We start from the raw sequence: 141,371 nt of genomic DNA, 5'->3' as shown, positions 1-141,371 counted from the left end.
CGGCACTGCCGCACAAGACAAGACAGCAAGGGTAAGAGTGATGTGCTAGTTGTCTTGGCCGAGTAACTGAGGATGTAGGTGTAAGATAGAGAATTTGGTAGCACATGTTAGCTTAAACATTGTGTCCCTCTTTATAGTATGGCTTTTCCTATACTCAAATTCAAAATATAAAAGAATTTAAATGTAACACCCCTGACGTTACGAGCTCGTTTAGCACCGCGATTTAGGCCTAAGTAAAATTTTCGAAACGAGTTTCTCGGATTTTTTTATTTAAAGCGTACTCGACGTGATGAGTGAATCCCGTGTAACTTAATTTTATGGACTCAAATAAACGGCCAAGTAAAAATACCCAGTGCGTAAAGATATTTAGGAATGTCAAACGACGATGCTAGCAAACGGTTTGTTTTATTAGATTAAGCATGAAAAGGAACTTTTATAAATAAAATAACATCCATTAATAAATAAATACAATGATATATATATATAAACATATATATATACTCACGTGTTTATTTAGATAAGCACGCTCAGTTGAAAAGCTTTGCTCTAGTGACATGTTTTCGTTTACGTATAGACTTGTTTTAGTCCCTTGATAAATTGGTAACGTACCCATGACAGCTGCCGTCCTGACCGCTTGAACCATCCAAATTATTGCGTCACGCCACGCCGTCGAGTCGATTGCTTGCTCTTTCTTTTTCCCTGTCTGCTTCTATGACGTGCCGTAGCGCGTGGAGCACGTGGCCCTGCTCCTGCCATGCCATGTCCACTCCTTGCCTATACTTCCACCAGCACCGGCCACACTGTGTCATGCGCCCCTATCCCATGCCCTGTCCTTGGCATCGCCGTGGCCCGCTGCCGCTGCTGTCTCGCCAACTTGTGCCTCTCTCTCCATTTCCTTTTCTACAGCCATGAGGTGGCATCTCAGCTTCAGTTCGGCCACCGCGCGTGAGTTCTTCCCCACGTTGGATCACAACTCCTCCTTGCCTTTCCCCGCTGTGCTACCCCTTGTCTACAGCGCCGCCCTCCTTCTGTTCCCCCACGTGCCGACACCCCCTCCTCTTCCTCCCCGTGCTGCCTCACTGTCGTCGCGCCTCACCCCATCGATGCTAGCTCGTCCCCGTGAGCGAGCGGGCCCACACCCCTCAGCGCACCAGGCCTCCAGGTGCGCTCGTGCCTAGCCGTGCTTCTAGGACAGTGTCGCGCCTCCCGTGCCTGCATGTTGGCACTCATGCTATCGTCGGTCTCCCATGTGAGTGCACCCACCATCACCACAGTCGCCTCGCTCACCTCTACAACCCGCTCATGCCTGCCCTAGCTGGCTAGTCGAGTGAGCCGCCGCAAGCCACGCGCAGCTGCGGTGCCGACGCGTCCCCTCCCACCGGGTCGTCGAGGAGGTTCGCCATCACCTGGAGGATGGATGTGCATAGCTCTGCCTCGCCACAAGCCTCCTCAGCACCTCCGTGGCACATCGTGGTCGCCATGGCCATGCCTGCTGTGCCCAGCTCCTCACGTGCACATGTAAGATCCTCGGCTTGCACAGGTCCTGTAGTCATAGCATGCCTGAGCCACGTGTCATGCCGCTCCTCCTACCGTCATCCGCGGCGGCCCGCGTGTTGTCGGGAGCCGGTGAAGCGCCCTACCGCTACTGAGTCACCTAGCCACCTCGCTGTTGTCCGCACGCCGCTTCACCTTTGTGCCTCACCACAGCGCCCCTTCGTCGGCTACACCATGTCCACCGGTGTCGAGGGTCTACCCTCGCCAGCTACCATGCTGCACCCACCCGTCGATGCACCGTGTCCGCCCTCGCTGCCCCTACGCACCATCTCCATCGCTGGCGTGCTGCCACATCGGCCGGCGCTCTGTTTCCCCTGTCCAGTGCTCTGCTTTGAGGATGATAAAAAGGTAGAAAGGGACTCAAGCACAAATAGGATTCTTTACCGGGTTCATTTCGCAAAAGCGCTAGACTCGTAGATTCGCAAATAAGGGTGTAGTTAATTTCAGGTAATCTCAGGGGCCTTTTCGCAAATGTGTTGTCACCTTGCCCTAGCCGCGTGGGCTGGCCTGCTAGCGCTGGACTGCGGTCCGCCTTCTGACTAGGCTACGCGTTTGTGTGGGCCGCCGGCCTCCTGTGGACCGCACGTGCGCCCATCCACCTAGGCCGCCGCACCCTTGCCTTGCGCTGTGCTTCTGTGGGCCGCGCCCGTTGCGGGCCGGTTTGGTGGCTGCTGCCCTTTTAGATTTCTAAAAGTATGTGTTAATTTAGTCTCAGAAATAAACTTGTAAAATTCATAGTAAATCATAGAAAAATCATGAAAATGTCAAACCAATTTTGTTAGTCTCCTAAAATCATGATCTACCTGTTAGTTTATTTTGTTCATATAGTTTGATAATATTCCTAGAAGTTATATAACTAATTTAAGGTACTTAATATTATAAAAATATAAACTTATAGGAATGATTGTGATAAATTGGTAATAGAGTTAGATCTAAAATTTCTATAGTAGGTTCCTAGCAGTATTAGGTACTCATTATATATGTTGTAGCTTTAGAATAATTAGTTTGCTAGATAGATAATGATGCTGTAACACCCCTGGTGTTAGTCTTACCTAATTGCACTTGCATTTCCTGATCATTAGCATCATTCATCCATTCATAAGCATATATCACTTGAAACGTGTGAAACATGATTATGAAACAAGAGTATCATTTCAAGTGTTTTCATCATTTTAGTACCTTTAGTGCTTGATTTTTGTATGACCAATCTATGGTGTAGCTAAATATATTGTTAAACATCTTAGCTATGCTTAGAAAGTCATTAGGAACAATGTTCATGTTGATCATTTTGCCCAATTAAGATTTCAAATCATGGTTTGACTTGTTTTGACCCTAGGACTTTTTGGTTTGACTGTTCAAAAAGTACTACTTAGAATGTTTGTATGTCTGAGCAACCTAAAGCAAACTTGTAGCAAATTATATGAGGAACAAAAAGTATTTTGTGACCAAGTCATGAAAATGTGCACAACATGCTCAAAATGGTCCCACAAGTCAGAATTTGGGTTGGTTTCAACACTTAGAAATTTCTAAGTTTAAATTCCAGTTTTCAGTTTCTTGAACACGACTTTGACACGATTTTACTCTCTGTCCTTTGCGAATTAGACAGTGATCTTTACATAAGTTTTGTAGCTGGCATGTAGGTGTACAACTTTCGTTTTGATTTCTTTCGCTAACAATCAACGGATTAGGAGATCGAGCATCATCTTTTGGCGCTATCAGTCAGCCCTGTTGTTCTTTGAACTGAGCTACAGTGTTCCGGTTTCAATCAGTCCATGGCTGACCGAGGTCAGGTGGTGGCCGCCACGTGTCCGCCACGCGCTCGGCTCGCCCTGACCACGCAACGCGCTGGCTGGCTTGAAGAGGAGTGCGCCCTGCCGCTCTCCGCACGCGCTCTGCCCCCTTTCACCCCTCCTTGCCTTTCCCATTCGCAGCCGCAGCGCACCACCGACGCCATCAGCTCCGCCGAGCTCGCTCGAGCTCGCCGCGGCGCCACAGCCACCACCATTCAACCCGCAGCTCTGCCATCGCCTCTCGGACCTCGTCAGCGCTTTCACGGAGCCAGCCAAGCTGTAGGTGAGCGACATTGCCACCGTGCACCACCGCGGCATGGCCACCATGGTCGCCGCCGGTGATCACACGCGGTCCCGCCTGACCGCTTCACCGTAGCCACTAGCCGTAGCATAGGAAGGTCCGCCTTGTTTACCCTGTGCTTGCGCGCGCCTTGTATGGCCACCAACCGTCGGGGTTCGCCGGAGCACCACCGTGCGCCATGGCCGAGCCACCGTGGGCCATGGCCGGTATCTAGGGAGTCCATTAGAGTCTAGCTTTAGGGGTGCTATGGGTGCGGGAGACCGAGGTGAGCACGCCGGTGCCGTCGGGTTCACCGGGGGAGCTCGCCGTCGGCAAATTTCGCGGCTGCCGCGCCGTTGTCTCCCTCCATCCCCTGTTTCCTCTCGCTGACACGCGGGTCCCACGTGTCAGTCACTGAGCCAAAGAGGGAGCCAGGCTTGGGCTGCGCTGTGTCGTGGGCCGTCGGATCTTTTCGGGCCGGCCCAGTACTGTTTAAGTGATTGGATTTCCCTTTTATTCTTTATTATCTGAAATCTAAAATGGTTTGAAAATTGTTTGGGTGATCAAACTTGCTCCAAATTTATTGAAACAAATTTTGCTAGGTTTCTTGTCATCAGATATACTTGGGAAAATTATTGCATGTCATTTTTGGGATACTTTTCAGTAGGATTTTATTTAATCATGGATATTGCTGATAACTTGAAAAATATGTAGAAAAATCTATAGTCTGCAGAAAAATATGATTTCAAGTTTGTTAATCTTCTTAGGTGATGCAATTCCTAGAAAAAATATGTTTCATGCATGTGCTATGGAAAAACTTTGAGGTGTAGTTCAAGTGCCTTTAATGGCTGATTTTTGTTATTTTTGCTAGAGAGCAAACTTTGTATAAAATATGCATGTGGTAATTTTAGTACAGTCATTATAGGCTATGAAAAACCTAGGAAAAATATTAATTCTGTTGTTTGACACTTTTCATAGTACAAAGTAATTTCATGCTCATTTTTATGCTATAGCTTGTCATTTTTGTGTAGGATAGTTTACTTATCCAAATGTCATGAAATTTTTATGGTAGTCTGTTTAGGGTAGTATTATGCTACTATAATTTTCTTAGATTTTTAGGAGCATCAGAAATATATGTTGCTATTCAAACCTATTATTAATTAGGGTTTAAGCAAGTGTTGCTTTAAGTGTGATTAAGAAATTAGCAAAGCTTTGGTGTATCTTTGAAGTATTTAATAAAATATGTTGACTTAACATATTAGTAGTAGAAGAGAATGCAGTAGATGACATGTGCTTATAGTATAGTTTCTTGGATGATGTTGACTACCTTGTATTTCAACATACCCATGGCATTCACCTCCTTCGATGCACCGTTTGCATAATCACTTACGCGCATTGCATCATACAGGATCGCAAACCGAGAACCCAGTCGTCATACCCGAGGAGCCAGAGGAGCAGCTCGAGGTGCAGCAGCAGGAAGTGCCAGAAGCCGACGAGGAGGACGTTGAGGAACTTCCGGAGTGCCCCGATCACCGTCCGAGCTCCTTCGAGAGAGGCAAGCCCCGGAGCATTTTTTTCTCCTAGTTTGCGATTATTTAATTAAATACTTTACTTTAAATTGATGCATTACGTTTAGGAGTTGTTTGCAACCGTTGCTGCATTATACCTTGCTTACCTTTGTCATACTATATCCTTGTTACCCTGGTTTCCGCAGTCGAGTCAATGCTTAGCTGGCTTAGACCGGTAGAAGTCAGGTGATTTTCTGTCACCTGTGAGCTATAGGTGGTTACCTGGATCTGCTTAGATGACTATGAAGTCATGGTATAACTAAGTGTTAAATGAAGTTGAGACCGGACGGAGACTTGCAGAGTTTTGAACTGTAGTGTTTTCCGTCTGTGTCGATTAAGGACCAACCATTGTTGGGCCTCGAGTCATGTTGAACACATGCCTTACATTTAGCTGGCCGGATAAAGTACCTTCCGACCGCGAAGCTGGGAGATTTTTTCGGGCCGAGTAGATTGCCCGCAACGCACTGTATCGGAGCAGGTGTGGTAAGACACGGGGGCGGGATGATAAGACCAAAGTGCAGTCGATCGGCCCCCGGGTACATGTGGTTCCTGGCAAACTCGAGATTCCTGAAAAGTTGACTCGGTGATCAATATCTCACTTTAGCGGGTGAGTGAGGTTTGTATAAGGAACAAATCACCAGCTGGTTAGGAATCGATTCGAATCGCCATCGCTCCTGGATAGTGAGCACTTGACTTGAGTTACTTCATCGTAGTAAATGTTATGGAACACTTGGACAGTTATAATGAATATGACAGTATGGAAGTTGTTTAATGATCATTGGTTATCATTATCTGCTTAATCACATGTTTACTCTAGTATAGGTGCAAATCTAGTTGACAGGTTAATAATAATTAACTTGGCAATAATGCTTTTAGAAAGGTTCTTGAAATGCTAAAAATGCTTCTTTTTGCAAATGAGTCAGCTACCCTACTATAAAGCCCTTCATAATCCTTGGTGCCATTTATTTTTGGTTATGTCGGGTAAGTCTGGCTGAGTACCTTCTCGTACTCAGGGTTTTATTCCCACTTGTTGCAGATGGGCAGATGTATTACGGCTACTGTATCAACTGCCTTTATCCTGCGATGGGTGATGCTTAGGACCATGGGCATGGTCATTCCTTACGTCTCATCTGATGCTTTTGTTGGAGATGATCATTCGCTGGCACTATATTTAAACTCCGCATGAGTGTGTGTGTGGTTTGAACAAATGACTTTCGCTACTTTTATTCGAACTGGTCTGTAATAACTATGTTTAAACTCTGATGTATCTAAGATTGCGAACTTTTATGTAATATGTGATGGTGACCGCTAAACTTATTACGATCATGGCTGGGACACGAGTTGGTTTGAAATCCTTCATGATTTCATGGACTACCGGGTTATACGGGCTTAAGTTTGCTTAATTGTCTGCTTTGGTGGATGATTTTCTTACTTAATTTTGTATAATTGGTCGGTTCTGTCACAGATGCTCTATTACGAATAAAGATAAAATTGATAGAATAGAATAAAGAAACAACCTTGGTTTTATATAACTAAAATGGTTGTTGGGAAATAACTCCTTATCCAACAATATGGGTAGGTAGCCTAAGTACGGACGTCGTTAGAACTAGCTCATTAGCTTGTGAGGCGTGATTGGGTTTTAAGCATTTCGGTTGTCGTTGATTATTTACATCTATGCATTTGCATCAATGCATATCATATAGGTACAATGATGGATCAACGGATCAATTGAAGGATGAGTGGAAATCTAAAGATGGTGTCTTGATGATCGTGTTACCAAGATAGAATGCTAACTTCTGATTATATTTTACCCAGGCAAACCCGGTGCATAACCCCTACTTTTCTGCAGTTTAAATTATATTTGTGCATTAAGTTTTAAGGAGTTGAATGAAACCCACTTGCATATATATATATCTTTATCCTATGAGTCTTACTAGTATGATAGGATCATGTAGATTGCTATGCTATAAGACTTCGGTAGAAGTCGAGTGATTGCTGTCACTCGTGAGGTATAGGAAATATATTACTGTATTATTATCACTTGGAAAATATAAATGGTGGAAAAGAAAAATGGTGACCGGGTAGGGATATGGTTTGGGTATTGGTGAGTGTAAGAGGTGGTGTCGCCGCGGACGTGGGACATAGCTTGGTTACACTGCTTTCCCTGTCTGTGTTGGTTAAGGACCGGCCGTTGCATAAGACACTAGGCAAGCCACATATTTATTATCCCAAGCACATACTTATGTATGGGCGCTTAGAAGACTTGTTGCTCTCTTATTGTGGATCTGGCTCTTTCTGGACCGACTATTAGGGTGGTTTTTGGGTTAGGAGGTCCTTGCACTGCACTAAGTCTAGGACTCAGCGATAGAGGCTTGGAGTCCCAGTTTGGATGGGGACCTAGACACCTAGGACAGGAGGGTGATGGGTTAGTCCTGCTTGTGCCTCGGGTATAAGCAGGGCGTGTGTTTTTAGGGTACCCAATTGGGGACATTGGTTCGCGAATCACCGTTGAGTCGGTACAACTTATCTTAACTCTAGCACCGTAGTAAGAACTAGAAGATGAAAGATAGAAAAAGGAACTATGATTGCTTACCACCTGCTTGAAAGTAGCACAAATGCTTATATAGAATGGTTAGTTAATGAACCAATGCAACTATTAATAAAAATCAAATATAAGGACACATGCTTAGTAATGCTTCCTGCAAATGCAATAAACCCACAAGCCAGATAGCCTTACATATCCTCGGAGTCTTTTTTTTCCTCTTGTCAGGTAAGTCTCGCTGAGTATAATTGAGTACTCAGGGTTTTATTCCCCTTGTTGCAGGTGACAGGTGGATGCTAGAGCTGACTCTTATGTGTGGATGCCTCCTGGTGGGCTCAGAGAGGATTTTCTTTACGCTGCTATCATAATTATTATTTATAGCTCTCACCAAATGTTTTTTTATAAACAGAAGCTATATAATTTGTTGTCATAATTTATTTATCAATGCTTCATCATGCCATGAATAGCTATTTATTTCCATTGTAATCCTGATCACATGTTTATATTCCACTGTTAATTGAAATTGTTCATATCTCTGATAATATAATTGCATTCTGCTATTATAACAATAAATATTATATTCTGATGTTGTATTAAAGTGATGTAATAAATGGTTAAGAATGATGTAAGCTTTATTCTCTCATTTGTGATCCTGATGGCAAAAATATGGATTTTCAGATTCTCCCCTAGGGTGTGGCCGACGGAACCGAGTAATTTGGTGTTCTCCCTTGAGTGCTTAGTGTCTAATGGAAGACAAGCACTACTGGAAGGCATTAGATTAGGTGGTTCTATCACATTAAATCTCCTTTGAGTTTGAAGCCATCGACATTTGTAATTGGGAGCACCTCCATTTCGTATAACATCCTTGATTATATATTTCCTACTTGTTATCTCGATAAATCTCATTAGTCCTCTAATTGCGTGGTTATTATCACCAAAACCCACAATTAGGGCTTGATTGCACTTTCAATCTCCCCCTTTTGGTGATTGATGACAACCCAATTAAAGCTTACAAAAAATATGAAATACAACTAAGATTTTTTAGCCATGGATGTAGAGCCCCCTAAATATGTAAATAGAGAATTGAATTCTCGAATTGGCATTAGAAGCCATATTTTAGTAAAAATGATGGGGCTTCCCCTACATCCATGCTCCTATAGTCCTATGGGGTGCTGCACACTGTGACAAATAAATAAACATGATGCAAATGACAATTCATGCACAACAAGATAGCTATGACAGCTGAGTGTGGCATTGCTGCTCCATAGCTACAGCACTGTCGTAGAGCGACACTGCTGGGCCTAGGTGCGGTACTGCCACACTTGCTGTAACAGCAGAGGTGATATCAAGCACCACACAGTATGTAACACATATAAAGAGATACATTCTAGCATAGTTATATGACATGCTACATAATAGATCAATACATGTCCATATCTCATACACAATACGACACGCTTAACACCTATGAATGGCGTATCTGCAAATGGCACGATAATGCACAAACAGGATACGCATGAATGCACGTCCTATACGTCCTTCCACTGTTGCCAACATATAGGGCAACCATTCTCATATTTTTAGCACATTGTTCTCTCCTTGTAACTAGTCGATCTATCGGACTATGCTCGAGTCAGTGTACCTGCAGAAAACTTGATTAATCTTATCTAAGTTAGCAGAGTGCCATCTATCCTGGATACATAACCATAGTAATAGGGCTACTTATATAACTTCGCATACAAACGTCCTAACCTTTTTTTTAAAAGAATTTGTTGTCAAATTTGAATTTAGAAAATGTTTTTGAAGCCTTATTTCCTAATTTGCGCTCTTATACCACCTGTGGCAGAACCGCCTAATCTAATGCCTCTAAGGAGTGCTTGTCTTCCATTAGACACTAAGCACTCAGGGGAGAACACTAAATTACTCGGTTCCGTCGGGCACACCCCAGGGGAGAACCCAAAAATCCACATTTTTGCTATCAGGATCACAAATGAGAGAATAAAGCTTACATCATTCTGAACTATTTCTTACATCACTTATAATACAACATCAGAGTATAATATTTATTAATATAACAGCGGAATGAAATCGTATTATTAGAGTTATGAATAATTTATTGTAACAGCGGAATATAAACATGTGATCAGGATTACAGCAAAAATAAATATCTATTCATGACATGTTGAAGTATTGCTATATAACAACTGTGATAACAGATTATAAACTTTAATTTATAAAAACATTTGATGAGAGTTGTAAATAAAAAACTACGATCACAGCGTAAAGGAATTCTCGCTGAGCCCACCAGGAGGTATCCACACACAAGAGTCAGCTCTAGCATCCACCTGTCACCTGCAATAGGGGGAATAAAACCCTGAGTACTCAATTGTACTCAGCAAGCATACCTAACAGGAGGAAAGAAAAGACTCCAAGAATATGCAAGACTATCTGGCTTGTGGGTTTATTGCATTTACAGGAAGCGTTACTAAGCATGCGTCCTTATATTCGATTTTTATTAATAGCCACATTAGTTCATTAACTAACCATTCTATGTAAGCACCTGGGCTACTTTTAAGCAAGTGGTAAGCAATCAGATTTCCTTTTTCCATCTTTCATCTTTCAGTTCTTACTACGGTGCTAGACACGAAACAAGTCGTACTGGATTGCTCGGCAATTTGCAGATCAATGCCCCTAGCTGGGTACCCCGAAAACACACGCCCCACTTGTACCCAAGGCACAAGCAGGACCAACCCATCACTCTCCTGTCTCGGGTGTCCAGGTCCTCATCCAAACTAGAATTCCAAGCCCCCGCCCCTGAGTCCCGGACTCAGTGCGGTGCAAGGACCTCCTCCACCAAAGTAAAAACCCTGGCAGTCGGTCTGAAAAGAGCCGGATCCATGACAAGAGAGCAACAAGTCTTACAAACACCCATACCCAAGTTTGTGCTCGAGATAATAAGTCTGTGACTTGCCTAGAGCCTTATACAATGATCGGTCCTTAACCGACCAGACAGGGAAAATAGTGTAACCAAGCTATGCCCCATGTCTACGGCGATACAACCTCTTACACCCACCAATACCCAAACCATATCCCTGTCTGGTCACCATTTTCCTTTCCACCATTTATATTTTCCAAGTGATAATATTACAGTAATATATTTCATATCTCTCACGAGTGACAGGCAATCACTCGACTTCTACCAGAGTCCTATAGCATAGCATTCTATACGATCCTGTCATACTAGTAAGACTCATAGGATAAAGCTATATATGCAAGTGGGTTTTATTCAACTCCTTAAAACTTAATGCACAAATATAATTTAAACTGCAGAAAAGTAGGGGTTATGCACCGAGGCTTGCCTGGGTAAGAGATATTAAAAAGTTAATATCAGCATCTTCAGATCATCCATCATCAACTGAATAGAAAACCCATTGCATCATCTCCTAGAGAGAATACCCTTACACCATCTTTGGATATCTAATCATCCTTCAATTGATCCGTTGATCCATCATCGTACCTATATGATATGCATGCGATGCAATGCAAAGATGTAATTAATCAACTGCAATCATGACTCATAAAATACGACGTACGCCTCTCGAGTTAACGGGCTAATTCTAACGACGACCGTACTTAGGCTACATATACACGTTGTCAGATAAGGTGTTATTTCCCCATAATTATTTTAGTTCTGTAAACCAAGGTGTTTCTTTATTTTATTCTATCGATTTAATCCTTATTCGAAATAGAGCATCATTAGCTACCTAGCAAACTGATTATTCTGGAGCTACAAAAATTACAATGAGTACCTAATATTGCTAAGAGCATATTGTACAAATTTTAGATTCAACAATATTACCAATTTATCATGGAAATTCCTATAAGTTTATATTTTACAATATTAAGCACCTTAACTTAATTATAGAGCTTCTAAGAATATTATCAAACTATGTGAACCAAATATACTAACATGTAGATTATGATTTTAGGAGACTAACAAAATTAGTTTTACTATTTTTAGATCCCTATACTATTTTATATTGATTTTACAATTTTATTCCCGAGACTAAATTAGCAATCGCTTTAGAACTAAAGAGCCAGCAGCCATAAAAAATCAGCCCAGGCGGCAGCGAACCAAAGCCGGCGCGAGCAGGCCAGCCCATGGCGAGGGTGCGAGCCACGGCCTAATAGAGCACCTGTCTTTCCTAACGGGCCTCATCAACAGGTCAGCGTGGCTCACACTCCCAGTGTGGCCTTTCAGGACTACCACCTAACGTAGTGCCCATGGCCTAACAGGACTTTCATGTATTCTTAATGTATTTTAGGATTTATTTTTCTACAAGAAAATGGCTCTATAATAGGTGTGATGCAGAGATGATATCATCAAGCTAGCAAAAGCAAAGGCACGCACAACCGGCTGCAGCTTGCTCTGCTTGCCTACGCGAGCATGGCAACACGGCTCTGACCGGCTCAGTGCCAAAATAATCCATCCATCTATGATTAGAGCAGTAGGAGCTCACCATGAGATGGCTGACGAGGTTGGGGTGGTGCAGCGAAAGCTTGGGAGGTTCCCGTCCATGTGCACGGCAATCACAGTGTCCATGGCGGCGGCGGCAGCGACGTTCTCGACCGGCGGAGCCACCACCAGAAAAACTGTGAAGAGGGAATGTGAAGGACATCAAGGAGGACCCAAATGAGGTCAAGATCAAGGATAAAGTGATCAAAGAGGGTGCGACCATGGCGGAGCTTGGTTCGGTGAGCTCGGTGCGGCCGGACCGGTGATGCTGCGCGCAGCGACCTCGGCTTCCAGCGGCAGAAGCAAGCAGAGAGAGAGAGAGCAGAGCGATGGTGCGGGCGTGGGGTGGCTGTGAAAATTCACTGTTGCTATGCTAAAAAAGGTGAGCCGCTGGACTACTGTGCTTCCATTAAAAAAATTTGGACAAGACCAGCACAGATAGCAGCAGTAGTAGCTAGGCCTCAGCGTTGCATCGCACAGGAAGCCCCATGTGAGCCACTGCGCTATCTTGGCTCGGCAGGTACATAGGCAATCAAGGCAGAGATGGGAAAACAGAGGTATGCAAAGAAAAGTAGTATACGACAACAGCAAGGATGCTCGCGCAGGCGGGTGTTCGGCAGATGTATTGCTTAGCTTCCTCCTGCCGTGCTCAGTCATATGTAGTAGTCGTCTGCATGTGTACTGGCCATACTAGGTAGCTTATATATATATGTGTATATATACACACATGCTGAGACAATGCTAGAACATGCAGTCGAGTGTCAGCTCGTGTATGTTTATCTGCAGCAAGAAACCAAGGAGAGAGAGAGGGAAAAGCAAAGGCCAAGGACAGACTGAGACAAGGCGCAGCAGGTAGACACCCACTGATCCAGGCAAGACAAGCAAGCTCAGAGAGCAGAGACATTTATGACGCCACAGAGTGAAATGATGGAACCAGCAGCGAGCAGAGGGAAAGCAAACAAATCAGTACGACAGTAGCATCCCGGCCAACCTTCATTATGGCGATCATCAGAGAAAGGACACGATGGAGAGGGAGCAGTGGCACAACAACGGAACTCGACGATGTGGCGCGACGCTAATAAACTGGAGTTGATTGATTTCGAACAAGGGACGCACTACTGACGACAAGCGATGGAGCAGGGCAGGGAGACGTCCCGTCATCGCTGTGGAGCTGTTCGCTCGCAAGTCAAAACTAAACCAAGGCTTTTCAACTGGGCGTGCTTTTCAAAATACACATCGGAGCATATATATATATTATTCTATTTATTAATGGATTTTATTTTATTTATAAAAGTTGCTTTTCATGCTTAATCTAACGAAACATACCATTTGCTAGCATCGTCGTTCGTCGTTCCTAAATATTTCTATGCACTGCGTAATTTTCTTGAGCGCTTATTCGAGTCCACAAAACTACGTCACACAGGATTCGCGTATCGCGTCGAATACGTTTTAAATAAAAAATCCAAGAAACTCGTTTCTAAACTAAAATTTGACTTAGGCCTAAATCGCGGTGCTAAATAAGCTTGTAAGACCAGGGGTGTTATAGGTGTGGCATTGTCGCTCTCAGGCATGGCACTGCCACATGTAGGAGTTGTAGTAGGGGTCTACTGCTGTTCAGTATCAGGTACGTCAGCGGAAATTGGTGCAGCAGCAACTTGAGGAATCTCCACCTCAAAGACTTCATCTTCTTGTGGTCTAATATCACCAATAGCCAATTGCTTGATTGCTTTACATGGTGGATTCTCCTTTCCTACAACACTTGAATAAATTTGCTCTACTTAAGAGCCATTAGATTCATCAAATGTTACATCTACCGCTATTTCAACTCTCCTGAAGGTTTTGTTGAAAACACAGTAGCCATGCTCATTTGATCCATAAACAAGAAGAAAACCTTCATCAACTTTAGGTGTAAATTTAGAGGTTTTGGGTTTCTTATTAAGTATGAAACACTTGCACCCAAACACTCTAAAGTATGACATCATAGGCTAGTTACCGGTTAGAAGCTCATATTAAGCCTTCTTCAACTTCTTGTGTAGGTAGGATGATTGATGGCATGGCAAACGATTATCGGGGACCAATACTAGGGTACCCAAAGAGGAGGAGCTAATAATCATTAATGTTGATTCATCCATGCGATCAAGAGCGCGACTACACCACTTGCTGGGTCCTACCTCGTCCGACCACAGAGGCGGTGGGCCCTGCCTCATCTAACCCCCGAGGGTTGGCTCTGCCTTGGTGGGTGCTATGGCCATAGGCCCTGTCTTGCCCGACCCATGAGGGTTGGCTCTACCTTGGATGACTCCTGAGGGATGGCTCTATCTCACCCAACCCTCAAGGGCAAGCTTCGCCTCGCTTGACGTCCGAGGGCTAGCTCTGCCTCGCCCGACATCTGAGGGTTGGGCATGCGACTCCTTTATAATGATGCGCATAGATAAGGCAGGGCACTCAAGTCAACCATAATATTGAGGACCGTACCCTGCACGCCTATAGGAAAGTACCATTAGGACATGCCAAAAGGGTGCTTTGTGACCTTCCAGGCATGTCAGAGCCTAAACAGTATTGAAGGCGCCGACATTTACCTTATAGTGTTGTGGGCGCTGTCATTTGCCCTCGGGTACAGATCCTTATGGAAGCTCACAACAATCACTACGACCCCTCTCCTTCAAGATTCGAATGGCGACGAGGTGGTCTCGGATCTTCTTGTCCTTCTCTAGGACACCTCACTTCCTCCACGAGTCCGGGACCTCTTCGACTAGGCACCCGATGAACTCTGGTAGGAGGGAGGCTGTGTCGTTCTTGAGATAGAACCAATACGAATGCCACCCTTTATTGAGGTTAACAAACACATTGGTAGGTATTCACCGACCCGGTTGTTCCAGTGGATGCCAGTGTATCCCATCAGCGTGTTTAGCTCCTGCTTCTTCTCCCGCTTCTTCTAAAGAGTGACGATGAAGAAGTACCACCACAAATCAAAGTGGGGTCTGATCCCTAGGAATCCCTCACATAGGGTGACGAACACCGCCATGTGCTGGATTCCATTTTGATTGAGGTGCTGCAACTCGATTTGGTAGTAGTGCAGCAACCCCCTAAAAATTTGTGAGCAGGGGTAGCAAACTCCTGCTTATGGAAGTGCATGAACAAGATGACATAGCAGTCGGGCAGCGACGGCATGTCCTCCTCATCGGGCAGCCACCACTCCTCAATGGCGGTACGCACGTAGAGAAGACCACGGCGGACAAGGCCCTCCATGTGCTAGAGGGTGATATCAAAGTGACACCACAACTCCATTGGAAAATTGGGGTAGGAGGATGCGAACTCGATGGCGGCTGAGATGTGGATGTGGGGAGCTTAGACGATTGGCAGCGGAGGTTGCAGATGTGAAGGCAAGGAGGCAAAGTATGAAACCCTAGGGGTGAACCCTTTGGTTTTATAGGGGCGATAGATGCAATGAAACCAACCGTCCACCTAGATCTCTATGCCTACCATGATCCACCACAATGTCACGCCACGGGATATACGCACATAATCCCCATCCTTTCTGATGTAGACTAGGCCCAATCTTCCGAAAGGTATGATAGCGTCGATTGGTGGAGACTCGATGTTTATGATCTAGGCTTTAAACCAAGACTGATTCAGACCCCCGCAACCATTACACCACTGCTCCATTGGTTATCAACCATGTGAACGCGATTGACCTCGCCGAAAAGGCTTTTCTGCAAGCGAATCGAGAACACAAGTAAGAACGAGATAAACACAATCTGAAATTGTAAATAAATATGAGGCTTATGATAATGAGAAAGAGTTCAAGCCTTTATTCGAAAGGACTAATTGCCACAAGCGAACAAGATCAAGAACTAGGGCCCTAGTTCACAGCAAGTAGCCTTGGCGGCACAGTTGTAGCAAAACGATGTCTGTTTCACAAAGAAATCAAGAACTAAACAAAATCCAAACTGTAAAGAGAGCGATGGTTGCTATTTATAGAGTCTTGGGCATCACCACCCTAGATGCACCCCCTAATGGGCATAAACACAATACATGGTCCAATGGACCAAAAGACGGTGTCGTAGCACCCTGGTAGATTCTGGATGCTGACTTGTTTTGACGATTTCCATTGATTCCGAAGGTATTTTGATGTGAAACCACTTGAATTGGCTTTCTTATCAAATTAGCTTTCCAACCATATTTGGATCTTCGAAAACAGAGTCCGGATGCGTCCTGCGTGACTAGTTTAAGGCAGACTGGTCCTAGAGGCCGAGGCAGACTCGAACTTGAGTTGCTTTGGGCCTCCACCTCAGGGACTCAAACCGAATTAGCCTTGGACCTCCTTCTTGACTTGGACACCCTTGCTGGCCTCCTACCCCTCCATACCATATGCCAAATATGGTCATATGTATGGGTGTCATGTCCTCATCATCCTCCCCTTCTTGACGAAAAGCCGTCCTCGGCGTCGATTGTGTTTGAAACTGATCCTGCACAACATAAAGGAGAACAGGGTTATGAAAACAAAGGGGACTAAAATAATTGTGAGAAGGAACATGACCATGTTTCCAAGTTTGTAGCATGTCATCTCGCATAAAAATTTCAGCAAGCATGTAGACTCCATGATCCGAATGCACATGATGTATGTCAACACTATCCTACAAAAGATTAGAACTAACCAAAGACAATGCAGGAATAGATGATCTAGCAGACATAGGTAGCAACCAACAATGCTCCCCTTCTTAGAAGTGAACTTGTTTCTTTGAGGAACATGAGAAAATGTTTGTATTATTATGGCTGCCCTCTAAACGATCATAATCTTGTACAACAAAAGGAGAATTCATATTACTATGAATGTATACTCGATGTATCATATATTGTCCCTTATTGTTATATTTGCCAATAACATGATATGTATGTTTAGAAAACCAAAGTAAATCAACATATTTAAATAGGCTCTCCTCCAAATAATCTAGGTTACACAAAACATCAAATTCAATGTAACCTAAAGTATGTAAAGAAGACAACAGTTTGAACTCATTAGTTTTAGTAGCAATATGAATAATATGTTTATTTTTAGCACAAGTGACTGGTTCCAAAACATGTAAAACTAAGGCATCATCAACCAATTCATCTTTATCATAAGGAACTTCAAGCAAATTATCATGGGACAGAGATAATCAAGAGAGGGTTCTACTAACAATTGCTCTATGATAGCATGGTTTGTGGAAAAATTTAGTACATTAAAACTATTCTCACCTTCTGTGAGTGTAGCACCATGGGCATTACCTATGTTCTTAGCAGGAGTAATAGGTGCATTGTGAAGTAATGGTTTTGAATTTGCATATGAGGTTGTGAGTTCCTCATTTTCTTCCATGTCATCCTCTCGCTTATGTACATTATCCTACAGCAGGTTAGTCATAGCAAGAGGAATAATAATAGACTCATCCTCTAAATGATGCATCTTAGCATATGAAGTCAAAACAGGAGGTGGATTAACAAAGGTTTCTCACATAAGAAGTTTCACATCATTCTAAGTTTGAGGTTTATCAGAAGGATCTAAAGACTCCCACCAAGATAAAGCAGAATATCGTAAAACACTAGCTGCAATTGTTACCTTCCTCCTTGGACACATAAAGCGAGTAGCAAATATATTATCTATGGTGATTTTTCACTCCATGTACTCATCAACACCTATACTATTATAAGTCGATGGATACGAACAACCTATCATTGTTAGAAGATAGCAAAAGACAACACAAAAGTATTATCCCTATCAACTACTTATGTTGTGGATAAGAAAAAATCAAGGCACTCAACTCTCAAGTGTATTACCATGGTCTTACAAGTGTTCTTACCAAAGCAACTGGTGGTGCAATCGGTCGGTGACTGTAATACCGTTGTAGCTTGAGTGTAACAGTTGCAAGGTGAACCTATACTTGGTTAGAAGAAAGTAGAGTTTGGACAGGCACAATATAGTAGCAAGAAATAGCAAAATTCGTAACTGAATAGCAAAGCTGAATAAATATCCCAAGTACTTGTCTTAGTTGCTAGCCTACTCACGTTCCAAGTACCAGATGTATCAAGTGATGTGAACAGCAAGAATATGATTAGGAACAAAGTAGAAATTAGCACACGCAAACACAACTCAAATGACGCTCTCTATGTGCTCCTCTATATATTGTTCCTCTTTTGCCCCTCTCTTTTTTCTACTTTTTTGGACTGTCGTTGTTTTTTTTGAGAAATTTCAACCTTTTCTTTTTATTTTATTTATATTTTTTCTTCACTTAGGATCACAAAAGAAGTAACCACAGAAAATATGGGCTTAAACAAGTGAAAGACGTGGCCTGTGGAATTTCTAGAAGACATGCTCGAAATCAACAAAAACCTTGTGACCACAAAAATAGGATCTTGTGACCACTTTTTGACCAAAATAAAAATCTTTGACCCTGACAAGACTAGGGATGGACAGATCCAAAAAAAATTCTGATCGATTTTGATATATGGAACGTCGAAATCCGAGTTCATATCGAAAACTAGACCAATTTTAAGAACGGACTTCGAATTAGAGGACAAAATGAGAACAATATGCGCAAAATTAGTCATGGCAGCAAGGATTTGATGGAAATAGTGAAGACAAGTGTAACAAATAAGATGGCGTGGACAAGGGTTTGAAGAATACAAAGGAAACTCAATAAGACTTGGAGATAGTCACGGATTATGATGAAAAATAAAGGGGAAAACACAAACTAGACTAAAAATGATCTAAAACCAGCAACCAGAACTTGACCTAGGACACAAACTCAACGACACGAAATAGAGACGAAATTGCACGGCACAATGAGGCTATATGATAGGGAATATGTGACAATGTATACATTTTTGGCTTTTTGTGGACTATAGGTAATATAAAAACAGTAACAATCTAAAGGAAAAAAACAAAGTTATACCTAACGGGCAACAAGAGCTCTGATACAACTTGATGTAGACTAGGCCCGATCTTCCAAAAGGTATGATAGCATTGATTGGTGGAGACTCAACGTTCACGATCTAGGCTTCAAACCAAGACTGATTCAAACCCCCGCAACCGTTACACCACTGCTCCGTTGGTTATCAACCACACGAACGTGATTGACCTCGTCAAGAAGGCTTTCCTGTAAGCAAATCAAGAACATAAGCAAGAACGAGATAAATGCAATCTGAAATTGCAAATAAATATGAGGCTTATGATAATGAGAAAGAGTTTAAGTCTTTATTCGAAAGGACTAATCGCCATAGGCGAACACGATCAAGAACTGGGGCCCTGGTTCACAGCAAACAGCCTTGGCGACACAGTTGCAGCAAAATGATGTCTGTTTCACGAGAAAATTAAAAACTATATAAAACCCAAACCCTAAGGAGAGTGACAGTTGCTATTTATAGAGTCTTGGGCGTCACCCCCTGGACGCGCCCCCTAATGGGCCCAAACACGATACACGGTCCAACGAACCAAAAGACGGTGTCGCAGCACCCTAGCAAATTATCATTGACTTGTTTCGACAATTCCTATTGATTCCTAATGTATTTTGACGTGAAACCACTTGGATTGGCTTCCTTATCAAATTAGCTTTCCAACCATATGTGGATCGTTGAAAACAGAGTCCGAATGCGTCCTGGGTGACCAATTTAAGGCAAACTAGTCCTGGAGGCCAAGGTAGACTCGAACTTGAGTTGCTTTGGGTCTACACCTCGGGGACTCGAACCGAATTAGCCTCGGACTTCCTTCTTGACTTGGACACCCTTGTTGACCTCTTACCCCTCCATACCATGTGCCAAACATGGTCATATGTATAGGTGTCATGTCCTCAGCACTTTCCTTTAGGAAACTCACCGAACGTTTCGCCTCCCCGGGCGGACCGAGACTCGTTACGAGTAAAAGAAATATGGATCAAAAAATACATCTATGGCCTGTCTTGGCCTAGGAGTTCGATGTTTGGCCCATCAATGGGTCCAACAGCCGCTCCAAGCACCCCTACAGTAAGAGATGGAAACAGCTAGGCCCCACAAGCGGCCAGCACCCAGGCGCACGAGCGCCACGGGCATCTCGGCCCATGATTGAGTCTCAGCCAAGCTTACCCTAACTAGAAACCCATGAATGGGATACTGGGACCCCAATCAAACTATCCAGCTAAACAACCACCAAATCTCACGACAAACCCGTAAAGGGTCCGACCTTGGCAAAAAGGAATCACCGTCTTCAGGACACGCCACGGGCAACAATAGAGGGCCAGGGCCCTTAGAGTCCCCTCTTTCAAAAAAGCCTCTGAAGGAGTATTCTACTCCTTCGTAGGCTCAGGGCTACACCCACTGGATTCGCTCGCACGCACCCGCTGGCAAGTTAGAAAATCCCCCAGGTGATTCTACCCGAATCGTCCGGGGGCTTAGGGCTGGGGACCAATACTAGGGTACTCAAAGGGAGGAGCTAATGACCATCAATGTTGATTCATTCGCGTGATCAAGAGCGTGACTACATCGCTTGCCGGGTCCCGCCTCGTCCAACCACCGAGGCGGTGGGCCCTTCCTCGTCTGACCCCTGAGGGTTGGCTCTGCCTCGATGGGCGCTGTAGCCACGGGCCCTATCTCACTCGACCCCTGAGGGTTGACTCTGCATTAGTTGACTCCTAAGGGATGGCTCCATCTCGTCTGACCCCCAAGTGCTAGCTCTGCCTCGCCCAATGTCCGAGGGCTGGATCTACCTCACCCGACGTCTGAGGGCTAGCTCTGCCTCACTCGATGTATGCGTGCGACTCCTTTATAACGACGCATGTAGATAAGGCTGGGTACTCAAGTCAACCACAAATACAAAGGACTATACCCTGCATGCCTATAGGAAAGTACCGTCAGGCCATGCTAGAAGGGTGCTTTGCGACCTTCTAAGCATGTCAGAGCCCAAACAGTGTTGTAGGCACCGACATTTGCCTTATAGTGTTGTGGGCACCATCATTTGCCCTCGGGCATGGATCCTTAAGGAAGCTCACGATAATCACTATGGTCCAGAAGGAAACTCGTATCATCCATAGTAACAGACATACGGTCACTGTGCTTCCTGCTCCCTATATGGCCGTTGATTAGCACCCTGGTCCGCCGCGCCACTCGCTAGGGTAGGATGGGACATGACAACTCACTAGCAATCCCTGGACATGGCATCATCAGTGGACAGATGCCCAGTGTGACCCTGTCATGGTCAGTGGACATGCGCCTGGCGTATAGCTATCCCTATCACCGCCTGCCATGTTAGAAGGGCCCGCACAGAGGAAAAGGAAGACCCAGTGTCCTTGAAGGACTTCCTTTGCCTCTAGTTTTCCTCTTTTCTCTCATCTATAATCCCTCCTCTCTCTTGGCCTATAAAAGGGAAAGCAGGGCACCCCACTAAGGGGATCGAGTCACCACATCACAACAGAACCACTAGCATCGAACCTCGAACACATAGCGGAGCAGCGACCTAGCTCTCGACATCTATTTGATCTTTCCATCAGAGACTTGGGACATGTCATTCTCTCACCCATTTGTAACCCCTACTATGAACTTTTCAATGCTAATAACATGAGCAACAACCATGTACTGGACGTAGGGACATTCTGCCCAAACCAGTATAAACCTTGCGTCTTTTTAGCATACCATTTGGGCCATACAATAACACAAATTCACTCATTGGTGTTTACTCAAAACATCGATAGTTATCACGCTAGGTTGGGGATTTTGCGCATCTTGACATTAACATCAAGCCACGGATGGCTAGTTATGGCATTTGCTGGGTCCTAGATGCACACATGCGCTTCAGGGACCTAGACTTCATCGTCACAACGTAGGGAGAGCTAGCGCGGGCGTTCGTTGTTGTTCAACCCTTCCACTCCACCAGCCATGATGCGATCACTGAGATGCTCGAGGAGCTGCGGCTGCATACGTCGAAGGCCTGCGTACCCAGAAGCAGCTAGCTCCTCAACTTTGACTATGAAAGGTTGGAGCGATAGCTTGACGTCTTCCTAGGACCCCAACCATCCTGGGAGAACCTGCGCCACCTCACCTTCTCATTCGCCAATGTCATGGCACAAATTACTAGGAGAGAGCCGTTCTCCCTAGAATACCTCATCGGAAGTGCCCCGATAGTGCTCCCATTTGGTCTCTACAACACCGCAGAGACCGTTGGCCGCCTTATGGCACAGCACATGATCTCGTCCCCCACAAACAATGAGTTTGTGGGGGTGATCGAACACATCATGGAGTCTTTCCACGACCTCCTCACGAAGAGCTAGAGTCGCCCTTCAGCTCTTAGTCTAGCAGGGGAAGCCATCACCCCTCTTGTGAATGCTTCATGATAGGTACCCCCGAGGGACATGTCGAAGGCATCCATGAGGAGGAGGCTACCCAGTGAACGACCTCGATGATAAGGCCAAGGGGGAGATAGTGGCCCCACCTCACATGCGGGTGGAGCAGCTGAAAGCTCAACATTGAGAGATCGAGGAAGCGCAACTCTAGCTCGAGCAGGAATGCGCGGAGCTCGATCGAGAGATCGAGCGCCACGGAGACGGTGGGCGCACACGGATGCTACAATAGTGGCGAGGACCGAAGCTCGAGCCCCAGCCTGCCGAGGCCTCAGGCCTTTGACCGACACATCCTCAACACTGCCTTCCCACCAAGGTACCGACCACCAACCAACATCCTAATGTACTCTAGGGAAATGAACCCCGGACTATGGCTCAAGGATTATTGGCTTACCTGCCAAGCCGATGGTGCGGATAATAATGATTTTATTATCCGCAACCTTCCATTGTTCTTGGCTGATTCGGCACGAACATGGTTGGAACACCTTTCGTCCAACAGAATCCAAAGTTGGGCGAACCCGATGGAGATCTTCATGGGGAACTTCTAGGGCACATATTATGTTGTACAATTTAGAGAGATGTGTAGTACTGAAACTATAATGGGGTTCATACATGCTTGAAGTTAAAGAAGGCAGGAAGATATAGAGATGTGGTGACCAGTTAACTGGAATGGTGTAGAGGCAGTGCTGCGGTGGTAATAAAAATATCTAGCAGAAATCGCTATCATTCCTAGGATAACATGAAGAAGGGCAGAGGAAGATCATAGCTCACCAAAACGATGAACTGAACTCAGGATAGTGCCGTCTCCAGGTGTTAGTGCAGAAAGTGACCAACAAGTAAATATTTATAGTTTTACCGTACGCTGTGATCGGAGGTGGCCTAACACTCAATGACATAGGGTTTATACTGGTTCAGGTAATGTGCCCTATGTCTAGTTTGAGTCGGTCGATGACTTTATTCCTGAGCCTAGGTGCTCAAAGTTTGCAGTGGGGTTACAAACGAGAAGGAGAAAGATGGGGTGCACGAGAGGTCCGATCGGCTCCGGTCGGAAGGGCCGAGAGTGACAGGAGCTCCTCTATGAGCTAAGTGTTCAAGCGTGTGCTTGAGGTCTAAACCTAGCGGTTCTGTGGTTGTGAGCTAGTGAACTTGGTTGATCTAATTAATCTAGAATGACTTGTATGAACTTGAATCAACTTTTTATCTCTTGGGAGAGAGCGCATCCCCTTTTATCGATGAAGGGGATGGCCTTACAAGTGAGAGGGAGAGAGTTTGTATGCTTCTAAGTCTTGTTGCCCACACCAGTGGGTATAGGAGGATGGTAGGCGCCCACAATACTATTGGATGTCGGTTGTATGCGGGAGGTTATGTCATCTTGTTTTAGGTATGGCAGATGTCGGCACCTGCATATACTATTGATGCCTAGAGGCATGTGAGGAGTTTCACCATGTTCACTTGGTACGGTAAATCCCAGCGCCCATAATACTATAGAGGAAAATGTCGGCACCTACAATATTGTTTGTGTCAGGACGGTTATAGAGTACTATTCCTATAGGTGATAGGGTACGGTCCCTGGTATCATGGTTTGACTTGAGCGCCTTGCCTTGCTTTCTCTGTTCGTTCCTGGTCCCTTCTCGGTGGGCATCCTCGGTCGGTTGGTCCCAGTCGGCTCTAGTTGCGCCAGTCGAAGAAGAGCAATGAGCAAGGTCTTTGCATACCTCGGTCGAAGACATGGGGTCGGAGTCAGAGGTAGTGCTTTGCTAGGCCTTCTGGTCAGAGAGACCGTCTAGAGGTGGCTGGAGGTCAAAGTGAGCGCTCTGGTCGGAGAGGTGGGCCAGAGTCAACAAGCGAACGTTGTTCCTCCTCGGCCTAACCTTCCAGTCGGTGACTGGACCACCCTTCTACCCTATTGTTTTAGACACTTGGGCCGACCCATGAGTTGTGTGCTATCTGCTTGAGCCGAGCCTTTGCGGGGAAGTCGGTCCATGAGGGACCTCGGGTTTATGAACCCAACACCAGGTTTGAGGAAGTGTTGCCCCTAGATCAGCAAGGGAGCCCAACCTAGAAAATACAACCATATTATAATTATAATTGGATCAGAAAAATATCATGGAGCAATAAATTTGTTTTGATTTCACTATGCTCATTTTCTGTAGGCACATGATAGATCAAAGAACTAATTGCTATAAATTTTGTCATTGTCTTCCTTTCAGACAACATATGCACATTGTCTAATCAGTTAATTTATTTGCATAATTTTAAATAGAAAGCACTTTCGCAGAACCTAAAATAGGGACGACTGAGAAGAAGAGGGCTGTGAACATACCAATGATCAAGGAACATGATCAATCTTCTTCTGAAATCATCAAATTCTCCATCGAAAACTGGCATCAACAAATTCTGTCATGGAGAGGCCTAGGTTGGCAGTTGTCACCTGAAAAAAATCTAACCACGTGTCTTTAAAATGTAACCATATGGCAGAAAAATCTAACTACATGTCACCTGAGACCCTGAAGACAAAAGAAAGGTGAACTAAGACCAACAAGAATTGACAAGGTAAAACTTATGTGGCAAGTATGTAGCCTATGAAGTTCTTCTTTTCAAAGTATTAGCTCCTATATTTAAAGGTCAGTTCTGAAACAAATATGTGGCCACCTATATCTGAAATGAGCATAGACATGAATAGTTCGGCTAACTTTAGAGCCCAAATCATAAGTAGCTGTATTTTGTTGTAGGCAACAAGAGCTGACCTTATTAGAAACCGACGAACAAACTTGATGGTTGAGTTACAATTCCTATCTAGAAGCAGTACTGCAATAAATTTGGGAAAAGGTGTAGCGCACAACTAAATGGACGAAGGCATTGCTAAGCTGCATAAATATCAGGAAAAAATAAACACAGGATCAATATAAAAGGTCTGCATTTTTTTCCAACGAAGACAAGGAAGACAAGATTCTTAGAGGCCTCAGTAATCTGTCAATCAAATCATCATTTGGTCATCAACTTGGAGCTTCTAGGCATGTTGACAAATGGGTTACTCGAAGAAATTGCATAATTAAGTAACAGGTCATGCCCAGTGCCTCACAAGCGAATGAACATCAGATCATATCCTTGAGCAAAAGATATGGAATTTTTATCACATGCCTGAAGAAGGGGAAAATGGCAAACGACAAATGTGTTTAGAGGGAAAAAATTGTTAGAAAACATTAGAATGACAAGCAAACGTGAGTCACATTTAATCACATCCAGTGGCAACTAAAAATGCACAAGTTCATCACAAACAAAGGCCATGGCAAAGAAAAAAGCACAATACAAAGATGTTTTGACTATGCAGGTGGAACATGGATATGTCAGCTATCATCACAGCCACAGAAGACTGCAAGGCAAAGGCCCCTAGATCATAGGCAAAGAAGATCACAAAGGAAACCTTTAACAGTTTTAGAGGCATAAGAAATATATGCATATATGTACAAAGCTTGATCAAGGAACCTCATACTGAAAACAAGGACAAACTTTGCAGGCATTTCATTGAATTAGTAAAATTCAGATACAGATGTTCATGTCACATAATTGCACCTAGTTGTACAAACAAAAGTTTTAGGTTGTGTCATAGTAAAAATTTGCTAAGCTAAAAAAAAAGTTTGATCATGGTGTATAGATAGAGTTTTAGAGTTTTAGTTCATTTCACTATCAAAAGATAGATTTGGATATCTGAAATTAAAGGACAAAACTTAACCATATTAAGTCCTACATTCCTGTACCTGGAACTGAACCATATTAAGTCTTGCATTCCTCTACCTGGAACTGAACGTAAGTCTTGCAAACCAACATATTTTTTTAAAGGTTTGTAAAATTTCTCTTGTTGCAATGAAGAAGATAAGATTTTTTTTGAATGAAGACAAGATTTTTATAGGCCTCAGAAACATACCAATCATCATCTGTTCATCAACTTAGAGTTTCAAGGCATGCAGACAACTGGGTTACCTAGAAATTGCACAATATAAGTAGCAGGTCATGCCTAGTACCTCACAAGCGAATGAACATCAGTTCATATCCTTGAGCAACGGATATGGAATTTTCATCACAGGCTGAAGGAAAAAATTAATGGCAAATGGCAAATCCTTGAGCAACGGGTATGGAGCTGCAGGCATTATAGGCCAAACCCTAGAATAGGAATCCAAATCAACATCGGGACAAATTAGAGAGACAAAAGCAAAATCATAAAACAAGAGGAAACAGGAGCACCTGAGACCGCTCCGTGCCAACCGCGGCACCATTGAGGCCCACCTGCACACCATGCGCGACCAACATAGGGGCACAGTCGGTGTGCCACCGCACGGGGAGAGAGGGAGGTAGTGAAGCAAGCGCAAAGAACCCAACGAAGCACCTGTCGCCCAAAGAAGAACAGAGGCAGCACGACGAGGGCCCAGTAGGCCCGTCGCCCTTGGAGGACTAGCGGGAGACCCCCCGCCATACAGAACCGAAGCGAAGGCTCCAATGCAGTCTACACCGGTCGGAGGTGAAGCACGAAGCACAGGGCGCACTGATGCGACGGACCTAGGGTTTTGGGAACCCGAGGAACAAGGAGGAGGGAGGAAAGGGAAGATCCATGGTTGCAGCAATGGGGTCAACCACGTCCGGATCCACCGCGGGGGAGTCAATGCCGGTGGATGCGAAGGGTAGAGCAGACCTGGCCGGCGACGGCGCAATGCGGAGGCAGAGGCGGAGCGCAAGGAAGGGAAGGCGGAGCGACAGATGGCAGAGGCGAGTCAGAGAGAAAGGGAAAGAATCTAGAGACGGGAAGCGGAAGCCCCAAATTTATTAGGTGACGCTGACTCCGGAGAGAAGCCAGTGGAGAGCGATTTTGTTGACACAAAGCCGCAGGAGCCACTCCACGCGAAATCCGCTCCAGGAAACGACAGCCACACGATCAGAGATCTGACGTCCAGGAGGATTTCGGCCGACGTGGACCCTGCTCCACCACCTGGAAGCAGCCGGCTTATTTAGGGGAGAATAGCTGAGCCAACCCATAAAAACATTGAAGGCCCAAGTCAGGTCATCCTCTCTTTTTATTTTGTTTTGATTTGAAAAGGTCATCCTCTCTTTTAGCAGTGGCAGGCGGGCAGCTCACATGGCCACCTCAGCCTTCCATTAGTCTCTAGTCTCTACTATTATATTCATGATATTCTACAATAAGCATGTCAAAGTTGTCTAAATACTTCCATATTTTTGTTGTGATAATTTTTGTATGTTGTCACATGCATCCTATTTTGTTTCTCTATGCATGCGAGACTATAATAAAATAAAATAAACAAACAATTAAAAAAGAATATATATCGATATAAGTAAATAATGTTTCACTTCTATCACAGTGAGTTATACTATGAGCACATCAAATTTATTCCACTAGCATCAAAATTGCATTATCAAGAGAAAACTACTGTATCATCAGGAGTTTCGAACACTGAACTACACACACAAAAAAGATATATTTAGAACAATTGGACCAACTAAAGCTCTTTATTTTTGGGAAAAAGGTAAAACCAAACAAAGAGCAATTCGAAAGCTGAAAAATATTGAATAACCGAACAGCCAAGACAAGCGATATTTGATTAACCAAGGTTAAAAAACAAATAAATTTTGGAAATAGAACATAAAAAAAGAAAGGGAAAAAATCTTGGCCAAGGTAATTTTCTTAGATCATTATACAGTAGATCATGTGCAATAGCGGTTTGTATCCACGCGCTTCTTCTCATTTTCAGGCACTTTTCTTTGGCACTTATAATTAAGGACCTTTACTGTCAAGGCGTCAAACTTTGACAGAGAGACCTCTGCATTTGATCTTATTTTATCTTTGCTCGCGGAACCTCGGTCACAATTCACAAAGATATGACAATGACGCGACACCATTTGGCACCCGCAAGCACGTCTATGAACTCTTAACGAATCATTGCCATAAAAAAGGCACACCAACTGCAAGACGCATTGCTAAAAAGGAGCACAACAGGCGTGCTACAGTGCTCCAAATCGCCTATTTGACTTGGCCAAAAGAACAATTTGTTGGTGGCGGGGTTGAGCCTGCAGGACAACAGTTGGTTTCTCAATTCTCATCAACCGCAGTCAGTCCTCCGGTCGTACGCCGTACTCCCGTCGCACACCCACCGCTAACCGGCGTGCATCAGTACAGGTACGGTGCCCAGGACGATACGGGACGCTGCACGACTGCACGCACGTGGCGTGAGTGACGTAGTCGTATTCATGGGCGACACGCGCCTCCGTAGTTTGTACGAGCAGGCACGGCCTTGAATGGAGTCCATTCTGGCCCGTAGGCGCACGTAACGGGCACCTCGCCGTGCCGGATCCCGGCTGCCACAGCCAAGTGCCAATGCCATGACCCAACCGCAGAAACAGCGTCCCGGGCGGCGGACGGCGGCCTTGGGAGGAGGCAAACTGGCAAAACTCGTCGTCCCGCCCACGCGGCCGCGCCCATACAGCCACCCCCCAATGGGCTCGGCCTCGGCGCCGCCCACCAGCGCCCCACCAAACTGTGCCGCTCGCTCCCGCCCTGATCTGAACGGAAATGCTCCGATCACGCCGGGCCGGGCCGGGCGGCCGGCGGATCCCCAACCCGGAAAGCCACGCACTCCCCTTTTCTGTGCCATCATTCCATCTACTGCCCCGCTGACCGGACCTCCCAAAAGCCAAGCGTTTCGCCTAGAATTCACGTGTAGATGCGGTAGCGGCTAGCCGGCTAGCGAGGCGGCCGCTCGCTTGGATTGGACGCTTGGCGTGGTGCCGTGGTGTGGTACTGGTACCGGACGCCCGCGGCCGCACCAAAACGCACGCCACCCAACGCCACCTACTCACTACTCCTTTTACTCGGCGCCGTGGTTGCCAGTTAACGGCTGCTTAAACTACTACTCCGCCGCCGCCTACTAGTAGCGGCAGCGGCCAGCGGCAGCCGAGCTGGTCGTGCTAATGCCGCTGCTGCTGCTGCGGCTGCGTGCGGTGGCACAGCGCGGCCTGCCCCTGTCGCGATGACGCGCCGCTCCCGGGCCACGCCCGCCCCTACGGCGGCGGTTCTTCTGGCCCCGCTTCTTCTTCTGCTGCTGCTGCATTGCCAGTGCCACTGCGCCGGCGCGGCGACGGACGCGGAGCGGCAGGCGCTGCTGGACTTCAAGGCGGCGGTGACGGCGGACCCGGGGGGCGTGCTGGAGACAGTGGACGCCCACGGGGGACCCCTGCGACTTCGCCGGGGTGACCTGCGATTCGGGCGCCGTGACGCGGCTGCGCATCCACGGCGCGGGGCTAGCGGGCACGCTCACGCCCTCCCTCGCGCGCCTCCCGGCGCTCGAGTCCGTCTCGCTCTTCGGCAACGCCCTCACGGGCGGCGTCCCCTCCAGCTTCCGCGCGCTCGCGCCCACGCTCCGCAAGTTCAACCTCAGCCGGAACGCGCTCGACGGCGAGATCCCGCCGTTCCTCGGCGCCTTCCCGTGGCTCCGCCTGCTCGACCTCTCCTACAACCGCTTCGCCGGCGGGATCCCCGCCGCGCTCTTCGACACCTGCCTCCGCCTCCGCTACATCTCGCTCGCGCACAACGACCTCACGGGCCCCGTCCCGCCCGGCATTGCCAACTGCTCGCGCCTCGCCGGCTTCGACTTCTCCTACAACCGCCTCTCCGGCGAGTTCCCCGACCGGGTCTGCGCGCCGCCGGAGATGAACTACATCTCCGTCCGGAGCAACGCGCTCTCCGGGGACATAGCCGGCAAGCTCACCTCCTGCGGCAGCATTGACCTCTTCGACGTCGGCAGCAACAACTTCTCCGGAGCCGCGCCCTTTGCGCTTCTTGGCTCGGTAAACATCACCTACTTCAATGTCTCCTCCAACGCCTTTGACGGCGAAATCCCCAGCATTGCAACCTGCGGCACCAAATTCTCATACTTGGATGCGTCCGGCAACCGGCTCACGGGGCCAGTGCCGGAGAGCGTGGTGAATTGCCGCGACCTGAGGGTTTTGGATTTGGGGGCGAATGCTCTTACTGGAGCTGTACCGCCTGTGATTGGGACACTGCGGTCGCTCTCCGTTCTCCGGCTCGCGGGCAATCCTCACATTTCTGGCTCGATTCCAGCTGAGCTTGGTGGGATTGAGATGCTTGTCACACTCGACCTCGCGGGCCTTGCTCTCACAGGAGAGATTCCAGGATCCCTCAGCCAGTGCCGATTCTTGCTTGAACTGTAAGTGTTTGTTCAGTACTCGCACTGCTGCAATTCGCTTCTGGTAACAATGTTTCCATGTACTGACTAGTAGCGAAATTAAATCAACACAGGAACCTGTCCGGCAACAAACTGCAAGGAGTTATCCCAGGCACACTCAACAACTTAACCTACCTCAAGATGCTTGATCTCCACAGGAACCAGCTTGATGGCGGCATTCCGGTCACACTTGGGCAGCTCACAAACCTTGTTCTTCTAGACCTCTCGGAGAATCAACTGACTGGGCCAATCCCTCCAGAGCTTGGGAACCTCCCTAACCTGACACATTTCAACGTGTCCTTCAATAACCTATCTGGCATGATCCCTTCTGAGCCAGTCTTGCAGAAATTTGATTACACTGCATACATGGGTAACCAGTTACTATGTGGCTCTCCATTGCCCAATAACTGTGGGACTGGGACGAAGCACCGCAAACGATTGGGTGTGCCTGTCATAATCGCCATTGTTGCTGCAGCCCTCATACTTATTGGAATATGCATTGTTTGTGCGTTAAACATCAAGGCTTATACACGTAAGAGTACAGAAGAGGACAGTAAGGAAGAGGAAGAGGTTCTTGTGTCTGAGAGCACCCCCCCAATTGCATCTCCAGTCTCAAATGCCATCATTGGAAAATTGGTGCTTTTCAGCAAGAGCTTGCCTTCAAGGTACGAAGATTGGGAAACTGGAACTAAGGCGTTACTTGATAAAGACTGTCTCATTGGTGGTGGATCAATTGGTACAGTGTACAAGGCTACTTTTGAAAATGGCCTATCCATTGCTGTGAAGAAACTGGAGACACTAGGGAGGGTGAGAGGCCAAGATGAGTTTGAGCATGAGATGAGCCAGCTTGGTAACCTCAGCCACCCCAATCTGGTTGCTTTTCAGGGTTACTACTGGTCATCCTCGATGCAGTTGCTTCTCTTGGAATTTATGGCCAATGGGAGCTTGTACGACCACCTCCACGGTATCCGTCCTCTTGCTTTCTCTGAGAGCAGCAGCAGAGGTACTGGAGGTGAACTGTTTTGGGAGCGGAGGTTCAACATTGCACTTGGAGCGGCCCGTGCCCTTGCTTACCTCCACCATGATTGCCGGCCACAGATCCTGCATCTCAACATCAAGTCCTCTAACATTATGTTAGATGGGAAATATGAAGCTAAGCTATCTGATTATGGATTGGCGAAGCTGTTGCCAATACTAGGAAGCATTGAATTGAGTAGAATTCACACTGCAATTGGGTACATTGCACCAGAGCTGGCATCTCCGACTTTGAGATATAGCGACAAGAGTGATGTATTTAGCTTTGGGGTGGTTTTGCTTGAGATCGTGACAGGGCGGAAACCTGTGGACAGCCCTGGGGTGGCTACAGCTGTGGTTCTCCGTGATTATGTAAGAGAGATATTGGAGGATGGAACCGCATCGGACTGCTTTGATCGAAGCCTGAGGAGATTTGTTGAAGCTGAATTGGTTCAAGTTCTCAAATTGGGTCTGGTATGCACTTCCAATACACCATCAAGCCGACCTAGCATGGCAGAAGTGGTACAGTTCTTGGAGTCCGTTAGAATTAGCTCTTGATCTTCTGCTGTCACAACATAGTAAGTAGCAGAATAGGATGTTAACAGGAAAAGTGTTTTCTGATTTTTCTACAGATGAAGGTCACATTCTTTTTTTTATTCTTTACTGTGGCACAGCTTCATTTGTAAATTGTATTTAGATTTATTGCTGAATAAGTGATTGTTTTGGTCAAATTACCAAATCCATGTCTGTGATTTTATCCTTTTGGTTTTCGGTCTATGTAAGGCTCTTTCTAAGTTGAACCTATGTAAAAAAAAACTGCAAATGCAAGAGCAGTTGCTGAGATCTGAAGACCATTTTTCTTCATGGTCTGAGCTTAAAGAGGAGTTGGTACTGTCTAATTGTATTGCAGGCATAGCAAAGGAACAGTTGAACAAGAGCAGTGTGATGCAGGAGCAGCTCATCTAACCCACAAGTTCTCTCCTATATATATCAGCAGTGCAGGCAAGATGCAGCAACACAGCACAAATTTCATCTCCAAATTCCAAACCAAATATCTAAAAAATGGATGGGGAGCTTGAGCTGCCCGAATCCAACCCTCGGAACGCGTCAAGCAGCAGATTTCAGTCCCATTTCTCTGGGAGGTGAAGCCCGGTGCACCGAAGAGGGACTGGGTCATCTCCAAGCCAGTGCCAGTAGCGTTCGCATGCCCATCCCTGACCCCGACAAAGCTTGTTGTGAGCGTGCCATTCCAGTGGGAAGAAAAGCCTGGGAAGCCTCTGCAGGAAGCATCTCCCTTCCATGTGCTCCCCCCGGATCATGGTGGCTTTTCAGCATCTTCCCGCTCACTGAACCCATTTGTGGTCGAGAGCGAGGAGGAATACTCTCTTGGTTTTGAGCTGGAAGCATTTGGTTTTCCAGACAGCAGCGATACCTCTGGTGCTGCAGCATGGGCAGATGGCTCCTCCGGCCGTCGTGATGGCTGGTTCTCGTTTTCAGAGTCAGAAGACTACAGCCACTCCAGTGGTGATACTTCAGCACAGGACCAGGAGTTTCAGTTTCAGTTTCCCCGGGCGCCTTCAGAGAAGAGCTGGGAGGTGGCCAATGACGAGGACCAGCTGAACAAGAGCAATCCATGGAGCCCTCCGAGGAGCGCGGCGACGACACTGGAGGAGCTTATGGTGCTCAGCCGGAGACTGAGGTGCGGACAAGCTCTGGCGGTTGACGTCGGGAAGAAGAGCCTCTCCTCCGTGGTAATTCTCTACTACCATTCACGTTCATATTTCTTTACGTCTGCATCAGTAAATCTGAAACAACCTTGCCCTTCATTTAATAGTCAGAGACAAGCTTGAGAATCCGTAAAGTTAGTTAGCATCAATTAGTTAACAATACAAAAAGTATCACATCACTACAGCATATTCAGACAAATTCATATCATATCGTTGTGGGAATGGGGCCCATTACATCTGCTGCACTGCCGTTGAGGCAACAGGCAAGCCACGGATGCATCTTCTCATTGGCGAGGACGTTGTTTTTATTATTGTATTATTGTCAGTGTGTGATGCAGACACCACAACTGCTTTCGCTAATGACAGTGCTTTGTCCCTGCTCTTGCTTTGTCTGATGTTTCAAGAGCTCATGAAGAAGCTCTTCATCGTGTGTTCTTAGCTGCACATGGCCAAACGGTACAGAATGCATGTGAGACCATAATGGAGGAAGCATGGCAAAGTGGGGTGGTGTTCGCAAGTAGAAAGCCTAGCTGTCGGGTGACTGGTGTTCTACTGTCTTCTCGTGAAAATCTCTCTCTCTTTTTTGAAATTAAACGGTGTGCAAGAGACACACTGCATTTTTCTTTGTACAACAGATTTGAAAGAAATGATCCATTGTTGGTCCATCTTATCATTCATTCATGTGGCCTGTTCGCTGCTGATAAGTTATGGCTGAAAGTATTGTTGGTTGATTTGTTGTGAGAGAAAAATATAAGCCAAGCGAACAGGGCGTATGTATTAGAGTTCATGTGAAACTAGTAAACTTTTGTTACACCATCTCAAAGACCATGTATTAGAGTTCATGTGAAACTAGTGAACTTTTGTTACACCATCTCGAAGACCATGCATAAAAGGCGGCTCTAATCTCTCGAGATGGAGATACATAAAAACAATGGGACCGTTTGGTGAAATAAAAAAAAAGGAACTGTTTGGTGAAATACAAAAAAAAAAGCAATAACGCTATGCTTAAAAGGTAGAGCTAATTTGGAAGAAATGGAACTGTTTAGTGACATGCCAAAAGAATTCCAAAAATAGTTTGGTGAAATGAAAAGGTAGAGCTAATTCAGAAGAAATGGAACTGTTTAGTGACATGCCAAAAGAAATCCCAAAAATAGTTTGGTGAAATGAAAAATATGGAACTGTTTAGTGACATGCCAAAAAAAAAACCAAAGATAGTTTGGTGAAATGGAAAGGTAGAGCTAATTCAGAAGAAATGGAACTGTTTAGTGTCATGCCAATAGAAAATTCAAAAATAGTTTGGTGAAATGAAAAATATGGAACTGTTTAGTGACATGCCAAAAATATTCCAAAAACAGTTTGGTGTATGTTGTCAAAAGAAAAAGTCAGTTTGGTGTAATGAAAATCAAATCACTAGAAGGAGGGCTCGAACCTCCAACCTTATGATTAATTAAGGGGCCATACAATCTAACCAACAGAGCTATTCTAGCTTATACTAAGAATTCTTTAGTTTTTAACTTTTTTATGATTCCAGTCATCCTCAACCCAATGATGGAAAATACGAGATCGTGATTCCATTCTTACTACCGAACAAGTGGTTACCTGAATAGAAGAATTCGAGATCACGCGTCGTTGTCGCATATTCAGATCGCACCATGGCCGCCCAAAGCTCCTGGGCCCCTGGCCAATAGCTCCCAGCAGCAAAAAGCCCAGGCACCCTCGCTGACTCGCTGTGCATGTGTGTCCGGCAGCACCCGCTGAAGTGCTGAACCGAAGCAACCACAAAGCGTCAAAATGCCATTACCTCAATCCAGTTATTCTCCATCTAAACCAAGTCGATTTAATGGCAGCACCAACTTTGGATCACGAGCCAGCATTACCCAGGATCAGATATCATACATCCAGAGTCATGGCAACCACCCCCTCCAGTCCTTGCCTTTGCCCTTGTCCGATGGATACGACAAACGGTACGCGCCAAAGGACGATGCAAACAAGCTGTCCTCAAGCAAACAATCGTCCTATTCATTTGGGCTTGTTTAGTTTATAAGCCATACTTTTTCAGCCAACGAACGGTATTTTTCTCTCACACCAAATCAGCCAACAGTACTTTCAGCCATGGCTTATCAGCCAAACAAGCCCAAACCAACAGGACGAATGTTCGCCACACAAATGGCAGTACAAACAGAGTTAATAATCGATACGGTGAACACTACTTTGACCATAGCATGATGGATGTGTTCATGTGTCCATGGTCAGTTGGTCATCACAAGAACAGAGCAAATACATAACATACAACTTTCCCGTCATCTTCTGACAATAATTGTACATTTGAGCACAAGGTACCAAAATCCCTACCTAGTTTCCTAGACTGATCGAGTTGGCAACAATGATACAAAACCAAGGGCCGTCGGCGCCTTCCTCATATGGACAGATCCCTTGTATGCTACCTTGACGACATGTACAGTATGTACAACTCAAAATTCCAATCAAAAGAATGCTATACGGAGAGCCCCACGGCTGGCCAAGCTGTTAACTTTGCCCATCCCTTCGTGTTCCCATATCGCCACAAAAGGGGATTGGTGTGTAATTGTTTCTCCAATGTATTCATGGCATGTGCAAAGAGTCGATGCACAAATAAATCACTGTCAATCAAAAGAATGTTGTAGCTAGGCAATTAGAGTGATCTGTTGTGAGCTTCAAGCATAACCGCTTTATCCTGTAATGGAAGCTGAAATATGATCAGGTATGGAGCTATAAAAGAATATTAATAACTAATATAATACCAATTGAACAAATGGGGTTGGCTCTACTACTAACAACAACAACAAAGCCTTTAAGTCCCAAACAAGTTAGGGATAGGCTAGAGTTGAAACCCAGTAGAAGCAATCAAGGTTCAGGCACGTGAATAGCTGTTTTCCAAGCACTCCTATCTAAGGCCAAGTCTTTGGGTATATTACATCCTTTCAAGTCTCCTTTTATTGGCTCTACCCAAGTCAACTTCGGTCTTCCTCTGCCTCTCTTCACGTTACTATCCTAGCTTAGGATTCCAGTACGCGCCGGTGCCTCTGGAGGTCTCCGTTGGACATGTCCAAACCATCTCAACCGGTGTTGGACAGGCTTTTCTTCAATTGTTGCTACCCCTAATCTATCACGTATATAATCGTTCTGAACTCGATCCCTTCTTGTATGACCGCAAATCCAACGCAACATACGCATTTCCACGACACTTATCTTTTGAACATATCGTTTTTTCGTAGGCCAACATTTTGCACCATACAACATAGCAGGTCTAATCGTCGTCCTATAAAACTTGCCTTTTAGCTTCTGTGGTATCCTTTTGTCACATAGGACACCAGATGCTTGGCGCCACTTCATCCACCATGCTTTGATTCTATGGCTAACATCTTCATCAATATCCCCGTCTCTCTGTAGCATTGATCCTAAATATCGAAAGATATCCTTCCTAGGCACTATTTGACCTTCCAAACTAGTATCTTCATCCTCCCGAGTAGTAGTGCCGAAGTCACATCTTATATACTTAGTTCTAGTTCTACTGAGTCTAAAACATTTGGACTCCAAAGTCTCCCGCCATAACTCCAGTTTCTGATTCACTCCTGTCCGGCTTTCATCAACTAGCACTACATTGTCCGCGAAAAAGCATACACAAGGGATTGTTGTACTATTTAAAGATTTATATATATTGATGAGTAGCCATTAAGAATGATCCCAGTTTTCATTGAAGAAGAAAACTTCTATTTTCAGATTCAAGTGTACATAAGAAAAAGAACTGGAATGGCATATAAGGTACCTCAACCGATTAGCAAAAGAAAAACACAAATGTGATATTTCACTAAGTAGTTTGTCTTTGACACTTCTTCAAAACCTAACATGTCAAAGATTCTAGATCATGAAATTTGAACAAGGTGTTACGCCTTTACCACTCCAGCCAACAATGTCAATAAGTCAAGCTTTGAATAAAATCAGCAAAGAGGATAGTAAAGGATACCTCACTCTGCATACTGTTTTCCGAGGGGAACCAACGCATAAGGATGCCAAGGTGCATTACCACAGGAATTAGTTTGAAAATGAGAGGAGTTGTTACCTGCAACAATGAACAGAAAAGTGAGAGATGTATACCTAACAGCTAAGGCCCACAATATAAGATAAAAAAGGTAATTACCAAGCTAAGGGCAGTTGTTCCCAGTAATAGTAGATACATTTTCCCCTGAAAAATAATTTTAAACAGTTAAGAAATTGTAACCATGAATGTGTGGCAATCTGGAGTTGTTGTTCTAAAATATGAACATATGTTTAAAAGAAACACATGAAAAAGATAGGTTAATTTACCCCAACAAGATGGAGATGGGAGGCACGGCTCAAAAGCACAAAAGCAAACTCTCCTATCTGAGCTAAGGACAGCCCAACCTTGACCAAATAAGAAGGAAAGTGTGAGTATACATTTCAAGATTGGTGAAAAACTGATGGAGAACCACCAACGGAAGATACTTACAACAAAAGCTGTTCTGATGCTGTATCCAAATGCCTTTACAACAATAGTTACTACAATACTCTTTACTATTATAACCAGTATAACAGCTGCAAGTAATATGTCAACATGATTCCACAAGAACTTAACATGTATGAGCATTCCAATACTTGCAAGGAAGAGCGCTGCAAACAGATTGCGAATGGCTTCGACCTTAAAATAAAGGAGAAAAGTTAGCTATATATAGAGAGAGTTCAACTTTACTAAAATGAAATGTCCTTAAAGCATGCTAAACCAAGATCAAGCAAAGTAATAACATAAGTGCATTCCTTCCAAAGCAGCCTAACTCCTATTGATGTAAAGAAGGGAAAGAGAAAAAACAAAGAAACAGTTGATTTCCGGACTTCCAGTAATGTCAACTAGTCACACCAAAGTACAACGTGAGCTGGATTCAGAATAGCACCTGCTCCAAAGTATGATGAGCAAAATCTGTGGTTGATATCATAACGCCAGCAAGGAATGACCCCAATTCAAGACTCAATCCACAATAGTCACTGCACTGGCAAATCCAAAATTACGACGTCAGTCTACATGGTTAATGTTGTACTTGTATGGATGCTGATGGAATTTTGAAATATCTCAAAAGAAAAATGAAAGAAAATAAAAGCATTATACTAACAGTTGCCCCTCTCATGTCAGATTCACCCTAAACTAGCATGGGTTTATCTCTATAGTTGTCTCATGCATAATGAACCAATTCCTTCATACAGGGAAAAATAAAACATTATTTATTCTTAGCTCTCACAATGCTGCGGTCATTATTCAATTCCTGACTTAGTTGTCTCAATGCCAAATATGAGCAGCCACCAAAGTTGTGATAACAACATGAGTATAGAAAATAAAGTGAAGAAATCATTGCCATCTCAATTTCATGCTTCATGAGAACACTCTATGCTATACCAGTGCACAGGCAAGCATTTGACACTATTGCCATTTGTCACATTGCGCTTATATACCTCAAAAGTCATACTGGAGCAATAACAGAATATACTTTAATAAATGAAACAAGAAAAAAAAATTACCCAGGCTAGAAGTAAGCAAAATGCAACGGAGGCCAATTGGTAGAGTTCATTTGTCTGCAAATATTAAAAGAGCATTAGGAAGTGAGGGGGGGGGGGGGGGGGGGGAAGGCAGGTACATCTGAAAATGTTCAGCAGGACATCATATGGAGGACATGTAGCTTGGAGTAAAGGTATCCCCCATTTTATCTCATTTGTGAAATAACGAAATAATATGCAAACAAGTCTAGTTTCAGTTTATGCTTTGCATACCCAGATGTGCTCGCCAAACAGTAAAGAATAATATGATGTAGCCAAGTTTTTTTATATTTTCTAAAACAAAAAGGTTTTGCAGCATAAAGAACATGCATTTCTTGTAACAAGACAGAGTGGAGACAAATTGATTTTGCAAATAATTATCTTTATAATAACCTCTTCCGCACAAGAGTGAAAAGATAACCACCCTGCTCATGTGCAAACACACTTAAGGAAAACGAGTAAAAAAGTAATGCAGCAACAAGCTGCCAAAAGCATCATTAAGGATCTATGCAAAGAAAAGCCAAACTCAGAGCTAGAACAAAGAGGAGCATCACAATTGGCCTAACCTGTGAAGATAACTGAATCATCAATTTTAAGAATCGGGGAACAATTGACCATGTCATCATATATGTAACAGCTACAAATATGGATAGCATAAGCAACCTGCACATGCAAAACATTTCATGACCTAACTCAAGACAAAAGAAAAGCAGTCAGATATATTTTTATGACACGGTAATATTCTTACAGTTTCGCCATTGACATCACTCCTCCAAAAATGCCACTAGCACCTCCAAGAACAGGAAGGAGAGCAAACAGCAGGCCAACTGCACAATCCTGGAGTAAGGGAGACACGAAACACAGATGACATCACTGAACCTTAATCACAAGCAGTTATACCACTAGCCCATAGAACCTGCTTCCCTTAAAGGGATCTTACCATACCAAGAAGCATTAAGTACAATTTATTTCACCGCTCAAATACTAGTTAACTTGGCCATGTACTAAATGTTAAGTTCGCCCTCCATGTATTTTCTTAAGCTCTACAGAATAATCTAATATCCAAATAAGAGAGAGGTTTACCCTACTACATGAGTTAAAGATTCCAATATCAGTTTTTCAAACAAAACCAATATTTTTTCCCAGATCATAACAATAGATGAGAAAATATATGAAAGAATTGGATGAGAGTCCTCACCTGAAGTATTAGCGTTCCAATTGTAACTTGACCATGAAGCGTGTTTGTACTACCTTTTTCCACTAAAAACTTCGAAACCTAGAAAAATGGTAACAGATTGAAGATCCTCAAAATTCTTAACTAATGTCTGAAAACAATTTGCCAGACTATTCATTTAATTGGAACATGCCCAAAAATATTCCACCTACTCCATTCTTCAGCTGAAATGCCCAATCAAATTGTAATAGTAAATTGTGGGTTGTTTTAATTTTGTTCTTAGTCAAACTAGTCTAAGTTTGACCAGCATACCATGTTTATAGGAGAATGGATCAACATCTAGCACACATCAAAATAACTTTACTAAAATCAAAATTGAAACATGCATTAATGATACTTTTATTCAGTTTTGTAAATGTTAACATATTTGTCTATAAACTTGGTCAAAGTTAGAGTAGTTTGACTTAGAACAAAACTAAAATGACTTACAATTTGAAACGGAGGGTGTATTTAAAATGACAGCCACGTTGAACAAATATACTTACCACTGCAGTAGATGACATAGACAAGAAGGCACCAACAAACACTCCTTCGGATGATTTAGCACCACACAACTGGAAAAATTGCAAATTAATTTTAGGAGAGCAGTTCTTCTATTACAGTGCAACATCCAACATGTATCCAAGAAACAAGAAAGACAATTTAAAGCTTGATAGACGCACATACCACTGCAGTGAGCCCACATAAGAACATGAACAGAGCAATCTGAAGCAGACCTCCAAGTACAGCAACAGGACCAACGACTTTCAACTGATAGAAATGACAGGCACAGTAAGGAAACCTTTTGACATGTACAGTTGTACACTTGTCAAAAAATACTTTGGAAAGAGATATATTGGACTCAAGACAACATCCAGAGAATTTTTTAGTACCTTAGTCAGTGAAAACTCGAGACCAAGAGCAAAAAGAAGAAACACTACACCAAATTGAGCAAAAGTCTCCACCTGTAGTTGAACACAATAATTCTGATAAGTATGTGACTTCAATTTGCCAAATGGAATTAATCTTCTGGTGAGCATGATTTAAGAGTAAGAAAATTGTCTGGGCCATGCTCCTTTAAGTTTAACCAAATTATGAGTCTTGTCCTTTCAAAGTCTATACTAACCCTTTGATGGGCATATATAATAGAAAAGGGACAAAAGTAAGAAAGAAAAAGGGACAAAAGTGCAATTTGTATTGTAAGCTGTTAATGATCATGTTACCTGCACCATTTCATTGATAAAGTTCAACCCCCCAGGTCCAACTAGAGAACCAGCAAGTAGGTAGCCAACGATAACCTGGAAGAATAACATATATCATGCCTACCGAATATGTAAGAAGTTAAGTACTTAAGTACAAAAATATCTCAAAATTACTGACCGGCTGCCCCATACAAGAGAATATGATACCACCACCAGTAGCTGAAACGATTATAATTACCAGATCTTTAATCAATCTGCAATGAGAAATTGTATATAACGAGTTATGGGCCATAGGAGATTACAAATGGGCACATACAGGTGAAGGTATGAAGGGGTGGGGGTGGGGAGCAGCTGACCGTAAATCTAGTTGAAGAGTTGGATACTTTGTTTTACGATTTGACATCACAAAAACATTATCCTGTGCAAAGTTAACGCCTTCAGTAAGCGGCTACCAGACCGATCATATGATGTTAAGTGAATTTACACACCTCCTTATCTATCACAGTTTCCAAGTCATCAGAGGTCTCATCCTGGCCTCCAAACATGTCACCTATTTGGAAAGGTTTTGGGGAACTGCACCAGAACCGGTGTGTAAGTCAGAAAGTTGATAAAGAATGGTGCTACAGATATAGCAAGTTTGACAGATGATGTTGTTCAAATTCTGGCCATACTTAGTATGCTGTGAATCATTCTTCTTCTTGTCATGTGTAATGACAGCTACTGTCTCCAGAACAGCCTGAGCAAAAAACAAATTACTATTTTGTTTATAGCAAACCACACTGAAAGAAAAAAAAAATCTAGCAGCCAAAAACAAAGTTTTCTAAATTTTCATGTCCATTTTATTTTTTATTTTTTAAAAAGAAGTGAGTTGTTTCTATCCTTGCAATTCCACAGTTAAATACTCAGGGTAAATCAGGTCACGAGATATTAGTAATTTCAACACAACACAAGAAGCAAAGCTATACCCAAATGATATAACGGGAGGCTGGGGAAAATTCACATACATCGAGTTACCTTGGCAGAACAACACACTTACAAAATATAAAGTTTCATAATAAGCATAAAACATATAACTAATCTGACATCTGCACATATACAGCAAAGGAGCAAGTGCCATCGAAACACTGTATCTTGATATGAGAAGCTAAAAATCTTGTGATTAGCAAGGGTGTCATTTATCGCTTTTATTGACTCTCACTAATCCTGCAGGTTGCTGAGGCACTTCACTTCACTTTTGTCACTGATTCACCAAGCAGATTCTAATTATGCAGGTGCATTGGAAACATTCCCTAAATGGAACTCTTCTCTTTGCTTTCATTGGAAACTACTACCATTCCATATTTATTCACTAGATTACCCATTACTAGTTCTTGTAGGTGACAATCTAGGGCAATAGTAGACATGCATGATGTTCATTCACCATTTGTGAACTTTTCACGGTGAACTTTCCAAAAAGGGCCCCATCTTACTAATAAATGCAAATGTGGTTCTTCGGGAAAAAGAAAAAACTAATAATTGTAAAGGTTACACAGCAGTTTCGGCAAACGTCATCGGAGAACAATAGGTCACATGCATGCAAGAGGAAAGTCACACCTACTTGATGATCTGATACGCTGTTGTTGAAGCTACTCTTGTCGGGAGCTGCAAGAGGATGAACAGAAGCACAAATCGTCATTCAAAAAAATACTGAATGATATAATAAAATCTGTAGCTACAGTACGGCAGATGCCGAAGCCCAAGACTGTGACAAACTCTTGTCCGAGCCATTGCTACCCAGGTCGAACCCAAATGCCTGGCGCAGATCCAGATTCGTACCGTCGGGCGTGTCGCTGTCGGAGAACTCCTTGTCGAGCACGCGGCCGAACATCTCGGCGATGCTGCCGTCCCCGGAGGCGTTGTGCGTGCCGTTGGTGACGAGCGTCCCGTAGAACCTCTCCCGCATCTCCTTGTCGGGCCTGGCGACCGCCGGCACGAGGAGACAGGCGAGCGCGATGACGGCCGCCGCGAGCCACCTGCGAGGCGAGGGCCCCGCTGCGGCGGCAGCGGCGGGGGCCATGGGATCGTGCGGGCGCCGCGGAGCGCTAGCGGGCGAGCGTGCGGCGCGGCCGAGGCGTGCGGGACGGCGGCGGGCAGCGGGCGGCCGGGAGAGCGAGATTTGCGGGTGGCGCGTCGGGGTCGGGGATCTCTTTTATTTCTCGCCGCGGGCGCGGGGAGAGTCGGAGAGAGGAGAGGGGAGATCGGTTGGCGCGGTGGAGTCGTCGTCCGATCGCGCGAGCACGAGGCGGCGGCAAGCGGAAGGAGAGGCGTCCGCGTCGCGGCGCGGCGTGACGGCCCTCGGTGGTTATGCCCGGGGGTGGTGGTGCGCGCGCGGCGTGGGCGCGTGGCAGGCAGCACTGCGGGACAAGGGCCCACGGGTCAGTGGTTCCGATCCCACACACCAGCCGACGGCCGACGCGCGGCTTTCCAGTTGCACCAGGTCTCTGAATTTGATCGTGGATTCGTCATGTCACACGCACCGCATCTCTGAATTTCCTGGCTGTGTGGTTGCAGGCCTGTGGCGTGAATTTTCTCTGACATTGAAAGCGTCAAGACATGACAGGGTCAAACCCCACTCCAGCTTCACATCGACGCTTATCTTATCTCTTGAGCACGATGCTTCACATGGCACTATGCGCAGAATAATCCCCGTGGCAAGCGTTGGTTTCTGCTCGTCTTGCCGTCCTTCCGACTTTCACCTAGCGGTAGAAAATTAGCAATAACAGTTTGGTCACAGGTCAGCGTTGCAGACAGTCAACCTGTTCGCTAGATGGTCTCTAGGTAGATAAGTCTAGTTGGTGCTAATTTATCATGAGAGAAAAATATTGTATCATAGTTGATAAGCCATAGCTGAAACCAACAAATGAACAGGCTGAGTGGCTGACAGTGTTCGATAATAAAGATGCTTAGCTTAGGGGCCCGTCTCGGAATGATGGAAACCTCGAGCCCTGATTCTGAATTCCATCAGATATTTGTCGTTCCTGACAACAGAGGGCTTGTTTAGTTCAAAAAGTTTTTCCCAAAAATGCTACAGTAGCCATCACATCGAATTTTGCGATACTTGCATGGAGCATTAAATGTAGACGAAAAAAAACTAATTGCACGGTTTAGTTGGAAATCGCGAGACGAACGTTTTAAGCCTAATTAGTCCATGATTAAACATTAATTACTAAATAAAAACAAAAGTGCTACAGTAGCCAAATTCCTAAATTTCACCCAACTAAACAAGACCAGAAGAATAGAAAACCTTCAGAACTTCACGCGGTTCAATTGGTGGACGAAAGTGTAAACTACCTCTGCCTCAACTGCTGCACTTCACGCGGTTCAATTGGTGGACGAAAGTGTAAACTACCTCTGCCTCAACTGCTGCACTCAACGGATAGGTTAAGGTAGGAGTACTCCATGTGTCAGTATAACACGGGGACAGATCAGGTCACGTATTAATGCATGTTTGGTTATCCAATCCAATCTCTGCCGGAGAGCTGAAAGTCCTTGCTCGTAATAAGGCTCTGTTTGTTTGAGGGACCAGCCAGAGACTTAAAAAAGAGACTAAATGACATATTTGATTTCAGAGACTAAAAGGGACTAAAGGACTGAGGTGAGGGAGGAGAGAGAAAGAGAAATAAGGGCTATAAAGTTGATCTATTAGTCCTAAAAAGCCTATCCCAAAGAATAAGTGGACTAGAGATTAAAAGTCCCTATAATAATCCCTACTATTTAGTTAAAAGAGACTAAAAGAGACTAAAAAATAGTCTACAGTCTCTAGTCCCGTAGAACCCCTAACTAAACTACAGTACGTTTTCATACGAGGACTTTGGTGTCTCCGGATGGTTCCAGAGCCCTCTGGACCCATGTGCTCGGAGCTTCGTACTCTTGCGGACCGTGCTCAGTCGTGGTTAGGTGTTTGTTGGAGGGAAATTATCAAAGAGCCCCGGTGAAAGATCTCGCTCGACCAGTAACCTATTCCTGTCACGGTATCACGGCGACTCACTACTCAAAGGACAACTGCGCTCTGCGCGTGTGCATGCAAGATCCAATGCTATCCTTTTGTAAACAACAACCGATCGCTGGTATCGATGTTCAATACAAGTTTTTGCTAGAGCACCGAACTGCTAGGCTGCGCTCCACCAGGGCTCGTTTAGTTTTGAAAATTTTTAGCTTTCGGCTACTGTAGCATTTTCGTTTCTATTTGACAAAAATTATCTAATTATGGACTATTTAGACTTACAAGATTCGTCTCACGATTTCTCGGCCAACTGTGTAGTTAGTTTTTTTTTCGTCTACATTTAGTACCCCATGCATGTGCCGTAAGATTCGATGTGATGGGGAATCTTGAAAATTTTTTGTTTTTGGGTCGGAAGGCCTAGTTTTGTGATCCCCGTGACTCCGTGAGCACTGACAGACACCGAGAGTGATAGGGTTAGGCTTAAAGCTTAGGGGTATTTGGTTCCATGGACTAAATTTTAGTTCATGTCATATTGAATATTTGGATGCTATTTAGAAGAACTAAATATGAGTTAATTATAAAACTAATTACATAGATGGAGACTAATTTATGAGACGAATTTATTAAGCCTAATTAATCCGCCATTAGCATATATTTACTGTAGCACCACATTGTCAAATCATAGACTAATTAGGCTTAAAAAATTCGTCTCGCAAATTAGCCACAATCTGTGCAATTAGTTATTTTTTTCATCTATATTTAATACTTCATGCATGTATCAAATATTTGATAGAACATGGATTAAAATTTTTAACACCCCCAAGCTAGTATACGCAGTGATGGTCAGTTGGCCAGAACCCAAGACGAGCAGAGCAGCACCGTGTCGCAGGATTGCAGGTAGGCGTTGTTGGTCCGACCCACCGAGATGCCGGTGTATGGCGCGAATCCACCAGACCACCACCATTAGGGGCTAGGGGCCTAGGGCGATTCGGCCGGCGGAGCTGCAGCCTGCAGCTGGAAAGCGATGCGATGAGTGGCAAGCAGTTCCTGGGCCGGGCAAGTCCGTCGTGGTGCAACGTGTCGTGGGCCGTCACCCTGGACGCCATGGACGGACAGAGCTGTTCAGCGGGCCCAACACCAATGGGAAAGGCCAGCGTAGCTTCCTCGGCCCAATTGAGAGATCGTCACGGGCTACGGCCGCACGCAGCACAAGGCTGGGCCGAGCCGAACTCCGGAGCCTTCCTTAAAAAAAGACCCATTTTTTCTTTTTCCTCCTCAATCCAAATAAGAAGACTCGCAGTAAAAAAAAACTCGCCCATTTCTCTGGAAGGGCGTTTTGGACTTTTTACTCTTCCAGCACGCCAGCCAAACCCCAGGTCTTTTATACCGTTCGTTTAGATCGTGAAAAAAGTGAATCCGATAAATAGTACCACTTTCGTCTTATTTGGTAAATATTGTCCAATCGTGAACCAACTAGGCTCAAAAGATTCATCTCGTGATTTCCAACTAAACTGTGTAATTAGTTATTTTTTTACCTACATTTAATATTCTATGCAAATGGCTAAAAATTAATGTGATGGAGAGAGAGTGAAAAAATTTGGAATTTGGAATGCATTTAAACGAGGCCCTAGTCGTCTCGTCTCGTCTCAGGTCTCAGGTCTCGGCGACCCAGCCAGAGAGCCCCCGTCCCAACTCCACCTCTCTCCTCCACGGCGCGAGCGAGGGAGACGCCGGCCGCGACGGGGCTCCACCCGACCGCGGCGTCGGCGGGAACCCGGGCTTCGCTCCATATCCTCACTCTCTCCATCTCTTCGGTACGCACTCTCTCTCTCTCTCCACCAAGCCGTTTCGGTCTGGTTCGTTAATTTGCGAGGGGATCAGTCGGGATCTAATTTTGTTTTTGAGATGGGTGCATAGCGGTTTGTCGGTAGATCTGGCTATGTGAGAAGTTTACCTGAGGAATTGAACTTCGTTGGTAGTACAGAGGACCGTAGATCTGGATGGATGAAGTGGTTTTAATTTCCAGTTCGCTAGTTCTGTAGCAGGGACGCATATGCACGGCCTCCTGATACGACGGTTCCGTTTTGCCTCTGTTATTTCCGCGTGTTGGCTTACCTTTAATCGGTAGCATGTTTTATTTAGGGTTTAGGGTTTAGTTTATGGGAACTAGAACTGAAACTGCGGTCTGTGCGAGCTAGTAGTTCCTGTCAACATCAGGTGTCATCTAGTCTAGTGCTGTCGACTCAAATATGTACACAAAGAGCTAGTATTCTTTACTTCGTTTCGAGGACCAGTCCATTGCTGTTTAGCAATGTAAGTAAACTCAGAGCCACACTTCAAATATCACTCTTGTTTAAAAGTTTGCATGCTTGCCGTTTAGAATCACAGGGTCCTTGTGATAATGGGTTGGGTAGACAACTTGCTGTGAAGTACAACTTTTGTGAAACTTCGGATGTTTCTTTTGCTATTGCATGAGTGCATTACGTACATTAGAGTGGTTTTTAAATACACTGAACTTTGAACTTAGAATCGAGATAGTCAATAGTTTGCAATTTGCATTGCTTATTTTCCTGGATAGGCATCAATTGCTTGACTACTGCTGGTTGGTACCTTGGTGGTTCGCACATTGTTTGTCATTAGGTTTTGATATTGTTGATGCTTGTATACAAATGCTGTTTTTGTTTTTCTCTTGTTTGCCACTCCATAGCTGCATGTTCAGTCTATCTTGGATAAAAAAAATTGGTATCAAGAGCGGGTTTTGTTCCATTTGTGTTGTGTCTCAAATTGGTCTCGAGAGATGGTTTTGTTCCATCTGTGTTATGTCTCTTATGAGTTTTATATATTAGTATGTCTCTTATGATATTCAAAGTTGTACAAATTACCGAGGAATTAAGTTGATGAGCCATACTATGAAGCTATGGGAGAGAGTTATCGAGCATCGCTTGAGAGCAATAACGCGGGTCTCTATGAACCAATTTGGTTTCATGCCCGGAAGGTCAACCATGGAAGCCATTTTCTTAATAAGACAAGTTATGGAGCGGTATAGGGAGAAGAAGAAGGACCTACACATGGTTTTTATTGACTTGGAGAAGGCTTATGATAAAATACCAAGGAATGTTATGTGGTGGGCGTTGGACAAACATAAAGTCCCAACGAAGTACGTCGGGCTCATTAAGGACATGTACAGCAATGTTGTGACTAGAGTTCGAACAAGTGATGGAGACACGGATGACTTCCCGATTAGGATAGGACTACATCAAGGGTCAGCTTTGAGCCCTTATTTGTTTGCTTTAGTGATGGATGAGGTCACAAGGGACATACAAGGGGACATCCCTTGGTGTATGCTTTTCGCGGACGATGTAGTGCTAGTTGATGAAAGCCGGACAAGAGTGAATCAGAAACTGGAGTTATGGCGGGAGACTTTGGAGTCCAAAGGTTTTAGACTAGAACTAAAACTGAGTATATGAGATGTGAGTTCGGCACTACTACTCGGGAGGAGGAAGATGTTAGTTTGGAAGGTCAAGTAGTGCCTAGGAAGGATACCTTTCGATATTTAGGATCAATGCTACAGAGGGACGGGGATATTGATGAAGATGTTAGCCATAGAATCAAAGCAGGGTGGATGAAGTGGCGGCAAGCGTCTGGTGTCCTATGTGACAAAAGGGTACCACAGAAGCTAAAAGGCAAATTTTATAGGACGGCGATTAGACCTGCTATGTTGTATGGTGCAGAATGTTGGCCTACGAAAAGACGACATATTCAACAGCTAAGTGTCGCGGAAATGCGTATGTTGCGTTGGATTTGTGGTCATACAAGAAGGGATCGAGTTCAGAACGATGATATACGTGAGAGATTAGGGGTAGCGCCAATTGAAGAAAAGCTTGTCCAACACCGGTTGAGATGGTTTGGACATGTGCAACGGAGACCTCCAGATGCACCGGTGCGTAGTGGAATCCTAAGTCAGGATAGTAACGTGAAGAGAGGCAGAGGAAGATCGAAGTTGACTTGGGTAGAGGCAATAAAATGAGACTTGAAAGGATGGAATATACCCAAAGACTTAGCCTTAGATAGGAGTGCTTGGAAGACAGCTATTCACGTGCCTGAACCTTGATTGCTTCTGTTGGGTTTCAACTCTAGCCTACCCTAACTTGTTTGGGACTTAAAGGCTTTGTTGTTGTTGTTGTTGTTGTATATAATGGTTAGTCTAGTGCCTGATGTGCTTGTTTTACTGTAGTTTCGTATGTACAGATCCATTGATGAATGACACTGTTTTACAGTAGTGCTTCTATGTGCTACTGTGCTATGTTTGTTATACTGAGATGGGCTTGTTAACGACATTGTAGCTTAATTGGGTGTTGATCTCTATGTTTGACACTTCTTCCTGGTCGATATCATAGCTCTATGTTACGCCCCCCTAGACGATATCAGAGCGATTTTGAAATAACCCTTGTAGTTTCCCTTCTTTCCATGTTGTAAATGCTGCTAGGTTTCAAGATTTGCCAGGCTGACCTTGAATCAACAAATACTGCTAGGTCTCAGAAGTTTATGCTAGACTAGATAGTAGATACAGATTGCCAAAGCTTCTTGTCAATTAGATGTATTTTTTTTTGTGATTACTTAAATGCCAGTCTTTTTAATTATGTTGTAACCATCTTGCTGCACCAGTATATGCTATTATATTTACATGTGGTTAACTGCTCATACTCCTTTTATGATACCCTGAGTAAACTTTCTGTTCCACTTAGCTTGGGAAACAAACTGATCTAGGTGCAACTCCTTTTAAGTGCTTTTAGGAGTATTCATGTATACATTTGGCTATCTATACCCGTGCTCCATATGTATGGTGTCTTTGCTTACAATCTGACCCAAACGTCTCATGTTGATTGACAGATCGCTTCTGTCTTGTGAAAATGGCGGATGAACTACGCTCTACGTCTGTGGTCCAGAAGGTCCATGGGCAGTCCGTGCTATTGAGTAGAATCTCTTCCTATTCTGCCATGAACAACCCTGTATTCAACAATGCCTATTCTGCTTACAATGCGCCCTGGAGGTCATATCATGGGATGAATGCAACTGTTGGACTCTCGTCTGTCATGGCACCATCCCCTGTCTTCGCTTCTGCCCCAAAAGAGAAAGGCTTTTCTGGATTTATGATCGACTTTATGATGGGTGGAGTTTCTGCTGCTGTCTCCAAGACAGCTGCTGCTCCGATTGAGCGTGTCAAGCTTTTGATTCAGAACCAAGATGAAATGCTTAAGACTGGCAGGCTTTCTGAACCCTACAAGGGTATTGGGGATTGCTTTGGCCGGACAATCAGAGATGAGGGTTTTGTCTCACTGTGGAGAGGGAACACAGCTAATGTCATCCGTTACTTCCCCACACAGGTGCCATGTCCTATCCCATCCAACCGTTTTTGTTCTGGTGTTATGTGATCATTATTCGTTTCATATGTTTGCACTAGCTAAACCTAAATGCTCCATCCTGCTTCAGGCATTGAACTTTGCGTTCAAGGATCACTTCAAGCGCATGTTCAACTTTAAGAAGGACAAGGATGGGTACTGGAAGTGGTTTGCTGGAAATCTGGCTTCTGGAGGAGCTGCTGGTGCTTGCTCTCTATTCTTTGTGTATTCTCTGGATTACGCTCGTACGCGTTTGGCCAATGATGCCAAGGCTGCAAAGAAGGGTGGTGAGAGGCAGTTCAATGGACTTGTTGATGTTTACCGCAAGACCCTTGCCAGTGATGGTATTCGTGGCCTCTACCGTGGATTCAATATCTCTTGTGTGGGGATCATTGTGTACCGAGGTCTTTACTTCGGTATGTATGACTCCCTGAAGCCAGTGCTCCTTGTTGGTACCCTGCAGGTCAGTTACCTGAACTTGGATTGCTATCCTCATTACAATAGTAGTGCTAACCTGCTTTGAATCATAATTGCTTGTCCCATGCTCAAACTTCGGTACAGTTTTTGTGCGTAGTCAATTTTCTTGTGCTGATTGATTCACATATTTGTCCTTTTTTTACGTTAGGTTAAATGTGGTCTTTTACTGAATCTTAATATTGTGTTCACTGGTGTGTTGTGCAGGACAACTTCTTAGCCAGCTTCTTGCTCGGCTGGGGTATAACCATTGGTGCTGGCCTTGCCTCGTACCCCATTGATACTGTTCGCCGTCGCATGATGATGACATCTGGTGAGGCCGTCAAGTACAACAGCTCCTTGGATGCTTTCAAGCAGATTGTCGCAAAGGAGGGTACCAAGTCCCTTTTCAAGGGTGCTGGCGCAAACATCCTCCGTGCTGTCGCTGGTGCTGGTGTCCTTGCTGGGTATGACAAGCTCCAGGTGATCGCCTTCGGCAAGAAGTACGGGTCTGGTGGGGGCTAAGGATGGTGATGATGACGACGAACAACAAACAGGATGTTTTAGGTGCCTTCAAATAACATACGCATGGACCCCGGACACCATTTTTAAGTTCAGCTCTCGCAGAGGTTGGTGAGTTGGTTTGTTGCGTGGCTGTGACCGCATCTCTTTTTGTGTCGGAGATTGGAAATAAGTGACGTTAGAAATTGCTGTCTTGCAGACCTCTTAAATCGGTCAGATGTTTTGGGTAGACGATTAAGTTGCATTAGTTTTTTTGTTTTTTTGATTTTGCGCTTGCAAATGGTTGCTCGAATGGTATCTATGTCGGTTGAAGAATCACAGTTTCCTATGTTTGATCAAGGCGTATGTTTTGTGATCTTTTGCTGCAATGGTTTATTTTTGGTCGTGAAATAAGGGTTCATCGCTTCGTCTAGCTAGCGCTACATGAACGATGAACCCCGTGCTACTACGGTAACCCCACGTTCTCAAGGATCATCGCTTCAGAGAGGGAGGCAAATCCCTCGAAGATGTTGACAACACACTGTAGTTCAGTGAGTTCAATCTAGATTCACGACAGCTAGTGGCTGAGGTACATAGCACCCATAAAACGACGAGAAGTAAACAAATACAGTATATGAGAACAGTGGAAGATCAGCCCGGCACTAGTCTAGTAGTCTACTAGTCTCGTTCTGGTTTCTCTTCTCTCTCCAGACTGGGATCCCCATAAGCATTCCGTACCATGATCAGATGATGAGCATTCGTTACATTATGGTGCGTCCATTTTCTTATAAGCACCTCTCTCTATTCAAGATGCATTCAGCATGGGCAGCAGATTAAGGGGGTGTTTGGTTCTTTAGTTGCTCCTAAAATTCATGTCATATCAAATATTTAGATACTAATAAAGAGTATTAAATATAGATTAATTATAAAACCAATTACATAGATAGATGCTAATTTGCGACATGATTTTTTAAGCCTAATTAATCTATCATTAGCACAAGTTTACTGTAGTACCACGTTGTCAAATCATGGATTAATTATGCTTAAAAGATTCGTCTCGCAAATTAGTCGCAACTTGTGTAATTAGTTTCGTAATTAGTCCTGTATTTAATACTCTATACATATATCTAAATATTCGATGTGACAGGAATTTTAGGAGGGCAGGTAGAAACCAAACACCCTAAGGCTGCGTTCGGTTGTCTGGAAATGGTCACTAGGAAGCATTCCTACCTGAAATTCTTGTGTAATTTATATTGTCGAAGTCTCAGGCCTCCTTTGGAAGGGAGGGTAGTCATAGGAAAAACACAGGATTCAATAATCCTGAGGACTTTGTACTGTTGACGCCTTTGGTTCATAGGAAAGCAGCGTTGGAAATCCAAAGGAATACTGTAGCTACCCTATGGTTTCACAGGAATTTTACGGGAAAGAAACATGTACTCAAACCTCATTCTTTTGCTGGCTTGCGCGTAGGAACGATGCAAAGGACTGGCAAGTTTGTTGATGTATACTGCTGGTGCACGTGTACCCAGGGAGGGATTAGTTAACTAAAATCAATGCATTGGGGATCTTCTATTCCTGTGAATTTCCTATACCCATCCAAAGACCAATACTGTAAACTTTCCTATGTTTTTCATTCCTATGTTTTGGAATTCCTATGCTTTTTCTATTCCTGTGTTCTTGCGTTCATGTGTTCCAAAGAGGGCCTCACCAGGAACTATTCCTACCGGAAAAGCCTTAACCGAACAAGCCCTACGTAATATTATTGTCTCTTCTGTCTCTGTTCAGGATGCATTCAGCATGGGCCGTTGCTGGAGAAAATGAGGGGGACGGAAGAGAAGATGAGGCGGCCGCTTGGGTGGCGCGGCGGATCCCGCGTGGGGCCGCGCGACCTCGCCCGGGGTTGCCTCTGCCTCCACGTCGAGCCGAGGCGGAGCTCATGGGAGGAAGCCGCTAGATCCGTCGACAGTGTAGAAGAAGAGGAGGAGGTCGCCAGATCTTGGCGGAGGAGAAGAGGAGGGGGGGGGGGGGGGGGGCGCTTCGGCCACTCTGCCTCTGCGCGCGGCCGTCTCTGCCTTCGCGCCGGGCACGTGGGCTAGATCTGGCGGTGGCCATGGCGGGCTGGAGCTCACGATGGCCATGGCGGTGGTTGACGTTGTGCGGAGCCGCGCGCGGGTGCGGGTGCGGGCTACGAACTCCGCCTCGACATCGCCTCTGCCTCCGCATCAGAGCGCGCCGCCGTCTCCGTCTCCGTCTCCTCCTTCGCGCCGGTGCCGTCTGTGTTTTTTTTTTCTTTTTTGAGAGAGCGGAAGTGAGGAGGTGAACAGGGTGAAGGGATAGCCTGCAGCCCTGCCAACCGAACACACTTCTACTGTGACAGAGGGAAGTGAGTGAAGGCGACATGACCGGCGGCAGCGCGAAAAAACAGCAGACGTGTGCGGTGTGCGGTGGGAGCGGGAAGGTTGTGTTCGAGATCTCGTTCTGTTTCTATGGCAAGTGGGTCCAGACTCCAGCCTGTTCGTTTGGCTGTGGCTTGTCGTAAACGATCGTAAATTTTCAGTCGGAATAGTATTTTTCTCTCACACAAATCAGCCAGCAGTACTTCTTCACGAACCAGCAACGATACGAACCAGCCAACCGAACAGGCTGCATAGAGACACGCCCAAAATTCGCAACTAGCCAAGGAGAAGGTGCTAGCGCCGGCGCCCGGCGGCCCTCCTCCCGTGCGCTTCGCCCTTCCAGTTCGCCCCTCCCTCTCGCCTCTCCTGTTGCAGGTTCGCCTGGTCGCCGGTCCTAGCAAACCAGTGGGCGGCGCGGCGAATCAGCGTGGGCAAATTGGGCGCAGCCACGCGGGCAAACCCTTGCGCCGTTCTCGTGCCGTCGTGTGGCTGCCGCCTGTGACCGGCGTTGCCCCGGGGGATAGACGTTGCCTAGTTGCGCGTGGGACAGGCGACAACGGCCAGATCAGGGCGTCTGGCAACAGCAGTACAGCGGGTATTCGATTTTTGGGTATAGTACGTTTAGTATTTGCTTGTAAATTGCACAGTGCACAACCCCCAGTTCTTGATTTCTAGTACGTTTGTTGTCTATCGGTATGAAATTTTTTGGGTAATTCAGTACTAGTACGTCTAGTATTTGCTTGTAAACTTCAATTGCACAGTGCCACACACCCCCGGTTCTTTCTAGTACTACCTCCGCCCCCCAAATAATACAACTATGTGTTGCGTGCGACGTAAAGTGATTTAAGTTTAACTAAGTTTCATGTAAAAAGTATTCACATTTTAACTCCAAATTAATTTGTTATAAAAATATATTTCGTAATTAATCTAATGATATTTATTTGATATTACAAATTTTTATATTTTTTCATCTATAATTGGTCAAAGTTGATATACTAACACGCAAGACTGTTCTAAAATTGCATTCTTTTGGGGACGGAAGGAGTAGGTTTGTTGTCCATCAGTATGTAGCCTTTGATTTGGAGGCTTTTACATGTGTGCCATTAAAAAAGTTTATAATTACACACAAGCCATTAAAAAAGTTGACCGCACACATAAGTCACAGTTTTGAACTTCTTTGCTCTCCAAGCCATTCCATCCGCATTCCGTTCATTTTTCACCGTTTGGGAGTTCTAACAAGTGGGTCAGGTCAGTCAAAAAGTCCATAATACCCCTCTCATCCCTATCCTTTCTCTCTCAAACTCGACCTCATCTCTTTTCTCCGCGCGTGCCCCTGTGAAGGGTCGAGATGGCGACTAGAGGGGGGGTGAATAGTCTTTTCTAAAACTTAATCGCGTCGGCTAACCGATACAAATGCGGAATTAAAACTATCGGTCTAGCCAAGACTATACCCCACTATATATGTTCACTAGCACATTTCAAAGATAACAATTATGCAACAAAGGTGCCGGGCTAGCTAGAGCTCTCTTAATCAATTCTAGGAGCAAGGTCATACAAACCTATGCCACTAGTACTTTAAGCAATGAGGGAGCTCCTACACATGCTAGTAAGCAAAATCACAAAGCTAACTAAGCTCACTAGCAATGCTCAATAACAAGGCAATCAATGCCTAATTAGAGAGCGCAAAAACTTAGCTACACAAACTAAACAATGTGACTAACAAGGTTACTAAAACCAAATTAGCCACGCAAGGGAACTACTTCTATGCTACACAAGCAAGAAGGTAATTAGCAAGCTACGCAAGCTATCTAATTACAAGAGCAACTACACAAGCTTAATATGTATAAAAGTAATTGCAAGCTTGTATAACGGGGATGCAAACCAACGGGAAGAATAAGGTTGACACGATGATTTTTCTTCCGAGGTTCACGTGTTTGCCAACACGCTAGTCCCCGTTGTGTCGACCGCTCACTTGGTGGTTCGGCGGCTAATTAGCATCACCCGCTAAGCCCGCACGTCGGGCGCCACAAGAACCTACCCCGGAAGTGAGGGTAGCTCAATGACACGCTTTACTAGAGTTGCTCTTCGTGGCTCCCACGGGGCGAGCACAATGCCCCTCACAAGCACTTCTCCAGAGCGCCGCACAAGCTTCTTGCGCGCTTTGACGGAGACCACCACTAAGCCGTCTAGGAGGTGGCAACCTCCAAGAGTAACAAGCACCACTGGCTTGCAATTCGATCACCTAGTGCCACTCGATGCAACCTCACGATGCAATCGCACTAGAATCGCTCACTCACACAATCGAATGATCGCTATCAAGTATGTGTGAGATGGAGGGCTCCTAAGCACTCTCAAGCATGGACACAAAGTCTCCAAAGGTGCTCAACACTAGCCATGGCCGAAGGCCACTTCTATTTATAGCCCCAAGGGCTAAACTAGCCGTTACCCCTTCACTGGACAAAAATCGGGCCGACCGGACGCTCCGGTCGTGTTGACCGGACGCTGGACCTCAGCGTCCGGTCGCCCACAGACGGCCACGTGTCCCGATTCCAACGGTCACTTGACCTGACCGGACGCAGCAGCTTCAACTGACCGGACGCTAGAACCCAGCGTTCGGTCGTTTCTAGTAAGCTCCCCGAGGCGTATTTCTTCGACCGGACGTGTCCGGTCCACCTTGACCGGACACAAACCAGCGTCCGATGCAATACCCTCGGTACTGTGCCGACCGACCAGTTCGACCGGACGCATGCTGCCAGCGTCCGGTGCTTTCAGACCTAGCGTCCGGTCAGTTGACCGACATCAGCATCTTCGTGATCAACTCATTTTCACTTCTAACTTTTTCATCCTTGCTCCAATGTGCTAACCACAAGAATTTGCATCTGGCGCAATAGAAAATAGGCATTCTATTTTTCCGAAAGCGCCGAACCCATCTCAACCGTACAAACCCATCTCAACCGTACAAACCCCACATCCTTTGTAGATGTGCCAACACCACCAAGTGTACACTACCATGTGTATGTGTGTTAGCTTTTCACAATTATTTCTCAAAGGATGTTAGCCACTTAACTTACCACGCCACTCGATCCTAGCGACGATGCAAAGTTAGATCACTCGAATGGCACTAGATGACCGATATGCAAACAAGTTTGCTCCTCTTGATAGTACGGCCATCTATCCTAAACCCGGTCATAAACTTCTCTACACACCTATAACCGGTGAAATGAAATGCCCTAGATTATACCTTTGCCTTGCGCATTCCATTCCATCTCCTTCAATGTTGATGCAACACATGCACCAATATGATCAATAATGATATGATCCACTTTATATCATCACGTGATCATATTAGTTCATCAATCTTGACTTTACTTGCTCTTCACCGTTGCCATCATCCATCGGCGCCAAGTCTTGCTCAAGCTTCACCGCCACGTGGTCCATCACTCCAAAGCCTTTGACTTGTCCTTCACACTTGCAATCGGTCCATCAAGCCAAGTCTTGTCTTGATCTTCTCCACCTTCATCACATGACTTAATGTCATGTCTCATGTGCATTTAAGCTCCTTCATCATCACATGTGTGAGCTTTGCAACATCTCCAAGCCATTTTCACCTTTATGGCATATGTTGCTCACACACATGTACCTATGGACTAATCACCTGTGTATCTCACATAAACACAATTAGTCCACCTAGGTTGTCACTCAATTACCAAAACCAAACAAGGGCCTTTCACCCCGGCGAAGCTCGCCCGCGCCCGCGCCGGCTGGCCGGTCCGGAGCTCGCCCGCGCGCACCCGCAGCGGCCGAGGCGGAGCTCCCCCACGCCCGCGGCGGCCGGTCGGGGCCGAGCTCGCCCGCGTGCCCCACGGCGGCCGGAGCTCACCTCCTCGCGTCACTTCCACGCGCGTTGCGGCAGATCCACAGCGAGGACCGGCTGCGGCAGCTCCACGCGCGCCTCCTCCTAGCTCTCTCCGCCGCTGTTGGGGACGAGGCCGCCTCCCTGCACACCGGGGGCCTCGCCGTCGCCGTTGGGGCTCGTGTCGGTGTGCACGGGGGAGCTCCGCCCTTGCTGCTGCAGCTCCCCTTTGCTCACCCTGTCCATCCCCGCCATCTCCTTCTTCTTGGCCGCGGCAGCGCGGGAGGCGCGCCTGCACCTCGCCCCGGCGCGGAGCGCGCAGCGGGCACGCCCACAGCCGCGAGCACGACGAGCTCCACCACCGTGAAGGGGAAGCAGCAGCACACCGCCTACGCCGCGACGACAAGCAGGAGCGCGGAACGGAGGCGCAAGAGAGAGAGAGAAAAAGAGAGTTTGGGTGGCTGACAAACGGACCCCACCGTGGGTAAAATGGTTTTCACCTGTCGGTTTGACACCGTTAAGTAGAAAAACGGACGGAATGGCTTGAAGAGCAAATAAGTTCAGAACGGTGGCATATGTGTGCGGTCAACTTTTTTAATGACCTATGTGTAATTACAAACTTTTTTAATGGCACATATGTAAAAGCCTCTTTGATTTGTCCTGTGGGTGATTTGGGTGCTTATAAATGGTGGCCCAAGAAAATTCACCAGTTCTACCACTGTACTCATGCACCCAAAGCCACACTGCTAGTTTTCTAGATCACAGCTAGATGCATTTGTATGTTCTGAACTTCTGATACACCCTTTCCAGTTCATTGGCCATTCTTATTCAAATGCATCTTTGGAGCTTCATGCATCCGGTGGTTGTTTGTTGTTGCAACTTGCAAATTACATAAGTACAAAATGCTTGCATTGGCTATTCTATAGTTTGGCTTTGTGATACTTGTTGATATTCTGGTAGTACACTAAAATGTTGTCTGATCATCTCGTAATTTGTTTTAAATAAGTATAGGTATAAACATGGTATTTACTGATACCAAGCAAAGGTTTCAACCGATAGATTTTTTACACTGCACTTACCAATTATAAAGTGCTTACCAAATGAATTGTATGAATGCTACACATGCTACTGGCATCGCTGACCTGTTTATTATACTGTTGCAGTGCTGAGCATTGTCCACACAACTGTTAGAGATTCGACTTTATTCCTGGAGGCATTTATCTGAACTTTTTGTCAAATGAGTGCTGGTAAGGAGGTGTATCGGCCTAGGGTTAACCTCCTAACATTGCTTCGTATTTAATATTTACTATTTGTAATTTATATTTATACGAAGATCTGAATAATTTTGTGAGTTTTCACAGGTGGTGCTTTTGGTGGAAATAGGGGGGTGAGGCCTGTACCTCCTGAAAAAGGTGTATTCCCATTGGATCACTTACATGAGTGCGACTTGGTAAGGCTGAAGAATTCCATCAGTTACCACTGCCGTTGTATACTTGTTATATGAGTAGTGATAGTAACTATTCAAACAGGAGAAGAAAGACTATCTTTCCTGCCTGAAATCTATAGGGTTCCAATCTGAAAAATGTCGGCAGTTCTCAAAGAAGTATCTGGAATGTCGAATGGAGAGGTTAGTATGCTTAGTTCCTATTGTCTATATTTTAATTTCAGATCTGTAAAAGTTTTGATGATATAGGTTCATAACCTCATTTTTGGCTTATCTATATTTTCTAAACCTAGGGGTAATTTAGCTTTTGCACTTAGCATGCTACATTCTACAAAATTAATGGCCCAAGGAAGCAATGGGAACATATTAATATGTATGATCTGAAGCCAAAATATCGGTAACTATCGAAGTTTCTAGATAGTTGGCCTTTTGGTTGAAACTAATTCTCTTTCCTGCATCAAATGATTTAGAACATGCTCCTCAAACTACATCAGTTATGATCCATTTTCAGTTGTTGGGTGAAATAAGTGCCATTGCCACGGTAGCCTATGGCAACCTAGTTTGGCCTCCTGGCATGCTTAGTTGTTTGCATCCTTGGGCGAACACATCACATCGAGATCAGTGTTTGGTAATTATATGAGGCACCAGTTCGCCAACCACAACTCCACAGGTGGCAACTCCTACTTTTAGTGCATGTAATGATTTTGTTTTGAGAAATAACATTTTTGTTGTTTTATCTTGTAAATTCCTACCAGCACCAAGTTGAGCTCTTGTAGCTAGATGCACCTTTTGCTTCTTTTTCTGTTTGCAGCCGCATTTTTCCGTTAAGATTTCAAATCATTGTTTTCATGTGTGGTTCTAAAAAATCTCTGAATCTAGCTTCCTCAGAAACTTGATGGCAAAGCAAGACATGTCAGAGCTTGGGTTCAGAAATGTGGACGAAGCGGATACGTCTCCTGACACGAACAGGCAACTGGAGAGCCCTCCTAGTGAGCAAAAGGAGAACAAAATAGCCGTTTGATTTTGATGTAGCTTTTGTATGTTTCTGCGTCCAGGAGATCTGTATGAGAATGAATAAGGGTATAATGAAAAGGAAAACGGTAGTTAAATTAGTCACTAATGCTGAAACTTATCTATTGGCTATTTTGACGTTCCTAAGGTCTTGTTTGGCTTTATTGAAATGAACCCAAGAGTGTATCCCAACAAACCCTAAGGAGCAGATTATATTGGCTCATGTATACGCTATGCTTGTAGAAACTGGGTTTGAATGATGAACTTGAGACCAGATGGGAATGTGGTCTTGTGAATTGATGGGTAGCAGAGTAGGACTTTAGTTGTTGTAGTCCCACCTGTAGGATTGCTTGTTGTTAGTGTTATTGGACAAGCTTGAACGGACCATGACCATTCACATATCGGCTGAACAGGACCAGGAAATCGATGTACCTTCTAACCCAAGGGTACTAGCTCAATCGAAAGTGCCTGCAACATAGGGCTGAAGAACTGGTAATGACAGTGACAGATGCAATTCAATAATTTTACCTGTCTAGGGGCACCCAATGCAAGTTTAGATACAGAGCATATATAATTTTACCCTCGAGTGTTTTGGCAGGTTTTCTCTGAAAACATGAGAAAGAGGGTCAGACGTCAGAGCCCCAGATCACGGTTTGCCTACGGGATGATAAGTGGACAAGGATCACCTTCAAGCCTGACCTTGCCCAGTTCAACATGACTCATCTCGATGACGATTTCATAGCCCTCACGAGGAAGAGGGTTCTTGATGTTTCAGCCATCCTAGGAATGACAGTTCAGGTTGCGTTCAATGGCCATAAGACGCCATTGTTCGAGCACTTCGGAGACTATGTCTATCAGTACATCAAAGCCCTTTTCCAGGCACTTCGGAGAGTATGTCTATTCTGAATGAAGCCCTATCCCAAGAACACAGATGCCAGCTATGCTAGGAGTGACAGTTCATCTCGTTCAAATCTCTGTTCTTAATACTAGGAGGAGATGGCTTAGGGACGATAAGGAAGAAGTGCTAGGGCGTGCAAGGTGTTAAAATCTCTGTTCTTAATAGACTTTGGGAGTGCTGTTGTTGATATATATGACCAATGCAGAACATCATCTTCCTGACAGTTTCGGTGGATCTTAATTAGCTGTGAACAATCGGATTGAGTTTGTTGGTAAAATGCCATTGCCATGTTACATTTGTCCGTAATGTTTGGAATGATGCATGATTTGCTACTGATGAGAATTGAATTGTTCATTCGATGACTTAGTGGATGGTGGGTTTTGTCGGCCTAGTTTTTCAGTGGCGGGATATGCATCGGCCTAGATTTGAAGGATACTCGTCAGAATCTCATATTATTATTCTCAGTAAACTGCCTGTGCTGACGTGCTGTATTTTTTTTTCGAGACCGTGTGATTACACGTACTCGCTCCGTCCTAAATTAATTGCTTTTTTATTCGTGCCGTAAGTTTGACTAGATTCATAGAAAATATGTACAACATTTGTATTTTTAAATAAATTTATTATGAAAATAGATTCAAAGATCTATCTAATGATATTAATCGTGTACTATAAATATTATTTTTTTTATAAAATTAGTCAAAGTTATATCTTAAAAAACGAGAACGACAATTATTTTAGATAGAGAGAGTATTTTATTAAGAAGTAGAATTTTTTTTTACAACTACGACCCACAGAAATAGCGTTTTATGATATTAGAAACCATTCTTGCGACGCATGTGCTGTATTTATTTGCTATTCTTTTTTTAAGGTCTTATTTGCTATTCTTAAGTATGATTACTCTTCCTTTGCTATGTTAAGAATCACCGGTACAACAGAACTCACTGCCGGCGGTTCCAAAGCTATTTCTACATAATTCTGTTAGTACCGTCAGTGGTAAAGACTAGTGAAAATCACGAACTTCACATGCGTCTTCTAGAGAACCGCTACTATAAATTTCATAGGCATCTTCTAGAGAACCGCTACTATAAATAATTTACACTGGTTGTTTTCTTAAAAAAACACCACTACAAATGATTTTCAAAAATTGCAAATCAGGCTCAAAAATAGCAATTTTTTTAATCCGGGGAAGGCCCCCACTAGTCAGCCACCCGCCCGCTCCATCAAACTCACAAGTCACGGCATTTTTCGTGAACGCACTTCACGGCTAGCAAGATTCGAACCCGCGACCCCTCCCTCACGCAATACTCTAACCACTGCACCTCACACTCACTTCTGTCTATAATAAATTTTCTTTCTCCTCATATTATCCTCAACCAAATTTCAATTGATTGTTTAAGGCCCTAAATAAATTCAAATAAAAAAGTTATCAATTACAAAGTTGCATAACTTTTTGAGATCTACAACTTTTATTTTGGTTGTTTCTCCATTCGAGGTCGTTTAAAAAATTCAACTTCCAAATTTGAGAAATTTAAACATAGTTTTCCTTGACAAGATGACTTTAAATGAAAAAAGTTGTCAACTATAAAGTTGCATACATTTTTGAGTTGTACAACTTTCATTTGGGTTATTTCTCCATCTAAGATCGTTTAAAAAAATTTAAATTTCAAACTTGAGAAGTTCAAACGTAGTTTTTCGTGATAAAATGATTTCAAATAAAATTTTTGTCAACTACAAAGTTCTACGAATCATCGAGATCTACAACTTTTATTTTGGTCATCTTTTCATATGACTTGGTTTGAACAATTCAAAATTTTGAATTTCAAAAAATAAGAACTTCAAACAAAATTTGAAAAAACAAATGATTTTGGCTGCAAAATTCATCAACAACAAAGTTGTAGAACTCACCAAGGTCTGCAACTTTTATTTTGGTTATTTCTACATCCAACAAAGTGATAGTCTAAATTGTTCACAAATTCATAAATCTTTCACATAGTTTACGAAACTATATAAGAGATATATTATTTGTGAACAATGTTTACTACCACTTTGTCAGATGAAAAATGACTAAAATAAAAATTATAGATCTTGATGAGTTCTACAACTTTTATGTTTATGACTTCTTCAGCTGAAATCATTTGATGTTTCAAAATATTGTCTGAAGTTGTCATGTTTGAAACTCAAATTTTGAAATGTTCACAAGAAAAAATGACCAAAATATTAGATGTAACAACACAATAAATTTTTAGACCATGATTTTAAAAAAAATTAGGAAAAAAATCAAGTAATTTAAAGATAGTATGAGGAAGAGAGACTAGTTACAAGTTTTAGCCAGAGATTAAAAAGAGAGATCAGAGTTCTTCAATAATTTATAAATTAAATTTTAAATAACATTTTGAAACATCAAATAATTTTAAATGAAAATGTTGTAAACAATAAAGTTCTATAATTTTTTAAAATCTACAACTTTTATTTTGATCATTTCTCCATTAGTTTGAAAATTTCAAATTTTAGTACTTAATTTTTAATATTCGGCGTCTATTTGTAGTGACGCTAGGTTATGAAAACCGCCACTATAAATACATTTTTATTGGTTGTTTTTTTAAGGCTACCGTCAGTAAAAATTATGTATTTTTACTTACGGTAAACTTAAGAAAACAACCAGTAAAGATGAATTTACACTGGCGGATCATGATCTAGACCTATAGTTTTATTTCCAGTGACGCCTTCTCTTTCTGAACCGCCAGTGAATAAAAGGGTGATGCCAAAAGAAAGCACCAGTGTACTAGTAAATGGTTCTAATCTGCCATGGCATCTCGCTCCGCTCTTACAACAAGGGCGCGGCTGTGCCTGCACCACGCCATGGTCGATGATGGCACCGTCGTGGCCGTGCAGCGGCTGCATGACGTTTTGGATTTATGGCTTTGTATTCTGAACATGTTCTAAACATTGTTCCGATCGTTTTGTTGAAATTTGACTTATGTTGATGCTTATGCTGATTTATTGTGAGAAAAATAATATTCGTTCGCTGAAAAATACTATTAAAGTAGTACAAGCGAACAGGGCAGCCTCTTCTCCCTCCATGTCTTCTGCTACTCACTCATCAGTCCCTCGTGAATAGTTGTTGGCTTGAGTGCTGAATTGAACCATGGTATTGATTATCAGAAAACCACCATTACATGTCAGCAGATCGAGTGTCGTTCACAAGAAGCTCTGTTTGGCCGCAGCGCCTAGAAGCAGAAAGATGACCAAGCCTAACAATAAGCCCTTGTTTACTTCCAGGAATTTGGATTTTGGGGCTACTGTAGCACGTTCGTTTTTATTTGACAAATAGTGTTCAAACATGGACTAATTAGGCTCAAAACGTTCTTCTAGTAATTTCCCACCAAACTGTGCAATTAGTTTTTCTTTTCGTCTACATTTAATGCTCCATGCATGGGCCGCAAACATTTGATGTGATAGATACTGTAGCAACTTTTTAAAAATTGGGGTGAAACTAAACAAGGGCTAAGTACATGGGAACTGAACGGGTTGCAGGGTAGTCGTCCCAAGCATCTTGTAAATTCCATTCTGACCATTGACAGAGCCAGGAATTATACAAGGAGACAGGTTAAATTTTTTTGATATATACGATATGAGATTTATCAAGGTGCATTCATTGCACTTAGAACCTTAATTGTTATTGCTAAAATATAAAATATGATGCAATGTAAGTACACATTTATTAGTAAAACCTAAAATTTTATTAAATGTGTCACAATATGGTAGGAAAAAATTCATAAATTCAAAATATTCTATTTTAATTGAATTATGTGTGATTTTATTGTCCAAAAGGCATACAAAAATACATATGGCAATAACTTTTTATCATATCTTTTTAATATAAATATAGATCATTAAATTATACACTAAGTAAAAAGTTTTTGTTGTGATGTTAGGGAAGGGGACTTTGGCCCCTACCAGCCCCCCTTGGCTTCTCCTATACGCCGAACTATATTTATGATGGTGCTTGGAGCGTGTCATGGCCTCCTATGTCTCTACGCCGAACTATATTTATTACGGTGCTTGGAGCGTGTAATGTCTCTACATCTCTACGCCGAACTAGGCGTGTCATGGCCTGTGTGCTTGGAGCGGTTCCGTGTTATGACGGTATGAGCCATGCTGTCACGAGGGTAATGTTGCTCCTTATTTTGACCTTCACTACCTGCTGTTACGTACCCGCACGTACGTATTTGATGTAGCAGCGCGCGGATGGTCAAAATTTTTTACTTTTTAGCCCTTTTTTCGAAAGTTTATCACAAATAGACTCCTGACGGAAAGAATTCAGAAAATGGACCCTAGCTCGGCGCCACCGATGCTGGCGCCGAGCTCGGCGCCAGCGTCCCTGACGCCGAGCCCCTGGGCTGGGGCAAACTTACATGGAAGGAAGCTCGGCGCCAGTCACTCTGGCGCCGAGCTCGGCGCCGTAGATGCTGGCGCCGAGCATGCAGTACGACGTGCGTAAATAGCAAAGTACGACGTGCGTGATTTTACCGCAGAGGTCAGAGGGCCAGATTACGCCAGAGGGGGAGGAAGGAAAGGAAAGAAGAATCCGCTGGATCAGGGACATGCAGCCGGGCGAGCAGGGCCAAGCCTTGCCGTCCGTGTGCCGTCCTAGACGGGTAGGGCTGAATACCAGACCAGTCTGTCGATGGATCGATTGATGCGCGAGCAGAAGTGAAATTTTTGTATTTTGGTCCCTTTTGAAAACATTTTAACCTAGCCTGTTGCGGGTGCCGGGAGACCATTCAGAGCGGTAGAGACGATGCTACCGGAGGTAGTGCATGCCCGCTGCCTAGTCTGTTGCGGCAAGCCAAGGTAACGTCTCGGCGCCATAGGTCATGGCGCCGACCACTAAATTTAACCTATTTTATATATCCATTTTGGCATGCTCGGCGCCAGCATCAACGGCGCCGAGCTCGGCGCCAGCATCTACGGCGCCGAGCTCGGCGCCAGAGTGACTGGCGCCGAGCTTCCTTCCATGTAAGTTTGCCCTAGCCTAGGGGCTCGGCGCCAGGGACGCTGGCGCCGAGCTCGGCGCCAGCATCGGTGGCGCCGAGCTAGGGTCCATTTTTTGAATTCTTTCCGTCAGGGGTCTATTTGTGAGAAACTTTCAAAAAAAGGCTAAAAAGTAAAAAATTCGAGCGGACGGTGCTGCGCCGGGTGGGGACACGGCTCAAAAGCACAAAAGCAAACTCTCCTATCTGAGCTAAGGACAGCCCAACCTTCATCAAATAAGAAGTGTGAGAATACATTTCAAGATTGGTGAAAAACTGATGGAGAACCACCAACACAAGATACTTACAACAAATCTGTTATGATGTATCCAAATGCCTTTATGACAATAGTTACGACAATATTCTTTACTATTATAACCAGTATAACAGCTGCAAGTAATATGTCAACATGATTCCACAAGAACTTAACACGTATGAGCATTCCAACACTTGCTAGGAAGAGTGCTGCAAATAAATTGCGAATGGCTTCCACCTTAAATAAAGGAGAGAAGTTAGTTATAGAGTTCAGCTTTCCATATTCAATTTTAAAGCATGCTAAATTGAGATCAAGCAAAGTGCATCAATACAGATCATTCAAATGCTTGCAAGGAAGAGCGCTACAAATAAATTGCGAGTGGCTTCCACCTTAAATAAAGGAGAAAAGTTAGTTACAGAGAGTTTAAAGCATGCTAAACTGAGATCAAGCAAAGTGCATAGATATGGATCATTAAATTTCCGATATCAGCTTATCCCGGAGTATCGTTCTAGACCTTAATTAAATAATAAAAATATATACATATAAGTACCCAAAATAGATTATTTATGATTTCTGTACATATAAATTTAGGCACAATCAATGTGAAAGTATATAGAGTTAGATAACGTTAGTATATGATTAAAAAAGTTGGGGCTCTTGTGTTCTTGCCCCTACTTTGTTGTGAAATTATGATTTTGCCCTCGTTTTTCTAACTTTGTGATTTTGCCTTTAACTGTTCACAAGTCAACGCGATTTTGCCCCTGGTCAACGGTAAAAACAGGGGCAAAATCGCGTTGACCAGGGGCAAAATCGCGTTGACTTGTGAACAGTTAAGGGTAAAATCACAAAGTTAGAAAAACGAGGGCAAAATCACAATTACACATCTATGTAAGGGGCAAGAACACAATTTTCCCAAAAAAGTTCATAATATTGTACATCACATAAGACGTTATTTGAGTTATAACGATACCGATATAGACCAGAATAATTGATATTCGCCGATATGAGATATACCGGTCATTCCAGCTGGTACCGGGTTGGAATTCATATGCTTGGGCCCAAGACCGACGCCGAGTAGGTCGGCGTGTGTATCGATGTTATGTAGTGGTGAAAGCGGTACGGAAAAATCCCATACCAACCAATATTATTTTCTATATTATGACACTATTTCCAATCATTCCTGTTTTTAATCAAAACATGAAAGTAGTATAAGGGTGCGTTTAGATTCAAAAAATTTTGGATTTTGGCTCAATGTAGCATTTCGTTTGTATTTGGTAATTAGTATCTAATTATGAACTAATTAGGTTCAAAAGTTTCGTCTCGCGATTTCTCGACCAACTGTGTAATTAGTTTTTTTTTTCGTCTACATTTAGTACTCCATGCATGTGCCGCAAGATTTGATGTGACAGTTACTATGCAAAATTTTTTGGCAACTAAACGGAGCCTAAGCTAAGTTCCGAGAGGAAGGCAAAAGTCAGGCGTCACATTGCTGTAGTTATCGTGGGGGTTGCCTGCATTGAATTGGTAGCGAATTGACGGTGGAGTTGTAATCGGATTTGTATCTCCATTGTGAGTGACGTTGTTTTTAAAATGTAGAATATAATGAAACATAGATGAAACTTCTGACAACTTCAATTACGTAGCTTGATTTTGGGGCTTTCAAAAGCCAAAAGCTCCTAAATACCAAAAGCTGATTTGGATTAATGATTAATGTGAAGCCTCTTTTAGGTCTTCAATTAGTAAATAACACTTCTTAGTCCTAAGATGATAATAAACGTATTTGGTATGGAGAAAAATTAGATTTTACAAACCTCGATCAATAGTCACTCTACAAGTTTAAGATATTTTTTTCATTCCTCAAAAGAAACAAGTTTAAGATATTTTTTCCCGAAAGAAACAAGTTTAAGGTATAAAAATTTGTATTCGGAGTGTCTTTAAGATGATATTGATAACATGTCATTTCGGGACGTAGAGAGTAGTAAGGCCCCGTTTAGATGCGAAAATTTTTGGCTTTGGGCTACTGTAGCACTTTCGTTTGTATTTGACAAAAATTGTCCAATTATGGACTATTTAGGCTTAAAAGATTCGTCTCGCCAATTACGGGTGAACTGTGTAATTAGTTATTCTTTTTACCTACATTTAATGCTTCATACATGTGCCGTAAGATTTGATGTGATGGAGAATCTTAAAAATTTTTGGATTTTGGGTGGCATAGCCTAAGATAAGTTGATGACTGACTCGTCACCTACCTCCTGTTGCGCCCACGACAGCCTCTTGCCGTTGGAGCATCCATTCATGACGGCGACGTAGGTTGAATATCACGGGCCTCACGGAACGAATTCTCTAATCCCCGCTCCAGAAGGACACCAGTTTCTGTCCCTCGGATACGGATCCAACGGCCACCACCAGCGTCTGGGTGTCGGTCATCGCTGGATGCGGCAAAGGAACGCCCCGCACCCCGCAGAACCGCACACGCCTTCCAGTGCGGTCCACGGTTTCTAACAATTATACACCACGTTCGCTTGATCGTATTAGCCATATTTATTAATCATGATATAGTATTTTTCTTTTATAATAAAACAGCATTAGTCGACTTATAAACCACGTGGACTATCTCCTCCTTTGGTTTCCTCTGAAATGCTTTGCAGAATCTTCGAAATGCCCCCCTCACCTTATCCGTCGGCGCGTCGCCTTTTGACGTGGTGGCCCGTCGCCTGGGCCCTGTGCGATCTGCAATGCACTCATCTCGCCCAAATGGACAACTGGAAGCAGACACAATGTTCGTTTCAGTCACGCTTGCACTTGCAGATCCAGGAACCGAGAAGCAAACAGAGCAGTGAAAAGGGATCAGGGGCCGGCCGGCAAAGAGTGAAATCACGTGTGCTTTAGCGGATGAATGAATGGAGGCAGGCCAGGCCATATAAAAATGGCAGAAAAGCTTCGGGGGCCTCGGGGCGATAGATGCTACAGCTCGAATGCGCACAAGCGGGGGAAAAAAACCCACGACGACGACCAAATGGTGAACGGGACCCCGGATGGCAGCCTCAAACGCTGCCGTCGCAAACCAAGCCATAGTTAATTAGCCAATAGACAGTGGCCTGTGACAGGCTAGCAGCTCTGCTCATCACTAGCTCTCGTCTTCGCTTGCTTGCTATCAGGGGTGTGTGAGTGTGTGAGAGAGAGCCATGGCGTCGCAGCGGCTCGTGGCGGCGGCGGCGGCGCTGGTGGCCTGCCTCCTAGTGCTGCCGGTGCACGGGCGCAACATCACGGCCATCCTCCAGGGGTACAAGGAGTACAAGCTGTACAACCAGTACCTGTCGGAGACGAAGGTGTGCGACGAGATCAACTCGCGGCAGTCGACGTCGATGACCATCCTGGTGCTCTCCAACGACGCCATGACGACGCTGGCCAAGGACGCCGGGGACTCGCTCCCCGCCATCAAGAACGCGCTGCGCCTCCACTCGGTGCTCGACTACTACGACCGCAAGAAGGTGAAGAAGTACGGCGACGAGAGCGCCGCCACGCTGTACCAGGCCACGGGCGACGCCGCGGAGACCACGGGCAACGTCAAGGTGGTGGACCAGGAGGACAAGAACTACGGCTTCTCCGCCGCCACGGCGGGCGCCAGGATCTGCACCGTCACCAAGGAGGTGGAGACGCACCCGTTCAAGTTCGCCATCCTCGAGGTCACGGCGCCCATCGAGTTCGACGGCCTCTTCGACGTCCCTTCCACTGCCAACCTCACCCGCCTCCTGGAGCGCGCCGGCTGCAAGGTCTTCGCGTCGCTGGCCGCCTCCACGGGCGTGCTCAAGTCGTACGAGGACGCCATGGACAAGGGCCTCACCCTGTTCGCCGTCAACGACGACGCGTTCAGCGCCAAGGACGTGCCCGACGTCAAGACCATGTCCAAAGCCAACCTCACCAAGCTCCTCCAGCTCCACGCCCTGCCTTCCTACAACACCAAGACGTCGCTCAAGTCCGTCAAGGGCCCGCTCCGCACGCTGGCCCCCAAGGACGACGTCACGGTGGTCGCCAAGGGCGACGACGTCTCGCTCGACACCGGCAAGACCAGGTCCCGCGTCGCGTCCACCGTCGTCGACAGCGTCCCGTTCTGCCTGCTCACCATGGACAGCCTCCTGGTGCCACCGGAGCTCTACGTCGGCGCCCCGGAGGCAGCACCGGCGCCGGCGCCCTCGGAGGCGCCACAGGGGTCCCCTGCCGCGGCGGATGCACCGTCGGTGGCCGCGGACCACGCGGACCACAAGTCCAAGAAGCCGTCGGCGTCGTCAGCCGTCGCGTCGCGCCCGATCGCCGCGCTCACCGCGGCGGCCGTGTGTTCCGTCGTCCTCTCGTCCCTCTTGTGATTGTGATGCAATGCAACTGATGAGAGAACATTTTGGTTAGCTCCGGTTGGGTGCTGGCAGCACGTCCATCCACTGTTGCTTGGCAGCTCCTCCGATCCAAGCAGATATCCGTTTCCCTGTGATCTCTCTCCACCGCCCTGTTCCGGCCGTTGGTTGATTGAATTTATTGGTGCATTGCCATTTCCTCTTGTAATTTGAGCAAAAAAAAAAAAACATGTACATTCCCCCCCCTTTTTCATGGTAGTTTCAGAACACGATATTCTCTCCGGTTGCTGCATTCTTGGTCTAGCAGAGCAGCTGCGCCATTCCATTTCGCACACCGGCGTCCTCTCAGATCCTGAGATCCATTCCTGTTTGAGGCAAAAGATTCTTCCGCTAGTGAAAGAAGTCAAACGGGGAAGAACAGATCTGGAAGCTAAGTTTTTTTTTTTTTGGTTTTATTTACTGAACCAGATCTGAAAACTTTACTGGTCCCGAGTGGAGTGAAGGTGGATTTGAGTAATTGCGCTGCACTGAGTTATAAATTGGACGGAGGTGAGCACGTGAGTTTTGCCCTTGGACAACGTGCTACGGACGTTCATTTGCTGGCGTTGTTACTCAAACCTGGCCGGACTTCACAGAGGCCGTCTTCTCCTTCTCCAGGCTCCACACCGCCGGCGGCAACAGCGCCTGCTACGAGATGGGCTCCAGTGGAGGAAGGAAAGCACGCACAGCACAGCCGGAACGCAGCGAGCGCTTTGGAACACCGACCAGGGCGGTCGGCAAATGAAATGCCCACCTGTTACCTGTACGTTGGCCTGGTTGGGAAACAGAACAGAGACCGGAGGGCGAGGCCCAAAGCGCAGGAGAGGGTGTGCACGCCGGCCTGCTCCTTGGGTGGTCCCCTGGGGCGTGTTTGGAACGCTGGCCCGACGGCCCGGCTCGCACGCTGCTCAAAGCACCTCCTGGTTTGGCTCCCAGGAAACCGTGGGGGGGTTTGTTTTTTCGGAGCGAGACGAAGCGCGCGGGTCACCTCCCGGCCTCTCACCTCCTCCTGCGAGCGAGATGGAGCGAGCGGCGGCCGTAGATCTGGCCGGTCGGGATGTACATGGAGCCGACCTCGCCGCCGACGGCCAGGAGGAGGAGGAGGACCGCCACGACGCAGGGATGGCCAGCGGCTGGGCGAGGACGGGCTGATGCGGGAGCTGGCGAGTGGGTTCCGCCAGCTCATGGACCCCGCAAGGGGGCTCATCACCTTCGACAGCCTCCGCCGCAGCGCGTCGCTGCTGGGTCTGGGCGGCATGTCCGACGACGACCTCCGCGGGATGCTCGCCGAGGGCGACTTCGACGGCGACGGCGCGCTCAGCGAGATGGAGTTCTGCGTCGTCATGGTCCGCCTCAGCCCCGAGCTCATGGACGAGCCCCGGAGGTGGCTCGACGACGCCGTCGACCAGGCGTCCCGCTTCCTCTTCACCAGCGCGGCCACGACGGTCACCGGCGAGCACCAGCCCGCCCACGGCCACGATGGCGAGCAGCAGACGCGCCGAGACGACAGAGCAGCGGCCATGTACATCCCGGCGACGACGGCGAGCACCAGACGCCACCAGCCCGGCCACGTGACCTTCGCACGGTGAAGGTCATGTGCTCGGCCACGACGGCGGAGGACGAGAGGCTGGTGGCGCGGCTGGGCGACGGAGGAGGTAGCTCGCCCGCGCTGTGCTGCCCCGCCCTGTGCCATGGCTGGAGCTCGCCCGCGCTGTGCCGCCCCGCCCCGCGCCGTGGCCGGGATTCGGAGTGTGCCGCGCCGCCGCCGCACGCACGCTGAGCCGTCCGCGTCGTCGTGGTGCCCGCTCCTAGCCTGCCACGCAGGAAGGCAGTGAGGAGGGAGATCGAGGTGGTGTCGGCGAGCGGCTCGGCCATGGCGGCTTGAAGCTCCGGCGAGGACTGAGGAAGAAGCTGCGGGCTTGGATCGAGGCCACAATGCGCCGTCAATGGTGAGACTCGGGCACGCCCCTCAGGTGCTCGATGAAATGTGAACGAAGAGAGAGGTAAAAGTACAGTTAGCTGGATTGGTGTGAGAAAAAAAATATTGTTCGTTGGCTAATAAGCCATGGCTTATAAGTCAAATACGACCGAGCGAACATGCTGTTTGCTCGTGCCTCACGCACCCCGTCCCGTCCGCCAGGGCTAAAGCTAAGCTACATAGACTAATAGGCAGCGACGGTGACGTAAGACTTAAAAAAATGGCACGTATTCACCGCCTCTACTGCTCTCCCGCTGTGGCCACGCTCCATTCATCCGTCGAGGTATGTGCCGCCGATGAGCTCCGCACCGGTGACCTCCGTGCACACTTGGGCACATCGAGCTCCATGTGTTTCATGCGTTTCAGATGTATATTTCATATATTTTTATTTGGATGCATGTGTTTAATTTAGATACTGCAAAAATAGATCTAATGCTGCATATGTTGCAATGACTATAAACATATGTTGTTGCTAGTGTATGTTTTAAATATTTTAGCTATTTCAGACATATGTTGTAAGTGTTTTATCTGAATATTATATATATTGCAGTAGCTATATACATATGTTGTAAACGTATATTCTAAATGTTTTACATGTTTAGATTTATGTTGCAAGTATTTTATCTGAATATTATATATGTTATCGTGGCTATATATGTGTTGCAAGCGTATATTTTAAATGTTTCGCTTAATTTTAGAGCTACGTTACAACAAATGCTTCAACAGCAGAGCAGCGGGCGCAGGCGCAGGCATGCAGCAGCATGCGAAGTACACTGATGCGAGCAACCGAGAGGGAGGGAGTAGCAGGCGCACAGCATGCGTAGTAGTATGCAGCACGCTAGCGCAAAGTCTTCGCGTCTTATCGGATCGTGGGAATCCGCTGCCACCACCGAGCGAACGTTAACCACATGTGCTTACCATCGCAGGTTCGCGCCACCAGCCAGCCGATGGGCAGACGATCTCCGTGTCGTGTCGCGTCCCTGAGAGCCACGGCGAATCAACCGTCGCCTTCACCACTTCGCTCTTTCCGTATCAATTCCACCCCTCCTGTCTCACTTTCCCTCACTCGATTCGACGAGTGCCGTCTAGCAGGGCCCGGTGGTGACACCTATAGATATGGTTCTTTATTACAAAACACTGATTATGAACAGACTGAAAATACAAAAAAAAAATGCACAGAAGTATGAGCCACTTACTGCCAAGAAAGAAAAAAAAACTCGAACGAGCCCCATCTGAAAATATACAATGTCATGGCAACATGGAAAAGTAACAAACGGCAAGGTACAGATGTAGCGGGGGACTTCGAAGAGCAAGATGGGGGATACATGACACCTTTATCTGATATTTACATATAGTAGTCACAAAAATACACTATACCCCGTGAGACCGTGCCAAATATTTACAAGTGCATGTTGAAGAAATGCACAAGAAAGAAGACTAAATCAATCTTTGTTACGAGCGGACCGTTCCTTCTTTTGACCACCAAGAATTCGAGAAATTTGCAGTCCTCTACTGAAGGCTTGATTAAACAGCATACGCGTCTGGAACTCAGACACAAAGGGAAACCATGCCAATATAGTAATTGGAGTAAAGAGAAGCACCCCCATAATTATCTCATAGGCCCGTGCAAGGGCACGCACAGATCCCCATAATCCTACATGTCGAGCAAGAGGCTTGCAAGCTTGTGCAATCTGAAGAATCAAATCATGCACAATAAGACAGCAGCAAGCATATTAGTATTATGAATTTATAAGAGAAAATTTTCTCAATTTATAAAGAATAAGTAAACGAAATGTAGAAAAGCAAGAGAATGATGTACCAGTAGTATCCCCCATCCCGTGGGCAAGAATGCTAGAAAGCACACAAATATATCGCGGAAGGTCATATGAAAAACTACTATCAAAACAATCAAAATAGCAGTGAAAGCAACAAATATCAAAAACTTGATCAGACGGAAGAATAGCTGGAAATCAGCACTGAATGTCCGCCTTCCCACCGACACTGTCTGCAAAGAATATAGGCAGCTTAGGAAAGAAACTAGAAATATGACAATGTTAATAGCAGACAGAGATGCAGTGCTAAGAACATTGTACTATTATTACTGTAAGGTCCATATTCTGTTCACATTTACCTTCATAACGAGCAGAACTGCCACAATTACGAGCCAAGAAATTAAATATACCTACAATAAATAGCATTGTAAACATATAAATGATCCATAAAACTAATCATACAATCGAAGTATAGCTTTTTTAATATAATCAACCTGAAAAGCTTACCAAGATGCTTTTGTCATGTGTGATATGTAAGTGGTAAACAAGGCCATACTGGTATATGAAAAAACGCACGGCCAAGATTATCTCAACAAAGCATCCTGTTGTTCCTGAATATTTTAGATGATCCTGCTCCACTTCCCACCAAGATTCCCAGCTCTTGTCTGGTGATACACCAATCCCACCACGATTGCTGATCCACTTATTCCAATCAGACCAATCATCAACAATTTTTGCCCACTCAAATCCGGAGGGGTTGAATAGAAAGGGTGCAAATAGCCATGTCAATACCAGGAACCACATAGAGAAGGTAATAAAAATATAGGCAATGGCTGAGCGATAAGATTGACCAAATAGTTGGTATACAATGAGCAGAATCATCAGCTCAATCCCTTTAACAAAGTGGCTGCGAGAGTAGAGTCTATAATTCTCTGCAAACTTAGCATGAAAGACGACAAATCCCCTACCAGTACCTCTGTACTGAGCACCTCCATGAAGCAACATTCTTCCATAGTAGTGAGTCTTAGTGCCAAGGGAAAATGTGAAAAACACAGTAGCCAATTGCAAATTCATCATGATTAGATCACTTAGTGCCTGACCAAATCCTCTTTCAAGACCAATTTCCATCATCATTGGAAGAGCCATCAGAAAACCAAGCTGAACAAGAGATTGTGAGGCCAGAGCAACTTGAAGGGGATGATTATGAAACAATCTTCCCTGCGATAGCCCCTCTTCAAGTCCACTGAGAGCAAGATAAAGGCGCCCATACAGAAATACATAAACTGTGACAACCGTCAACTGAGGGAAAGTGTAAAATGTGTTAGAAACATACTGAATCATACTGAAATATATTTTTAAGATCAACACAAATTGATCATACCAGTGTACTGAAATAAAACCCCACGGTTGTGAAGTAGCATGAAAGCATCCTGAAAAAATCAAAGCGGTGCCCAAGACGGTAGATATCACGACTAAGAGTCTGTTCACCATTTCCATTTGCTACTTTAGCCTCAAACTTAGAGATCTGATTTAGTCCGACGTCTCTTCCCTTACCAACTTGCACATATTCATGGTGTGTTACATTGCCTCCACGAAGAGTTGAGTTATAGCCTAAAATAGTGAAGACAATAGGAATATTACTTTGCAGTACTCATTACTATCTCATGATATGTTGTCTCTTGCACATGTTTGTTTAAGTTCATGAGTACATTACTTATTTGGGAAAGTAAAAACATACTCCATTGGCATAGCAGAAATTAAAATATAAAATCATTTCTTATATGTCATGGAGAACTTAATCATAGGCATATTATGGAATGAGTCAAACCTGCAAAAATGTCTTCACTTAAATTGATACTCTTTGATGCCTTACTGACACCACCCCTTGTCAGATGGAAAAGCCTATCAAATACATCAGGATGCCCATAGTGGAACCGGACCCTATCATAAAGCAAATTAAGAACTTTAGATACATTCCAGGAAAAAAAGATAAATCCAATGTCATGAACTTATGATTCTGAGAATTCCTAGGTACTACTGCAACTGCAGAAAGAGTACACAATATGTGTTGAAATAGGTGACTTGTATTCTAATCCTACTAGGACTTGGAGAGCCGTGCTTCATGGATTGTGGTATTCATAGCATTATATGCAATAAATGCAATATAATTTCACTATACATTTACTGTTGTGGAATACAGAGTAGTAAAAAAAGAGAAGATCTCACTTCAGAGGGTTTGCAAGGAGACGCTGCCCAATAGTCACAAAACTGTGCTCCTGATTTGACATGAACCATGCAAGGGAAGATACACTACATTGTCGAAGACAAAATAAGTGTGAGATTATGCAAAGAACAAAGCCATCAATCTCAATTGTTGGAAGTAATCAACCTGCCAGTAAAAATGTGCTCTCTAACTCCAAGTATAGATGGACGACGCACTCCATGCTCCGTAAGGAACTCTTGGAGCAGGTTTCTCATTTTAAGAGCTTCTTCCAAATAGTTGTCCTACAAAATTAATAACATAAGAACACATTTATATGAGATTGAAAGTCATCTTCTTCGCAAAAGAGAAGTAATGGCATGATGAGAAACACCTGGTTCATATCTATGGTCTGCAAGCCTTCACCACGGGTGAAAATTATTGCATGGTTTTGGTTTTCGGGCTTTCCTTCTCCCAAAATTGCAGGGCCTGGAAGTTTTATCCGATAGATAACCTTGGAAACATAAAGATGTATTTATATGACCAATGTTATAGGCTTTTGAGAGGATTGATGACTGATGTGATGCAATGAATTGAGACTGACATTATAGAGGGTTTTGTAAATTTGTGTACCATTACCAGATATAATATAGATCACATTACCTGATCAAGATTTTGAATGGGGTCTGCAGATTCAGAATCCTTAGTGAGAGCAACCTTTACCAAAGTAGAATAATAAGCTGTCTCCATTTTCTTGTCTCCTACTCTATCTTCCACCTCATCAATATATGCTACACGGAGAGAAGAGTAGCTGCAAGAAGTGTAACCCTAGTAATGAGTTTACAGGTAAACAACTACTATTGTTTCGCAAAAAGTACTAAAACTAGAAAATGAGTATTTCATTACTAGAAAATGAGTATTTCATTGATATTATTATATTGTATTTTTAAGGTAAATGGTAGAAGCTCATTTACTTCCTCATTAGCTGCAATATGTCTTGGGCATTAGCAAGTGCAGCACGCTTATCATTTCCATATTGCTGGCATGAAACCACATAGGTGAATTTCATATTAGTAACTGCTTCACATTGAGCAAATAAGGACCTCTGCTGTATCTTCCATTGCTCATCATTTACTGACTCAGCTGCTTTGTATCCTTCCATGAGATCTGCAGAGTTGCGAATATTTTTTTTAGTAGCGTAGGGGAAAATGAGAATAAATATGTAAATGCAACAAACAAGAACCATAGTCCAGTCATAAACCCAGCTGTTAATAGAATCAATCAGCACTTCAGCATAATAAATAACAAGGTTGATGGGATGGCAGGAGGGAGGAAGCCATGCTAAGAAAACTGATATGGTCTATTACCTTCACGTTTGGCCATGTCTAAAAATGCTTCAAGATTCAAAGCTTTCTTGTAGTACATCATACCTCTAACTGTTTCAGAACAATCAAATAGTAAAAGATTAAGAATCAACAGATACAGACTGAAAGATTACAGCATTCATTTGAAAGGAAAACGAGTGACAGAAGTATTTGAGTTCTCCTGTGTATTCTCCTATGTACTCTCGAAAAGTAAGTATTTGACTTCAACAAATAAATGTTAATAAGTATCCAGTAGTACCTGTTCGAGCTAGTGTTTGGCCCCTGTATGAGGCCCATAGACGAAGCTCCTCCTTTAGTTCTTCGCTTTCTTCGCTCTCTTTAAGTTCTTCCTCCAAGCCAACCCTTTCCTTAAAATTTTTCCATTCATCTACATGTATAGGCATAACATGACATAGTAAACACCAGATGTTCCTGAACACACTTTATGTTCATACATGAAAAGGACAGAGTTGTGCCTCAACCTGGATAAATTTTTTGCAGGTAGAATAGGGTGGAAACTCCATCTTCATTTTCTTCCTCAAGCTCTTTTATAGAGAAAAGAACGGGTTCATTGTAATAAGGGGTCAATGCGCTGCAGATACAGACAAAATATCATCATTTATAGGCGCCAACAGCGAATTTATGACAGGGGAAAAGGAGTCAAGGAGAGGAAAATAACTTAAAAGTGAAAAGGAAAAAATGTATTCAATAATCATGTCTGTCTGTGATCTACTATGCTTCTGTTTTGCAAATTTCAGATGACATAGCAGTGAAGTATTTCAGTAAATTGACTACAAATAAAGAAAAAAATAATGCCTTCAGGAAAGGTATTCAAATTAACAGAGTAACTGTTCGAGAAGAGTTAGAGAGGCAAGTATCACAAGAACACTGGGCATATGACACAGTGCAAAAGTGATATGATATGAGCTTCAAGAAAATAATGACTGAGTTATTCACAAGTACTTACGAAAACGAGAGCATGTTTCGGACTTTGGGTGCATCAGGCATATCCATAAATAAGGAGTTGGTAAAAAAGGTAAGACGCCTTCTGGCTTCTAGATTTGAAGGAACATCCATAGCAGATTCCTTCACGGTAAGTAGTAGTTCCAGCCTTTTTATCTGGAGTGAAACGAATCATATAAGCAACAAAGCATTCAAGAACACTGCACAGAAAAGTCAACATGCATTCAATTTTGCAAAGTTTAATTATAGCTTAATAACCTTTTCTAGCCAAGCATCTGTGGTCGTGACTTGTAGGGGAAACTTGATAGCTCCATATGGTTGAAACAACTGATACTCTTTATCCCATGCGGTTGTGTCATCATGCTTTTGATATGAGCCTCCATGACTTGGCTCCAAAATACTGTCATGTTGCGAAAAAATGATTAGCTACAGAAAGTCAGGCAGAAGCCTACCCAACTTGCTTTGGACATAAAGTCTTTGTTGTTACTGCTGTTGTAGAAAGCCAGGACAAAAGAAAGCACGAGACATATATCAGCATCAGGATTTCCATCTTATCTTTGTGATTGGCATGTTTTTGGAGGGATTGCAAAATGCATGAATTCAGTATTTCTAGAACATTGTTTTAGCATAAACCATAGGATTCTAGAACAATAGCCCATGGCCAAAGAGAAGTCATGGCAAGAGTACTGCATATACTAGTAAAAAATTCAGTTTTCATGTTACTCGTCTCTAGGAGACCACAGGCTATTTTGATAGCTGCGCTTGTGGAAATCTATGGCACAAAGTCCATCCTTGTTTTAAGCTTTTGGGTGATACGGATGATGCTTGAAACTCAATATTGCAAACAATTTAACAGAAAAAGCTGTATATGGTTATTGCCTGAAATGGACATTGTCCACAGGATGTGAAACATTAAGTTAGCACAGTGAAGTGTCCCACACTTGGTAATATATGTACAAGCTTAAAACAATACTTGTACCTAAGTTGGTCGTCAAATATATCTCTTGTTACAACCTCCAGCATATCTTGAAAAATCTTTATTACAGCACTCCTGTCTTTCTCATCATTCTCCTTCTGATATCATAAAAAAGGATAAGATTAAGATGAATTAGACCAGTGGAATCTAGGGAATAAACATGAAGATAAACCAGATTAGATTCCATTTCTGTGTACAACAAACATTGAGTGATGCAATAACAGTAAATGTTTTGAAAAAGATAAAAGTATAATAGAAGCTTAGCAATCCAATCATTATCTGTTAGATAGGCAGATGGGCCTAGAGCCCGGTATGTATACGTTTTGTGCTGCCTTGGACTCCCAAGTCTGGCGCACCTGTAGATTGACTTATATTAGGCATGGATATCGGTGGTTGGTTCTGTCAATGCCTATACATAAACATGTATCGTGTTCCCCTATAATAACTCTTTTAGTTCTTTTTTTGAACGGGAAATACAGCAGGGAAGCCCCCACTGTAGGATTTTATTAAATAAAAACAGAAACCTGTACAAAAGATAGAGAAATAACAACAAACCAACCAGCCGGAGGGGTGAGGTAGCCACAGCGGGAAGGGAACCGCAGGCCAAAAACCAGGGAGGCCTAAGAGAGGAGATCTAAACAGAGGAGAAAAGCTACACGTTTATCATCTCTCATTCTAAACGCCTGAAGTTTGGCCTCTTCACAGAAGACGTTTTTCCAAGAAGAGAAAGAAGGCCGGCCTCTGTCAAATATGAAGTTGTTTCTCTGCTTCCAAATATGCCAGGCAGCAATGATGAAGGTCTCCATGAAGAAAGGATTTTGGTGCTGCTGTTTTGATTGTATCATCATTTGAAAGAATTCACTCTGAAGGTTCCATTGGATTCCCAAGTGCTGCCAACATTCCTGGCTGAAGGGGCAACTGAAAAATAGGTGGTGAGCAGTTTCCTCAACATTATTGCTGCAGAGAACACAGTTGTAATTATTGCCCTCTATTAGTTCTGCATATCAATCTTGCTTACATTGTAAGCCAAGCAAGGAAAGGTTTGAATGCTTCCTAAATGTTTGCACCATGGGTCTAATATTATGTAAAACAACCTTATTTTTTCCCTAACATAGGTAGGCATCATGCTATAAGTTCAGACAATATGCTACATTCTATGATATCCTATTCAATCCCCCGGTTAGCATGCGATGCTCGTCGTGCTAATAAATCCTCTCTTCTTAAAGCCCAAGTAGGACAAAGAAATGCAAGTAAATACCCTCGATTCATTCCTTTTATGCGAGTGGGAAAGCTAGCTAGAAATCAATGACAAGGAGTAGAGCCTAGAGCAAAAGGGCCAGGCGTCAGGTTAGTTAAAGCAAGAAAGTCAATGCTGGATGAGTTGTTAGGAATGGCTCAACCCAAGCAGCGCTAACCCTGTCTTTCCCAAAAAGTATCGTCTTGTTTACTTTCCCTACAGGTGTCTCTAGTATTCATTGTTGTAAAAACCCAAGGTATCAAAAGCACAAGCATAACACTACATCGAACATGCTCTGTTGGTGTGACCATAGCTGTCCATTGTTTTAAACAAAACATTAATGAATGATTTCAAAGAGTTTCCTGAAGTTAGCTAGCTTTGCACTGGTTCCTAAGAGAGTATCAAAACAGAGAACAGTAAAGGAGTTGGTACTCTTGGGGATTTTCAAAGAGTGGAATTTACAGCAGCAAATCTGCTTATGATGCGCTTTTTCATCGGTACAACAAGATTTGCACCATGGAAGCAGATTTGGAGAAGCTAGGCCCCATAAAGTGCAAGTTCTTGATTTGGCTTGCAGTGAATAATAGATGCTGGACAGCAGACCATCTTGCGAAGCGTGGCTTGCCACAACCTGCTGTTTGCCCTCTAGGTGAACCCAAAAGCTTGTTGGAGGTAACACAGACTTGATTAGCCTGAACAGCCACAAACCCCAGGCCGTCTCCTTGATTATATATAGAGATAGACATTGCATTGATTACAAACAGCTCACTAGAGCATAGCTAATCAGATAGGTGCCTTGGCAGCCGTACACACCTCTTGGGCTGCCCAAGGTCTTTAATGACTATAATTAACTAGCATAGTTATCTAGGAAGTGCTTAGGAAGCAGGGCTTATTAACTACATTTCTCCCCCTAAGACCTGCTTCAACTAATCTTGATCTCCTTGATCCCAATCCTGCTCCTCATCTCTTCCAGCTTGGTTTTGCCCAAGGCTTTAGTCAGTATATCAGCGAGCTGATCTGCAGTGGGAATGAACTCTGTCTTGATGCTACCTTCTTCCACACAATCTCTGATGAAATGATGCTTGATTCTAATATGCTTGCTCCTGTCATGGAAAACAGGATTCTTTGCCAAAGCCAGAGCAGACTTATTGTCTACTCTGAGTTCCACCACCTCAACTTTTCTTCCCAACAAATCTGCAAACAGTCTTGACAACCACAAAGCTTGGGTTGCAGCTGTTGTCATTGCCACATATTCAGCCTCACAGCTAGACAGAGCAACAACTCTCTGTTTGACAGACTGCCAGCTGACCAGGCTGGTTCCAAGGAAGAACAAACATCCAGTTGTGCTTTTGCTTGAATCAACATCTCCAGCCAAATCTGAATCACTGTAACCCACAAACCTTGCTTTGCCTGTTGTTCTGGTGTAGCAGAGCCCATGATCTAGAGTACCAGCCAGGTATCTCAAGATCCTCTTCACAGCCTGAAGATGTTCAGTTGTTGGCTTCTCCAGAAATCTGCTAACATACCCTATAGCAAAAGCCAAATCTGGTCTTGTGTGCACTAGGTATCTCAAGCTGCCAACCAGTCTTTTGTACTGAGTTGGATTTACTTCCTTTGCTATGCTTTCCTTGCTCAATTTCAACCTTTCTTCCATGGGTGTGGTGGCTGGATTACAACCTGCCATACCACCAAGCTCAAGTATCTTCTTAGCATAATGGGTTTGCTTCAGAGTGATGCTCCCCTCTGATTGTCTCACCTCAACTCCCAGATAGAAAGACAGAAGACCCAAATCACTCATTTCAAAGGTTTGCTTCATCTTTACCTTGAAAGCTTCAATCTTCTGCTGGTTGACTCCTGTGATGATCAAATCATCAACATAGACTCCAATTACCAGTAGGGAGTCACCTGATCCCTTCCTGTACATAGCAGCTTCATACACATTCTGCTCAAAACCCATCTGCTTGAGAGTCAAGTCAAGCTTGGCATTCCATGCCCGAGGAGCCTGTCTTAGGCCATACAGAGCCTTGTGCAGCCTGTACACTTTCTTCTCTCCTGGTACTACAAAACCTGGAGGCTGTGTAACATAAACCTCCTCCTGGAGTTCTCCATTCAAAAATACAGACTTCACATCCATGTGATGTACTGCCCATCCCTCTTGTGCTGCTAGGGCAAGCAAAACACGCACTGATTCCATCCTTGCAACCGGTGCAAAAGCATCTTCATAATCAACTCCTTCCTGCTGCACAAAACCACGGGCCACAAGTCTTGCCTTGTGCCTAATTACAGCTCCATGTTCATCCTTCTTCAGCTTAAACACCCATTTCAGTGAAATTGGACGGTGACCAGGACGGGGAGAAACAAGTTCCCAAGTCCCATTCCGCTCTACTGATCTCAGCTCCTCCTTCATCGCTGCTTGCCAATCTGGATCAGCTTTGGCTTCTTCATAGCTTGTAGGCTCACCAGAATGGGTGAGATTCAGTTCTGCAAACAGCCGCTGCGCCGGCGGAGGGGTTGGCTTATCACCAATAATGTCATGAATCTTCCGATAGCGGAGTTCTTCATCGTCGTGGCAGGCATCCACCCTTTCATCATCATCCTCCAGGGGGGGTCACATGCTCAACCTGAGGACTTGCTGGAGCTGGTGTAGGTGTTCTGGACGACGCAGGCGCCTCTGCCTCCGCTGCGGGCTCCTCTGCTTCCGCTGCAGGCTCTCCTGCATTCACCGGAGAGAAACCAGGCGATGCAGGATGTGGCGGAGGAGATAGTGAAGGCGACGCTGAACTTCCTACTTCAGGGAGTTCCTCCGCCCATGGGAATTCAACAGTAAACTCACTGCTCGCTGCTTCTAGTGTGCCTGCTGCCGGTGATGCCCAGTCCCAGCCGCGGCCTTCGTCGAACACCACATCGCGGCTGACACGCACGCGCTGGGACACTGGATCATAGATACGGTATGCCTTGGCCCCTTCCGCATAGCCGATAAACACGCCAGCCTCGCCGCGGTCATCGAGCTTGCGAAGCTGAGTAAGCCGCCGGGTATAAGCCACACAGCCAAAGACCTTGAGGTGGCCGACTGTTGGTGCCCGGCCGTGCCACGCCTCATAAGGAGTGGCATTCTTCAGCGCCTTCGTCGGGGATCGATTCAGAATGTGCACAGCCGTCATCACAGCCTCCCCCCAAAACCGAGAGGGCATCTGGCGTTGCTTGAGCAAAGCTCGTGCCATGGCCACCACTGTTTGGTTCCTGCGCTCAACAACACCATTCTGTTGCGGTGAATAAGGGGCACTGAAATGCCGTTTAATACCTTCATCAGCGCAGTATGCAGTAAACTCCGCGACAGTGAATTCGCCGCCATTGTCGGTGCGCAGGACCTTCAACTTGCGCCCGCTTTCCACCTCTGCTGCCACCTTGACCTTCTTAATTGCTTCTGCTGCTGCGTCCTTGGATGGCAGCAACACAGCCCACATAAAGCGGGTGGCGTCATCGACGAGCAGCAAGATATAACGGTTGCCCGCCGGTGTCGCTGGTGTGACCGGACCGCACAGGTCACCGTGCACCAGCTCAAGCTGATTCTGGGCACGGTATGCTGCTGCAGCCGGAAAAGAACGCCGCCTCTGCTTGGTGGTAACGCAGGTGTCACACACCTGCTCAACATGGTCAACCACCGGCATCCCGCGCGCCATCTCCTCCTTGCTGAGTCGCCGGAGTGCATCGAAGTGCAGATGGCCGAAACGCTCGTGCCACTGCCACGCCTCTTCATCCTTGCGTGCCGCGAGACAGAGAGGTTGTGCAGCCTCAAGATGCAGAATATACAACCTATTCTTCCCTCTGTGTACCTTGGCGAGCAGACGGCGGCTCTTGTCCCAAATGCGAAGCACGCCATCGTCAATCACAACCTTGGACCCTCCTTCATCAAGCTGTCCCAGACTTAGGATAGAGTTATTCAGCGCCGGAATGAAGTAGACGCCATGAAGAACCCTCTGCTCACCGGTCTTGGCTTGGAAAACAATAGACCCGACGCCCTTGATCTCTACCTTCGACGCGTCCCCGAACCGGACCGTTCCTCGAACGCCAGTGTTCAGATCAGCAAAGAACTCTTGGCGCCCAGTCATGTGATGCGTCGCGCTGGAGTCCAGGTACCAACCGCTGTCCACCTCTTCTTCGTCCACGCCGAGATACGCGCGAGCACGTGGCTCGGAGAACTCGACATGCTGCGCCGTGTAGCTGTGCGCCAGCGTGCTCTGTTCCAGGCTAATGAAGCCATGTGCCAGAAACAGAGCGCCATCTTCATCGCACTCGGCGTACTGGGCGCGCGCCTCATGCCTTCCTTGGTTCCCGCCACGCTGCCCAGCCTGATTTCCGCCGCCACGACCTCCACCACGATTGCCACCGCTGCGGCCAGCACGGTTTCCACCTCCACCGCCGCGCTCTGCATCTTCACGGCGCGGCTGGGGACACTCACGTGCCCAGTGGCCCTCCTGGTTGCAGTTGAGGCAGGTGTTGGGGCCGACGCGGCCAGCAACATTGCCATCTCCTCGTCCGCCACCACGTCCACCGCCTCTATCTCGTCCTCGTCCACCACCGTGGCTACGTCCACCGCCACCGCGCTGGTTCCTGAATCCAGAACCACCGGCATCATCTCCCTTCTTCTCCTTCCTCCAGCGCGCTCTCCACTGCTCCTCGGTGTACAGCAGCTTGCCGTTGATGGCCACCGGCTCGGTCAGCGCTTGTTCCTCGCGATTATCCACCGCCTTGAGCCTTCCAGTCACCTCCTCAAGAGTGAGCACCTCAAAGTCGAGGAACTGCTCAATGGCGACAACAATTTGCGCGTACTTGGCTGGCACCGTGCGCAGAAACTTCTCCACCACACGCTCCTCAGTGATGTCCTTGTCACCATGAATGACAAGCTGCTGGTGTAGAGTTGACAGACGCAGGGCGAAATCCTCCACTTGCTCGCCGGGGTTGACGCCGATGTTCTCCCAATCGCGGCGTAGGCGCTGCAGCGTTGCTCGACGGACCCGGTCCACGCCGATGCGAGTCACAGCGATGGCGTCCCACGCCTCCTTCGCCGTAGCCTTGTCGAGGAGTGGGATGCCCATCTCCTTGGGCACGGCCCCGACAATCACCTCCAGTGCACGCCTGTCATCGCGAAACTGGACAGGGCCGCCCTCGATGGCGTCCCAGAGATCGCGCGCCTGCATCCTCAGCTTCATGGTCTGACTCCACTCGTAGTAGTTCGACTTGTCCAGCATCGGCCACGATGTGCTGCTACCGGAGTCGCGGTACACCACTCTGCCGTGCGGTGATTCGTAGCGACCGCCGCCGCGGCCGCGCCTCCGGTCCCGCAGTGGTGACTGCGAGCGCCTCCTGTCTCGCGACGGAGTCCGCAGCCCCCGATTCCTGCTCTCCGCCTCCTCTTCCTCCTCCTCTGCATCCTCTTCTTCTCCCTTCTCAGCAGCAATTTCGGCCCGCAGCTCCTGCGCCGTCCTTGCTGCCGCCTCTGCAGCAGCCGCCGCCTGCTTTGCTGCCTGGACTGCCAGCGCTACTGCTTCCTCTGCAGCCTTCAAGCGCGCGGCACGGCCGGAGGAGTCGCCCAGCTCTCCATCGCCGGTTCCCTTGGCCTTGAGCCTGGCAGCGCGCTCAGCAGAGGTCGACATGGGGTGGAGAAGGTGAGGAGTTGGCCTCGTGGCTCTCTGGTGTCTAACCTAGCTCTGATACCAAATGTTGGAGGTAACAGACTTGATTAGCCTGAACAGCCACAAACCCCAGGCCGTCTCCTTGATTATATATAGAGATAGACATTGCATTGATTACAAACAGCTCACTAGAGCATAGCTAATCAGATAGGTGCCTTGGCAGCCGTACACACCTCTTGGGCTGCCCAAGGTCTTTAATGACTATAATTAACTAGCATAGTTATCTAGGAAGTGCTTAGAAAGCAGGGCTTATTAACTACAAAGCTTAAGCCATTGGGAAGAGGTGGGCAATCCACTTATTCACTTCAACATCTAGCACCTTTTGATAACAGAATAACAGATGGACATTTAAATACTTCTCTATATTGATAGCTAGTTCTGTTGTTAGAGTATATTTGGTAGTTAGGATATTGTAATCTCATACTGCCATATGTATCTGGGGAGGGTCAACACAAAAGGGTCAATGCAAATATCCCATGTGTTATACGCAATCTACTTCTCTTTAATTCGATGTTAGGGTTTGGCAGCGATGACTTGCAGCTGGTGGGGTTTGGGTTTGCCGTTTCGGCCATGCTTCTGATGTTAGGATTTTTGCTGATTTTCCTTAAATTAACAATGCAAGTGTTAGGTTTTCGGGCCCGGTTTTCCTTATAAACTAAAGACAGAGCTCCTGTCAATTGCGTTAAAAAAAAGTATATAGGTTATACATACCAAGTATTTTACCAACTCAACAAACTTGGAGTAGAGATCTGGCAGGGCACGCATGTTCAAATCTGCAATAACTTTGTCCTCAGAGATGCATTTTTCAACTTCTGCAAATATCTTATTTATGACCCTGAAAGCACATAAATAAACACCATCAAGTAGGCCATGGATCAGTAAATTATTTCTTCAGAGTTTAATAGATGAAATATAGGAGGGACCTTTTCTCTGGTTCGCCCTGTACAAGGTCATTGATGATATTCTTAAATGATGCATAACATTCCTCAATTGCACACTTAAAATAATAATCATTCTCAAGCCTCTTTTTCAGATCTCGGTCTTTGCCATTGCTATCTTTAGCCATGTCAACTGCTACCGGGATCTGACATTCATGATGTTAACAACAGGTCAACCCTTTTTAACTTACAAACAAAATATGAATGAACATTGCCTCTAACATGATGTAATACAAAGAATAACAACAACAACAAAGCCTTTAAATGTAATACAAAGAATAAAGCCATAAAAATTAAAAAGCAGATAAAAATTAAAAAGCAGATAATAACCTTGCTGGCAAGTAAAAATGGAGGCCACTGCATGACACCAAGGGCCTGATCAGACACATAAGGAACAAGTAGCAGCTCCTTCTCCCTAAATAAAAAAATGTGGGTATCAACTTAGGTCAGGAAAAACAAATCGAGCTGGAAATTAAGTTTACCCATATAATCCAATCACCTGTTGTCTATAAGATCTTCATCTCGAAAGCTGGTGATAATTTCATTCCACATTTGTGCAAACCTTGCTGCTATATTCTCCTTGTCTGCATGTTCCATCTAAAAAGTAGCATCAATAACAAAAAAATATACACAGAATTAGCAATCAAGCCATTTGAAGTTTGCAGAAATATATTAAGAGTACAAATGGCACCTCTTTGAAACGATTGTGTAAGTAAGACCTCAGACCTTTCTTCCTTTTTGTATCAGATGTTTCAACAGGAATTAAGCATGAGTTAAAGGCTAAAGGTATTGAATCAAAGCGAGATCGCAGCATCCCCAGTGTACGAATCTGTCTCACCCAAAAAAAATGAAAGGTTTGCTTTTTATCAAATGTTTCAACCAAAATTAGATGCACATAAGAGGCTAAAGGTATTGAATTAAACAAAGTCACCACACCCAGTGTCTGAATCTGTCTCTTCAGGTAAATGTGATAGAATTCTTTGCAAAACTGCAATTAGTCATTTGAAGTACACAAAATCATTGTGTAATCAGAAAGTCATAGATCTATTCAGGGTAATCTATCACTTTTTAGATATCTTTTTGAGTTACTCCTGACCCCTGAACTTATTGAGCACATTCCGTTCACCAGAATTAGTTAAACGAACAGCAAGAAATCCCTTATCAGGGTTAGTCAGAGACTCACAAGTACTAGGATTTACTGCATGGGTAAGATTCTAATAAAGACACTTCCTAAATTGATGTGTTGTTACTTCCTATATTCGCTAGATAATTTCTGCCAAAAGATCATTTGTACCATAAAGAAATCTGAAAATAAATCTTTTGTGCATGATTCGTATGTAGAAAAAAGTCAACAAGAAAAATACCTCTCCGAGTCGTTGGAAAGCACCGTAAATTCCACCAAGCAGAGTGGAGAAGATTGTATACCAAATTTGTGTATCCATGAAATATACCTGTAAAGAAAACAAAAATGCACGAAAATCAATGTCGTCCTCCTACACTGCTCAAGTCCACATAATACACATTTATTTAATAGGAGACAAACAATTTAACTTCCTGTTTTCAGGAGAAAACAATATGTGTGGTCATAAGAAGACCTTAAATTCTCGAGAAAAGCAAAGGAGAAGGTCCTACCAGAATGATTGGGGCCCAAAGTGCAATAACAACACCGATGTTGCTCTTTTCTGCACAATAAACTTTGGTATCGGTACAATTGAATGAGCACGAAATATTGTTCGAAAAACATACATACCTCTTGGGAAAAATTCATGCCACCGGAAAGTACGTATGGGGGTCTTCATGATAACCTTGGTGGGTTCAACAAGAGGTTTGATCTATAGGAACAAACATAACTGAGTTGGAGACATAGTTCATTCATAAACATATGTGTTTGAAATAGTAAATAACAATTAGTTCAATTTTCTCTGACTGGCTTACACGACAAGGGCCATTTACTGCTATGAAAAATGGAATTGGCCAACATTTATTTATTGACAGTTCATGCAAATGCATGGGCAAGCACATACCATATATACATATGGATTTAGTGTAGTTACTATTACCAAGCCGTCCAATGAGGCCTGTTCTTCTGATCTCATATCTTTCCAGTGCAATGATGGAACAACATATATAGGGACAGAGAGAATAATGGCTTTCACAATTTAGGCATGTGAGGACTGAGGTTGAATAACTGTAGCTTCAATTTTTTCTGAAGAAAACTCAACTAAGCATGTTGCATCCACTAACCACCAGACTTCTGCAACACACTACCTCAAAGTCAAACATCACTAATAACCTGTAACAGATGTTTTACGATAAAAAAAACCTGTAACAGATGCAACATGGGCAGCATTTTTAAGCCATGTTAATATGTAATAGTTTTGTCTACTAACAATATACCTCGCATTGCACAGGCGAGGGTAAGGCTTGCCACTGACACCCTTCCCCAGACCCCGCACAGCTCGGGAACTCTCTGCACTGGGTACGTCTTTTTTTTTATATATATCATGCTCTATCTTAAGAATATGAAAGTGAACTTCAATGTACTGGTTATGTGAATCTTCAAAAAATGACAAATAATAATAATAATAAAAAAACTCGACCTGCGGGGGGATGACGGCCCTGGGGTTTTCCCTTAAGAAGAAGATCTTCTCACACAGATCGAGAAAACCCCCGAACCCCCGCCCCCATCCTGACGCAGTGGTACCGTAACCCTGTGAGAACCGGGCCGGGGCCTAACTGCGCTTTGGCACCTAGGGGCGGGCGAGGGGATTTTTTTAACCTCAGCCTGAAATTCGCTCCCACGGGGAGTCGAACTCAGTGATAGAAGCCAAAGGCTGAGATTGATTAGCTTAATGAATGATTACAGCAGAGGTGTTACATATATATAGAGAGTACAAGAGAGCCCAAAGGGTCTGGCCAGCCTGGAGGCGGCGCCCCAAGGGGCCAGTCTAGCCTAGGGAATTGGCAACAATAAATAGGGACTAATAACTCTAACACCCCCCGCAGTCGGAACGTTGTTGGGACGAACGTTCAGGCTGGAGCGAAAATCCATGAAGACCGAGGAGGGAAGACCCTTGGTGAAGACATCGGCGAACTGCGACGTGGTGGGAACATGAAGCACACGGACAGCCCCAAGGGCGACCCGTTCCCGAACGAAGTGGAGGTCGATCTCCATGTGCTTGGTGCGCTGATGTTGAACGGGGTTGGTAGAGAGGTAGACGGCGCTGACGTTGTCGCAGTAGACGAGGGAGGCAGAGGCCAGCGGGTGATGCAGCTCCTGGAGAAGTTGCCGCAGCCAGGAGGCTTCAGCCACGCCGTTAGCAACAGCGCGGTATTCGGCCTCGGCACTTGAGCGCGAAACCGTGGGTTGGCGCTTGGAGGACCAGGAGATGAGGCTGCCACCGAGGAAGACAGCGTAGCCGGAGGTGGAGAGGCGGGTGTCAGGGCAGCCGGCCCAGTCAGCGTCGGTGTAGACCACGAGCTGAGTCGGAGCAGAGCGGGGAATGACAAGGCCAAAGTCAAGAGTGCCCTGAAGGTAGCGAAGGATCCGCTTGGCAGCCACAAGATGAGCTTCCCTGGGATCATGCATATATAGGCAGACTTGTTGAACAGCGTAGGCGATGTCAGTGTTAGTCGCTGAATTCTCACTCTTGGTAGTAGGAGAATTCTTACTCTCATCGAGAGAGGATGACACTAGGAGTTGGGGCAATTTTCTTGTCTATTTCTCACACAAGCTCACACAAATGCCATACCAACCTGAGGGGTTGGGGTTACATATTTATAGGCTGCTAGCCAGCCAAGGATATGCCAAGATGTTAGTCTAAGATGCTAGTCTAAGATGCTAATATGCTGTCCTAGCTAAGATGCTGTCCTCTAGTCTAAGATGCTGTCCTCTAAGATGCTGTCCTAAAAACAGAAAAACAGCCACAAGGACCATGTGAGCATCACAGCCCCATAAAGACCAGCCACACATGAGACTTATCCATCATTCTCCCCCTAAGTCTTGTGCGTCGTCTTGTGGGAGAGTTGAACTATCCCGGTCCTGGAGCAGAGCTCAAGGAACTTGATCCTCCCAAGGGGCTTGGTGAGCAGGTCCGCAAGCTGGTCCTTGGTGTTGATGTAGCTCGCCTTGATGCTCCCTTCCTCCAAACAGCCTCGGATGAAGTGGTACCTCGCCCGGATGTGCTTGCTGCGTTCGTGGAACACGGGGTTCTTTGCCAGGGCCAGAGCGGACTTGCTGTCCACCCTGAGCTCCACCGCTCTAGTATCTCTGCCGAGGAGATCACCAAGCAGTCGAGCGAGCCAGAGCGCCTGAGTCGAAGCGGTGGAGGCCGCTATGTACTTGGCCTCGCAGCTGGACAGGGCCACCACCTGCTGCTTGATCGACTGCCAGCTAACGAGGCACTTGCCGAGGAAGAAGAGGATCCCGCTCGTGCTCTTGCTGGTGTCGATGTCGCCGGCGTGGTCGCTGTCGTTGTACCCGACGAAGTGTGCCGCCCCAGGGCACCTCGGGTAGTAGAGGCCGTGGTCGAGAGTCCCCGCAACGTAGCGGATGATCCTCTTCACAGCCTGCTGGTGCTTCGTCGTCGGTCGCTGCATGAACCGACTAACGTAGCCGACGGAGAATGCCAAGTCCGGCCGTGTGTGGGCGAGGTAGCGAAGGCTCCCCACGAGACGCCGGTACTGCGTAGTGTCCACCAACTCCGTCGTGCTGTCGCGGCTCAGCTTCAGCCTCTCCTCCATCGGAGTGAGAGCTGGGTTGCAGTCGGTGAGCCCAGCTAGCTCAACGACGCGCTTGGCGTAGGCGGTCTGTCGAAGCGTGATCCCAGAGTCATCCTGGTGTACCTCGATTCCCAGGTAGAAGGAGAGAGGCCCTAGGTCACTCATCTGGAAGGTGGCCTTCATCTCTTCCTTGAATGCCGCCACCTCCGCATCCTTGGTGCCGGTGATCACCAAGTCGTCGACGTAGACACCCACCAGCAGGGCATTACCTCCATTGCCCCGTCGGTAGATGGCCGCCTCGTGTGTGCTTTGCTCGAAGCCCATCCCCTTTAGCGTGGAATCCAACTTGGCATTCCACGCCCTCGGTGCCTGCCGCAAGCCATAGAGGGCCTTGCGCAGGCGGAGCACCTTGCCCTCCTTCAAGTCGCCGTTAAGGAACGCCGACTTGACGTCCATGTGATGAACACGCCAGCCCTCCTGGGCAGCTAGCGCGAGGAGTCGCACGGACTCCATCCGTGCCACGGGAGCAAAGGCGTCGTCGAAGTCGACCCCCTCCTGCTGCACGAAACCTCGTGCCACCAAGCGAGCCTTGTGCTTCACGATGGCGCCGGCTTCATCCCTCTTCAGCTTGTACACCCACTTAAGGGTGATCGCGCGGTGGCCATGAGGAAGGTCAGCAAGCTCCTAGGTGCGCTTCTTCTCAATCGCATCCATCTCCAACTGCATCGCGACGCGCCATGCCGCGTGTCTCTCGGCCTCTGCGAACGACCGAGGCTCGCCGTCGTCACATGCAAGGTGCAACTGCGCCTCCAGGTCCTCCAGGTCGTGAGGCACCAGTCCCGGCACCAACTGGTCGCCGAGAAGGTTCTCCATCGTACGGTACCGCAACGGCTCGCCGTCGTGGTACGCGTCGATGCGCTCCTCGTCGTGAGAGAGCGGAGTAGCGAGCTCAACCGGGCTGTGCTCGACACGAGCTGGTGTTGGAGTAGACGTGCCCGGAGAGGTGCCTGTCGGTGCTGGAGTGCGTGGCGTTGCCGGCTGTGGTGAAGCCGGCGAAGAACTTATCGCAGCCGAGGTCCTGGCTGGAGAGCGTGGAGCTATCGGAGTAGCAGGCGCCGGGGTCGGTGGAGGCTCGGGGACTGGGGTAGACGCGCTCGCCGAAGAAGAGCTGCCTACTCCCCCAGCTCCCTCGAAGTGGACGTACTCGACAGTGAAGTCGTCGTACGTCGGAGCCGAGCCATCGTCCACCGCCTTGTCCCACGCCCATCCTCGCCCTTCGTCGAACACAACGTCGCACGCCGTGCGCACACGCTGTGTCTTCGGGTCGAGGATCCGGTAGGCCTTCGAGCCCTCCGCGTAGCCGATGAACACTCCCGGAGTGCTCCTGTCGTCGAGCTTGCTGATGTGGCCAAGCTCCTTGGCGAACGCGAGGCAGCTGAAGACCCGCAAGTGGGAGACCGTCGGCTTGCGCCCATGCCAAGCCTCGTACGGCGTCCTGCCGTCGAGCGCCTTGGTAGGCGAGCGGTTGAGGATATAGACGGCCGTCACCACCGCCTCTCCCTAGAAGACAGCCGGCATCCCCCTCTGCTTGAGGAGGGCCTGAGCCATCCCCACAACCGTCTGGTTGCGCCGCTCGACGACGCTGTTCTGCTGCGGGCTGTACGGCGCGGAGTAGTGGCGCTGAATGCCCTCGTCAGCGCAGTACGACGCGAATTCAGCGGCCGTGAATTCGCCGCCGTTGTCGGTGCGCAGCACGCGCAGCTTGCGGCCACACTCCGCCTCCGCAGCAGCCTGCGCGCGTCTGATGGCGTCCGCAGCCTTTCCCTTGCTGCCGAGGACCATCACCCACATGTAGCGGGAGAGGTCGTCGACGAGCAGCAGGAAGTAGCGTCGTCCTCCCGGTGTGGCCGGTGTCACCGGGCCACACAAGTCCCCGTGCACGAGCTCGAGCCTCTCCTTGGCTCGAAAGCTCGCCCGCTGGGGAAAGGGGAGTCGCCTCTGCTTCGTCAACACGCAGACGTCGCAGAGCTGCTCCACATGGTCGAGGCACGGCAGGCCTCGCACCATCTCCGTGGCACTGAGCCGCTTCAGGGCCTCAAAGTGAAGGTGCCCGAAACGCTCGTGCCACTGCCACGCCTCGTCGTCCCGACGAGCAGCGAGACAGAGGGGTTGTGCCACCTGCACGTTAAGGACGTAGAGTCGATTTGCGCTTCTGGATACCTTGGCAAGAAGGCGACGACGACGATCCCAAATCCTCATGACTCCGTCCTCAACCACCACGCGCGAACCGTTCTCATCCAGCTGTCCCAAGCTGATGATGGAGTTCCTCAACGCGGGGATGTAATAGACTCCGGTGAGCAGCCTGTGCTCACCAGACACGGCGGTGAAGATGATGGAGCCGACGCCCTTGATCTCCACGCCGGAGGCATCCCCAAACTTGACGGAGCCTCGGACGCTAGAGTCAAGCTCGGTGAAGAACTCCCGTCGACCGGTCATGTGATGGGTGGCGCCGGTGTAGAGGCACCACCCGTCAGTCTTGTCGTTGCTGGAGCTGTCGCCGAGGAGGGCGTGTGCTTTTGGCTCGTCAAGGTGGAGGAGAGCCGCTGCGACCGGTGCCGCTGGAGGTAGCTCGATGCTGGCATGTGCCATGAACAGAGCCGGCTCCTCCTCCGCCTGTGCGACGTGGGCCTGGCCGCGTCGTGGCTGTCGACAGTCCTTGGCCCAATGGCCAAGCTGGCCGCAGTTGCGGCAGGCGTCGTGTCGTGCCGGCTTGTGCCTGCTGGCGGCGCCACCCTGGGCGCCTCTGCGGGCATCACCCTCGGCATGTCCTCGCGCCCTGGCCTGGGCGTCTCTGTGCGCCTTGCGTGGCTTGCCACGCTTGCGGCTGCCTGTCGCGGAAGAAGGCTCCCCCTTCCTCCGGTCACCTTGGCTGGCAAGCCACTGCTCCCAAGTGAGGAGGAGCTTCCCGCCAGTGGTGATGGGCCCCGAGAGGGACTGTGGCTCATCGCTGTCGACGACCTTGAGGCGACCTATCGCCTCCTCGATCGACATTGTGGAGAGATCCAGCAGAGACTCGATCGAGCGAGCCATCTGCTTGTACTTCTCGGGGACGCAGCGGAAGAGCTTTTCGACAGCTCTCTCCTCGCCGTAAGTGTCGTCGCCGAACTGCACCATCTTCTGCAACAGAGTGTTGAGACGGAGAGCAAAGTGATCAACGTCCTCACCTGGCTTGAAGGCCAGGTTCTCCCACTCCTTGCGAAGTGTCTGCAGTGTGGACTTGCGGGCGCGGTCGCTGCTGATGCGTGCCGCAGCGATGGCGTCCCAAGCCTCCTTGGCAGTCCGCTTGCTGGTAAGCGAGAACTACATCTCGGGCGGGACTGCAGCGATGAGAGCATCCAGCGCCCGTCGATCTAGGTCGTAGTCGACGTCGCCATACCGGACTGCCTCCCACATGTGTCGCACCTGGAGCTTTACCCTCATCACCGCAGCCCACTCGACGTAGCTGGTCTTGGTGAGGGTAGGCCACCCACCGCTGGGACCGACGTCCCTGACAACAGCCTGGAGCCCGTGGTAACCACGGTACCGATCCGGGGAGAGAGAGCCACGCTGCCTGTGAAGGCCGCGCTCTCCATCGACCCGTCGGTACCGATCCAGGGAGAGAGAGCCACGCTGCCTGTGAAGGCCGCGCTCTCCATCGACCCGTCCGCCACTATTGCCGTGCGCGCCTCCTCCAGGAGCGCCGCCGCCGTGCGCGCCTCCTCCAGGAGCGCCACCGGCGCGTCCGCGCCTGTCTGGGCTGCCGCCGCGCTCGTGGGCGTGCGCGGCTGCCCCAGGAGCGCCACCGCCGTGCGCGCCTCCTCCAGGAGCGCCGCCAGCGCGTCCGCGCCTGTCTGGGCTGCCGCCACGCTCGTGGACGTGCGCGGCTGCCCACTGCGCCGCCCGCGCTCGCGCTGCCTCCCTCTCTAGCAGCTCGAGGTCCACGTCGGCGGTGTCGTCAGCGGAAATGGAGCTGCCGATGCTGCCGCGCAGAGCCTCGACCTCCGCCGCCGCCGCCGCCGCTTCCGCCTCCGCTCTGGCTGCTGCCAGCTCCGCCGCTGCCAGCCTCGACGCCCTTGCCGCCGCCGCAGCGGTCTCTGCCGCCGCTCGCTCGCGTTCCTCTGCCGCGGCAAGTTCGGCCTCCTGCCGACGCCGCGTGCTCGAGGCGACCGAGCGCTGAGACTGCCCTGCGGACATGACGCGCTACCGGGGGGCTGCTACGTGGGGAGAGGGCTGCTTCAGACGAGCTGGGAGAGGAGTGAATAGGAGCGGCCGGAGGAGCTGCTGCTGCCAACAGCTGGGGCTGTTGTGGGGCTGGGAGAGAAGATGAGCAAGAGATGCTCAGGCTACAGGATAATACGGCTTTGATACCAGTTGTTAGTCGCTGAATTCTCACTCTTGGTAGTAGGAGAATTCTTACTCTCATCGAGAGAGGATGACACTAGGAGTTGGGGCAATTTTCTTGTCTATTTCTCACACAAGCTCACACAAATGCCATACTAACCTGAGAGGTTGGGGTTACATATTTATAGGCTGCTAGCCAGCCAAGGATATACCAAGATGCTAGTCTAAAATGCTAATATGCTGTCCTAGCTAAGATGCTGTCCTCTAGTCTAAGATGCTGTCCTAAAAACAGAAAAACAGCCACAAGGACCATGTGAGCATCACAGCCCCACAAAGACCAGCCACGCATGAGACTCATCCATCAGTCAGGTCGGGTGAAAGTCAGGTACTGAAGGGCACCAGCAAGGCTACGGTATGCTATAGGATCAGCAACAGCAGGGCCGGCAGCAGCAGAGACCTTAGCACAAGTGTCAACGGGGGTAGAGCATGGCTTGCAGTCACTCATGCCGTGGCAAGCAAGAATGTCCAGGGTGTACTGACGTTGTGAGAGAAATAGAGTGTCCCGGTTGCGTTGAACAGCTATGCCAAGGAAATGGTGCAGAGGACCAAGATCTTTCATGGCGAATTCTTGTTTGAGTGCAGCGATGACCCGGTGTAAGATTTGCTGAGAAGATGCAGTGAGCACGATATCATCCACATAGAGGAGTAGATAGACTGTCTCAGTACCGCGCCGGTAGATAAACAGAGAGGTGTCAGACTTGGCTTAGGTAAATCCCAGAGTCAGCAGAAAGGAGGCAAACCGGCTATACCATGCGCGCGGTGCCTGCTTCAAACCATAGAGTGGCTTGTTGAGTTTGCAAACATGTTCAGGGAGAGTAGGATCAACAAAGCCAGCGGGCTGTGAGCAGTATACTGTTTCGGACAGAGTGCCATGAAGAAAGGCATTCTTCACATCTAAGTTGATGGATCGGCCAATCCCTAGAATGAGCCAGAGTGATGACTGTGCGAACTGTAGCAGGCTTGACAACAGGGCTGAATGTTTCATCATAATCAACACCGGGCTGTTGAGTAAACCCGCGAAGAACCCAGCGAGCCTTGTATCTGTCCAGAGAGCCATCAACATGAAATTTGTGCTTGAAAATCCATTTACCGGTGACAACATTTGCCTTGGGAGGACGAGGAACGAGGTCCCAAGTGTGGTTGTCGGAGAGAGCAGCAAATTCCTCTTCCATGGCCTGGCGCCAGTGAGGATTGGCAAGAGCATCGCGACACGTGCGCGGGAGCGGGGAGAGGACCTCGGCGTGCAGACCGAAGCAAGGCTGCCGGAACCCGATCTTCCCACGGGTAGCCATACCATGGGAATTGGCGATAGGTGGGATGGGAACAACCCCACTTGGAAGCTGGGGGCCGTGCTTGACATAGTGCGGTGGAGATGGGACGATGCTGGAGCGTCGAAGAGCGGGAGCCTCAACAGAAGGCTCGGTCGTCGGGCTTGGTGCAGGAGGACGCCGGTGGTAGACGTGGATGATGGGCGGCCTGTGGACCGGCACCTGTACAGGGGGTGCTGAGGGTGCCGAAACATCCTGCACAGGGGGTACAGGAGGCACTGTGGGCGCCGAAACAGCCTGCACAGGGGGCGCTGCAGGCACCTGTACAGCGGGCGCCGTGGGCACCTGTACAGCGGGCGCTGCAGGTACAGAGGGCGCCGCAGGTGCCTGTACAGCGGGCGCCGTAGGTGCCGGGATAGTGGGTGCCGCAGGCGCCTGTACAGCGGGTGCTGCAGGTTCCTGAACAGGGGGCGGCCTGGGCAGGGAGAAGCCTGGTGGAGGCCCAGCAGCCCTGGGAGTACCTGCAGATAGAGGAGGGACTGACAGGGAATCATCATTAGTTAGAAAATCAAGTTCAGTGGGTGGAGGGGAGGGTCGACGGAGGGAAAAGGGAAACGTTGTTTCGTCGAAGACAACGTGGCGAGAGATGATGACCCGATTGGTGGTAAGGTCAAGGCACCGATAACCCTTGTGATCCGGAGAGTAGCCGAGGAAGGCGCACAAAGTGGACCGAGGGGCCAGCTTGTGAGGGGCCGTGGCGGTGAGATTTGGATAGCAGGAGCATCCAAAGGTCCGGAGATCATGATAGGAGGGAAGGGTGCCGTGGAGAGCGAAGAAGGGGGTGCTCATGTGCAAGGTTTTGGTGGGGAGGCGATTGATGAGGTGGGTGGCTGTGGCGAGAGCATCGGCCCAATATGAGAGCATGGAAGCTTGGAACAACAAGGTGCGGGTGGTGTTGTTGATGGTTGTTAGTCGCTGAATTCTCACTCTTGGTAGTAGGAGAATTCTTACTCTCATCGAGGGAGGATGACACTAGGAGTTGGGGCAATTTTCTTGTCTATTTCTCACACAAGCTCACACAAATGCCATACCAACCTGAGGGGTTGGGGTTACATATTTATAGGCTGCTAGCCAGCCAAGGATATGCCAAGATGCTAGTCTAAGATGCTAGTCTAAGATGCTAATATGCTGTCCTAGCTAAGATGCTGTCCTCTAGTCTAAGATGTTGTCCTATAGTCTAAGATGTTGTCCTAAAAACAGAATAACAGCCACAAAGACCATGACCATGTGAGCATCATAGCCCCACAAAGACCAGCCACACATGAGACTTATCCATCATTCTCCCCCTAAGTCTTGTGCGTCGTCTTGTGGGAGAGTTGAACCATCCCGGTCCTGGAGCAGAGCTCAAGGAACTTGATCCTCCCAAGGGGCTTGGTGAGCAGGTCCGCAAGCTGGTCCTTGGTGTTGATGTAGGTCGCCTTGATGCTCCCTTCCTCCAAACAGCCTCGGATGAAGTGGTACCTCACCCGGATGTGCTTGCTGCGTTCGTGGAACACGGGGTTCTTTGCCAAGGCCAGAGCGGACTTGCTGTCCACCCTGAGCTCCACCGCTCTAGTGTCTCTGCCGATGAGATCACCAAGCAGTCGAGCGAGCCAGAGCGCCTGAGTCGAAGCGGTGGAGGCCGCTATGTACTCGGCCTCGCAGCTGGACAGGGCCACCACCTGCTGCTTGACCGACTGCCAGCTAACGAGGCACTTGCCGAGGAAGAAGAGGATCCCGCTCGTGCTCTTGCTGGTGTCGATGTCGCCGGCGTGGTCGCTGTCACTGTACCCGACGAAGTGTGCCGCCCCAGGACACCTCGGGTAGTAGAGGCCGTAGTCGAGAGTCCCCGCAACGTAGCGGATGATCCTCTTCACAGCCTGCTGGTGCTCCGTCGTCGGTCGCTGCATGAACCGACTAACGTAGCCGACGGAGAATGCCAAGTCCGGCCGTGTGTGGGCGAGGTAGCGAAGGCTCCCCACAAGGCGCCGGTACTGTGTAGCGTCCACCTCCTCCGTCGTGCTGTCGCGGCTCAGCTTCAGCCTCTCCTCCATTGGAGTGAGAGCTGGGTTGCAGTCGGTGAGCCCAGCTAGCTCAACGACGCGCTTGGCGTAGGCGGTCTGTCGAAGCGTGATCCCAGAGTCATCCTGGTGTACCTCGATTCCCAGGTAGAAGGAGAGAGGCCCCAGGTCACTCATCTGGAAGGTGGCCTTCATCTCTTCCTTGAATGCCGCCACCTCCGCATCCTTGGTGCCGGTGATCACCAAGTCGTCGACGTAGACACCCACCAGCAGGGCATTACCTCCATTGCCCCGTCGGTAGATGGCCGCCTCGTGCGGGCTTTGCTCGAAGCCCATCCCCTTTAGTGTGGAATCCAGCATGGCATTCCACGCCCTCGGTGCGTGCCGCAAGCCATAGAGGGCCTTGCGCAGGCGGAGCACCTTGCCCTCCTTGCCGGGGATCGTAAATTCCGGCGGCTGGTGCACGTAGACCTCCTCCTTCAAGTCGCCGTTAAGGAACGCCGACTTGACGTCCATGTGATGAACACGCCAGCCCTCCTGGGCAGCTAGCGCAAGGAGGAGTCGCACGGACTCCATCCGTGCCACGGGAGCAAAGGCGTCGTCGAAGTCGACCCCCTCCTGCTGCACGAAACCTCGTGCCACCAAGCGAGCCTTGTGCTTGACGATGGCGCCGGCTTCATCCCTCTTCAACTTGTACACCCACTTAAGGGTGATCACGCGGTGACCATGAGGAAGGTCAGCAAGCTCCCAGGTGCGGTTCTTCTCAACCGCATCCATCTCCAACTGCATCGCGGCGCGCCATGCCGCGTGTCTCTCGGCCTCTGCAAACGACCGAGGCTCGCCGTCGTCACACGCAAGGTGCAACTGCGCCTCCAGGTCGTGAGGCACCGGTCCCGGCACCGGCTGGTCGCCGAGAAGGTTCTCCACCGTACGGTACCGCAACGGCTCGCCGTCGTGGTACGCGTCGACGCGCTCCTTGTCGTGAGAGAGCGGAGTAGCGAGCTCAACCGGGCCGTGCTCGACACGAGCTGGTGGTGGAGTAGACGTGCCCGGAGTGGTGCCTGTCGGTGCAGGAGTGCGTGGCGTTGCCGGCTGTGGTGGAGCCGGCGAAGAGCTCATCGCAGCCGAGGTCCTGGTTGGAGAGCGTGGTGCTGTCGGAGTAGCAGGTGCCGGGGTCGGTGGAGGCTCGGAGACTGGGGTAGACGCGCTCGCCGAAGAAGAACTGCCTACTCCCCCAGCTCTCTCGAAGTGAACGTACTCGACAGTGAAGTCGTCGTACGTCGGAGCCGAGCCGTCGTCCACTGCCTTGTCCCACGCCCATCTTCGCCCTTCGTCGAATACAACGTCGCGCGCCGTGCGCACACGCTGTGTCTTCGGGTCGAGGATGCGGTAGGCCTTCGAGCCCTCTGCGTAGCCGATGAACACTCCCGGAGTGCTCCTGTCGTCGAGCTTGCTGATGTGGCCAAGCTCCTTGGCGAACGCGAGGCAGCCGAAGACCCGCAACTGGTAGACCGCCGGCTTGCGCCCATGCCAAGCCTCGTACGGCGTCCTGCCGTCGAGCGCCTTGGTAGGCGAGCGGTTGAGGATGTAGACGGCCGTCACCACCGCCTCTCCCCAGAAGACAGCCGGCATCCGCCTCTGCTTGAGGAGGGCCCGAGCCATCCCCACAACCATCTGGTTGCGCCGCTCGACGACGCCGTTCTGCTGCGGGCTGTATGGCGCGGAGTAGTGGCGCTGAATGCCCTCGTCAGCGCAGTACGACGCGAATTCAGCCGCCGTGAATTCGCCGCCGTTGTCGGTGCGCAGCTGAAAGGTCCTAATGGCTAGAGGGGGGGTGAATAGCCTAATAAAAATTTCTACAACACCACTTAACCAAATGGTTAGACAATTATGAGGCGAAGCGAGTGTTGCGCTAGCCTACTCAAAATGCAAGCCACCTACCACAATTCTAGTTTAGATAGTGTCAATTCACACAAGAGCAATGACACTACCCTATGTTAGTGTGCTCTCAAAGGCTAACTAAAGAGCCACACCAACCAAGCATGCAAGCTCTCACAACTAGCTACACTAAAGAGCTTGTCAACTAGTTTGCGGTAAAGTAAAGAGAGTGATTAAGAGGGTTATACCGCCGTGTAGATGAATGAACCAATCAATCACGAAGATGAATAACAATGATGACCAATCACCTTGGAATCAATGATGAAGACAATGATTTTTTACCGAGGTTCACTTGCTTGCCGGCAAGCTAGTCCTCGTTGTGGCGATTCACTCACTTGGAGGTTCACGCGCTAATTGGCTTCACACGCCAAACCCTCAAAAGGGTGCCGCACAACCAACACAAGATGAGGATCACACAAGCCACGAGCAATCCACTAGAGTACCTTTTGGCGCTCCGCCGGGGAAAGGTCAAGAACCCCTCACAATCACCACGATCGGAGCCGGAGACAATCACCACCTCCGCTCGACGATCCTCGCTGCTCCAAGCCGTCTAGGTGGCGGCAACCACCAAGAGTAACAAGAGAAATCCGCAGCAAAACACGAACACCAAGTGCCTCTAGATGCAATCACTCAAGCAATGCACTTGGATCACTCCCAATCTCACTATGATGATGAATCAATGATGTAGATGAGTGGGAGTCCTTTGGCTAGGCTCACAAGGTTGCTATGTCAATGAAAATGTGCAAGAGCTATCCCTTGAGCCGGCCATGGGGCTATAAATAGAGCCCCCATCAAATAGAGCCGTTATACCCCTTCACTGGGCAAAACGCGTTCTGACCGGACGCTCCAGTCGTGTTGACCGGACGTTGGACCTCAGCGTCCGGTCGCTCGCAGACGACCACGTGTCCTGATTCCAACGGTCACTTGACCTGACCGGACGCTCCGGTATAAACTGACCGGACGCTGAAGGCCCAGCGTCCGATCGTTTCCAGTAAGCTCCCGAGCATGACCGGACGCGTCCGGTCGAATGCGATCGGACGCAGCCAGCGTCCGGTCACATTCCAGCTACTGTGTCACCGTACGTCAGCGAGACCGGACGCAGCCTGCCAGCGTCCGGTGCATTCAGATCTAGCGTCCGGTCAGTTGACCGACGCTGGCATCTTTGCGACCAACTCGTTTTCACTTCTAACTTCTTCACCCTTGCTCCAATGAGCCAATCACCAAGAATTTTGCATCCGGCGCAATAGAGAGGGACCCAAACCCATCTCAACCCTGCAAGCACCTTGTGCACATGTGTTAGCATATTTTCACAAATGTTATCAAGGGTGTTAGCACTCCACTACATCCTAAATGCATATGCAATAAGTTAGAGCATCTAGTGTCACCGCAATAAGTTAGAGCATCTAGGGCATCACCCTCGGCACGTCCTCGCGCCCCGGCCTGGGCGTCTCTGCGCGCCTTGCGTGGCTTGCCAAGCTTGCGGCCGCCTGTCGCGGAAGAAGGCTCCCCCTTCCTCCGGTCACCTTGGCTGGCAAGCCACTGCTCCCTAGTGAGAAGGAGCTTCCCGCCAGTGGTGATGGGCCCCGAGAGGGACTGTGGCTCATCACTGTCGACGACCTTGAGGCGACCTATCGCCTCCTCGATCGACATCGTGGAGAGATCCAGCAGCGACTCGATCGAGCGAGCCATCTGCTTGTACTTCTCGGGGACGCAGCGGAAGAGCTTTTCGACAGCTCTCTCCTCGCCGTAGGTGTCGTCGCCGAACTGCACCATCTTCTGCAACAGAGTGTTGAGACGGAGAGCAAAGTCATCAACGTCCTCACCTGGCTTGAAGGCCAGGTTCTCCCACTCCTTGCGAAGTGCCTGCAGCGTGGACTTGCGGGCGCGGTCGCTGCCGATGCGTGCCGCAGCGATGGCGTCCCAAGCCTCCTTGGCAGTCCGCTTGCTGGTAAGCGAGAACTGCATCTTGGGCGGGACTGCAGCGATGAGAGCATCCAGCGCCCGTCGATCTAGGTCGTAGTCGACGTCGCCGTACCGGACTGCCTCCCACATGTGCCGCACCTGGAGCTTTACCCTCATCACCGCAGCCCACTCGACGTAGTTGGTCTTGGTGAGGGTGGGCCACCCACCACCGGGACCGATGTCCCTGACAACAGCCTGGAGCCCGTGGTAACCACGGTGCCGATCCGGAGAGAGAGAGCCACGCTGCCTGTGAAGGCCACGCTCTCCATCGACCCGTCGGTACCGATCCGGGGAGAGAGAGCCACGCTGCCTGTGAAGGCCGCGCTCTCCATCGACCCGTCCGCCACCGTTGCCGTGCGCGCCTCCTCCAGGAGCGCCACCGGCGCGTCCGCGCCTGTCTGGGCTGCCGCCGCGCTCATGGGCGTGCGCGGCTGCCCCAGGAGCGCCACCGCCGTGCGCGCCTCCTCCAGGAGCGCCGCCGGCGCGTCCGCGCCTGTCTGGGCTACCGCCACGCTCGTGGACGTGCGCGGCTGCCCACTGCGCCGCCCGCGCTCGCGCTGCCTCCCTCCCTAGCAGCTCGAGGTCCGCGTCGGCGGTGTCGTCAGCGGAAATGGAGCTGTCGATGCTGCCGCGCAGAGCCTCGACCTCCGCTGCCGCCGCACGCGCTGCATTCGCCGCCGCCGCTGCCTCCGCCTCCTCTCTGGCTGCTGCCAGCTCCGCCGCTGCCAGCCTCGACGCCCTTGCCGCCGCCGCAGCGGTCTCTGCCGCTGCTCGCTCGCGTTCCTCTGCCGCGGCAAGTTCGGCCTCCTGCCGACGCCGCGTGCTCGAGGCGACCGAGCGCTGAGACTGCCCTGCGGACATGACGCGCTACCGGGGGGCTGCTGCGTGGGGAGAGGGCTGCTTCAAACGAGCTAGGAGAGGAGTGAACAGGAGCGGCCGGAGGAGCTGCTGCTGCCAACAGCTGGGGCTGTTGTGGGGCTGGGAGATAAGATGAGCAAGAGATGCTTAGGCTACAGGATAATACGGCTCTGATACCAGTTGTTAGTCGCTGAATTCTCACTTTTGGTAGTAGGAGAATTCTTACTCTCATCGAGAGAGGACGACACTAGGAGTTGGGGCAATTTTCTTGTCTATTTCTCACACAAGCTCACACAAATGCCATACCAACCTGAGGGGTTGGGGTTACATATTTATAGGCTGCTAGCCAGCCAAGCATATGCCAAGATGCTAGTCTAAGATGCTAGTCTAAGATGCTAATATGCTGTCCTCTAGTCTAAGATGCTGTCCTATAGTCTAAGATGCTGTCCTAAAAACAAAATAACAGCCACAAGGACCATGACCATGTGAGCATCATAGCCCCACAAAGACCAGCCACACATGAGACTTATCCATCAATGGTGCGAATCATGTATTCGGCTTTGCCATTCTGCTGTGAGGTGTAGGGGCAGGACATGCGGAGAGAGACACCTTTAGCAAGGAAGAAAGCACGAGACGCAGAGTTATCAAACTCGCGGCCATTATCACATTGCACAGCCTTGATAACGCACCTGAACTAAGTGAGCACGAAAGCAAAGAAATTGGAGAGAACAGGGAAAGTGTCAGATTTCAGGCGAAGAGGAAATGTCCAAACAAAGTGTGAGCAATCATCAATAATGACTAAATAATATTTAAAACCAGATACACTGATGACAGGTGATGTCCACAGATCACAATGAATTAAGTCAAAATTTTTTATTGCTCTAGACAGGGAACTAGTGAAGGGAAAGCGAACATGGCGCCCAAGCTGACACGCATGGCAGATAGAATCATCATCAAGTTTGCTGCACACGATAGAAGAGGTTTGAGCAAGACGCTGAAGGGCGGCTTTGCCGGGGTGTTTGAGGCGGCGATGCCAAGTGGTCGGAGATGGAGTGGCTACGAGAGCGCAGGAGCCGGAGGATGATGATGGAAGCTGCAGGGTGTACAGAGGCCCCGAGCTGTTACATCGAAGGAGGACGTTCTTGGAACGGAGATCCTTCACAGAAATACCAAGAGGGTCAAATTCAATAGAAACAAGATTATCAGTGGTAAACTGTCTAACAGAGAGAAGATTTTTTATAATATCAGGGGCAACAAGAACATTATTAAGGTGAAAGGGGCCAGGGAGAGTGGAGTAGCCAGTACCCATGACCGGTAAAGTGGCTCCATTGCCGACAACAATGGAGGGGAAGGAGGATGGTGACAAAGTGACCATACCGGAGTTAGAAGCGATGTGGGAAGAAGCTCCCGAATCGACGACCCAGTCCGAGACGCTCGGCGGCGGAGTGAGGGAGACGGTGCTGAACGCGTTGGCGAGCGCCTGAGGATCCCATGGAGACCACGCAGACGGGGGCGCCGAGGCGGGCGGCTGGTAGAAGGCGGCCGGCGCCGGAGGATAATATGCGCCGGGGGCAGCAGGGCCAGCCATCATGGCCTGCTGTGGTGGCTGGCCAGGGCGCGGTGGTGGGCCGCGAGAGTCGCCGGAGGAGGACCCAGGCCACATATGAATGGACCCAGTCCACGGGTTGAGGAAGGAGGGCCACTGTGGGCCACCAGGAGGACCGCCGGTCGGCCGGTGGGCTGTGGGCCGCCAGTTGAGTTGCCTTGGCCGTGACCACCGCGGCGATGCCGGCCACCACCGCTGTTGCCACCAGCCGGAGCCCCCCCCCCCCCCCCCCCGCAGCTGGTGGAGGTCGCGGGGACGCAGCAGCAAGGGTGGGCGTCCTAGGGGGGCGTAGAGGCGACGAGAGCTGAAAGAGGCGCCAAAGGCGGTGCCATGTTGAGCTCGGCCAGGCGCAGGTCGGCACGAACGTCGGCGAAGGAAGGGAATGGTCGCTGGCGGGTGACGAGTTGAGACATGAACTGGAAACGTTCATTGAGGCCGCGCAGGACATTCAGCACGAGGGTGCGCTCCTGGACGGGCTCGCCAAGATCAGCAAGTGCATCGGCCATGGTCTTCATCTTGCGGCAGAAGTCGTCGACGGAGAGGGCACCCTGGCAGAGAGTGCGAAATTCGGCATCGAGGAGCATGGCGCGGGACTCGCGATTGTTTAGGAACTGCTGCTCCAGCCCGAGCCATGCTCCCCGAGCGGTGATGCCTTCCCGCTCGTGGACGACGTCCAGAAGGTCGGGGGAGATGGTGTTGAAGATCCAGGAGACAGCGACGCAGTCCATACGGGACCACGCCGGATCGTAGAGGCGGGAGTCGTCGCAGAGGACGTGATCCTTCAGGGCAAAGCGGCCGAGGAGGACGTAGCCGCGCCACTTGGAGTAGTTGGAAGCCTGAAGATCGAGGACGATCGGGATCAGGTTCTTGATATTCTGGACGGCGGCAGCCTGGCTGTGTAGATGGGCGATGGCGGCTGCTTCAGAGGAGAAGGAGCGGGCGTCGTCATCGTCCTGCGGGTCCTCGTCGCGATGGGAGTCGCCGCGAATGCGCTCCCGGAGGGCCGCGGCCTGCTGCTCCAGGGCGTCTGCCTGCGCGCGCTCTTTGGCGAGAGCGGCGGCGGCGAGGCGAACGCGCTCCTGGGCCGCGGCGGCGTTCTTGAGGAGGTCAGCCTCCGCCTGAAGGGCCAGGCTGCACTCGGTGTTGGTGGAGCGCAGGGAAGTAGCCTCATCTTCCAGCTTCTGGGCGGCGGCGAGTGCCTCGTCGCGGAGCTTGGCTGCGGCGGAGGCACCCAGGACACCGGAGGCGGAGGTGGCGGCCATGGGTGCGTGCGGGAGACGGCCAACCGAGGGGCGCGCGCGCGGGAGCCGGGCGGAGAGAGGAGACGGGCGCGGCGAGCGAACGGGCGGACGCGGGCGCCGAGAAGAGCGGCGCGCGCAGCGGCCGAGAGGGCGCGTGCGCCTGGGAAACGCGCGCGCACCTGGGAGAGCGGAAACGGAGGGTGGGCGGTACGGCTCAGGAGAGAGCGTCTGATACCATGATAGAAGCCAAAGGCCGAGATTGATTAGCTTAATGAATGATTACAGCAGAGGTGTTACATATATAGAGAGTACAAGAGAGCCCAAAGGGCCTGGCTAGCCTGGAGGCGGCGCCCCAAGGGGCCAGTCTAGCCTAGGGAATTGGCAACAATAAATAGGGACTAATAACTCTAACACTCAGGACCTGAGGAGTGCCGCCGGGCCACCTAACCGCTTGGACTAGGCGCCCTTTGGCAAAAAAAATGACAAATAATAACTAATAGTAGATATGAATATGTGAAATGACTACAGACGGCTTCAATTTGAAGGCACATGCATAGTCGTATGTTTGGCTACCAAATGCATTGTATTGACTTCGTTGAATTGATGATTAATGAAATAAACCATGGCAAAACAAAATTGTGTGTAGAACTACCTCCACATAGTAGCTAAATGCAAACTTTATCAAGAGAAGAGCAATCCAGAACATGGTGTACCTAAAAATACAAATCAAGATCATTGTGTTAAATTAAAAGATAATAAACTGGTACCTATCTTTCTAATTAAAATAGTTTTGCTAAATAAGTTGCATTCATGTACAAGCACACACAAAAGCATGTATTCTTACATGAAAAGTGAGAAAGCACTTTCATGCATCCCCCTACCAACAAACAGACGAGGCTGCATGAAGACACACAACATTAGTTCATGATGTTCAACTATAAATCAGCATTATAAAAAAACTTCTACATTAGTTCCAACATAGAAACAAATAAGTAAAACAATGTTAATTACCTAAAAGTAAAATACCCCAAAAGGTTATTTAAGTAAAAATATACAATTCTAAGTTAGTATCCATCATCTTGGCTGCTATATTTTTTTCTCGGATATGCAGGAGAGCTTGCGCATCATTATATTAAATAGGAGTCTAAGAAGACTCATAAAGCCCATTAGGGCATGATTTTACATGAATGACTAGTCGGGAAAACAATAAACTTCGACTAGCAACCTAAACACCACACTATGGCAAATATGTCTAAGACCTTTAGCCCCAGAGATACACCACAATTTTGCCTCACCCCTAATTTCTTGCATGAGAGCATTAACATTAGGTGAGGTCCCTTCAAAGACACAGGCATTCCTATGTTTCCAAACCCACCATGCCACCATCACCACTAAAGAATTGAAACCCTTGTGGCGATGCTTTCAATTTGCTGCAATGTGCAGCACCACCACTCAATGAAACTTAGAACATCCTATATGTCTTTCAAAAAATTGCAACTGAAAGAAAACTGGCAAATGAAACATATTTTCTTCAAGGGTCAAGATAATGTTCAGGTAAAAAAGATATTTTTTCTGTAGTACATAGGAGAACTGATATCATTGTACTAAGAGACAAAAACTAGTCCAAACACAAAGGTTTAGGTCAACATAATATAAAACCTGGTACACTAAAGTGAAATGATAATTCAGAACTAAGGGATGGGTAGTGTAATTTATTAAAATTTCAAGTTCACCTGAGACCACCACATGATCAACCTCACAAGCTTGAAGTCTGAACTTTCAAGGCTCCGGCGTAGAAATGGAAGAAGAAAAAGAATAGCAGAAAGCATACTGGGTGACAAATATATGACTACTGAAACAACAAATAGTGGCGGGTGGTTTCGACCATTTCCGAACCAGCTTTTGATGATTCTGATAATTCCAGTTGGATTTTCCCAGGTGTAAGCATATGTAACTGGCAATAGTACCACCCACAAGGCTGCCATTGTGAATTTTAGAACATATCTCAGCTTAACTGCAAATTCCATTGTTCTCCTGGCCTTCCAATTAAAGATAATATCAAGTGTAGCTGTAAATAACAGAGGGAGTTATTCAAAACAGAGCTGATTTCGAACACTGTGTAATAATTATGGCAGGATGGTACAACAGGTTTATGTTCAGTGAAAGATCTTATTACTTCACTACTAGCTCGGGCAAATAAAAATTTGTGTTCTATATATTTTAATAATTACAGAAAATCTTCATCTTCTTATCTTATTACCACCATGATTATCTACTAGAGTGACAAGCTGACAAAAGGCTGAGATAAGCAAAAACAAAAAAAGTGACTTGTCAACCAGGACTAACAATGTTGTAATTACTATTGTAACGTTCTTGCCAGTTTGTGGGTTTTAAATATATTCCCAAGATGCTACAACACTAAAGAACAAAGTTCGAAAAATGATAAGAATGTTGAATCTTCTATGGTTCTTCAGCCTAATATGCAAATGCATGTAGTACAAAGGATATCAGAACCAACAATAATGGATTTGTGTATGTAATATGGCATAGTATAAATGCCTATCATCCCATATGGGCTTTCATCTGATACCTTATCGGCATGGCAAAGCACACATATAATATGTCAAACTCTAAAAAAAAATATATGAAAAATAACCCTGACTTAGAAAAATAGAATGTTTTTGTTATGGTGGGAAAACAGTACCACCGTCGGGATCACAACAGTGCTAGAGCTGATCACCGAGGAGGCTTGCCGAGCGGCACAGCGCCCAGGGCGCGGTCACCACGGCTCCTGCCGGGTCAGTCGGTCCAGTTAGTTGATCAAGTCGATTTGCTTTGTTTCCGTTCAGTTGTTGGCAAGGAGTGAATTTAGGAAAGTTTGTTTGTAAGCTGCTTATATAGCACACACATTCCCTAATGAATGGATAAGCCTGGGTTTGAGATCTAATCTCCCTTGGGCTCCCAGCCCGAGCCGTCTCTGTTCAGCGCCGAGCACGGCGCCCGCTCGTCGCCGGATCTCCAGGCCCCGGCCAGTGAGCTCGCCTCCCTACTTCCTCCGTAGCAAGTCTAGGCGCCGTAACAACCTGGTATCAGAGACCATGTCGTCCTCGGCACCTACCCCGCCCATCCCGCCCTCCGCCGCCGCCACCACCAATGCCGATCCCACCAGCTCCACCGCCGCGCCCTCCGTTCCCAGCTTCTCCACCGCCATCGTACTCTCGGCGCCTCTGCCTTTGGGTACGCAAGCACCTCAGCAGCCTCTCTCGGCCGCGGAGGCACTCCACCAACTAACCACGGCCATCTACGGCATGCAGCGTCAGATCGGCGACTTGTCGCTGCGCGTCTCAGCCCTCGAGGGCCAGCCATCGCCACGTGCGTCTTCACCGTTCGGGCTGCCTGGGTATGGCGGCATCCCGGCGCTGCAGGCACCCGGCCATCCCTCCCCGCAGCACGGTTCCAGCAGCCCACCCTCTGCCACGGCCGGCAACATGTCGTCCCTTCCACCGCCTCCACCATTGCTGGGTGTACCTATCGCGCACATCTCCTTTCCACCATCACCCTCACCTATACCATCCCTGTCTTCCATCATGCAGGGTGCTCCTTTTCCTCCAACGTCCGCGGCCATGTCTGCTGCCCACAAGCCCTTCCCACCACCACTACCATACCCGCCACCCGAACCAGCCGGCAACACCGTTCCTCGTTTCCACAAACTCTCCTTTCCCACGTTCGATGGCAAAGAGGACCCGCTCGGATGGTTGAACAAGTGCGAGCAGTTCTTCTTTGGCCAGCAGACACGTTACGCCGATCGAGTCTGGCTCGCCTCATACCATCTCACCGGAACGGCGCTGCAGTGGTACCTTGTCCTGGAGAACAACACCGGTCGGCCGACGTGGAAGGAGTTCCGGGGCCTATGTCAGCAGCGCTTCGGACCTCCGCTCAGCACCAACCACTTGGCCGACCTGGCGAGGCTACCATTCACCTCCACGGTGGACGCATACATGGACGCGTTCCAGGCTCGTGCGGCGCACGCGGGCCACCTCTCGCCACTCCAGAAGGCACAGCTATTCACCGGCGGACTGCCAGACCACATCCGCGTCAACGTCAAGTTGCATGACCCACAGGACCTCCAGCGCGCCATGCAGCTGGCGCGTGCGTACGAAAGGCGCAATGCTCCGGCTCTCCTTGCCCTGCCTGCGCCGCCGGGTCGTGCGCCGCGCCGCAATACTAGGGGGCAGCAGGCGCTACCGACACCAGTGTCAGCCCAGGGTGTTGCGGCCTCGTCATCATCATCATCAGCGACCACAACGGCCCCGCGCACCTTCAAGCGACTGTCGCCAGACGAGATGGCAGAGCAACGCAAGCAAGGCCTCTGCTACAATTGTGACGAGCCCTATGTGCGCGGTCACAAGTGTGCCCGCCTGTTCTTCCTCGAGGCGTCGGACTACATCGTTGAGGAACCCGAAGAGGTCGACACCGTGCCGGCCACCGCGGCAACATCCCAGTCGGCCTTCGACCCCAAGGAGCCCCTGATCTCCCTCTCGGCGATCACAGGAATTCGAACGGAGGACACTATGCAACTCCGCGTCCAGATCGGTGTCCACGAGTTCAGGGCGCTCCTGGACTCCGATTCAACGCACAATTTCATCAGCCTTCCCGCCGCCCGCCGCGCCGACCTCTGCTTCCGGGACAGCCACGGCGCGCACGTCACTGTGGCGAATGGCGACCGCGTCGCGTGCCAGGGCTTCGCCCGCGACGTCGCCTTGCGGATCGGAGAGGAGTTCTTCACGGTGGACTGCTTCGCCATCCCCCTGGACTGCCATGACATGGCGCTCGGCGTCTCTTGGCTGCGCGCACTGGGTCCCATCCTCTGGGATTTCGACGACCTATGCATGTCCTTCGTGCACCACGGCCGGCGAGTCCTCTGGAAGGGGCTTGGTTCCACCCGCACCACCACTCCTACGACAGGCCGACTCCACGCCGCGCGCGTCCACGCGGCGCGTGGCCTCGAACCAGTCCTGCTGGACCGGCTCCTGAGCACGTACAATGACGTCTTCGCCTCTCCGGCCGGCCTACCCCCGGCACGCCCGTGAGACCACCGCATTTACCTCAAGGCCAACACAGAACCGGTGGCGGTGCGGCCCTATCGGTACCCTCAACTCCAGAAGGATGAACTGGAGAAGCAGTGCGCCGACATGCTCAACCAGGGCATCATACGCCCAAGTACATCGCCGTTCTCAGCACCGGTGCTGCTAGTCAAGAAGCAGGACGCGTCATGGCGCTTCTGCGTGGACTACCGCGCCCTCAACTCCGCCACAGTGAAGGACAAGTTTCCGATTCCGGTCGTCGAGGAGCTTTTAGATGAGCTCCGCGGGGCACGCTTCTTCACCAAACTTGACCTCCGCTCGGGCTATCACCAAGTCCGCGTCCACCCCGACGACGTGGCCAAGACGGCGTTCCACACCCACCATGGCCACTTCGAGTTCTTGGTCATGCCATTCGGCCTGTCCAACGCTCCGGCCACGTTCCAAGCGCTAATGAACTTTGTCCTGCAGCCGTTCCTTCGCCGGTGTGTGCTCGTCTTCTTCGACGACATCTTGATCTATAGCTCGTCCTGGACCGAACACCTCCAACATCTCCGCGCCGTCCTCGACGTCCTGCGTGCGCACCACCTCCACGTCAAGCGTTCTAAGTGCGCGTTTGCAGCCTCGTCGGTCCAGTACTTGGGCCATGTGATTTTGGCCAATGGCGTGGCCATGGACAGCGCCAAGGTGGAAGCAGTCACCGCCTGGCCGCTGCCGCGTTCTGCGCATGGACTGCGCGGCTTCCTCGGTCTCGCCGGATACTACCGCCGTTTTATCAAGAATTTCGGCGCCATCGCCGCCCCGCTGACGTTGCTGCTCAAGAGGGACGGGTTCCGGTGGACAGAGGAGGCCACCACGGCCTTCGCGGCGCTGAAGGCCGCCCTATCTACTGCACCGGTCCTCCAACTTCCAGATTTCACCAAGGACTTCATCGTGGATTGCGACGCATCAGGGTCTGGCTTCGGCGCCGTCTTGCACCAGGGAGAAGGGCCGCTGGCGTTCTTCAGCCGGCCATTCGCGGCGCGGCACATGAAAGTCACCGCCTACGAGCGCGAGCTCATTGGCCTGGTTCAGGCAGTGAGCCACTGGCGGCCGTACTTGTGCGGGCGCGCATTCATCGTGCGCACAGATCATTACGCGCTCAAGTTCATGTTGGACCAGCGCCTCTCCACGATACCCCAGCACCACTGGATTAGCAAATTGTTTGGCTTTGATTTCAGGGTGGAATACCGACCGGGCCGGCTGAACACGATCGCAGACGCGCTGTCCCGTCGTGATGGCGACACTATGGCCTGCCAGGAAGCCGCAGCTTCCAGCCTGGAGGGTGCAGCCCGCTGTCTGGAATCCGCATCGCTCGCTGCGCTCTCCAGCCCGTCCTTCCACCCCTTTGACGAGCTACGCCAAGAGATCACGGCGTCCCCTGAACTCAGCGCACTGAGGGACGCCGCTGCCAACGGTGATCGCGGTGAGGCGTGGCGTGTCCGCGACGGTCTCATTCTCCACCAGGGACGGTGGGGCACGAGGGCATTCAAAAGACCCTCCAGCGCCTCCGTGCTGATTTCTCCGTTGAACATGATCGCCGGGTCGTCCACGACTACGTACGGGTCTGCTACACCTGCCAACGCAACAAGACCGAGGCGCTGCACCCGGCTGGTCTTCTCCAGCCATTGCCAGTGCCGTCGCGGGTGTGGGCCGACATCTCGATGGATTTCATCGAGGCACTGCCGAAGGTACATGGTAAGAGTGTGCTGCTCACCGTGGTGGACAGGTTCTCCAAGTACGCGCACTTCATTCCGCTGGGACACCCGTACACGGCAGCCTCCGTCGCTCGCGCGTTTTTCGTCGACATCGTCCGACTCCACGGCTTTCCGGAGTCGATCGTCTCCAACCGCGACCCCGTCTTCACAGGTCGTGTGTGGCGGGACTTGTTCCGGCTTTCCGGGGTACAGTTGCGCATGAGCTCTGCCTTCCATCCCCAGACTGACGGCCAATCCGAAGTGGTGAACAAAGTGATCGCCATGTACCTCCACTGCATCACCGGCGACCGTCCTCGCGAATGGCTCGACTGGTTGCCCTGGGCGGAGTTCTGCTACAACTCCTCATTTCACTCCGCCCTGCGCACATCGCCGTTCCAGGTTGTCTACGGCAAGCCCCCTCCGTCCCTGCTACCGTATGAGCAGGGCTCGGCTCACACCGAAGCCATCGATGATCTGCTCGCCCGATGCGACGCGTTCCTCGCGGAAGTCCGTGATCGTCTCCTGCAGGCGCAACAATATGCACGCAAGAATTACGATGCTAATCACCGTGCTGTGGAGTTCGCCATCGGGGATTCGGTCTGGCTTCGTCTGCTCAACCGCACGACCCAGTCCCTGCTTCCGGCCGCCCGCAAGAAGCTTGGCCCCAAATACGCCAGCCCTTTTCAGGTATTGGAACGTATCGGGTCAGTGGCCTATCGTCTACAACTGCCGGCGAACGCCCGGATCCACGACGTCTTCCATGTCGGTGTCCTCAAGCCCTTCATCGGCACTCCTCCGGCAACTACTCCGACACTACCTCCACTACAGCATGGACGCGCTCTGCAACAGCCCGAGCGAGTCCTCCGTTCCAGCCTACGTCGTGGAGCCTGGCACATCTTGGTGCAGTGGGCCGGCATGCCTGCAGCAGAGGCCACATGGGAGCCGGTCGACGCGTTCCGCGCTGCCTACCCCTCGTTTCAGCTCGAGGACGAGCTGTTCCCGAAGGGGGGGAGAGATGTTATGGTGGGAAAACAGTACCACCGTTGGGATCACAACAGTGACTAGAGCTGATCACCGAGGAGGCTTGCCGAGCGGCACAGCGCCCAGGGCGCGGTCACCACGGCTCCTGCCGGGTCAGTCGGTCCAGTTAGTTGATCAAGTCGATTTGCTTTGTTTCCGTTCAGTTGTTGGCAAGGAGTGAATTTAGGAAAGTTTGTTTGTAAGCTGCTTATATAGCACACACATTCCCTAATGAATGGATAAGCCTGGGTTTGAGATCTAATCTCCCTTGGGCTCCCAGCCCGAGCCGTCTCTGTTCAGCGCCGAGCACGGCGCCCGCTCGCCGCCGGATCTCCAGGCCCCGGCCAGTGAGCTCGCCTCCCTACTTCCTCCGTAGTAAGTCTAGGCGCCGTAACAGTTTTCTCCAAAGGAGGTTCCAAAAACAATATAACTGGGGAACATCAAGACACTTTACCAGATCAATGCCAAGTTTACAAACCTTGTCCAAGATTTAGTATAGCAGAAGTGATAAAGATACTCAAAACCTTCTTGAAAACAGCATAATAAAAAATACTGGCTAGTGAACCTCCATCCCAAGCGAGAATTATCATAACCTACATGAAACAATCAAAACATAGATTAAAAACCTTAAATAATAGATTAGCTATATAACATCCAGCTAACATGTTAAGTACCTTCCTGTAGAGTATTTATTAATAAAATGCACTTAAGCCTTCAAATGTCCAAAATAATGCAGCAAATGTTATTGCAGAACAAGATGAATATAAATAAATACCTGAAGAGCTAAAATAAAGAAGCTCCACAGTCTGTCAAAACTTCTGAATATGTGCCAAAATGAACGTAGTTCAACGAAGTTGACCTTTCCCTTCTGTTTGCTGATCCTTGTGCTCTGAACAGCTCATTACATTAAATGTTGCTAACCCAACAAAAACACGAGCATACCATGAAGATATATGCTAAATTCCTAAGATAAAAAACATAATCCAACTCACTTCATTTCTTTCATCAGGTTGACAAAAGAAGTCAGCATCAGCTCGCATAGGCCAACCAAGCCGAAAGCAGTCAGCAGACCTGAAATTTAGCAATATAAAATCTAGAGAGCAAGCAAATAGACTAAGAAAAAACTAGTACCAGAAGTACTCATTAAGATCATCATAGTTTCTCCACTCAGAATGATTCCCTTTCTCTCTTTTGCTCCTTTCAGCTTCCTGAAAGTTGTAGTGAAAAACTGAAATTCAGTACCGGAAGAAGCATAAAGCTCAAGCGATGCAATTGAATAACAGTCAAGAGCTGAGAGCAAACCACCTTTGCTATGGTATGGTAAATCGGTGTAACAATTTTCTTCAGAAAGGCTTCTTTCTCACCACCATAGGCCGGCTTCACATATTCACCCGTCAAGGCACTGACATTTCCAGCTAACATACCATACATTTCAAATGCCATCTATGACAATAACCAGAACTGTCAGGACCATCCTTGCTACGCTTTTAACATCCAAGACAAGTACTTGCAAAACAAATGTATGACTCATGCATTTTTTCTTAAGAACAAATTCGTAGCCTTCTTAATTCACCTATTGAACTCTGAGAGCGTTCCATGGATACAATATTAAGTTTTTGCATAAAACTCGATAGGGTCTATTAACTCGATAGGGTCTATTATGTCTGCACATAATAGACCGCATAGTTACAGTAGATTGTGCCAAAGTTTTAATATTAGCTAACTTTCAAATGATCATACTTACCAAATTAGTTACATGAATAAACGCATCTAGTTGATGCTGCTCAAGTGTTCGAAAGTTAACTATTCATTCCAAGGAACTTTTCTTAAGTATTGATCTTAATATGCTTATTTATTTAAAGAAAAAATGAATTAATGTAAGGGAGTTCATATTTTGTTCAGATCATACATGGTGATATATGTAGCAAATGCATTCTGGCATAAATCGCAAGTTTGCAGCTTCACCCCAAATGAGAAGGTACAAACCCATATACAGTATTTTTCGTTGTTGCATCTCCTGCTGAATTGTTGGCAACCTGTTATCAAGTAAGACGGAACAAAGAATAAACAATGGGAAGGGATAAAGCAATGTACTACAACAGGTTTTACTTCCTTTTTTTAGAGATAGTACTACTTTGGTTTTCAACTTTAGTATTTGGTGTTAGTGCTTAATTTTCCTATTTGTTAATCAATGACAGACAAAAACAACTAATGCTTATGCCCCAAAAGAGTACTTTAAAACAACCTTCACTATGCGTTAGAATGAGCTAACTTTTGCTGATATAAAGCACTTTTTTAAAGAACGTGCTATGCATGTGTTTCATTAAGAGGGGAAACAACCCACAGAAGTATAGTACAAAAAAAAACAGGAAACAGACCAGCACACGAAGTGCCTAGGATGACAGAAAACATAGAGAGAGGAGACAAGAAAGAAAGAAAAACAGATCTGAAGGATCCCGTTGTTGTGGTAGGACAAGAAAGAAAGAAAAACAGATCTGAATAGATGCAAGATCTTCGCCTGGATTTTAGTGCAAGATAAAATTCTTACGGCGCACAACCTACAAAAGAGAGGGTGGCCACACCAAGAACACTGTGTGTTGTGCAACGGTCCCTTAGAAACCGGCCTCCACCTATGTCTATGTTGCCCTTTTGCTAAGGCGGTTTGGGATCAAATCCTCTCTTGGGAAAACTTCACTCAGCTGCAACAACAACCCCAGGCAGACCCCATCCATATCAGAGCATGGTGGGAAGAGGTGACAAGGAAAGTGCCAAAATCTGAACGTAGACGACTAAACGGGGTAGTAATCTACACCTTTTGGAATATTTGGAAAGAGAGAAATAGGAGAATTTTCAACAACGAGATACAAACGGTGCCGCAAGTAGCCGCAAGGATAAAGGAAGACATAGAGCAAAGGAAGAGAGCACTTGATTATGTTTAACTGTTGTTTCCCCTTGGGGTGTGTGTTTCCCTCCTATACCTGCTTCGGGGGGCTTTAAACCCTCATCTGGAGTGTCTTTGCTTGTACATAAACTCTTTTTCCCTATCTTAATTGAAACGCAGAGCTCCTGCCATTGCGTTCAAAAAAAAAATTAATTTCCATCACTATTTCTAGGATTGCTAGAGATTCAAGCCACCGAACAGCCCGCGAGGCTCAATACAAATCCAGTATTTGCATATTCATATTCCCACTGTTAGGAAGGATCAAACTCTACTTTCCAGATGGGAAAAGGCCCAAACATATACATGGGCACTTATGCATAGCATAGAGGCCCTTATACAAAGAGATATACAGACACAACACTATACATGTAACACCCACATGGTAGAGTCGGCATCATTCCTAAGCTTCATTATCAACTACTCCCTCCGTTCCAAATTATAAGACGTTTTGGCTTTTCTAGATACATTGCTTTTATCATGTATCTAGACATAGTGTATATCTAAGTGCATAACAAAAGCTATGTATCTAGAAAAGCCAAAACATCTTATAATTTGAAATGGAGGGAATAGTTGATAGGATATTACCCTCGCAAAAAAAAAGTTGATAGGATATTAACTATGACAAAAACATGAGCACATAAGTATATCAGATATGTGCATTATGTCTATTAAAAAATTGCATCCTTGCTTAGTTATAGAAATTCAGTTCATGAAGCAGAGGTTCAATAACATAAGAAAAAAACCATCTCCCAAATACAATTATTTTAAGAACTAAAGTTATGTAAAATGAGATATACCACTAGATATTGTTTGCCATATTGCACAGGATGCTACAGTGCAAAATCATGCTTCAGCAAATTGTTTGCTCTTGCACATTGTAAATTTTGCTTCAGAAGAATCAACGCATTTTTTTCAACATCCACCAACAGCATATACTACATGGAAAATTTCCCTTCTTTACTGGAAATGAGCTTCGCAAGGAAATGTTAATGTCATATCCAAGGTCTTTAGGTCAGCTTTCTTATTCTTTTCTTTCCTACTATGTTGGACAGGACTGGTTGCATCTTTGTAACCTTAATTTTTTTCTTATGCTTGTGAGGGCTGTAACCCTTTTCGCTGGGTTTTGTCGACGCTTATTATATTTTTATTGTACTATAGATACTTATATAATACAACATAACATAATATAACATGCTTTTGCACTAATTCTTAGGATGGCAAAGCAGCACAAGTGCAAACAAACAACCAAAGCAGTGCAAGTACATAAGATGGCAAGAGGTCGTTAAGACAGTCACCAAAGGCTGCTCTTGCGACCAAGATATTTGCACCATTTCTTGTAATTCTTAAACAATCTTTTCATCACATCATTCAGTGCATTGTCATCCAACTGCAACAAGAATCATGTAAAAGGAAGTGGTAAGTTTCAGAGAAAATAAAAAGAACATCAACAGGAACAAAAAACACATAAATGTTGTGAAACAAGAAGAAAAGTAAGAATTTTTAAACCAGATCAACTTAGTGGTTGAATATTTACAGAACAAAACCTTGGATTGTTGATCAGTCTTCGGATTTTTTCGTATATGTATGTTAGCAAGAAGTAAAATCAAATGTTCCTTCTGATTTGAAACACTATTTGTCTGCATGTCAGAAGTTGACAAAATATTAAAGAACAGAAAGTAAATTGGCTAAAGCCAACATAAACAATATAAATCATACAATAACCAACAAAAAATATAGATTGCCTTTCCTGAAAGCCAAACATAGCTTGCAGCCAATCCAAGAGGTCCTCATTAACTTTATGCTCATAAGTTCTAGGCCATGGAAGACCTCTTGTATTGCGAAGAGCAGAAGCAGCAGCTTGGATCTTAGAGGTTGACAAAACAAAAGGTACTTCATTTGTTCATCCTTAAATTGATAGGATAATAACTATGACAAAGAGGAAAGAGTACCAAAAATAACCTCAGGAAATTTCATGATTGCCTGATTGCCACTGTCTGGATCAAGAGGGAGAATGTTAAAAGGGAGATAGATCTTTGTTTTCTCTTTAACCTTATCAGCAGCTTCCAAGATCTAATAAAGACATATAAAATCTGTAGACTGTAATGACTATCACTTGCACAGGGGCAGTATCCATATTACTTATTGTTGAACTGCAAAAACTGCAAAGGGGAGTAAAAGTTGGTTGATTACTATGCTATACCTCATGGTCAACTTCAACAGCATGTTGTTGTGTAACTGCTTTTAAAACTTCAAACAGAACAGCAGCAGTCTGGTAGGCTTTGGTTAGTTGGGCACTGCATGAATGAAGTAAATCCCTCAGCAACAACATTGATGGACAAGGAGAATATGGAATTAAGGGGAACATAGCATGCATACCGATCCACCTGGTCGGAAGCATTCTGAAGTGCTTGAATATATTTCTTGTAGTAGTGATGATAGAAGGTCTGTATTTCCCGTGCATCACTCTTTTGCCCCCTTCCCATCAAGGTGGGCTCATTCTCCTAACAAAGCAAATCAGGAGGTAATAAATGTATATTAGATAAAAAGTTCCCTTTTTTTTTACAAGGAACTATACAGTTGGCTAAACATCACATGGATTTTTGCTTTATAATACCGAAACCAGACATTTTTAACTTTCCAGATTTTCCAATGAGACGGTATTTCAAGTAACTGTTGTCAACACAATAAAAAATTCATTTGCAAGATCATGGTTCATGGAAACAGTGCCATTATTAGCACAGAAACACACAGAGGCAGATTGGTAGTGCAGATGTGCGCCACTGACTAGAAGCACTATTTCAAACTCGTACCCTTTCAAGCCGCTGTAGAAGAGCTGTCTTGAACTGTCGGACACCACGACCACTTGAAGTCGGATCTAACCTGTGAGCCTTTTCGAATGCATAGAACCGGCCTATCAATTATTGCAGATATACACATTAATTAATATGACTGAAAACAGTATGTAGGATAACATTTTTAACCATGTTCTTTTAATGGGTTTTTATTTCTGAAAATTGTAGTGTCCCACAGGTGGAAGTGAAACAGAGAAGGATAACGTACAGAGATAGGCGACGCGAGGGTTGGCCGTCTCAACCTCATTGGCAACACGGAGGATGGGCGCAATCTCAACAAGCGACGAGGGCACCACCTCACTGTCAAACATGGGCTCACCAAAGTTCACAGCAGTCTGCGTCCTTTGGATGCGGCGAGCCCCTGGCGGCTGCATCGGCCCTCCCCGAGACAGCGTCCGTGACAAGGACGACATCTTGATGGCTTGCAGTCACCACCCTAAACCTTGAGGTGAATTCAGCATGTGAAATGGTTTCAGAACGCACTGTAAGTTTGTAATCAGTAAAGGACAGAAATGTGTGTGGTACCTTGCTGTCACTCGGTACAACAATTTGATGATGCTGAGACGAATCAAGTCAGGCACTTCAACCAACCCCCTGGAATGGAGGCCCGTTTTGAAGCTAGGCAGCTAGCCCATGCTTGAAGATTCAGAAATCCAGCACAGAGCTTTTGGTGGCGCGCGGATGCAGCGCTCAATAACCTGGCAACATGATCAGAGACACCAATAAAGCAACTGTACACAGCAGTCATCTGCCCACCCGAAAAAAACAAAAGGTACTACTAGGTTGGTAGAAGCTTCTAGAACTTGAGCCTCGTCGCATAACACGAGTACACGACCCAAACCAACCTACGAGCACAATCGCGCCTATTCAGTTGAGAAAATTCAGAAGCCCCGTCCCAATCCCATTGTTGCATAGAAAGGGCCGCAAAGTCGTGCTTGGCACCGCGGTCCGCGGAACACCACGGAACCATGTGTCAGTCGGACACTCAGACTACGTTGGATCAAACAGGATGATTCCGTTTCCGTCAGTACCTCGCAACGCAGCAAGGCAGAGGATGAGGGGGGGACCGAACTAGCTAGAACCTTCCGCGACAACAGCAATGAGAGACAAGGCGAGGGAGGAGCGGTTTCCGCACCTCGCGCACGCGGAGTCGTGGACACACGGGAAGCGCGCCCACCAACCCGCCGGAACTCTCGAGCGAAAACCACCGCGACCGACGTGTACGGCAGCCGACGCGCAGGAAACCCGCGGCGGGAGCTTCTGGAGGGGCGGCGGCGAGCTAGCCAGGGGTTACCTCCGCGCGGAGGAGGTGATCGTCGCGGTCGAGGCGAAGCGGTGTTGGCCGTTGCGGTGTGGTGTGGGGTACTGCGGGGGTGGGGATCCGGGCCGGAAACTGGGCTCTATTTACCGTCCCCTGCCACTGGACCTCTGCAGGAGCAGAGCTGCAGAGGAGACTGGAGACTGCGAGGCCGTGGACTGGCGGGGTGCGTGCGCGCGGCGGTTTCGGCGGAGGCGCGCGTGAAAAGGCGGGTGGCCGGGTGGGCTTCGCGTCGTCGGCCAGCGATCGGGGCGCCTCGCGATAGCGTCCTCCGCGATCTGCGAGGGCACGGTGCGCAGCGCACCCGGACCGGCACAGCGCACGGCAGCTGCAGGGCACGTTACCATCATCATCATCATATAACTGATGAACCTGAGGAGGTTTTAATGTTGTGCTCGTATAGTATGTATCGCTATCCGTTCCGTTCCAGAGTGGGTTCCTTTGGTTCAGAGCCGCGTGCAGCTAGCCTAACCGCCCAATTTGCTCGGTGAGCAACAGAATGGACCGCTGAAGATGAGCTGCCGATGACACACACGGAAATTAACGAAAATGATTTATTGCTTCGTCATCATGCAGAGAAGCGTCGTGATGAATGGGCTAAGCGCGCGCCAGAAAGAAAGGTGCCGATATAACTTCTGGACGGCGACCGCGATGTGTGTGCTTTGCGCTATGGCTATGCAAGTCAGTCAAGCTAGCTGTAAAAGAAGTCACCAACGACTTGTAGAACAGTACCAGAACTGGCACGGACGGCCTGCATGAGGTGGCAACTTCGCCCCGGACAGGACGACGAAGACCCAAAGTCTCCTCCGCCCTGCTGGATCGTCAGTCCCTTTTAGCAAATCCTGTCACAATTAAGGCTGGAATGGACCCGCGGAGTCTTTCTCTGTTGCATTATTGCGCATCACATTCTTATCATCGCAAGGCCTTGTTTAGATGACATCCAAATTCTAAGTTTTTTCTCTCTCTCCATCACATCAATTTTTAGCCGCTTGGAGTATTAAATGTAGGTAAAAAAATAACTAATTACACAGTTTAGTTGGAAATCACGAGATGAATCTTTTGAGCCTAGTTGGTCCACGATTGGACAATATTTGCCAAATAAGACGAAAGTGGTACTATTCATCGGATTCACTTTTTTTTTCAAAGTGAACGAGGCCCAAGCTCCTTTTGGGGATCTGAAGAAGCACTGAAATAATCAACCACCGGTAGCTAGGGTCACGACTCACGATCAGGTCGCTTCAATTCGGCCGCCGATTGCTCGGATGGATAAAACTACCCTTGGCGACGCATCTCGAGTCCACTTCTGCTCCCCCTGTCTTTCAATGTGGAATGGAATGTATGTACTTATATATGTTACTGGAGCATTACATTATTCGCGTTCAACCAAAAAAAAATCTCGGAGTACAAGCTTATCGTTTTAGTACTGCCATTCATCATGCTATGATCGGTACCAATGAACAGTCTACTGTAACACTTCATGCAGGCAGCAGACTCCATATAATAGCTCCGATCCATGTATAGGGTCCCAAGGCAAAAGATCGGACATGAATAGACAGGTTCCTTGTCCCACGGCTAGTTTGCTAATCCTCTGTCTATATCTATATAATCTATTCATACCATATTCTCATATAAAAAGCGAACTGATTATTCCGTATATTTTCAAAGTGTCTTCGCCAATCTTTTGATGTGTATTTGATCTAGACTCACAACCGCACTCATAAGAGTTACACAACTGCGCTCATTTGAGTGTGCAATGACGTAATGGATTATGATTTTAATACATATTGGAACAAAATGATGTGACTATTATATAAATCTTCGACCACAAGACGTCAAGTGACCACGCAACAAGGGTGTACATTCTGTTATAACACAGAGGCATACGTGCTAGTATATACTAGTAATTGTCTGTGTATGTTTTCTGCAATTTGTTTTAGTTGGGGAGGTGTGCTGGATCAAATCTTTTGCTGTCCAAAGCTCCAAACAGGTACTTATCCAGAAGAGTCTTCGTTCTCGATCGATCGAATAGCGTCTCTCCGGTACCCGCCAGTGGAATTATGCCAGACTGCTCTCGCTCGGGTTCTCGGTATGTACGAACAACAATGACTTGGTGCTGCAAAATTCAATCGTGAATGTGACACTTGTTTCGTCAGCTTAGTAGATGCATGCCTAGGACTTGTCCATACACGAAGGCATCACACTCATGATTTCGACCCGGTAATAAACACCTAACAAGATTATAATAAACTCTCCGTTCGGCAAGAACACAGAATAGAATATGTTCCGTAGAATCTAAACTTTAACCAAGAGTCCGGCCGTACGTACGATGCGAGTGGTGTAACATCAACTTATGCTGAAATTTGGCTTACGTTATTTATACTAAACTATTATGAAAGTAAAATATTGTTCTATGACTGAAAAGTAGTGTCCAGTAAACTCAAGCGAGCAGGGTGAAAATAAGCTGACCCTCTGTGGAGGAGAAAGCACCAGGAATCGAAAAAAAAATAATTCTATGCGTGATGCGAGCGGTGTACAACTGTACATCAACTTCCGTATAACACCCGGCCCCTCAATACAGTTATATCAGCCGTCCATGCTGCGGCGATGGATCTGTGATTCGCGAACTCGTGGGCATGGCATGGTCGTCCACGCTGCGGCGCCCGTGCAGAGGAGCCACGGAGCATCGGTGCGGATGCATGGATGGCATCGAAGGGGTGGGGTGCTGATGTGCGTCACGTCACGTGTCCAGGAATCATTCCGGTTGACTCCACCGGCCAGGGTCTCTAGTAACCGCTGCAAAGCGTCGGCCAGCCTTGCTTTGCTTGCAGAAGCCGAGGGGAGGGATCGCGGATCAGGAGACGTCGACCGGCCCGCCCAAAGACGGGACGTCGGGACCCGCTGCCATTTCCGGTGGGTTGGGTGGGGACTGGGGAGGATAGGCAAGGCTCAGCTTCGCCCGACGCGACGTCAAAGCTGCGAGAGAGCGGCGAGGCGTCTGTCTCCGGCGGCCGGCCCGCGCTGTCAGTCCGGCGGTGCCGCCTCACGCTCGCGCAACGTGACCAGCCGCCTTCCGCGATCCGACATGCTTGCATTGTAGCATGGCCAGTGTGCCGTCCGGTGGTGAAACGCCAAATCGGGTGGCTCTTTCGGTGTGGAACCCCGTGTCCCAATGGCCAGCCGGCCGGAAGGAAGCAATGATTTTTCTCGGACTACCACCAGGATCGTCCGGTCCTGTTCGGACGATCGAGTGCGCCAACTGCATGTAACTTTGGCGAAAGCTACTTATTATAAGTGGTATCTGTATTCTATAATAATCTTGTCATGTGTGGATTAGTGTAGCCATAGGGACGAACCGACATGTCCGACTTCGTTTCTCCCTACAACTATACCTAGATTCTAGAATCGTGTCGATCATGTCCTTGATGCGATCACCGAAACCACGGACATGTTGCTATTCCTTTGTAGTTCCACGCGAGAGAGGCTGCACCTGTTAAAAATGGGGGAAAACCCCGATGAGAATCATGAATCGAGCTCGAACCCACGACCGGCCGCTGCACCACCTACAGCCACTCGAGCTACGGCTCGATCCCGACTTCGTTTATTGCTTTGCTTTAGGTGGCGACTCAGATTTTTATTCCAGGTGTCACGATCCTTACCAATCCACAAGTCAGGTTCACCGATGGATCAGTGCGGCCAATGTACAGAGAGAGACCCCACACCACACCCAGGGAAAGACGACTTTGAGTCTTTGTGCTCAGAATAAATGGTTGGCTGTAGAACTGATGAGCCATGCATGTTTTGCTTAGTGAAGGGGCTTTGCTAGCTCTTTGCTGAGTGCAGGGTAATCTGCCTCGACCTTTCGGAACTAGTCGTGTTAAATCAGCTAGTGAAAGCTCGTGCGAAGATGCTAGAGAAGACAAAAAGCAAGCGCTCGCACCTCGAAGAGACGGATTAAAAGGCGGATGAGGAGGATGATCCTGCTCCGTGTTCTGAAAAAAGAGAAGGCATAAGTGATAATCAGCATGTTCGCTGGTCGGTTTCAGCCAGGGCTTATCAGCCAGTCAACAGTATTTTTCTCTCACAACAAACCAGCACCAGTCGAGCTTATAAACCCAGAAACCAACCAGCGAACAGGCTCAATAAAGAACCTAAAGCGCCTTTCTGACGCACAATCTAAGCTGCAAAGCAAAAGCAACGCCGTTATGCCGTCGGAGATTGAAACTACAATATCTTTGCATCTCTGGTGGGTGTCCTTTGCGCTGTGGACGCAAGGATCGCGTCACTGCATGAGTTTTCCGGGCAGTGTGTTTGCTGTTCATCCTCAGGTATAAATTTGGGTATCAACTATCAAGAGTTGAAGATAAACAAGTTTCATACTGCACTAGTCAACCTGTGTACTCCAGAACAAGGCCGAAATGTAAGAACACAATATGTGGACTGAGCCCACGAGGCCCATTATTTGGTATAAGATCCGAGCCCAATAATTAAAAAGGCCCATTACTGACTGACCAGGGTGGTGCACACTATTCTCAATAATAAGAGAAGTAAAATATTAAACAGTACACTGAATGGTGTATGTAAGAGGTGTGTAGATCCATTTCTTAGCACAACACAACACTGGTAACATAGTTTGCAAACTTCAATTTACAACGTGGTCACAGACACGATGACTCGTCATCACAGAAAAAAAATCAGAAACTAACACAAGGAAAATCACACTGGCAAGTGGCAGGGAATGAGGAACCAGCACTGCACAAAGCTAGCAAAGTTGAGCCCACATTGTTCTCTGCCAATTTATTCTGCTACCTAATATAATTCTTAAACGAATGGTCAATCCAACGAATTAAACTTTTCAGCAATCAATCCAAGCAGAGAGCTCGACGAGAGAGGAAGTGCCAGCCGGCTTGCATGCGTGGCCGGGTCTGTGTGCTCAGACCATGTCGCTGATGAGCAGGACGTGGTTGGTCCGGTGCCTCTCCACGAACATCTTCGACGCCCCCGCCACCGTCTTCCTCCACGTCTGCGAACGCACGGCAAAGCAATCCAGAATCAGCCAATGCCCAATGCAAAGAGGAAAAAACAGAGAAAGGAGAAATCTGAAACACACACCCGCTCCAGCGCGGCGAGGAAGAGGCCGATGCCCGCGGCGTCGTCGGCGCGCACGCGGCGTGCCTGGGCCTTCCTTGCGGAGGCGGCGGGCGTGGAGGTCGGAAGGAGCAGGCCGGCCCTCCAGTCGGCGGACCCACCGATGCTCCGCCGCCGCTTGGGCGCCGCCAGCTCCACCCCCGTGAAGCCCGCGGCCGCCGCCGCCGCGTCGGAGTCCCGCGCCGAGAGCCCCGACGCCACGCGGCGGGACGAGCGCTTGCGGCGCAGCATGAGGCTGCGGCGCGGCGGGGTGGCGGCGGGGCGGCGCGCGTCCGGGTCCGCGAACTTGCGGAGGAGCTCGTCCGAGGACGCTCTGCCCACGTGCTGCACCGACACCTGCTGCGGCGGCGGCGGCGTCGCCATCGATGGATGGGAGTGGCAGGAGACAGGTGCTGGATGGAGATGAGAGCAAGCAGTGCGTCGGCCGGCGAGCGCGGAGGGAAGGGCCGGGTCGAGTGGTGGGGGTGGGATGCGGGGAGGAGAGCGGCGGGAGATCGCGGCGGATTTAAACGCGGGGGTTTTGGTGGGGGACGGGTGGAATATAGCCGTTGGGGAGCGCGGGTGCGGTGTGGGGTGTGGATCTCACGTGCCGCGCCCGCGCGACGTTGCCGGACGCGGGTGAGGTGAGGTCTGCATCGGCAGCGCGCTGGTCCACCGCCCACTATGCGCTGGCGCTGCTGCCTGCTGGCCAGACTGACGGGCTGCCGGATGGGCGGGCTAGTTTTTATTTGTCCCGTGACTAAAACGGCCGGAAATCAACAGCCAGCACTTGATGTTCAGGCCGTTAGGAGCGATCACGAATGGATGGTGGCCTGATGGTGAGCAGTGCCATGGAACTCGTTGGTCTCGTCATGACCTATTGGCCTCACGGGGACAGCTGACAGCAAGCTCACTCCAGGAGTTTGCACTGTACCAGATTCTCTCTATTCTTCCACTCCAGAGCTCAACGGAAGGTTTCTGCTACCGCCTTCCGTGTCATCCAGGAGCTGTATAGGAACGGGACGTTGCAGACAATGCAGAGTGCTAGCTTGGTTGACTGCCTCCTGTTTGGCGCCCATTCGTGCAGCGAAGTGGAGAAACGATCTTACAGCAGCAAACTTTGTACAGGTGTACATTCTTCGCCCTGTTCGCTTGTTGGTTTCAGCCAGCCCAAACCAGCCAGCCAAAAGTGTTTTCCTCTCACAATAAACCAGCACCAGCCAGCCCAAACCAGCTTAGAAACTAACCGGCGAACAGGCCGGTTGTCTCCAGAGGGAATTGGGGTCTTGGGGAGAAGGCTCAGACTACAAACAAATGGCAAACAGAGCCACCTCGGACCAGACATGTACGAAATGCAGTTATAGCTGTACTAAGTACTATAGATAAAGCTAAAAGCGATACCAGCCCACAGTAAAGTGATGCATTGGCATCATGACGAGTTCAAACCATATGTACTCTAATCACAAATCACGCGAAAACAGATTGTGTGCTTGTACACTGCTAGCGAGAAAAAGGGCATGCAAAACATCGTTGTTCTGCAACACAGGAAAACAAAAATGAATTGGCCAGAATGCGCTTGCATTTGTACAGGCTCCAATATTCAACAACTAGTATGAGGTTTTCTAAGCAGTCTCATCTCAATTGTAATAACAGCACGAAACACAATTGCAATTATCCGTGACTTTCCGTAAGAAAATAGCAGCAAATGCAGTTATTCAAGGCTTAAGCACCGAACGGTAGCACGGATAAAGTATATACAACTGATGACTAGCCTACAATCCACCTTCTAAGATTTCGCTGCGCCAAAGACCAGACCCACAATCCAGGTAACGATCGACCCAGTAACCCAGAGTACAAGAAGGAACACAATGACACCTGCCACAATAGTCAGGACAGGCGGGCCATCTGGAGAACTCGAGCCATCATCACCGGAGCTAGGAGAATCTCTGCCTGAAGCAAATAGGGCTTGCTTGTTGTGCTCCTTCCCAACGCTTATTGCGTTCTGAAACCCATGAAATCTTCTTAGGAAAGGATTGCAACGCCTGCAGTGTAAAATAGCAACAGTGATACCTAAGAGAATGCAATAGGTGTTCCTTGCCATTACTGAATATGAACATGCAAGTTGCAGCGTAAGTTCCATGATCATTTCCATACATATAAAACTTATATGATCATAATGGCTCAATCAGCTTCCCTATCATGAATCAAATAGCTAACTCAAAGATGCATATATATGCGGTGTCGATGCACATGAAAATGGACATGTAATGCCCTTGATTCCTATCAAAATGTACCAAACTCTCTTACTACTGTCATACTAGCAGGGACAAGAGAATGTGTCAGTGAAACTGCATACTTAGCTCACAATATCAAATGAGATAGTTCCTTGCTAGAATGTTGAAGGCTCATAGTGATGTTTTACAAACCATAAAACTGCATGCATCACTCACAAAAACAAAGAGAATGTCAAATCATAATTACAAAGATGCTTCTTTCCTAGTATGTGAATAATATTTGCAAAGTCACAAATCCACACCCCTGTTTGAGTGAGGGTACTGTAGACGAGCTAAAGTTCAGACTGAAACTAAATCCCATCAAAATTCAGCTCATTTACGACCAATCAATGGGATCTAAATTGGAAGCATTAGAGAAGCTAAACACCAGCTATGTCTCCTGTTTGACATCAATTCAACACGGAGTATGGAATTGTCCATTCTGTATAATCTAAGCAGTTCCCAGCCATATATAGTAAACCTTTGTAAAGTGAGTGTCAGAAACACTCTATCCTAGCACTAACATATCAGTGCAGTTTTCTTAAGAAAGGGATCACATAAGCAGCAAATTTGCAAAAGGGGTGAGCATATGCATATCTAATCCGTTATTTCAGATTGTTTCAGCAGCGCCAACACCACCTATAAATCGCCCCCGTTTTGTTTTCTAGTGCCTTTCTGGAAAACTGCGTCCCCAGGTAACTGAATATCATGCAATCGGGTTGACAGGGCAGACTACAACAGCTAAAATCAATCAAGGCGAGAAATTCTTCCAGCGAATGGCAACGAAACTGTGGCGTGCGGTAGGTTAGGTAGGGAAGGGAGCGCACCTGCAGCCACGGAGGGCAACGCCGGGGGTTTGGTGCGGGGCCACGGATGCTGCGAAGGTGCTCGGCTGAAGCCGGCGAGGACAGGGCCGGAGAGCCGGGAGAGACGGAAGATTGGCGGTGAGGTGGGCGGAGATGGCGGTCATGGCGAAGAGGCGGAGGAATGGAGGAGACAGGAGAGCACTGGCCACGGAAATAGATCTGTTGCTGCGGTTGTTTTTGTCAGTTTGCTGTGGACTGTGGTTGCCACTGAAAGATGTGCGGTACCTGAGTGATCTGATTTCCCCCGTCCCCCCTGCTTCAGTTCAGGAGATACTACAGTGCTGTTTTTAGGAACATGGTGTTGATGTCAAATTTCGATCTGCCAAATGTTTCATTTTATTTCACGTACTGCACTTGATAATTGGTAATTATGCCCATTTGGTACAAAAGAGTTATCATGATTTTTGCAGTAATTAAGATGTTTGGTGCTAAGCTTCCCAAACTCGACACACCCTTAAAGCTATGCATTGTTTGATCGCTCAATCAGCTACCACCTGGTGAACATACTTATGTTGATGTTTTTACTACAAATATTTGGCCCGCGTATCCATTACAGACGCACAGAAATGATTACAAAAGCACATCTGACAAACGTGTTAGCTGATTGTGATTGTAAAACGAGGCATGCGCACCAATTTGATTGTTACACGCTACACACGGTCCAGCCTCAGTTTCAGTTGTGGTTACAACTTACAACAACTGCATTCCAACAGATCTAATTGGCAAAACCTAAGGTCATCATCATACATCTAATAAAGAACTGTTCTGGCTGTTCTAATACAAATACATCTTTCCATGAACCCCCTATGGGTTCATGAAGTCTTTTGCACTTCCAAACATCAGAGCATATTCAGGCATCAAAGCTTGTAGAGAAACTCAACGTGCTGCATTCCAAGTTCCTCAGATTGAGCTGCATTAGCATAAAGAGATATTTTCGTTACCAACTGATCTTATTATATCCAACAAGAATCAGTGCTGGGGAAAATATCAAATAAAGCAAGTGTACACTGTCTAGTGTCTAAAGTTCTGTAGAATAAAGTGGGACATGTTTTTTAGCTTTGAATTTTTATTATGTCGTTATCGTAAAAGTAACAAATGCCTGAATCAAGAATTCTTCTCTTCTCTGTCTCTGATTACCAAGATAATAAAAGTGGATCTACTGGTACTCAATCATATAAGAACATACCATTACAGCAACTCCACTCTCAGAGAACCTTGGGATGGAGATTAGCCTCACTTTCTGTTTTTCTGGCCCTGGATAACAAGGAGGGTAAGTTGGATGTTCAAGCAATATTATGAAGCTTTACATGAAGTACTACCTTCCAACAGTCGAGTTTCATATTTATCTTGATTCCCAACAAAGTAGACGTGCGGGCAACTTTCAACAAGGAAAGGATCCTTGTCTGTGTATGGATAACAGCCTGAATAGAATTACCAAATAAGTGTTTTCTAGCTTTGGATTATACAATTACCAAAAAAAATCAATCACCAAATCATGTACGGATTCACATACAAATAAATGGGTTATGATAATAGTTATCTAACTATTTTGGAGCAGTTGGTATGCCAATTTGAGCTGGAAACAAGTTACCTAGGCTATTTGGAGCAGTAGGAGCAAGATGGCGCCATCTCAGTGTTCTTTCCATGAATTCCAACTTGTCTTTAGCATCAGAGTACTTGTACAGGTCATCTATGTTCTGGCCAGATGTTCCAAGAAACCTACATAGAGAACTTTCTTGTCTCAAAACCTCCAAGCTGCTTAAATATTGAGGTTAGTCAAATGAGAGCTTGGCACTCACTGGACACTGTCAAGCTCGAATTGATGGGGATTTGAACATGACGAAAAAGTGTTGTAGGTGGATGCCACAGAGAAAAGGCATCTGTGCAGAGGCTGCAGTTAAACAATAAGTGAGTTAGCCATGCATGCACAAAATGCACACTTGAGTGCTGCTAGTACAAATCAAAAGTATGTATCCACGTCAATAGCCCACCTGCTGAGGCAAAGAAAAATTTGCCGGATCATGACACCCCGGCATCATATCTACAGGCAACGATGCCACAAGCTGAAGATAGCATGGATTACATAAAGGTCGATGTCAGAGCAGAACCATTGCGATGACTAAATTTGATGGAAGAAAAAGCAATATTTTTAACCTGGGTAAGCATTATATCCAATTCCTTGATAGGCTCTGCTATCCTGGATTGATCTTTTGATGCTACCGTCTGACATATTAAAACTAATCGTTAGTGTGACATACTGAAGCAACACGATATGTACCACAGAAAACATGTGAAACTGAATGCCATTACCTGACCGTTGACAAACCTTGGTGAAATATGCACTGAATTCCCAGCGACCACAACACGTACTATATTTGATGCTATGGATTGCTCCTGAGTGATTTCGAACAAAGATTATCCATATTAGAATATATTTAGTACAATAGTTTACACTTTACAAAGACAACTAGCATACATTCTCATCACCCAGATGCCCTGTGACATGGTCAATAAGAAGTTGGAATTGTAGAGGATTGAATGTGTCACTTCCTACACTTAGCCCAGATACGAATACCACATACTTGTCTTCTGCTGTAACCAAAGTAAATGCAGTTTCAAAGCAATTCGATCATCGTTAAAAATTTGGGAGAAAATGTTGAAATATGAACACAAGGCAATATGGAGAATATTACCTGCGCTAGACAATGCAGTTTGGGGAGGAAGACCAGCCTCAAGAACATCTTCAACAAGAAAGTTGCCAGCACTTGTTTCCTTCCCATGGAGAGCCACTACAACCCCTGAAAATGATTGATGATTGAGCATGATTTTCAGGGAAAAAAATTATGGGGGCAGAGGCATCAAGATTGTCTATTGAGTAAAAACAGAAATTATACATCAATAGAGAAAGAAGTCTGATTGCATTATTTTTAGTTTGTGGAAGTGACAGACTTACCAGTCACAAATGCTGCTGGAGGTATGGCTCCTGCAAGTGTAACCCTTCCACTTTCATCTTCCAGAATGAGATGATCATCAGGATGCATGAAATTATGCGGTTTGACAAGAGGAATTGCAGACCTCTGGCAAAAAAGGGGGAAAGGTTGATGCAGATACTTCACTTGTTATCAGGGACAACCACTATACTTGTAGGCACATAAAACTAACTTTCAGGTCATTTTACCTCTTTGGCATATTCATCAAGAATGGAAGGCTTCAACTTCATGTGCTTATATAAAGTTCCAACAATTATGCAATCCTTTCCTTCTTCAAGTCCTAGCACTGTAGTGACTGCAATGTAGGAAAAAAAAGTGTGCTTGAACTCTCTCCATGCATAAGCAAAAACCTGTCTTATGAACCACTTCCATGGGAAAATATAACTGTACCACCAAAACATCTTTCCAAGGTACACAATAGCAGCCCTACTCCCTACAGTCACAAATAAGTGACCATTTGGAGTTTTTTAGGCCAACCATTTCAAACTTTGGTTGCATATTACCTTTTATTAAGACTAACAAATATGAATATGCTTGTATGAAGTAAAATAGGACAGATGGAAGAATCCACCTTTCCTTTAATATTAGGTACAGATATCGGAAAACGGTATGAGTATTTTTGTTCCTGAATATAGTTTCATAAAAATAAACTTTTGCTATAATTTATACTCTCTCCAATCACAAAAACTTGTTCAGGACAAGATTTGGTCAAACCTTAAAAACTACAGGCATAAATAACTATTACATTATTTAGTTTGGAAACATGTAAGTTATATGTATCGATTTCTATTCAAAATAATTGTCAAAGTTGTGCTTGAAGACCATTGATGCCTAAGACAAACTAATTTGTGATTGTAGTAGTAAATAGGATTCGTGGCTTGGCGAGCCAATATAAAAACTTAGCTACTAAATTGGAGAAATTGGAATAGTAAATAGGATACAAAATTAAATCTTGCCAGCAAGGAGGCACCTTTCTTTTTAAGATTTCTGTTCATGCTCACCAACTAATGTTAGTGAAATCTTTAATTGTTAAATTTACCAGCTCAGGGGCAAAGCATCTATGTGACAAAGCAAAAAAGAAAGCAGTGTAAAGCAGCAATCATTTATCACAGAAGCTACGCTAGTGTACCAATACCTCAGCTAACAATCACATATACAAGCTATGTCACAAAATTCTTTATAACGAAATATAGGCCAATTCACCTGGCAGAGCAGCTCAAGCCCCTATTTAAAACGCCAGGCTTCTCCTAAAACCCTAATCCGGGCTAACAGTGCCTTAGTTTTTGCACACCAACTCCAGTTATGAACCAATTGCCAATCCAACGCCTCCAGAAACTGACTTAAGACCAAAACCTCGCGGGACCAGCGAGCCAGAGATCAGCACAGAAGCCCTACTTAAACTACCCTATATACAATGTTGGTGTTTATCACACTCGAACCGCGAGAGGGGAGGAGAGCGGAATTGGGCCCGACCTGGGAGTAGCGGCTTCCAGGAGGGGACGAGAGCGTGGAGGAGATTCCGCATGTGGTGGAGGCGCGTGAAGTAGATGTGGCTGTACTGCTGCCCCTGGTACTTCTCCCCCTGGATCGCGTACCTCTCATCCTGCAGCCCCCAATGCGACCGCTCAGCTGAGACCCGAGGTGATCGACAAGGGAATGGAGGAGACCACGAGGGTGGAAGAAGCGGATCCTTACGAGGTTGCTGTAGGCGGCTTGCTTCCTCTCCATCGGCTTCGGCACCGGCATCGGCGGCGGCGGTGGTGCGAGGGAAGCTTCGGGCCCTTGGGGTTTTCCGACTTGGGGGTGGTTCCGCGGTTTCTCCCCACTTCTCCCGCCCGCGCGCCCAAATTTATCGGCTTAAATCGTCTTAGGTACTGTTTAGATGCAGTTGGTAAAGTTTCGGCTGTTATACGGGGCGTCGCAGGAAATATTCGGATATTAATAAAAAAATAAATTATAAAATTTATCGAGACGAATTTATTAAGCCTAATTAATCTGTTATTAGCACATGTGATATTGTAGCACTTTATTGTTAAATTATAGATTAATTAGGCTTAAAAGATTTGTCTCGTAGAGTAGACACAATCTGTGTAATTAGTTATTTTATAGTCAATATTTAATACTCTATACATGTGTCAAACATTCGATAGGACATGACGTAAAATTTTAGATAAGGAACTAAACAAGGGCTTAGTCGCGCAAGCGACGCGCTCTGGCGGCCAGGCTACAATGCGAGGCATATGGCCCAAGCGGTGTGCTACTTCTAATGGAGATGGAAAAAGTCCATATTACCTCTCTAATTTTCGCGAAAGTCCACTTTTTCTTTCTAAACTTCAAAACCGGTAAAACATCTCCCTTAACTTTTAAATCTTTTCATCTTACGTCCCTGACCTATTATAAGCAGTTTTGAAGGCGATTTTGTCTTTTTTTATTTATTAAGGCCAAATCTTTGAAAAATCATAATAAATCATAGAAAATTTATAAAATAAAAAATCTAATTTTGTTGAACTCCATATGAATATATTTATAGGGTAAACATATAATATGGTATGCTTTAGTACAAAGTTTTTGCTGTGACTTTAGATCTATGTTTTTCTACAATTAACTAGAATAATTTATAGCTGCAGTTTCTATGGTTCAATTGTGATGATTTTTTTATGGTGGGCTAATTATTGTAAGATTGAACTATAGTAAAAATTTTATACTTATTGGATCATGTATAGTTTAGTTATAGATTTATTTATATTTAATAAGCATAAACCTAAATAAAATCTATAACTAAGTTATACATGATCCAGTGAGTATAAAATTTTTACTACAGTTTAAACATACAATAATTATCCCACCATAAAAATTTCATCACAATTGGAATATAGAAACTATAGCTATGAATTATTCTATTTAATTACAGAAAATCATATATCTAAAATCATAATAAAAACTTTGTACTAAAGCATATCATATTATATGTTCACTGCGTAGATCTACTCACGTGGAGTCCAACAAAAATGGACTTTCTATTTTATGATTTTTCTATGATTTACTATGATTTTTCAAAGATTTAGCCGAAATAAATAAAAAAGAAAAATATAAAACCGCCTTTAAAACTGCTTATAACAGGGCCAAGGAGGTAAGATGAATGATTTTAAAAGTTGAGGGAGATATTTTATCCGGTTTTAGAGTTCAGGGAGGAAAAGCGGACTTTTCGTGAAAATTAAGGGAGGTAACGTGGACTTTTTCCACTAGAGATTGATTAGGCCCAGCCTTTTTTTAGAACAGGTAAGGGCTATTTAGGAGCACAAAATCCCGATGGGTTCCCGATAGTTTCCCTGGGCTAGGAAAACAAGGGGCAAGCTCCCCAGGGCCAATTCCTAGCACCATTTGGAAGTCCACGAAACACGGAATTGCAGCCCCAATCCCTTCGTTTTCCATGAGGTAGGAAGCCACGAGTCATCAGGCCAGGAGCGCTTCCTGCCCGTTGTCGCATGAGTCGCGACTCATCACGTATCGCTTCTCCTCCCCGACTCTACCTCAATTGAGACCGCCCCTTCCACCGTTGCCACCATGGATCATCCCCTTTGCCGTCGCCTTCGCTGTGTCTCCTCTACCAACACCTCCGCCTCCGCATAGTGAGTCCCAAACCTCATCCTCCACGCTCACCTCCCTACCTCTGCTAGGGTTTCTTCTCTCTATTTCTCTCACTGGCCCTTGTAGATCTAGGTTTAGACAGCAGCTGGTTGTTTATGTGTTGAGCTGGAGGAACAAAGCAGCTACGTGTAGAGGGAGCAAGGGCGGCGTGTTTTTGAGGTGGCGCTCAGCTATGAGCAGGTGAAGCAGCTGCGTGGTAGAGCAGACTGCTGCCACCGATGCTAAGTGAACTCAGTCATAATCTCACTCAGTTACCCCCTTCGATCTCTTGATTTCATGTGTAAATAATTTAGTTAGCCTTAACAAAAGTTATTCTCGTACAATGAGCTACTATATTGGTTTAAGGTTATCAATAGTTTATAAATTATAAGGTCCTAAAGTTTGGTAAATTTGATACAGAATTAAGAATTCAAGATTCACCTTCAGAGTTAGCAAACTGTTCTCTTGGCAAATTTGAATGGCTTCAAAACTATTGATCCTGGTATGTTAGTTAACCTTGAACAAGGCCACTTGATATACCAAGAAGATTGATACTATAAAAAAGGATGTACCGAGTGTAGAGAGCTCCCTCTCTGTGTGGGGTCTGGGGAAGGGTGTCAATGGTAAGTCTTACCCTCACCTGTGCAATGCGAGGAGACTGCGACTCGAATCCGGGACCTTCCGGTCACAGGCGGGAAGACTCTGCCGCTTGCACCAGGCCCGCCCTTCGATTGATACTGTAGATTTGTTCAAATTTTCCAGACATGTTATTCCTAAAACTGCTTGTAGACTTAGCTTCCAAAACTGAATATCAAATTTGTTTTTAGAGTCGCAAGTACAGGGTTCATAGTTGCAGGTTTTCGGTCAAACTTTAACCGTGCCACACAAAATTTCTTCCAATCCTATATGCACGTGGTCCATACAACCTTAAGCAAAATTGCTTTGTTCGTGATCTGTATCTCTACCTTACTTGTTAAAGCACATATATGAATTAGTCTTTGAACTGGTAGATCAAGGAGGTCCAAGGTTACTTGCGAAAAATTGTTTTCAGATATGAACTTCATAGTTCAGACTTTAGAGCTAAGTTTCAGAGATATATCAAACAACTTTCTCTATCATTTTTGTTTGGTTCAAATTATTACTAATATTAGATCTTTGACCAGCAAGGAATACATTTTTTGATAGTGCCATACACAATTCTAATTTAGGGTGAACTATTGACATGTAAGTTCATAAATAAAATTTCTTTACAATGAACACCAAACCTTGAACATTGTTTTCAAGCTTGGCAAATTGGAACTAACTTTTACATCCTCTCAAACATTCGAATTTAAACATCACGTAGAAATAGAATTTTCACCAAACATTTATCTGAGCTTTATTTTAAGTTGGAATCTTATAGTCAACAACTTTTGTTTCAGCAATTTGCTAAGTATTTAAGAAAAACTTATTTGGTTGTGCTCCAAATATGGTCAAAGCATTATGTTTACAAAGTACAAAGAATTGCTAACTATTCTATAATTTGGAACCCAGGAGCCGCCAATGCCATCTACCTGCTGCAATCTAATCTGCCACATGTGCCCCGTTCCCTGTGTGAAGCTACACCGACCGGCCATCATCAAGTGCGAACTCAAGAAGGTGTGCCTCCTAGATAGCAGACAACAAGTGTCTAGAGTTGGAGCAGCCATCGGCGCCCAAGAGAACAGCGTGTCGGATGATGAAGCCTCTGTGTCGAGCAGAGGTGGTTTGATAAGCAAGTGTTTCTCTTTTCCATCTAATTTCTGTTAACAATTCCGTGATTTCATAATGATAACCTTGTTTAGATTAGCATCTAGATAGCAACTCAGCCCTTATAATCAACCCGTTGATAAACATTCAGTACAACATTCTTGCTACATTCTTGTTGTGCAAATAATTCAGCAATTATTTTCCATTGAGCTTTTCTAAAAACCATCTAAGGTTAGTAACCTGGAACTTTTGAATTGCAATGTGCAATGGCTTAAATCATCATGGTTTTTTAAGCACATTGACTATTGTGTGGTGTGCATTTGGTTTTCCTTTGAATTCTGAAAGTAAAAGTCAATTACACAATTATAAAGGATGTTGCAAGCTAGTTCTAGTTCTATATGCCTATGTGATTAGGATGTTAGTTCTGAACATTCTTACACTTTTTTCTCAGTTTAGGCTTTCCATTCCAACGTATGGTTATCATGATATAATTTTGCAACCTTACTATTCTTTTTTTTAACTCACAACCTTACTATTTTGTAGTCTCTACTCTAATTTTTACTCAATGTATCTGTAGAAGTTTAATAGAAACAAGGTTTACATCAAGATGTTGATCCAAATAAATTGTCTGCAGGATTGAGGAAGCTGCAAAAGTGTCAAATTTTTAATTGATTATGGTAGATAGTCTCAGATTATATCATATTTTAATTATCTATGTATTTGTATGGAGAGACCTGTGACGTATTTTGTCTAGTAAAATTTTCATAAAGTATAGAGAAATGTTGTCAAATACTTTTTTTGGTTAAATTTGAGTTTTGCATGTTTCAGTTTTTGGTTTGAGAAAGAGTAACCTTTTCGTTTGGACAGCATGTGTAGTTTTGAATGTGACATTTTTTTTATTTTTTGAGATATTTTATTTGTTATATCCTGGGATTTCTGCCCTTGTTCTACATGTTTTCTTATGTTACTCGCCTTTCTCAATTCACTTGCATTTTATGTTTTTTATGTAACATATGTATCATCGGATGATCCTTCATACATACATACTGCTGGCTGTTATAAAGCAACACATGATTATCTCTCCGGGAAAACTTCCAAATAGCAACAGGGAAGTTACCCCATGCGGAGATATCCCCCAGCAGGTGGACGGGGATTTGCCTTGTCCAGAAAATTCCCTCCCACCCGATCACTTCTCTGGTTTAATCACCCTGTGGCTGCCAAAGTAGCCCAAGCGTTGGAGTTGCACCACGGCCTGTTAGGACATCGCACTATGGTGGCTGGAGAGCGACTGCTCGCCACTCGCACGCATGCGCTACTCGTGCTCTATTTTTAAAAATCGCGTGAATGAAATGATTGTAGTGAAAAGTGCCAATGTCACGTACAAGTTCTTCCCGTCCTTACCAGACCAGC

General features: G+C 47.0%; 9 protein-coding genes and 1 pseudogene across 18 annotated transcripts; 6 read left to right on the top strand and 4 right to left on the bottom strand.

Moving 5' to 3' along the window:
* The first annotated feature begins 29,340 nt into the window (after positions 1–29,340).
* Positions 29,341–33,087, top strand: LOC136535758 (probable LRR receptor-like serine/threonine-protein kinase At1g12460). Its single transcript, XM_066528149.1, is given in 3 exon segments — positions 29,341–29,807; positions 29,809–30,821; positions 30,914–33,087. Coding segments are annotated over 3 exon segments (2,694 nt in total). The 5' UTR covers positions 29,341–29,624; the 3' UTR covers positions 32,412–33,087.
* LOC136535759 (uncharacterized) lies at positions 32,916–34,255 on the top strand (annotated as a pseudogene).
* A 1,509-nt stretch (positions 34,256–35,764) lies between these two features.
* Positions 35,765–43,993, bottom strand: LOC136535757 (K(+) efflux antiporter 5-like). 2 transcript variants are annotated; one of them, XM_066528147.1, is made up of 20 exons: positions 43,391–43,993; positions 43,173–43,216; positions 42,247–42,311; positions 42,064–42,148; positions 41,932–41,993; positions 41,754–41,829; positions 41,597–41,671; positions 41,267–41,338; positions 41,061–41,144; positions 40,880–40,948; positions 40,359–40,436; positions 39,909–39,997; positions 39,727–39,823; positions 39,146–39,199; positions 38,527–38,622; positions 38,088–38,276; positions 37,925–38,002; positions 37,758–37,802; positions 37,584–37,679; positions 35,765–36,305 (listed from the first exon to the last, which is right to left on the bottom strand). In XM_066528147.1, the coding sequence occupies exons 1-20, from the start codon at positions 43,629–43,631 to the stop codon at positions 36,252–36,254; spliced, it is 1,749 nt and encodes a 582-aa protein (XP_066384244.1). In that variant the 5' UTR covers positions 43,632–43,993; the 3' UTR covers positions 35,765–36,251. The 2 variants fall into 2 exon arrangements, with proteins under 2 accessions (XP_066384244.1, XP_066384245.1); XM_066528148.1 differs by having other exon boundaries at positions 35,765–36,293; positions 43,391–43,991.
* A 3,191-nt stretch (positions 43,994–47,184) lies between these two features.
* Positions 47,185–52,286, top strand: LOC136535755 (ADP,ATP carrier protein 1, mitochondrial-like). Its single transcript, XM_066528144.1, has 4 exons — positions 47,185–47,371; positions 50,448–50,941; positions 51,048–51,419; positions 51,638–52,286. Exons 2-4 carry the CDS (start codon positions 50,468–50,470, stop codon positions 51,932–51,934), a joined length of 1,143 nt encoding a protein of 380 aa, XP_066384241.1. The 5' UTR covers positions 47,185–47,371; positions 50,448–50,467; the 3' UTR covers positions 51,935–52,286.
* Positions 52,287–54,587: 2,301 nt separating this feature from the next.
* LOC136535756 (uncharacterized) lies at positions 54,588–60,860 on the top strand. Of its 2 annotated transcripts, none has more exons than XM_066528145.1 (5): positions 54,588–54,901; positions 59,323–59,406; positions 59,521–59,609; positions 59,689–59,786; positions 60,492–60,860. In XM_066528145.1, the coding sequence occupies exons 2-5, from the start codon at positions 59,397–59,399 to the stop codon at positions 60,622–60,624; spliced, it is 330 nt and encodes a 109-aa protein (XP_066384242.1). In that variant the 5' UTR covers positions 54,588–54,901; positions 59,323–59,396; the 3' UTR covers positions 60,625–60,860. The 2 variants fall into 2 exon arrangements, with proteins under 2 accessions (XP_066384242.1, XP_066384243.1); XM_066528146.1 differs by having other exon boundaries at positions 54,588–54,916.
* An 8,886-nt stretch (positions 60,861–69,746) lies between these two features.
* On the top strand, positions 69,747–71,350 carry LOC136540735 (fasciclin-like arabinogalactan protein 8). The gene has a single exon (XM_066532748.1). It carries the CDS (start codon positions 69,987–69,989, stop codon positions 71,163–71,165), a length of 1,179 nt encoding a protein of 392 aa, XP_066388845.1. The 5' UTR covers positions 69,747–69,986; the 3' UTR covers positions 71,166–71,350.
* Positions 71,351–72,218: 868 nt separating this feature from the next.
* LOC136540734 (calcium-binding protein KIC-like) lies at positions 72,219–73,508 on the top strand. The gene has a single exon (XM_066532747.1). The coding sequence runs from the start codon at positions 72,341–72,343 to the stop codon at positions 72,776–72,778; it is 438 nt and encodes a 145-aa protein (XP_066388844.1). The 5' UTR covers positions 72,219–72,340; the 3' UTR covers positions 72,779–73,508.
* A 905-nt stretch (positions 73,509–74,413) lies between these two features.
* On the bottom strand, positions 74,414–123,683 carry LOC136535754 (callose synthase 3-like). 7 transcript variants are annotated; one of them, XM_066528136.1, is made up of 47 exons: positions 123,171–123,683; positions 122,561–122,733; positions 122,244–122,477; positions 121,994–122,094; positions 121,560–121,684; positions 121,384–121,477; positions 121,143–121,253; positions 120,934–121,047; positions 120,728–120,823; positions 120,479–120,570; positions 118,152–118,278; positions 117,548–117,685; positions 117,374–117,450; positions 117,235–117,313; positions 117,018–117,131; positions 116,721–116,835; positions 110,139–110,473; positions 109,250–109,302; positions 109,058–109,118; positions 90,708–90,823; positions 90,533–90,564; positions 90,335–90,408; positions 90,061–90,142; positions 89,943–89,992; positions 89,675–89,761; positions 89,002–89,139; positions 88,810–88,907; positions 88,641–88,725; positions 88,296–88,456; positions 88,084–88,207; positions 80,446–80,540; positions 79,725–79,866; positions 79,471–79,622; positions 78,986–79,095; positions 78,763–78,891; positions 78,507–78,575; positions 78,114–78,306; positions 77,803–77,950; positions 77,534–77,653; positions 77,329–77,444; positions 77,166–77,249; positions 76,768–76,880; positions 76,321–76,550; positions 75,447–76,238; positions 75,299–75,349; positions 74,987–75,172; positions 74,414–74,858 (listed from the first exon to the last, which is right to left on the bottom strand). In XM_066528136.1, the coding sequence occupies exons 3-47, from the start codon at positions 122,446–122,448 to the stop codon at positions 74,610–74,612; spliced, it is 6,063 nt and encodes a 2,020-aa protein (XP_066384233.1). In that variant the 5' UTR covers positions 122,449–122,477; positions 122,561–122,733; positions 123,171–123,683; the 3' UTR covers positions 74,414–74,609. The 7 variants fall into 7 exon arrangements, with proteins under 7 accessions (XP_066384233.1, XP_066384236.1, XP_066384234.1 ...); XM_066528139.1 differs by having other exon boundaries at positions 78,243–78,306; XM_066528137.1 differs by having other exon boundaries at positions 122,244–122,471.
* Positions 123,684–127,963: 4,280 nt separating this feature from the next.
* Positions 127,964–129,094, bottom strand: LOC136540733 (uncharacterized). Its single transcript, XM_066532746.1, has 2 exons — positions 128,463–129,094; positions 127,964–128,373 (listed from the first exon to the last, which is right to left on the bottom strand). Exons 1-2 carry the CDS (start codon positions 128,859–128,861, stop codon positions 128,284–128,286), a joined length of 489 nt encoding a protein of 162 aa, XP_066388843.1. The 5' UTR covers positions 128,862–129,094; the 3' UTR covers positions 127,964–128,283.
* Positions 129,095–132,141: 3,047 nt separating this feature from the next.
* LOC136540731 (DNA polymerase delta small subunit) lies at positions 132,142–136,432 on the bottom strand. Of its 2 annotated transcripts, none has more exons than XM_066532744.1 (14): positions 136,302–136,432; positions 136,080–136,209; positions 134,795–134,901; positions 134,570–134,693; positions 134,310–134,414; positions 134,093–134,208; positions 133,927–134,010; positions 133,771–133,839; positions 133,608–133,679; positions 133,416–133,507; positions 133,208–133,335; positions 132,936–133,037; positions 132,803–132,870; positions 132,142–132,526 (listed from the first exon to the last, which is right to left on the bottom strand). In XM_066532744.1, exons 1-14 carry the CDS (start codon positions 136,350–136,352, stop codon positions 132,467–132,469), a joined length of 1,308 nt encoding a protein of 435 aa, XP_066388841.1. In that variant the 5' UTR covers positions 136,353–136,432; the 3' UTR covers positions 132,142–132,466. The 2 variants fall into 2 exon arrangements, with proteins under 2 accessions (XP_066388841.1, XP_066388842.1); XM_066532745.1 differs by having other exon boundaries at positions 134,093–134,205.
* Between the last annotated feature and the right edge of the window lie 4,939 nt (positions 136,433–141,371).

The sequence above is a fragment of the Miscanthus floridulus genome, chromosome 2 (genome assembly GCF_019320115.1).
Source record: "Miscanthus floridulus cultivar M001 chromosome 2, ASM1932011v1, whole genome shotgun sequence".
Lineage (NCBI taxonomy): Eukaryota > Viridiplantae > Streptophyta > Magnoliopsida > Poales > Poaceae > Miscanthus > Miscanthus floridulus.
This window is presented reverse-complemented; position numbering and strand designations above follow the sequence as displayed.

Excerpts from the sequence above, each read along its gene's own strand:
- LOC136540731 (XM_066532744.1), bottom strand. The coding sequence starts at position 136,352 with ATGCCGGTGCCGAAGCCGATGGAGAGGAAGCAAGCCGCCTACAGCAAC. Across the intron at positions 134,209-134,309 it reads AACTGCATTGTCTAGCGCAG|CAGAAGACAAGTATGTGGTA; the intron begins GTAATATTCTCC and ends CTTTGGTTACAG. Across the intron at positions 133,680-133,770 it reads TGGATATAATGCTTACCCAG|CTTGTGGCATCGTTGCCTGT; the intron begins GTTAAAAATATT and ends TGCTATCTTCAG.
- LOC136535755 (XM_066528144.1), top strand. The coding sequence starts at position 50,468 with ATGGCGGATGAACTACGCTCTACGTCTGTGGTCCAGAAGGTCCATGGG. Across the intron at positions 50,942-51,047 it reads TCCGTTACTTCCCCACACAG|GCATTGAACTTTGCGTTCAA; the intron begins GTGCCATGTCCT and ends ATCCTGCTTCAG. Across the intron at positions 51,420-51,637 it reads TCCTTGTTGGTACCCTGCAG|GACAACTTCTTAGCCAGCTT; the intron begins GTCAGTTACCTG and ends TGTGTTGTGCAG.
- LOC136535756 (XM_066528145.1), top strand. Across the intron at positions 59,610-59,688 it reads ACTTACATGAGTGCGACTTG|GAGAAGAAAGACTATCTTTC; the intron begins GTAAGGCTGAAG and ends CTATTCAAACAG. Across the intron at positions 59,787-60,491 it reads CTGGAATGTCGAATGGAGAG|AAACTTGATGGCAAAGCAAG; the intron begins GTTAGTATGCTT and ends TAGCTTCCTCAG.
- LOC136540735 (XM_066532748.1), top strand. The coding sequence starts at position 69,987 with ATGGCGTCGCAGCGGCTCGTGGCGGCGGCGGCGGCGCTGGTGGCCTGC.
- LOC136535754 (XM_066528136.1), bottom strand. The coding sequence starts at position 122,448 with ATGTCGTCCTTGTCACGGACGCTGTCTCGGGGAGGGCCGATGCAGCCG. Across the intron at positions 121,478-121,559 it reads GCTTCCGACCAGGTGGATCG|TGCCCAACTAACCAAAGCCT; the intron begins GTATGCATGCTA and ends TCATTCATGCAG. Across the intron at positions 75,350-75,446 it reads CACATGACAAAAGCATCTTG|GTATATTTAATTTCTTGGCT; the intron begins GTAAGCTTTTCA and ends TATTTATTGTAG.
- LOC136540733 (XM_066532746.1), bottom strand. The coding sequence starts at position 128,861 with ATGGCGACGCCGCCGCCGCCGCAGCAGGTGTCGGTGCAGCACGTGGGC. Across the intron at positions 128,374-128,462 it reads TCCTCGCCGCGCTGGAGCGG|ACGTGGAGGAAGACGGTGGC; the intron begins GTGTGTGTTTCA and ends GTGCGTTCGCAG.
- LOC136540734 (XM_066532747.1), top strand. The coding sequence starts at position 72,341 with ATGCGGGAGCTGGCGAGTGGGTTCCGCCAGCTCATGGACCCCGCAAGG.
- LOC136535757 (XM_066528147.1), bottom strand. The coding sequence starts at position 43,631 with ATGGCCCCCGCCGCTGCCGCCGCAGCGGGGCCCTCGCCTCGCAGGTGG. Across the intron at positions 42,312-43,172 it reads ACAGCGTATCAGATCATCAA|GCTGTTCTGGAGACAGTAGC; the intron begins GTAGGTGTGACT and ends TTTTTTGCTCAG. Across the intron at positions 38,623-39,145 it reads TTTGCTTACTTCTAGCCTGG|TGCAGTGACTATTGTGGATT; the intron begins GTAATTTTTTTT and ends TGGATTTGCCAG.